Source organism: Pleurodeles waltl, chromosome 2_2, assembly GCF_031143425.1.
Source record: "Pleurodeles waltl isolate 20211129_DDA chromosome 2_2, aPleWal1.hap1.20221129, whole genome shotgun sequence".
Taxonomy (NCBI): domain Eukaryota; kingdom Metazoa; phylum Chordata; class Amphibia; order Caudata; family Salamandridae; genus Pleurodeles; species Pleurodeles waltl.
Window position 1 is genome coordinate 355,161,790 of NC_090439.1, and position 144,179 is coordinate 355,305,968.

Genomic DNA, 144,179 nt, shown 5'->3' on the forward strand with positions numbered 1-144,179 from the left:
GTGGACTTTGGAATGCAACCCACAATCCCCTGCAATCTCCAAACTTTGACAAAAAAATAAAACACATTTTCCTCACATTTCTGGAATCTGCAGGGAGCTACAAATTTCCTCCCACAGTCTGCACCCCCCTCTCCCATCCAATGGTACGGATCCACTAATCAGTTATTACACATTCACTGTGGCTCATGGCCTCCGTCTTGCTGCTCTTCCTCCCTTTTTCTTGTTGCTCCTTTTTCTACATCCTTTGAAGTTTATAATAGTTGTATTTGATCTCGAATTTCGTATAATGAGGATACAAGGTTGACAGTCAGCTGTGACGTAACATGCCTTTATGATATCAATATATGCAGTACCTTAATGTTAGGAATGTAACTGTTAAATAATGGAAAAAAATGCGATGAAGAGATTCAAAAAAAAAAATGGTACCTCACTTGTGCGGGTAGGCCTAGGGCCCACGAAGGGAATCTGTCCAAAACACAACATAGATACATCACATCTTTCCACTCAAATCTAGCCACTTTTTTTGCAGAGTGGATACCTGTGGATTTGGGCCCTATCTCAAGCGGCACCTAGGGAAACCAAGCAAACCTGCACATTTTTTTAAGACTAGACAACTAGGGGAGTTTAGTGTGGTGTGCCTTGTTTGGACCCTACAAAGTTTTTTTGATGTTATTTTTTTTTACCCACAGTACAGTGAAAACTTCAATTGTTTGCCTGAAATCATTCATTTTCCTAACACTTCTGTGACTGAAACTTCTGGCATCCAGAGGAATCCACAACATTCCTACCACCCAGCATTACCCCACTTATCTCGATAAAAGCGCTGCCCTACTTGGGTGGCTAGGCCTAATGCCTGTCACAGGAATGGATCAAACCTAGGTCAATAGGAGCCCTGGTTGACTACTTTTTAAAAATGTTTGTGGTTGCTAGGTTTCCATGGGTGGTGGCCAAGCAAAGCCCAAAATCCTGCAGCTACACCACTAATGATCTCTTTGCATAGCACTTTAGGGCCTTTTGTGTCAAGGTCTCCTGTCCCACGCAAACAAGTAAGGTTCTGTTTTTATCTTTATTCTTGGGGGAGAATGCGCTGTGGTAAGAAATTTGTGGCGCACACCAGATTCACAGAAATGTGAGGAAAATTTGTGTTCTAGTTAATATTTGGGGTTTGCAGGGCATTGTTGGTAAGACAATGGTGTGAGATGTATGTGAAGCACACCACCCTGGACTCCCTTTCAGAACTGTCTGGGTCTGGTAGGTTGAATACCCTATTCACCCCCGAACAGAGGCTGCGCAAGTATTTGGGCCCGGGAAGGGCTGGAGCACAGGGCCTCAACCCCAACCAAAAAAAATAATAATAATAACTTGCATGAATCTAGTCCCTAGTGTCTTAGTGGGCTTTCTGACTCCCAGGGGGAAGATTGGGGTAACTGCCCTGATCCACCCCAGGGGACAGAAAGGCTGCCTGCTTTGTTTTTGGGGTGGAGGCATGTCATGCCCATGGTGGACAACCCCACCACAATTTTTCAAATAAAATTCCTGGTGGCAGAAAAACTGATGCCCCATTTAGTTGCAGTAGGAACATGGTCATGCGTATGGTCAGTAGCCCCGACTTCTAGGGAGGATTTGGGGCAACCACTGCAATTTGGACAATATTCCTATCTGCCCTGGAGGGGGCCAGTAAGACGCGGTTCCCCTTCTGGGGCGGGGACATGGCTCGATATCAGGTTTAGCAGCCACCTCCTTCTGTTTGTTTTGGTGCCATCCAAAACTTTGTTTACTGGGGCAGAAAGATGGTTGAGCCCAGTTTTGGGGTGCAGTGCATTGTCATGCCAATGTGGGTAGCCCCAACGTAATGTTTTTTTTTTGTCCTTGGTATGTAGTGGACTTTCTGCAGTCCCGGGGGGAGAGGGGAGGAGTATGGCAATGCACATCATGGGCAGCCCTCACCTCTATCTTTGTTAAAAAATATACTCTGATGTCTAATGGGTTTTCTGACACTCAGTGGGGTGGAATTGGGGTAATCACCCCATCTGCCTTTCTGGCGGGGCGGAAAGACTGTTCCATGCAGCCCCACCCCTATATATATTTATACATTAAAAACAATCCCTGATGTCTAGTGGGCTTTCTGCCTCCAGAGGGTGGCATATCAGGGGTAACTGCCTGCACCTCCCCCCTGGGGGAGGGGGGGGGCAGAAAGACTGTTGCATATATATTGGAGTGGGTGCATGGCCATGCCCTGGTGGTGGGCAGCCATCACCCTATATATGGAAAATGTCACTTACCCAGTGTACATCTGTCCGTGGCATGAGACGCTGCAGATTCACATGCTTTGCACATCTCGCCATCTAGTGTTGGGCTCGGAGTGTTACAAGTTGTTTTTCTTCGAAGAAGTCTTTTCGAGTCACAAGATCGAGGGACTCCTCCCCTTTCGGCTCCATTGCGCATGGGCGTCGACTCCATCTTAGATTGTTTTCCCCACAGAGGGTGAGGTAGGAGTTGTGTATTATAGTAATAGTGCCCATGCAACGGAGTAAATATGTATGTACATAATGTGGTTTAAAGTGATATATTTACAAATTTACAAATGTTCAAGATCAACTTCCAAACGGCTACAGGCTCCCGGGGAGGCGGGTGGGCGCATGTGAATCTGCAGTGTCTCATGCCACGAACAGATGTACACTGGGTAAGTGACATTTTCCGTTCGATGGCATGTGTAGCTGCAGATACACATGCTTTGCATAGACTAGTAAGAAGTTATCTCGCCAAAAGCGGTGGCTCAGCCTGTAGGAGTTGAAGTTGTTTGAAATAAAGTTCGTAGTACTGCTTGTCCTACTGTGGCTTGTTGTGTTGTTAACACATCCACGCAGTAATGTTTGGTAAACGTATGAGGTGTAGACCATGTGACTGCCTTACATATTTCAGTCATTGGAATGTTTCCTAGAAAGGCCATAGTAGCACCTTTCTTCCTAGTTGAATGTGCCTTTGGTGTCATAGGCAGTTCTCTTTTTGCTTTGAGATAACAGGTTTGAATACATTTAACTATCCATCTGGCAATGCCTTGTTTGGATATTGGATTCCCTGTATGAGGTTTTTGAAAAGCAACGAACAGTTGTTTTGTTTTCCGTATTTGTTTTGTTCTATCAATGTAGTACATTAAAGCTCTTTTGATGTCTAATGTATGTAGTGCTCTTTCAGCTACAGAATCTGGTTCTGGAAAGAACACTGGTAGTTCCTACAGTTTGATTTAAGTGAAACGGTGATATGACTTTTGGTAAGAACTTTGGATTAGTTCGTAAAACTACTTTATGCTTGTGTATTTGAATAAAGGGTTCTTGTATGGTAAATGCCTGTATTTCACTTACTCTTCTTAGAGATGTAATGGCAATGAGAAACGCAACTTTCCACGTTAAATATTGTATCTCACATGAGTGCATGGGTTCAAACGGTGGACCCATGAGCCGTGTTAAGACAATGTTGAGGTTCCACGAAGGAACTGGTGGTGTTCTTGGTGGTATAATTCTTTTTAGGCCCTCTATAAAAGCCTTAATGACTGGGATCCTAAAGAGTGAAGTCGAATGCGTAATTTGCAAATAAGCTGAAATTGCGGTGAGATGTATTTTAATGGATGAAAAAGCTAGCTTTGACTTTTGTAAGTGCAGTAAGTAGCTTACGATGTCTTTTGCAGATGCGTGTAAGGGTTGAATTTGATTATTATGGCAGTAATAAACAAATCGTTTCCATTTATTTGCATAGCAATGTCTTGTTGTAGGTTTTCTAGCTTGTTTAATGACCTCCATACATTCATGTGAAAGGTCTAGATGTCCGAATTCTAAGATTTCAGGAGCCAAATTGCTAGATTCAGTGGTGCTGGATTTGGGTGTCTGATCTGTTGTTTGTGTTGAGTTAACAGATCTGGTCTGTTTGGCAGTTTGACATGAGGCACTACTGAAAGGTCTAGTAGTGTTGTGTACTAGGGTTGTCTTGCCCAAGTTGGTGCTATTAGTAGGAGTTTGAGTTTGTTTTGACTCAATTTGTTTACTAGATATGGAAGGAGTGGGAGAGGGGGAAAAGCGTATGCAAATATCCCTGACCAACTCATCCATAACGCATTGGCCTGAGACTGATCCTGTGGGTACCTGAATGCGAAGTTTTGGCATTTTGCATTTTCTTTTGTTGCAAATAGATCTATTTGTGGTGTTCCCCATCTTTGGAAGTAAGTGTTTAGTATTTGGGGTTGAATCTCCCATTCGTGGATCTGTTGGTGATCCCGAGAGAGATTGTCTGGTAACTGGTTCTGAATTCCTGGAATGAACTGCGCTATTAGGCGAATGTGGTTGTGAATCGCCCAATGCCAAATTTTCTGTGCTAGGAGACACAACTGTGTTGAGTGTGTTCCTCCCTGTTTGTTCAGATAATACATCGTTGTCATGTTGTCTGTTTTGACAAGAATGTGTTTGTGTGTTATTATTGGTTGAAAAGCTTTCAACGCGAGAAATACTGCCAGTAATTCTAAGTAATTTATGTGAAACTGTCTCTGTTGAGGGTCCCATTGTCCTTGTATGCTGTGTTGGTTGAGGTGTGCTCCCCACCCTATCAAGGAGGCATCCGTTGTTATTACGTATTGAGGCACTGGGTCTTGGAAAGGCCACCCTTTGTTTAAATTGATAGTGTTCCACCATTGAAGCGAGGTGTATGTTTGGCGGCATATCAACACTAGATCTTGAAGTTGACCCTGTGCCTGTGACCATTGTGATGCTAGGCATTGTTGTAAGGGCCGCATGTGCAATCTTGCGTTTGGGACAATGGCTATGCATGAGGACATCATGCCTAGTAGTTTCATCACTATTTTGACCTGTACCTTTTGTTTTGGGTGCATGGCCTGTATTACATTGTGAAATGCTTGTACCCTTTGTGGACTTGGAGTGGCATTCCCTTTTGTTGTGTTGATTGTTGCTCCTAAGTATTGTTGTACTTGACATGGCTGAAGGTGTGACTTGTTGTAGTTGAGTGAGAAACCTAGTTTGTGAAGGGTTTCTATGACATACTTTGTGTGTTGTGAGCACCGTTCCTGCGTGTTGGTTTTTATTAACCAATCGTCTAGGTACGGGAACATATGTATTTGCTGTCTTCTGATATGAGCAGCTACTACTGCCAGGCATTTTGTAAAAACTCTTGGCGCAGTTGTTATCCCGAATGGCAACACTTTGAATTGGTAATGTACCCCTTGGAATACAAACCTTAAGTACTTTCTGTGTGAAGGATGTATCGGTATATGGAAGTACGCATCCTTTAGGTCTAATGTTGTCATGTAATCTTGTTGTTTGAGCAATGGGATTACGTCCTGCAGTGTCACCATGTGAAAGTGATCTGATTTGATGTAGATATTTAATGTTCTGAGATCTAATATAGGTCTTAGAGTTTTGTCTTTTTTGGGTATGAGAAAGTACAGTGAGTAGACTCCTCTTCCTCTCTGATGAATTGGTACTAACTCTATTGCATCTTTTTGCAACAACGCCTGAACTTCTAGTTGTTGAAGATCTATGTGTTGTTTTGACATGTTGTGTGTTTTCGGTGGGACATTTGGAGGGAATTCTAGAAATTCTATGCAATAACCATGCTGAATAACGGCTAGGACCCACGTGTCTGTTGTTATTTCCTCCCAGTTTTTGTAGAACTTGGTTAGTCTCCCCCCCACTGGTGTTGTGTGTTGGGGATTTGTGACATGTAAGTCACTGTTTGTTTTGTGGAGTTTTGGGACTTTGGAACTTCCCTCTATTCTTTGGGAATTGTCCCCCTCTATATTGTCCCTGAAAAGTTCCCCGCTGGTATTGGCTCTGATAAGTGGGCCTTGTATGTGAGGTTGTGGGTTCAGTGCTTTGTCCTCGAAACCCCCCTCGAAATTGTGATCTTCGAAATGTGCCTCTGCTCTGTGGGGAGTAGAGTGCGCCCATGGCTTTGGCCGTATCAGTGTCTTTTTTAAGTTTCTCGATAGCAGTGTCCACCTCCGGCTCAAACAACTGCTGTCCGTTAAATGGCATATTCAGCACGGCTTGTTGTATTTCCGTCTTGAATCCAGATGTACGCAGCCATGCTTGTCTCCTTATTGTTACTGCTGTACTGACAGTCCTAGCAGCTGTGTCTGCTGCATCCATTGCTTACCGTATCTGATTGTTCGAGATAAACTGTCCTTCCTCTACCACTTGTTGCGTTCTTTTTTTAAACTCCTTGGGCAAATGTTCTATAAAATGTTGCATTTCGTCCCAATGAGCCCTGTCATATCTCGCCAACAAGGCTTGTGAATTGGCAATGCGCCATTGGTTGGCTGCTTGTGCCGCCACTCTTTTCCCAGCCGCATCGAACTTACGACTCTCCTTGTCTGGAGGTGGTGCTTCTACTGAGGTGTGCGAGTTCGCCCTTTTGCGTGCTGTACCTACTACCACAGAGTCTGGTGTTAACTGTTGTGTGATGTACACAGGGTCTGTTGGTGGCGGTTTATATTTTTTCTCCACCCTTGGAGTTATTGCCCTTCCTTTGACAGGCTCTTCAAACACTTGTTTGGAGTGTTTTAGCATTCCAGGTAGCATGGGGAGGCTCTGGTACTGGCTATGTGTGGACGACAGTGTGTTAAATAGAAAGTCGTCTTCAGTTGGCTCTGTATGTAGGCTAACATTATGAAACGCCGCTGCCCTGGACACCACCTGTGTGTAGGCGGTAGAGTCCTCAGGTGGTGACGGTCTGGCTGGATAACAGTCGGGACTGTTATCTGACACTGGCGCATAATAAAGATCCCACGCGTCTGGATCATCCTGACTCATCCCTGTATGAGTTGGGGATTGCATCATTGGTGGAGTGGCTACCGGTGATGGCTGTGGAGAGCGTTGTGGAGATGGTGGCGGGGTTACTTGTTTAGCCACCTTTGCCTGTGGCTGCTTGTCTTTGTCTTGGAAGGCAGGTTTTCGTTTCATCCGAATAGGAGGGAGAGTACTGATCTTCCCGGTTTCTTTTTGGATGTGGAGCCTTCTTTGTGTGTAATCTGGCTCCATTGACTCTAGTTCCTGTCCAAATCTATGTGTTTTCATTTGTGAGGACAGGCCTTGTTCCTCTGTGTAGGAACTTGTTTTCGGTTCCGAGGCCGGATGTTTCGGTACCGCAACTTTTTCGGCTGCCTTTTTTGGCTCAGACGCCACTTTTGCTCTTCGGCGTCGTGATCTCTCGGTGCCGAGATTGCTCTGACCCGGTGTCTCGGGGTCGTGTCTGCTCTGTGCCGGTATCTCAACCGGAGTCGGATGACTTCGACACATGCATGCCCTTTTTCGGTGCCGATGCTCGGTCACCTATTTTTCGGGTTAAGCCATGGCCTGCTGGCGTTGGCGCTGGCGTCCCCTGGGCTTTTATGGTCTTTGCGTGAGTTTTGTGTATCGACGTCTTACTCACGGTTTTCAGCGTCTGTTCAGGTTCGACCTCTTCCGAGTCCGAATCCTCGATGGAGAAGGCTTCCTCTTCTTCTTCCATCTGTTTTTGTCCTGTCGGCACCGACGCCATCTGTAGTCTTCTTGCTCTTCGGTCCCTTAAAGTCTTTCTGGACCGAAATGCTCGACAGGCCTCACAAGTATCCTCCTTGTGTTCTGGAGACAGGCATAAATTACAGACAAGATGCTGATCTGTATAAGGATACTTGTTGTGACATTCGGGGCAGAAGCGGAATGGGATCCGTTCCATTAGCCATGAAGACGCACGTGGTCGGGCCGACCAGGCCCCGCCGGGAAATCGAAAACCCCGAAGGGCCACCGGAGCTCTTCCAAATTCAGTGTCGATCTGTTGTAACTAACCAGATACCGAACGCAAACAATACCGTCGAATTTTCCGAGATTTTCACTAACTTTCCGAACCGAAGCACGGAGCGAAAAGGAACACGTCCGAACCCGATGGCGGAAAGAAAACAATCTAAGATGGTGTCGACGCCCATGCGCAATGGAGCCGAAAGAGGAGGAGTCCCTCGATCTCATGACTCGAAAATACTTCTTCGAAGAAAAACAACTTGTAACACTCTGAGCCCAACACTTGATGGCGGGATGTGCAAAGCATGTGTATCTGCAGCTACACATGCCATCGAACATATATATATACATATATATATATATATATAAAAATATAAAACAATCCCTGGTGTGAGGTAGCCTTTCGATCCCTCCCCCACCCCTGGGGCAGAGCAGATCTGGTTATTGCCTAATCTCCCCCCCACCCCTAGGGGGCGAAAAGACTGCTGAATGTATATTGGGGGTGGTGGGGGGAGGGGGGGAGGGGGCAGAAAGACTTTTCTAAGCAAACGTGCTGGGGAAGCACAAGCCATTGCCTAGCCTAAGGGGCTGCTCCCCCAATCCCTGGTGTCTAGTGAGTAGATCCCTGCTTAGTGATACCCACGCAGGGTTCCACTGGGCACTTACCAATGGAAAGGGGAAATTCTCCCACTTTCCAACAATACCTCTCCCATAAGAATCAGTGCTTGGCAAGCGGAGATATCCCCACAAGCACTCTTTCAGTGAAAGTGAAACTAGACCTTCAGCTTGTTTTACTTTCATGTTTGAATGTAATGACAGTCAGCGTGCCCTGCACGCTGACTGTCATTACAAAAAAAAATAGAGCTAAGGCTGCTCAGGAACTCAGGGGAATGAAGGGAAACCCTCTGGTGCCAGAAGGCCCTTTCTAACCCTCCCCAGTGTCCGCCGGGAGACACATTTATGCGGTTAACTTAACCTACATAGTTACCAAGAGCCTCTTTCAAAACTGTTTAATTCCCGCAAAATGATACATTGAATTTATTAATATATAATAGGAAAATCATACGGACAGCTTTAGCTTAGCATTCAGGAGGTTAGGGCTGTCTGGTTTTGAAATTACTTTTAGTAAACAAAACCATGTTAACATATGTAAAAAGCATACGTTTTTACACTCACTTATTCCAACCGCAATTTTCACTTTTGACTACCTGTGCTTTTTTTTTTGCATATTTACTGTGAGTGTCTCACTCATGGTAAATTCACTGTAATTGGACTGAGCGAGATAACCCCCAGTGCCCTCTTTTTATGTTAAGGCTGCTGCTGAGCATCTAGGATAAGGTACACGGGGTTGGGTATACATAAATATGTGAGCACAAGCATGTGTGTACGTGTGCAGGCCACGTGTGAGACTAGCGTTGTGCGTAGCCCAGTATATGCGCACAGGTAGCCTATAGCAGAAGGCATTCTGTAAAGATTCTTACTGATCTTGGTTAGGCCTTGCAATATGAGTGGGCATTTGAAGTGCTTACTGGAAAATCTGTGTTTTCACTGTTATAATTGAAGTACAGTGTTTCTGCACTTTGGCCAACATGGTGCAGCAAGGTATCTAACTGGGGTAAAAATGCACACAGAGATTGAATTTGCAGTCCCTAATAACTCACATCCACATCCTACAGGACTTCAGGATGTCATATTTCTTTAGCTCAGCTCATAAGCAGATTCTATGTCTTTGTCCCCACCCCCGGGGCCAAAACAATTACTCTTTTCTCCAGAAGCAGGAACCAAGTCCTCCCCATACAAAAGGAGCAATCAATAGTGGCTGACTCCATTCCTGCGAAAGGAAGCGATGGGGAGACAATCTGCATCTGATAATTAGCCTGTCACATTACACCTGAACTGAAACAGCCCAGGCCCATTGGCACACCGTTAATTTTTATGTGGAGTTTGTGTAGATCCCTCCATGAGCCGAACTTGAGCTGTGAGGACCCCACCCCCAGGGTTTGCGAGACGAAAACGTCCTGAGGTCTCCATCACATGGGACACATGGAGTCAGATGGAACAGAAGTAGCCTGCCAAGAAGCTCTCACTGGAAGCTGTACCATCTTCTGCTGGAAAACAATGCTGCTGCCAATCAGCAAATACAATATTAACTGAGACTGGTAAAGAGGACCCCATAATGCCACTCCCAGGCTATTTTACACATATACTGGTGCTTGTGGTGACCCCCACAATGGCAGACACACCACCACTGTGGGCTTCAGAGGGTGCAGCAGCCCCCTTCAAGAACGTTTAAGACGTAACCAACATTACCTCTCAAAGAGGATTAATTCCCTGACTCTTGGAGAAGTTTACCATTAATTTAAGAACCGCCAGAGGTGGAGCATTTGCTTGTGAGCTTTGGAATGCAAGACCCCCCCCTCCCCTCCAGTGATTGGTCCCATGGCTGTACTAGGTGGCCAAACGAAGCGAAGTAAGACTGACATATTTTCAAATTGAAATGCTTTATTGACAGTATTAGTGATGGGAATTGCAATGCTTATGTTTACAATTAATACTATTGATAATACTGTGATTACTAATTTGAATGGTGTTATGAGGAGCAAACATGACACATGGCTCATTTTAATAATGTGGTGACACCCTGCTAAAGCCAGTAAAACTGCCTTATTTAAACTAACCCTCCTTATGTTGTGATGCTGTATCTGGTATAGGTGGGTGTATTGTGATTATAGAGTTCAGAACCCACCAGGAGTTTAATGTGTTATGAGGATGTCACTAAAGGTATTGCCATCTACCTGATGCATACATTTGTAATTTCACATGTTGTACTTAGTGTGTTTGTGTGTGTGTTGAAAATTATTTTCTTTTTTCATAGAAAAAAAACAGGGACTGTACAATACTTTATTGAGCTTTGTTGTGTGCCAGCAAAATGGGACTGTCAGCCCACACCACCTTCCCTAAATAAGGCCTGGACTGGTCTGCTTTGCTACCCAGGGACTGTTAAGTGCTAAAATGGGGTACATGGTCCTCAGAGATAGAAAAGTGCGGACCGGTTTCTTGCATCCGTCGCAAGTAATAACCCAATTTCTTACACTTTAGTTTTGCAGTATCTAAAAATGTTGCTAACCTTGTCAATTTTGATGATGCAGAGATTTATCTCTAAAAACATTGGAATATTTAAAGAGAAAGTCTTATTTGTATTGATTAATTTATTTTACTAAATAATTCACAACTATACCTTATGAACTTTCAAAATGGATTAGTATTAAAAACAGGTAAACAATATTAACTGCACAAAAGTAATTTATAAGACTGCAGGAGGGTATGTCGGGCCCAAGGAAATTTTATTTATGGAGAGAAACCCACAATGAGATGGGATTTACTGAAAATCCCAGCATTTACATTACAAGATCGCCAACTTTGGGTAGCTCAAAAAGCTTCATTTCTGCCATATGAACATCAGCTCAATAAGGAAGCTGTGGAATGAAGGTCTTTAGGTGTTGCTTCTGTGGAGAAATAAATTAACACAGTAAGACACTGCTGATAAACTGCTCAAAGGTTTCTTTAAATGATCTATACATCTCTGCCAACTTGTTCTTTAAAGTTTAATTGAATATATATATATATATATATATATATATATATATATATATATAGAAAATGTCACTTACCCAGTGTACATCTGTTCGTGGCATTAGTCGCTGCAGATTCACATGCTGTGCACATCCCGCCATCTGGTGTTGGGCTCGGAGTGTTACAAGTTGTTTTTCTTCGAAGAAGTCTTTTCGAGTCACGAGACCGAGGGACTCCTCCCATTTCGACTCCATTGCGCATGGGCGTCGACTCTATCTTAGATTGTTTTCCCCGCAGAGGGTGAGGTAGGAGTTGTGTATGCTAGTAATAGTGCCCATGCAATGGAGTGAATGCGTGTACATAATGAAGTTTAACCCCTTCGCTGCCAGGCCTTTTCCCCCTCCTGTGCCAAGCCTTTTTTTGCCTATTTGGGGCAGTTCGCGCTTAGGCCCTCATAACTTTTTGTCCACATAAGCTAACCAAGCCAAATTTGCGTCCTTTTTTTCCAACAGCCTAGGGATTCTGGAGGTACCCAGACTTTGTGGGTTCCCTTGAAGGAGGCCAAGAAATTGGCCAAAATACAGTGAAAATTTTTTTTTTTTTTTAAAAAATGGAAAAAGTGGCTGCAGAAGAAGGCTTGTGGTTTTTCCCCTGAAAATGGTATCAACAAAGGGTTTGCGGTGCTAAACTCAGCAGCTTCCCAGCTTTCAGGAACAGGCAGACTTGAATCAGAAAACCCAATTTTTCAACACAATTTTGGCATTTTACTGGGACATACCCCATTTTTGCAATTTTTTGTGCTTTCAGCCTCCTTCCAGTCAGTGACAGAAATGGGCATGAAACCAATGCTGGATCCCAGAAACCTAAACATTTCTGAAAAGTAGACAAAATTCTGAATTCAGCAAGGGGTCATTTGTGTAGATCCTACAAGGGTTTCCTACAGAAAATAACAACTGAAAAAGAAAAATATTGAAATTGAGGTGAAAAAAACATAAATGTTTCTCTACGTTTTACTCTGTAACTTTTCCCTGCAATGTCAGATTATCGAAAGCAATATACTGTTACGTCTGCTGGACTCCTCTGGTTGCGGGGATATATAGGGCTTGTAGGTTCATCAAGAACCCAAGGAACCCAGAGCCAATAAATGAGCTGCACCCTGACGTGCGTTTTCATTCTATACCGGGTATACAGCAATTCATTTGCTGAAATATAAAGAGTAAAAAATTGCTATCAAGAAAACTTTTGTATTTCCAAAAAGGGCACAAGATAAGGTGTTGAGGAGCAGTGGTTATTTGTACTTATCTGAATTCCGGGGTGACCAAACTAGCATGTGAATTACAGGGCATTTCTCAAATAGATGTCTTTTTTACACACACTCTTATATTTGGAAGGAAAAAATTTAGAGAAAGACAAGGGGCAATAACACTTGTTTTGCTAATCTATGTTCCCCCAAGTCTCCCGATAAAAATGATACCTCACTTGTGTGGGTAGGCCTAGCGCCCGCGACAGGAAACACCCCAAAGCGCAACGTGGACACATCCAAATTTTTGGAAGAAAACAGAGGTGTTTTTTGCGAAGTGCCTACCTGTAGATTTTGGCCTCTAGCTCAGCTGGCACCTAGGGAAACCTACCAAACCTGTGCATTTCTGAAAACTAGAGACCTAGGGGAATCCAAGGAGGGGTGACTTGCGGGGCTCGGACCAGGTTCTGTTACCCAGAATCCTTTACAAACCTAAAAATTTTGCTAAAAAAAACACATGTTCCTCACATTTCTGTGGCAGAAAGTTCTGGAATCTGAGAGGAACCACAAATTTCCTTCCACCGAGCGTTCCCCCAAGTCTCCCGATAAAAATGATACCTCACTTCGTGGGTAGGCCTAGCGCCGGCGACAGGAAACACCCCAAAGCGCAACGTGGACACGTCCAAAATTTTGGAAGAAAACAGAGGTGTTTTTTGCAAAGTGCCTACCTGTAGATTTTGGCCTCTAGCTCAGCCGGCACCTAGGGAAACCTACCAAACCTGTGCATTTCTGAAAACTAGAGACCTAGGGGAATCCAAGGAGGGGTGACTTGCGGGGCTCGGACCAGGTTCTGTTACCCAGAATCCTTTGCAAACCTCAAAATTTGGCTAAAAAAACACATGTTCCTCACATTTCTGTGGCAGAAAGTTCTGGAATCTGAGAGGAGCCACGAATTTCCTTCCACCCAGCGTTCCCCCAAGTCTCCCGATAAAAATGATACCTCACTTGCGTGGGTAGGCCTAGCGCCCGCGACAGGAAACACCCCAAAACGCAACGTGGACACATCCCATTTTTTGAAAGAAAACAGTGCCTACCTGTGGATTTTGGCCTGTAGCTCAGCCGGCACCTAGGGAAACCTACCAAACCTGTGCAGTTCTGAAAACTAGAGACCTAGGGGAATCCAAGGAGGGGTGACTTGCGGGGCTCGGACCAGGTTCTGTTACCCAGAATCCTTTGCAAACCTCAAAATGTGGCTAAAAAAACACATGTTCCTCACATTTCAGTGGCAGAAAGTTCTGGAATCTTAGAGGAGCCACAAACTTCCTTCCACCCAGCGTTCCCCTAAGTCTCTCAATAAAAATGGTACCTCACTTCTGTGGGTAGGCCTAGCGCCCACGAAAGGAAATGGCCCAAAACACAACGTGGACATAACATATTTTTTCACAGAAAACAGAGGTGTTTTTTGCAAAGTGCCTACCTGTGGAGTTTGGCCTCTAGCTCAGCCGGCCCCGGGAGGGGGGGGCAGAAATGCCCTAAAATAAATTTGCCCCCCCCCAGCCCCCACCCCCCCGGGAGCGACCCTTGCCTACGGGGTCGCTCCCCCTGCGTGACATTGGCGCCAAAAAACAAATCCCCGGTGCCTAGTGGTTTGTGCTCCCCTGGGGGCAGATTGACCTAAAATCGGCCAATCAAATGACCTAAATACAATTTGCCCCCCAGGGGAGCGACCCTTGCCTGATGGGTCGCTCCCCATCTCGAAAAAAACAAACAAACAAAAAAAAAAACACAACAAAAAAAATTTCCCTGGTGCCTAGAGGGTTCTGCCCCCCCTGGGGGCAGTTCGGCCTAATAATAGGCCGATCTGCCCCCAGGGGGGGGCAGAAATGGCATAAAATAAATTTGCCCCCCCCCCAGTCCCCACCCCCCCCCCCGGGAGCGACCCTTGCCTACGGGGTCGCTCCCCCTGCGTGACATTGGCGCCAAAAAACAAATCCCAGGTGCCTAGTGGTTTCTGCCCCCTTGGGGGCAGATTGACCTCAAATCTGCCAATCTGCCACCAAGGGGGGCAGAAATGGCCTAAATACAATTTGCCCCCCAGGGGAGCGACCCTTGCCTGATGGGTCGCTCCCCATCTCGATAAAAACAAACAAACAAAAAAAGAAAAACACAACAAAAAAAAATTCCCTGGTGCCTAGAGGGTTCTGCCCCCCCCTGGGAGCAGTTCGACCTAATAATAGGCCGATCTGCCCCCAGGGGGGGCAGAAATGGCCTAAAATAAATTTGCCCCCCCCAGCCCCCACCCCCCCCGGGAGCGACCCTTGCCTACGGGGTCGCTCCCCCTGCGTGACATTGGCGCCAAAAAACAAATCCCCGGTGCCTAGTGGTTTCTGCCCCCTTGGGGGCAGATTGACCTAAAATCGGCCAATCTGCCCCCAAGGGGGGCAGAAATGGCCTAAATACAATTTGCCCCCCAGGGGAGCGACCCTTGCCTGATGGGGCGCTCCCCATCTCTAAAAAAAGAAACAACAAAAAAAAAAAACACAAAAAAAAAAATTGCCCTGGCGCCTAGAGGTTTCTGCCCCCCTGGGGGCAGATCGGCCTAATAATAGGCCGATCTGCCCACAAGGGGGGCAGAAATGGCCAAAATATAATTATCCCCCAAGGGGAGCGACCCTTGCCTAAGGGGTCGCTCCCCACCAAAAAAAAAAATTAAACATAAAAAAAAAAAAAATGGTCCCTCGTGCCTAGAGGTTTCTGCCCCCCCTAGGGGCAGATCGGCCTAATAATAGGCCGATCTGCCCCCAGGGGGGGCAGCAAAGGCCTTCCCAAAAATATGATCCCCCTGGGAGTGACCCTTGCCCAAGGGGTCGCTCCCTTTTGTCAATAACAATAAAAAATTAAAAAATCCCTGGTGTCTAGTGGGGTTTCAAAAGCCGGATTGCAAGCAATCCGGCTTTTGAAACCCTCGGAGAGACTTCAAAGGGAAGGAAATACTTTTCCTTCCCTTTGAAGCCCCTCCGGGCCTCCCAAGTGATTGAAAGAGAAATGCTTTTGCATTTCTTTTTCAATCGCGCTGGAAGCAGAGCTTCCAGCGCGACGAGGGAGGCCCCTGTGACTAATCAGCGCACGAGCTGACGTCACAGGGGGGGTGGGGTGGTCGGGGTGGAAGGGGAAGGTCTTCCCCTTCCATCCCCGACATGGTGGGGGGGGGGGTGCACGGGGGCGCGCAAGTTCCCCTGTGCCATGGACGAGATGATCTCGTCCAAGGCACAGAAGTGGTTAAAGTAATATATTTATTTACAAATGTACAAATGTTTAAGATCTACTTCTAAACGGCTACAGGCTCCCGGGGAGGCGGGTGGGCGCATGTGAATCTGCAGCGACTAATGCCACGAACAGATGTACACTGGGTAAGTGACATTTTCCGTTCGATGGCATGTGTAGCTGCAGATACACATGCTGTGCATAGACTAGTAAGCAGTTATCTCCCCAAAAGCGGTGGTTCAGCCTGTAGGAGTTGAAGTAGTTTGAAATAATGTTCTTAGTACAGCTTGACCTACTGTTGCTTGTTGTGCTGTTAACACATCTACACAGTAGTGCTTGGTAAATGTATGAGGCGTAGACCATGTTGCTGCCTTACATATTTCGTTCATTGGAATATTTCCTAGAAAGGCCATGGTAGCACATTTCTTTCTGGTTGAGTGTGCCTTTGGTGTAATAGGCAGTTCTCTTTTAGCTTTAAGATAGCAGGTTTGAATGCACTTAACTATCCATCTAGCAATGCCTTGTTTTGAAATTGGATTTCCTGTATGAGGTTTTTGAAAGGCGATAAATAGTTGTTTTGTTTTTCGAATTAGTTTAGTTCTGTCAATGTAGTACATTAGTGCTCTTTTGATGTCTAATGTATGTAGTGCTCTTTCAGCTACAGAATCTGGCTGTGGGAAGAACACTGGTAATTCTACCGTTTGATTCAAGTGAAACGGTGAGATTACTTTTGGTAAAAATTTAGGATTGGTCCGTAGAACAACTTTATTTTTGTGTATTTGAATAAATGGTTCTTGAATGGTAAATGCTTGAATTTCACTCACTCTTCTTAGAAATGTGATGGCAATTAAAAATGCAACTTTCCACGTTAAGTATTGCATTTCACAAGAGTGCATGGGCTCAAAAGGTGGACCCATGAGTCGTGTTAAGACAATGTTGAGGTTCCATGAAGGAACTGGTGGTGTTCTTGGTGGTATAATTCTCTTTAGGCCTTCCATAAACGCTTTTATGACTGGTATCCTAAATAATGAAGTTGAGTGCGTAATTTGCAGGTAAGCTGAAATTGCCGTAAGATGTATTTTAATGGAAGAGAAAGCTAGTTTAGATTTTTGCAAATGTAGTAAGTATCCTACTATCTCTTTTGCAGATGCGTGTAAAGGTTGAATTTGATTATTATGGCAGTAATAAACAAATCTTTTCCACTTATTTGCATAGCAGTGTCTAGTGGTAGGTTTTCTAGCTTGTTTTATGACCTCCATACATTCCTGTGTGAGGTCTAAGTGCCCGAATTCTAGGATTTCAGGAGCCAAATTGCTAGATTCAGCGATGCTGGATTTGGATGTCTGATCTGTTGTTTGTGTTGTGTTAACAGATCTGGTCTGTTTGGCAGTTTGACATGAGGTACTACTGAAAGGTCTAGTAGTGTTGTGTACCAAGGTTGCCTTGCCCATGTTGGTGCTATTAGTATGAGTTTGAGTTTGTTTTGACTCAACTTGTTTACTAGATATGGAAGAAGTGGGAGAGGGGGAAAAGCGTACGCAAATATCCCTGACCAGTTCATCCATAGTGCATTGCCCCGAGACTGATGTTGTGGGTACCTGGATGCGAAGTTTTGGCATTTTCAGTTTTCTTTTGTTGCAAATAGATCTATTTGTGGTGTTCCCCACATTCTGAAGTAAGTGTTCAGTATTTGGGGGTGAATTTCCCATTCGTGGATCTGTTGGTGATCCCGAGAGAGATTGTCTGCTAACTGATTCTGAATCCCTGGAATAAATTGTGCTATTAGGCGAATGTGGTTGTGAATCGCCCAAGGCCATATTTTTTGTGTTAGGAGACACAACTGTGTTGAGTGTGTTCCTCCCTGTTTGTTTAGGTAATACATTGTTGTCATGTTGTCTATTTTGACAAGAGTGTATTTGTGGGTTATTATGGGTTGAAATGCTTTCAGCGCTAGAAACACTGCTAACAGTTCTAAGTGGTTTATATGAAACTGTCTTTGCTGAATGTCCCATTGTCCTTGGATGCTGTGCTGATTGAGGTGTGCTCCCCACCCTGTCATGGATGCATCTGTCGTTATTACGTATTGTGGCACTGGGTCTTGAAAAGGCCACCCTTGGTTTAAATTTATACTGTTCCACCATTGAAGCAAGATGTAGTTTTGGCGGTCTATCAACACCAGATCTAGAAGTTGACCCTGTGCCTGTGACCACTGTGATGCTAGGCACTGTTGTAAGGGCCGCATGTGCAACCTTGCGTTTGGGACAGTGGCTATGCATGAGGACATCATGCCTAGGAGTTTCATTACTAATTTGACCTGTATCTTTTGGTTTGGATACATGGCTTGTATTACATTGTGGAATGTTTTGACTCTTTGTGGACTTGGAGTGGCAATTCCTTTTACTGTGTTGATTGTTGCTCCTAGGTATTGCTGTGTTTGACACGGCAGAAGGTGAGAGTAATTGATTGAGAAACCTAGTTTGTGTAGGGTTTCTATGACATAATTTGTGTGTTGTGAACACTGTATTTGCGTGTTGGTTTTGATTAACCAATCGTCTAGGTACGGGAACACATGTATTTGCTGCCTTCTGATATGTGCAGCTACTACTGCTAGACATTTTGTAAAAACTCTTGGCGCAATCGTTATTCCGAATGGCAACACTTTGAACTGGTAATGTATCCCTTGGAATACAAACCTTAGGTACTTTCTGTGTGAAGGATGTATTGGTATATGGAAATATGCATCCTTTAGATCCAGTGTGGTCATGTAGTCTTGTTGTTTGAGCAGTGGGATTACTTCTTGTAATGTAACCATGTGAAAGTGGTCCGATTTGATGTATGTATTTAATATTCTGAGATCTAGTATAGGTCTTAGAGTTTTGTCTTTTTTGGGTATCAGAAAGTACAGTGCGTAAACTCCTGTGTTTAGTTCTTGTTTTGGTACTAATTCTATTGCTTCTTTTTGGATCAAGGCTTGAACTTCTAATCCTAGAAGATTTATATGTTGTTTTGACATACTGTGTGTTTTCGGTGGGACTGTTGGAGGGAATTCTAGGAATTCTATGCAATAACCATGCTGGATAATTGCTAGTACCCAAGTATCTGTTGTTATCTCCTCCCAATGTTTGTAAAATTGGCTTAGTCTTCCCCCCACAGGTGTTATGTGATGGGGATGTGTGACTTGGTAGTCACTGCTTATTTTGAGGACTTTTGGGGCTTTGGAATTTTCCTCTATTTTTTGGGAATTGTCCCCCTCTATATTGCCCCCGAAAACTTCCCCGCTGATATTGGCTTTGGTAAGTGGGCCTTGTTTGTGATGTTGTGGTTTCTGTAGGTTGTCCTCGAAACCCTCCCCTAAAAGGTGTTTTGCGAAATGTGCCTCTGCTCTGCGGGGAGTAGAGTGCGCCCATGGCTTTCGCTGTATCAGTGTCTTTCTTGAGTTTATCAATAGCAGTGTCGACTTCCGGCCCAAACAACTGCTGTTTATTAAATGGCATATTTAGCACGGCTTGTTGAATTTCCGGCTTGAAACCTGACATGCGCAGCCATGCGTGCCTTCTTATTGTTATTGCAGTATTTACTGTCCTTGCAGCCGTATCTGCTGCATCCATTGAAGACCGTATCTGATTATTAGAGATACTTTGTCCTTCTTCCACCACTTGTTGTGCTCTTTTTTGGAACTCCTTGGGTAAGTGTTCTATCAAATGTTGCATCTCATCCCAGTGAGCTCTATCATATCTTGCCAAAAGTGCTTGTGAATTGGCAATACGCCATTGGTTTGCTGCTTGAGCTGCAACCCTTTTGCCCGCAGCATCAAATTTGCGACTCTCTTTGTCTGGAGGTGGTGCGTCCCCCGAGGTATGAGAGTTTGCTCTCTTACGAGCTGCCCCGACAACTACTGAGTCTGGTGTTAACTGCGTTGTAATATAAACAGGATCTGTTGGCGGTGGCTTGTACTTTTTCTCCACCCTTTGAGTTATGGCTCGGCCTTTAACAGGATCCTGAAAGATTTGTTTCGAATGTTTTAGCATTCCTGGGAGCATAGGTAGTCTTTGGTATTGGCTATGAGTGGAGGATAGTGTGTTAAACAGAAAATCATCCTCAATTGGTTCGGAATGCAAGGTGACGTTATGGAAAGCAGCTGCCCTTGCGATCACCTGTGTGTAAGATGTACTGTCCTCAGGAGGGGACGGCCTGGCAGGGTACAAGTCTGGGCAGTTGTCCGATACTGGAGCATCGTAAAGGTCCCATGCATCGGGATCATCTTGACTCATAGCAGTATGAGTCGGGGAGTGCATCGGTGGAGGAGTTGCTACTGGTGATGTGTGCACTGATGGTGGTGGAGACGGTGGTGGAGTTGTTTTCTTTGCCACCTTTGCCTGTGGCTCCTTGTCCTTCTCTTGAAAGGCAAGTTTTCTTTTTATTTTAATTGGGGGAAGAGTGGTTATCTTCCCTGTGCCTTGATGAATGTGGAGCCTCCTTTGAGTATAGTCTGGCTCTACAGCTTGAAGTTCCTCTCCAAATCTATGTTTTTGCATTTGGGAGGACAATCCTTGTTCCTCTGTATAGAAACCTGTTTTCAGCTCCGAGGCTGGATGTTTCGGAACCGAAACTTTTTCGGACGTCTTTTTAGGCTCCGAAGAAACCTTTGTAATTTTCGGCGTGGTGGTGTCTCGGTGCCGAATTTGCTCGGTGCTGCTGTCACGGCCCCGAAATTTCTCGGAGCCGATGTCTCGGGTCCGAGATTGCTGTGTGGCAGTATCTCGACCGGAGTCGGATGACTTCGACACCAGCGTGTCCTTTTTCGGTGCCTTGGCTTGGTCACCTAGTTTTTGGGTTAAGCCATGGCCTGTTGGCGGTGGCGCCCCCTGGGCTTTTGTTGACTTCTCGTGAGTCTTATGTTTCGACGTCTTACTCACGGTTTTCGGCATTTCTTCGGGCTCGAGCTCTTCCGAGTCAGACTAGTGGATAGAGAAAGCTTCCTCTTCCTCTTCGAAACGCTCTTGTCCTGTCGGCGTCGACGCCATCTGCAGTCTTCTGGCTCTTCGGTCTCTTAACGTATTTCTGGACCGAAACGCTCGACAGGCCTCACAAGTATCTTCCTTGTGCTCTGGGGACAAGCACAAGTTACAGACCAGATGCTGATCCGTATACGGATACTTGTTATGGCATTTTGGACAGAAGCGGAATGGGGTCCGTTCCATCAGCCTTGAAGTCACACGTGGCCGGGCCGACCAGGCCCCGACGGGGGATCGAAAAAAACCCCGAAGGGCCACCGGAGCTCTTCAAAATTCGGTGTCGATCTGTTGTAACTAACCCGATACCGAACGCAAACAATACCGACGATTTTTCCGAGATTCTAACTAACTTTCCGACCCGAAACACGGAGCGAAAAGGAACACGTACGAACCCGATGGCGGAAAAAAAACAATCTAAGATGGAGTCGACGCCCATGCACAATGGAGTCGAAATGGGAGGAGTCCCTCGGTCTCGTGACTCGAAAAGACTTCTTCGAAGAAAAACAACTTGTAACACTCCGAGCCCAACACCAGATGGCGGGATGTGCACAGCATGTGTATCTGCAGCTACACATGCCATCGAACATATATATATATATATATATATATTTTTTTTTTTTTTTTTTTTTTGTGGCAAAATCATGTCCATTCTTATGCATACATAAACACACATCTTCAGCATAGATTAAAGATACCAGCTGTGTGTAATCTTCCACTTGAAAGAGGTCTTACATTTGTTGAACAATCAGCAATTTAAATACTATAGGAAATAAATATTGTACGTCATGACGCAGAGCAAACAATATACATTTATTTCACGTTATTATTATGCAAGCATCAAGGAATTATGGCAAATACCTCTGGAGTGTTCAAGCAAGCAGCTCACATCAGGCACAGCTGTATTAAGCTAGAATACCATCAAACACAATCTTCTTTCTTACTAATGCAAAAAGGTTGTGAGAAATACAAGAATGGTGCCTCATAAGTGGAGAGCAAGTTCCAGATCGGATCTGGAATTCTGTAAAACAATTTGTCCTACGTTTCTCCGCAACAACCTCGTCACCATGCTGAGAGCGACAAAGCACAGCCACAGATAGGCTGACATCATTTGACAACGTGTTTCCTTGTGTGCCCTGAGACGCGAAACAGCTATGATAAATTAGGATGGCAGTTGCTGAAAACACTAACTTGGGATATTTTTTTTTAACATGTGCCAGAGTTCACTCCAATGACAAGGGAGACGGGAGCGGTGAGGAATGTGTGGTTAGCGTATTCACCAGAATTAGCATTCCTCAGTGTAAGTAACTTGTTCTTGAAAGATATATCGGAGTGCAGATTCATCATCTTTAAAACTGATACAAAAGTAGTACTTTCCAAAAGGTGAAGGGGTTGAGGACTGGTCTCAAACCAAAAAGAACTGAATTGCTAATCAAGCAAAATGTCCCTCTCTGTGGATCTGGCTATCGAGACAGCAGCGTTTGTGAATCTGGGAACAAAACCCCATGCTGCAGCTTGACAGACATCCAGAAAAGGATCATCTCTTGCCAACGCCATCATAGCAGGCTCTAGCTCTGATGAATGGGCTCACAAACCCAACAGGGCACTTTTTTTTTAACCATAGCATGCCTTTATATATATATATATATATATTATATAAAAGACAATCCACCTTGACATATTCTTTTCTGTACTGCGTTCACCCTGTTTGGCACGCCAAACCTCACAAAGTGCTGGCAGCATGGGACCTCAGCACTAATTTGTTTAGGAAGAAGGTTGTGTATGGGACCTGCAATGACAGCCCTGGCAGTTTACTCACAAGGTGCAAAGAAATTGTTATAAGGAATAATGTCTTATTGGTAAGAAGACGCAGGAACAGCTATGCATGGTCTTGAACACTGTACCAACAAGAAAAGTGAGGACCAAGTTAATGTTGATGCGGAAACATGTGTCTAACCTTTCAGAAATCACATCACAAGAGGATATTTGAAGAGGGAGGCTTGGCAAACAGAAAAAGGCCGAACAGGGAGCCATGTAATCTTTGCCTCTGCCCAGTGTAAAGCCTTGTTGGGTCAAAGACAAAACAAACAATAAAACATAAGACAGTTTGGCCAGCAAGGGTCCAAGATGATGGACCCTACAACAGGCCACAAATTTTTCCAACCATCCAGAATATATGAATTTTGTCAAGGGATATCTAGCTATAAAGGATCACATCCACCACTTCAGCTGGCAAGTTATAACAACTTAGATGTTGCCATTCAATCTCCATCCATGGAGGAGCAGACAGTGGAAATTTGGATGCAGACCCCGTCCTCTCGCTGAGAAAGGAGCCCTCCCGAAAGGTTAGTAGAATCGAATGACAGATGCTCAGACTCAAGAGAGAGGGCACCACTCTCTCCTGTATCAGTCTGGTACAATAAAGGTGACTAGGTCCCGCTCCACCCTGACCTTACTCTAAACTTGAGGCAAGAGAGACTGCAATGGAAATGCTAACAGGAGGCCTGTGTTCCATCGCCGGCAGAATGCATCCCCTAGATACCTTCCAGGAACAAAGTCAAGTGCAAATTAGTCTTGTTGTGGAGCCATTTTAGTGATGCCTCTGGGCACGTTCTTTTAACAACCAGGCCTGCTGCATGTGCCCTTTAGACTACTAATGTTTTATTTTATTCTTTTAGAATCGGCCACGATTTCCCTGAGAAGTCACAATGCCATGCGCCTGGTTGCCACAAATCATCCCCGCTCTTAGGCACAGATGAGGCGCTGCTACCTGGCCTGAAACATATTAGCCCGAAAATTGTCTCATGGTGTGGGATTGGACTCAGTTCTCCAGAATTCAGGTGATGCTGCCACCCAAATCCAGCAGTCTCATTAGTACAATGAGAGCCAAGGTGACAGTCTCAACACTGCACAGTCTGGTAGTGACAAAAAGATCCATCCAAGGTACACTCCACTTATTAAAGATGTCCTCAACCAACCTGGGATGTCATTTGTGATTCACCATCCGATGCCTGCTCGATTTGTCTGCTCTTGCATTCAGAGACCCTGCCTGGTAATTGGTCACCAGGAAGATTCCCAGTCTATCCAGCCACCTAAAAGGCACAGAGCCTCCTGGAACGAGATCCAGGAACCAAAGGCACCCTGCCTGTTGCAGTACCACATCGCAATTGTGTTGTCTGCCACGACCTGCACCAGCCTTTTTTTTTTCTTTTTTTTAATGGTCTGTAGGGATGCTTTTAGGGCCAGCCTAATGGCATAAAGGTGAAGCAGGTTGTTATGAAGCTGACACTCCACTGGAGGACATAAACCACTGATCTCCACCTTTCCAAGGGGCCCTCTCCAACCCGGAGAAGACGCATGCATTCACACTGCAAGCCGCAAGGTAGGAAGTGCGCCCTGCAGCAAGACAATTTAGTGTCCACCTTTCACCACTGAAAGTCCTGGATGGTCTCCTCTGAAATGCAAATTGTGTCGGTTAGTGTGTCCCAGAGCTGCACCCACCGGAAACTGACGTTACCAGGTAAGGTCCCCTATAAGGTTACTTCCAGATTCTGGTAAGTTTGATTCATTTTTTTCAACTAACCTTAAATTAGGAGTTCTGCTACAATGCTGTAGGTTCACCTAGTCCCGGATTCTTAGACGTTCAACCACTAAGGACACAGTTTGTGACTGCTCAACTTGAGAACAGGGATAAAAGGAATTGGGCATTGACAAAGTTTTGATAGTAGGCTTCATGCACCTACTTGGTTTTCACGTGAAACATGGGGTATATGCATGTATACATTTAGTTCTTCATTCCCTGATTGCTCTAATTCACCAAACCCCTCATATATTGCTATAATCTTGAACATAACATGCATTGAAGACTGTCTTTCTGGAGCTGTGCATTTAAGTCTTTATGAACCTTCTGGAGATTACTGAATACACTGAGAAATATCCTTTCTAGAGGGCCCTTGTGTACTCTTACCTAAACAAAATTACCTTCTTCAGAAACAGACTCTGTCTAAGCACAAAGGTAAATACAAAAAAGCAACACAGAAGATGAAGTCATTGCATCAACTGCTCCTTCACTCAGAACAGTAACATAGGTAGGAATAAACGGCTTTCATCCATGCTTATAACACATACTCATCACACACCCTTAATCAAGGTGCCTATTAGTCTCTGTAGTATGTAAAAGAAAATAATAACCATTCAGTTTTGTTCACTGTGGAAAAAAGGGCAAATGGCAAACGCTTGTCCATGCCAACCCCGAAAACTTACAATGCTTTTTTTAGTAGTCAGTTTTTCCTCAACCAACATACAAATCTCATGAAAGACTTAAAGAGGCACTCTTAGTTTTCAACAAGACAAACACCACAAAACAAATAGCAATGTCATGCCAAAGTCCATGGAAAAAGAATGGTTCCAGCCTGCTAAACTGGGGATGTGTATTACTCATCGGTAAGAACCAGCGACTGCTCTTTGAGATGCCAAAATACTCTCTCCCTCCTCTGTTGCCACTGCACCCCCTCACAAGATGCTTCCCTAATCCAGAAGTAGAAACATTCACATGGGCATTGCATAACAAGGCCCAGCCTCCCCAATCCCAGTCTAGGCAACTCTACAGCATACACCGCTAGTGCAGGTTGCGGTTTGACCATTATGACAGGCTCAACTAGAATGCACAAGGCTAAGAGCCTGAGAAGACTCAGAACTATCCTCACTAATATCCAGGATTGAAATCAAAAAACAACTGGATCATATCCTCAATGTCCCAAACTCACTTCGGCTTGAACGTGTACATGAAAATGCACATTCCAATCCTCCGGTTCCAGAGCACAACGAATCTGACCCAGAGTGAGCATTTGGGATTTGTCCTTCTGCACAAAGACATTTAACAGCCAAAGGCCCAAACATGGGCTTGAGCCCTCCACCCTTTTTAGGCATGTGGAAGCAGTGGGAGTAACACTCATCTTTTTCAAAGTTCAGCATTCCATTGATTGCTCACTTAATCAAAGGTAAATTTACCTACTGCATAAGGCTTGTCAGAACCATGGTCTGTCAAAACGTGAGCTCAGACAAGTAGAATTCATATGCAGAATGAAATAAAAGGTATGGAGTAGCTCCTCTGAAGTATCCATAGTACCCACTGGTCAGAATTGAAAGACCTAGAGTCAAGCAGAAAAAAACAGTATCCTGACCCCTACCAACTGCATTGGGGAGGGGAGGTTAGGAATCAGCACACCCAGAGATGAGGAGGTAGAGGATTGGTGCCTTTGTTGACATGTGGGTGCAGCAGCCAACACCACATCCCCTGGAACAAAGAAATGTCGGAGTCATTTGCTGTACTGCTTGCAAACACTGCCACATGAAAAGCCTCTAAATTTCCTGTACTGCTGGTGAAATTGGTAGTCCAGCAAAATCAACCACGGGGATGGGAAATAACATGAATTTCACTAAATCTCCCTTGCACAAAGCATGCCTTCTCCCCTTAACGTCTAGATGCGTCAAATGGTTTGTCCATTAGGGACACTAATATATCCCCGGAAATTTACCTGCACATATCCAGGTGTGCCACCTTAGTACTACCAAGGGACTCATACAGTCTGTTGTGCTGAGGTCCGCATGTAAAACGTATTTTGGTCTATCCTGCTCATCTTGAATGGTCTAGGCCTTAAGTGCCTCTGAAACAACCAGCAAGATCTTGCTGGTTATCTTCCACAACACATGTATAGCGGCCCAAAAGACAGACCACATTAAAGATCATAAGGCTAAGCTAACTGAATGAGTCAATATACATGGATTCCCTGTCTGGAAGTGCAGGAACAGTGGCAGTCGCTGCAAATCTCAAGGGGAGGGGCTGATGGTCGAATAATAATACTTTTTAAAAAAATGCAAAAGTACCTTTGCTGCTGCCGCCGCTCCTCTTCCCTCTATGGTGTTGGTGTTCCGGTAGTCCCTGGGACACCAGCTCAGGCTCTACACGCAATCCTGGTGCTGCTCTCATGCTATATGTATAACGACAGCAGCGTCAGGATTGGTCTGAGCGGCTTGGTCTGCCGCTCAGACAGTGAATGAGAGTCTATGCAGTTTCTCCAACGTGCCTGTGCAACACAGCTGGGTTGGAGAAACATAAGTGACCATGTCAGTTTGGCTGGCCTAAGACAAACTACCATGCACACTTAGGTGCACTCCACTGCCCCTTCCTTCTCCCCCCTCCCATGGTCCAGCCCATTCCTCCCTGCACATGTTGGCATGAGCCAGCAGCTGAAAAATAAAACGATAGTAAAATATTGTTTTCAATTTTCAGCTACTGGCTCAGCCAGTGGGGCGACGCTCCTTCGCCATTGAGAAGGAGCCGTCCCTATGCAGGAGCTGAAGCATTTGGGGCACTATACCTGTTGAAGCTTGCAACACACGGCTTAGTGGAGTCAAGTGCCAGGTGAGGAATATTGGATCACCTGGAGCTGATCTGAGTCGCATGGGCACAAGTCAACTGACTAAAGGGGCTGAGTATGGCTTTGTCCATGTGGCTCCCATAGTGTCTATAAAAGCTGCATTGAAGGGTATGAGAGTTTGAGTACTTTGGTCCTGGCTCCACATTGGGCAATTGTAAGTCAAGAACTTATTCTGCCCTGCACGCTACCACTGCAAATTAAACACTTTCCTCGGTATTCAGACTAGGTAGGGATACCAATTCTCTTTTTAGAATCCAACCCACTGATGTTCTGAGGGGGTGGAGGGGGATCTGTCTACCTCATAGCTACTGTGAGGTACATTTTGGACTACCTGGAAAGGGTCTTGAATTGAGCCCAGCATGGCACATGGCCTCCAAACACTGATAGCATTGATGTCATGGAAGAGGCTGAGGATGACATTGTAGTATTGTTGGTTGTGTGCTTATGATCTCGTAGCCCTTATAGACCTAGCATAGGAAAACATCGGTTCTGGTTAGGGATCAGTGCCGGGATCGGCACAGCCAGGACCAGTGTGGACCTGGGGATTGGGTAGAAATCTAGACCAGTGCCAGCAGGGGGTCAGAAGAGGGGCCTGGCGGGGTTAATCGACACTGGCAGAAGTGCGAATGCTGGCCTCTGCAGCTACATGAGGCACGAAGATGCACCAGAGAGAATTGGCAAGGTTCTGCTGCATGGTGAACATTAGCTTGGGAAATTCGGGGCTTGCCAGGGCGAGCCCCGCAATGTGCTCTAAGTGGAGGAGGTCATGGGATAATGGCTCTTAACAGTGCCTGTTGTGTGGCTTTTCACCTTCTGATTTCAAGCGGCAATAGAAGGCTGAATCCCACTTGGTATTCTTGAGCTTTGGACTTGAAGTTATCTGATGACTTTGGGCGTGACAGAGATTCCGTCCGAGCGTGGCTCTGCAATCTGAAGCACTCAGTGACCCTACGACTGGGAGCGGGACACTGCTTCTTAAGCAATATTTTCTTGTTCTTTGCGACATACAACTTTGCTTCTCACTCACTAATCACCTTCATTTGTATTGGGGCTCCGCCCGAGTCCTATCTTTTTGGGACAGAAATTATTTCTCACCCGGACACACTGTCGAAAAAGTGAAACTGTGAAAGTGTGGTGCGGCTGTATTCAACACCGCAACCCCTGGAACAATGAAATGGCGAGTCCGGCTGCACTGCTTGAGAGTGCTACCGTGCGAACAGCTCCTAAATTTCTTGTACTGCTGGTGACATTGGCTTTGAAACATAACTCTAGGTCCACGCAGGACGGAGAAAGGAAGGGACTGAGGTTTACAGGAGGGGCGGCGCCTATAAGCGGCTTTCCTCTGACACTTTCGGTGTGGCGAACGGGTTATTGTGGGGTCATATGGCACCACCAGGTGGCACACAATAGCAATTGTTTTGATGATTTCTGCATCCAGTCTGGCGGCTGGGATTATTCTAGCAGTGAGGTATGTGCATTTAGAAGTATCCATCAGAAACGCGAGATCTTATTGTGCAGCAGGGAGTGATTTTGGCAGTCAGTGTCTTTGAAAAAAGTAAGTGTAAAGTATGTTGGTTGATACAAGTTCCATTCATCCGGCATAAAAACAGGAGTTCCCTTGTTTATTTGCGTTTATTCTTGGGTTTTCAATGTGCCCAATGTTGCTTGTGTAATTTGTGCCGCCTTGGGTTCGGTACAGGCGATGGATAAGGAGACGGGTGTTTGAGAAGTCTTGCCAGCTTAGAAACTTTGAGCACAGTGATGTGTTAAACACGTTATGGATTTTCAAGTCAGTACCTCGGAGATGTTTAATCATTTGTCCGAGTCGTAAAAGACATGTGAAAAACTGAATAACTGATACCTGAATCAAAGGCTAATTAGCAATTTCAAGTTAAAACAAATAGCTTTTTTTATCTTTCTAGCTACCAGTTAGTCATGTGTTACATAACTATTATTGCTATTGCTTAACTTAATGGAACTATCTATATATAAAATCAACCTTGGAAGGATTTATCGCGGCCCTGGCAGGACGGAAGGAATATGAGAGCACGACAACATGCCTCAGGGATATTTCACGTCATTGTTGGAATGGAAAAGCAACTCTCACGGAGATAGGCGTGCAAGCTTGCCCTGAGTGACGATGTATGGATCACTGGTGCTGATTTTTACTGTCATGAGTGAAAAGAGATCAAGTGTATTCGCCATGATATAGGCCTGTCTCATGGACTGCAGTCTTATTGGAGCAGGAAGGGCTCCCAAAGTGCTATTGCCTCATAGTGGTGAAAGGCTACTGCTTTGCCAAGAGTCGCACACGCACAATGGTATCAGCATACAGTGTAGTAATCAATAAGAGCGAACAGGCTATTTTACCTGTGTCACTGAAGGGAGGCCTACAGGTCACTCCTGTAAAGTTTCGCTGCTGTGTGCTTAACTCACCCTTGGCCTACATTAAGTTAGTATGTAGCACTCTGCAGCATGCGTGTGGTTGCATGTGTGTTCTGAGCGTATGCATGCCTATGGATGGTTCAGTACATGGAAGACTCTGGGTTCCATTTTCGGAGACCCAGAGCTGACTGGAGAACCCTGAGGAGGCAGAGGAATCCCCCCAGACAGATTTGTGCATTGCGGCATGCGCAAGAGCTTGGTGGGACACACTGGAGGAGGGAAAGCCAAGCTCTTCAGTACACTTCAAAGAGTGTTCTTTGATTCAGTGAGAGGTCACTGGAAAGAGGCTTGGCCAAATCTCAGTAACTAGATAGGGCTGATAAGAGAATAAGAGAGTAGGGCTGAGAACACTGGTGTAACCTCTTGATGCACATTCAGGTGTGAACGTCTACTCTGGCCTGTGCTGCAGGGCTATCAGATTTGAAGTTGCTTTTTCGTGACAGACTGAGTAGGGCAGGACAGAGGAGTGGTCACTTTGAAAGGAAGCAGAACCCCAACAGAAACTTCAAAAACTCAGACCCTAAATCCCATTTTGTATCTGAAAAGTGACTATAATAAAGGGAGCTCAAGGCCCCCAAACGTATCAACTGCCATGTAGCTATTCAGCCTGTATGTTGAGGAAGAGAAGTTATGCAAGACTTTGGTGTGTCACCAGGACCGGGGCTACGTTATGACAGTCTCCCAGCTGGGAGAGGGGGCATCACTGACAGTAATCAAAGATCACCTTCTACTGGAGCCTGGAGTGTACGCGACTGCTTAGTTGCCAAGAACAGTGTGCCCTGTGAGAAAGAGGAGAGCACTTGCAGGGAGCGAAGTCTAGTGGGGGATCCTGGTGAGTGGATCTCCCTGGCAAGGTGTGAGGAGACAGTTGCTGCATTGATTGAGCTGTCACCCGTGTGAAAAGGGAAGCCCGCGACCCTGTATGCTAGAGGGGACCGCGGTGAAGACTGGCTGCCATTCTAATCGGGTCATAGTCATGGGCAAATCGAAATCCGCAATCCCCTATTCCAGAGGGGGCCACCATAAATGTTACATGACTGCTGTGCTTATCAGACCATTGACCATGTGTAGAATGAAGTCAGCAACCCCCAAGTGCCAGAGGGGGGGCCACCGTGATGTGGGAGTTACTGCTGTGCCGCTCAGGTCGTCTCCTGTGTGCAAGTAAGATTGGTGACCCCGTATAGAAGAGGGGGCCACCATGAGTCCAAGGATCATGTCTTGGTTCTGCCACTGTCAAGAGGATGCTGTGGTGACCTGTGCATGTCCTAGCGCTAACTGAAGATAGTAATCCAATCAATTGTTCCACCCACCTGTGAGATGGAACATAGGAAATTATAGTCTAACTTGTGGACCTGCTGTGGATGACCAGCCACTGCATTTGCAGAGACTTAAGTGCTAATCCCTGCCAACAGCTGCTGCAGCCCCCTGGAAGCTAAGAGGATGACCAGTTGCACCCGTCGCGATTTTCACTGTCTGCTATGCAGACAGGGCAGTGCAGGGGCCCCACGACACCCGTTCCCGCCATCCTGTTCCTGGCGGTAAAAACCGCCAGAAACAGGCTGGCTGGAAGGGGGTCGGAATCCCCATGGCGGCGCTGCTTGCAGCGCCGCCATGGAGGTTCAGCCCAGCCAGGGGAAATCCGGCGGGAAACCGCCGGATCCCCTTTTCTGACCGCGGCGGTAACAGAATGGGCAGGAAAGCACCGCCAGCCTGTTGGCGGTGCTTTCCGTCGTTCACGGCCCTTGCGGGTTTTACCGCCAGGATCGGAATGACCCCCTTAATGTATTTTGTGTTTTCTGGTCAGTGATTTGCCAGGGTCCAGTTAAGTCAGGGTAGCTCTATAATGAGGCTTGACGCTCCAGGATGGATTTTGTCTAGACTGAGGAGATGGGAGGTACCAGGTGCGGTGCCTGTGTTGGGGCATTGCCCCACTTATATTATAGCCCCATACCCCCTATTAATGTGAGCAAAGTACCATTTATAGGCGTGTACTCTTCACATTCTACCTTCCCTGCAGGCCGGTTTCATATTTGAGGTGGAGGTAGGCCTTAAGCCAGTGCAGGCCTGACGGAGGTGGGTCTTGCTTAACATATTAACAGACACCCATTAGAGGCACTTGGGCCCAAGTGCGCATGTCGGGGTGGACAGCTGACTTTCTCTGGCCAGGATGACATGCGCACTAAGGGCCTCCCATAGTCTGTTCAGCTGCTCATTAGTGAGCTGAATCAAATTTGCAGCCCCCTATCTCAGTAATGAATGTTCATGCTGCCTGCACTAGCCACACAAGGTGCTGCTGTAATAGCAGGAGCAGCATCTGGATTGGTTTAGATGCATGTGGCTTGACTAGGCAGGGCCTTTGCTAAGGTTGCAGACTGTGTGCGTACAGGACTGAGGCAGCACGGGGATGGCAGGAGGCTGTCTATCTCGCCCCTTCTGTGAAGCATGGACAGAGAGTCTCACAGGCATCATCGTCATTTTTTAGTTCTGCTCTGGGCCTATGGCACGCATTGGAATGAAAAGAGCTTCCATCCACAGAAGCTATGTAAGTTCGAATCGCCTGGTTTCCTAGCCACTTTTTGTATTAAAACTGCATTAAAACTGTTCAGTTCACGTTCACTGGACTAGTCTGACCTCCAGAGAGAGATGGCAAAAGTGAGATACAGCCACGGTCAATTAGAGCTCATAAAGGTACGCCATGTCTCCCTCTTAAATTTACTGTAGAAGGAGTACACAAAGAACTTTACATTTAGAAATATGCTAAGTTGGAGAAGTAGATTTTCTGAGAGCTCCACGTTAATATTTACCACAATTTAAAAAAACAAGATTTATTTCACATCAGCGCAGTGGTGCTGATAGCTTTATTGAGCGGGCGTAGCAACATACACGTTTTATCCAGTAAAAAAGTTGCTTGAATTTTGAAAATGAAAGCAGTATTTGTTTTGCAGTTTCATATAGCGGGAACTTGTCCTGCAGGTATTGGAGCGCTTTACACGAGCACCTGTTAAAAACCCATATCTACTCAGCAGGGTTGGGCTGAATTTCCCAATTACTCAACTCGGTCACATCAGAAGTTTGCCTTTGGTGATTGTTAGGTGGTCGGAGAGAGCGCTGCCTTCATTGGCAGGAAGTTGTGTGAAAAGGAGGGCAAAGAAGCAGCTATGCAGGAACACGGTGTGGGTTTAGTGGTTGTTGCAAAGGTCAACAAAACAGAAATCCTGGAGAACGAGATGAGGTTTTTGCTTTTCCTTTTTCTCTGTTTTGTATGCTGGCTTGTTCTCAGTAATGGCATGTTGTGTAATCCAGCAGCATTCCTTTCTTGATAGTCCACTTTCTTCAAGTGATTACAACTTAATTTATTTACGTGGTTCTCGGCGTGCAAACTATCTGCCCCCGTCACTCACCCCCTGGCACCACCCCATGTCTCCCAATTAAGCAGGCCCTCGAGCGTCACTTGAACATTTTGGTTTTACGCTTTTGGTTTGTATTCGCATGCTGCAGAACAATGGCAAAGCCATTCTAGCTTGCTCAATGAGCTAATTTAAAACAGCCAAAGACTGGGCTTATTCTAATCATCTATTGTGCTTCGATTGTATGGCTGTCATAAAGGAAGCCAGGTTGCTTTTCTTTTTTCCCCATTGTACACGTTGCTATACTAGCTGCTCCTTGGATCGAAAACAAAAGAGGAGTAACGGACTAGAGCACAACATACTGCCAGATTCTAAATTATTTTAGAGAGTTGGCAGACTGGAGTTGCAGTACCACAAATAATACATGTCACAAAGTGATGCCCTTCCTGCGTCTATAATTTTAGGCTTAAATCTGCTGGCCACAGGACTTTGAGAAGCGTGAACAGACACTGTGTAGTGATGTCTCTTGGCTTTGGCTGTTGACTGACAGGCAAGGCCCCCCGTTGATAAGGACTGTAGTGTCTACTTCAGGAGGAAACAGCTGTTTTACTGAAGTAATATTATTGTGAAAACATTTACATGCGAGTGAGAGGGGAGCTGTATGAGGCTGGCCTGGTTTGTAGTGAGTACCTAAGTTACTTACACCTTATACCAGGTCCAGTTATCCCTTGTTAGTGAAATGTAGTCAGTGTCTAGAGGCCAGGCTGTCTAGCGGTAGCTGTAGCAGAGCAGCCAAGGCTGAACTAGGAGACATGCAAAGCTCTTGCAATACCACTATAGTCAAATGGTACAAGACAATACTCTGAGTTACCAAAAATAAAGGTACTTTATTACAGTGACACAAGGCCAAAAATATCTTAGAGGCCATACTCCTTCTGGAGGTAAGTATAATACACAATAGATACACTAGTAACTAAAATCAGGTAATTAAACAGTCCTAGAATAGTGCAAACAGTGAAAAACACAATGGATTGCAATGGGCCTAGGGGCACCACAAACCATATACTAAAATAGTGGAATTGGAAAGTTAGATTCCCCCCTAGGCAAGTGTAGTGTGGAGAGGTGCGCTGGGAGTGTAAGAAAACACCAAAGGTGAGTAAAATACCCCACCCCAGAGCCCAGGAAAGCAGGAGTAAAGCACAGCAAGTTTCCTCAGAACAAACTACAAGTTGTGATGAAGAATTATGCAAGAACCAAGTAAGACTGCAAGCAACCAACAATGGATTCCTGGGCCTGAAGACCTGTGGAGAGAGGAGACCAAGTCCAGAAGTAGATTAAGAGTACAGGAAGAACAGGAGCCCCTGCCCACCTGGAAGAAGGAAGGTGCAAAAGTGGATTCTCCGGTTGGAAGAAAAGTACAGAATTGCACCCAAGAAGATAGCTGCGGGTTCCTGCTTGGTGCAAGAGATGTCTCACGTCGAGTTGTTGGAGGCAGGCTGTCTGCATCATTGGATTCCGCCAACAAGCCTTGGTTCATGCAAGAACGCATTTTGCATCAAAGAGGAGCTGCCCGGACCCAAGAGGGACCTGGGGGTCTCAACTCAAACTGGGGAGACAGAGGGGGCTCTCAGCACTTCAGAAAGCCCTCAGAAGACCAGACAGCACCCACAGGAGTCCCAGGACATGGGGAAAAAGGAGTTGCAAAGTGCAGTAATCGCAGCACTACACAGAAGGATCCCATGCCGCCGGAGAACAACTCAGAGAGCTGTGCGTCACAGGATAGAGTGATGGGGACCTGGGCTACGCTGTGCACAAAGGACTTTTGGAAGAAGTGCACAGAAGCCAAAGGAGCTGCAGAAGACGCAATGCACAGGGGTACTGTCTGGCACGGGAAGGCAAGCTGTTAGCCCCACCAAATTTGGACATCTGGACCTTTGGACAGTCAGGGTCACTCCAGTCCACCACCTGTGTTCCAGGGATCACGCTCGTCAACAGGAGAGGAGTTCCAAGGTACCAGTAGTCATCACAGAGAGGTGCCTGCTGAAGCAGCGAAGTGACTGTCACTCCACAGGAGATTCCTTCAGTTCCTCGGTGCAGGATGAAGACAGGCAGTCCTCAGAGCATGCACACCTTGGTAACTGTTGCGGTTGCTGGCTGGTGCTGAAGTTGCAGGTCACGGTAGCCTTCCTGGATACTTTGTTGCAGAGACAGCGGATACTGGAGCAGTCTGCGGTTGATCTGACGGTCAGAAGCTGAAGCAGAGGATGCGGAGGAGTCCAGGTGGAGTCTTGCAAACCGAACCCGAGGAAACACCCAGAGGAGATACCCTAAATAGGCCTGAGAGGGGGATTGGCTACCTACCCAGGTATGCACCTACCAGGAGGGGTCTCTGATGTCACTTGCTGGCACTGTCCACTCAGATGTCCAGAGAGGGTCCCCACACCTTGGAATCCATGATGGCTAACACCAGGGACACTCTGGAGGAGCTCTTGGCACTACACCTGGGGTGGTGATGGACAGGGGAGTAGTCACTCCCCTTTCCTTTGTCCTGTTTCGCACGTGAGCAGGGACTGGGGGTCCCGGCACCGGTGTAGACTGGATTATGCAAGGAGGGCACCATTTGTGACATTCAAAGCATTTCAGAGGCTTTGAGAGGATACCCCTCCCATGCCTGTAACACCTATTTCCAATGGGAGAGGGTGTAACACCCCTCTCCTAAAGGAAATGCATTGTTCTACCTTCCTGGGATTGAGCTGCTCAATCCCCACGAGGACAGAACCCTGTCTGTGAAGTGTGGAAACCTCAGAGAGCTGGTTTGGCAGTACTGGAGGTCCATGGTCGAGCCCCCCGGGTGCATGGAATCGGCCCCTCAATACCAGATTTGAATTGGGGGTTAAATTTCACAATCTTAGACACCTCACATGGCCATATTTGGAGCTACCATTGTGAAGCTACATATATGTATTGCCATATATGTAGTCACACTTATAATGGTGTCCCCGCACTCACGAAGTCTGGGAATTTGGGCCTAGACAACGTGGGGGCACCTTTGCTAGTGCAAGGGTGCCCTCACACACACACACAGTAACTTTGCACCTTGCCTTCAGTAAATGAAGGTTAGACATATAGGTTACTTATAAGTTACCTAGTGCAGTGAAAATGGCTGTGAAATAGTGTGTGCACTATTTCACTCAGGCTGCAGTGGCAGTCCTGAAGGAGTGTTTGTATGAGCTCCTTATGGGTTCAAAAGAAATGCTGCAGCCCATAAGGATCTGGAACCTCAATGCACTGGGTACCTAGGTGCCATATACTAGGGACTTATAAGGGAGTCCTAGTATGGCAATCAGAATTGGAACATGCAGTCACTAAACTATAGGGCCAAATCTGGTAGAGCATAAGCACTGGAGTTCTGGTTAGCAGAACTCCAGTGACACAGTCAAGCATACAGACAACACATATGGGCCACAAACTATGAGCACTGGAGTCCTGACTAGCAGGATCCCAGTGAGACAGTAAAAACACACTGAAAAACAGGCCAAAAAAATGGGGGTAACCATGCTAGAAGAAAGCCACCTTCTTACAGGAGCCTGCAAGCATTTTTACAGTTTTGCACAATTAGCTTGGTCTGTCCTGTTGTGTTATTTCCTCCACCAAGCCCCCGTGACTCCTCCTGAGCATTCGACTCAGCACTGTGTGCTGTAAGCCTGACAAATGGCTTGCATGCAGCCTATATAATAAAAACACTAGTTTGCTGAAAGCAGGCGCTCTCACATGCAAGCAGCAAAATTCAAGCCACTTGTCAGGACATAAACTAACAAAAACACAGGGCTTGCCTAGTGACAGATTCCATTGATGGCACTGACCTGTTGCCTGAGTTTAAACTTTGTTCTGGAGGTGCTGAAACAATTTTCAGAATGGGGGTGATGTCATCACCTGTACCATGACCTGGTGACACTGCACGTCGCACCGCCCTGCTTCACACTTCAGCCCTGGTCTTACCGACACTGCTGAATGTAGTCACTGAGCCGCTGCCTGCACCGTGACCTTTGGGTAGCACACGTCGCACCATCCCGATTCGCACTGCTGCTTCGACGCCATCCATGCCATCGCTCCTGACTTCATCAGCCCAGAGTTTGATCTGCAGAGCCTGTGACTTCAAGGGCCCGACAACTCCTGCACCGACTCCGGAATCGACACCGCAACGCCAGCGATTCCGCTCTCCTGATCTCATCGCGCAGATCACGATGCCCTGCAGTTCCAAGGTAATGTTTGCGGGTCTTCCCGACACTGCAGCTGGCCCACGACTGGCCTTAACTTTTGGTTTTGCTGATCACAGCGCTGTGATAGCCCCAGGTGGAGCTATTGACTTCAAGGAACTGTATTTTTAATTTAAATCTTACCAAATTCATATCTTCATTACTGTATGTTGGATTGTTCTCGTTTTGGTCTTGTTTTACACAGATAAATATTGGCTATTTTTCTAAAACTGGTGTTGTGCCCTTTTGTAGTGTTTTCACTTGTTACTGTATGTTATGGGCAAATGCTTTACACATTGCTTCCGAGATAAGCCTGACTGCTCGTGCCAAGCTACCAAGGGGGTGAGCAGGGGTTATTTGAGCTGGGTATCAGGGTGCAAACTGACTGCCAACTAGAGACACCATTTCTAACAATGGAAAAATCAATTACAGGAGACTTAGATGAAGTAAAACAGATGTTCTCATGAAATAAAACGGTCCTACACAGTTCCACCTCAAAGCATACTAAAATGAACATCCTTTCTTCCAGCAAGCTTACACTCAGAAGAAAATACACATTAATTTTTATTTTCATAGGTTCTTAAAAGTTCAGCAGTACAGTTATTGTAACTTAGTCAGATGGCAACTTTGGAAAGCTCATATTGCTAAACAATTTACAGAAATTTGCATAAATGCTACAGTTGCTGTCTTTCCTCTTGCAGTGTGAGCTCCTGGCTAACCCATTAGTCATTCTCCTGTAGGTAATACCTGCACAGAATGCTGCAATCAATTTCAATGAACTTGCTTGTGAGACTGATTATACCATAAGCTCCATATCAAAGTTCACTAAGCATGTGAACATATCGCACAGCCAGGTAACCAGGCAACACGTTGTGTTGGTTTCTGTGATTTAGGGTAGAACATGGCTATAACAATTGCGTCACAGTCAGAACCAAATGTGGTTAATTTACTGATGCAGCCTGTGCTTCCAAACCATACTAGATCAGGTTTTACAATGGAAGTGATCTCCTACAAGAGGCACTTTAAAACCACATTTATGCAAACATTCAGTGATGGGCACATCAATTTGATTAATGCCACACAGAGAGCTCTAAAATAGTGGCTTGTGTTTATGTTCTTTCTTGCCTGGCATATAGAAAAGTCCATGGTGCTCCATGCCTTTCATATATGTCATCAGGATCGATTGGGGAACAAGAAGTGTGTACGTAACTATCACCTCCATGCAGTAAATGTGGTGAAATATATTCCATTCTGCACTGTAAAGATTATATTTGTTTGATATTTCATTTCCACTGTATGAAATATGTTTCTTGATTTTGGGGGTTTTCCTTTCCAAAGGGCTATCTATGGGTGTGTGAACAGTTGCTAAAAAGTGCATTGCCTACTAATTCTCCGAGTGGGTACCTGAAACTAAGTATTGAAATTAAGTTTTATCTCCAGGCACAAAACAAGTTTTGGGGTGGTGTCCGGCTACTGAATGAAAATGTGGTTGACTGCTTGTTGTCATAGTTAATGCACGTAGAAGTGTTTACTTTGATTAAATATTGCTCAGTAGTGTAGCAAGTATGCCATGTGTCCTGGTGCAAGGAATGAAAGTGGCCCCTTTGACTTCTGTCGGGGTAGTAAATAAAGCAATCATCAGAGCACCAGGCCCCGGTGCGAGTGAATCAATGGTGGTTTTGTCATCAATGCACCAAAAACAAGATTAAACAAACACAGAGTGAGTGGGCTTTGGGTCACCCTCCTTCAGCCATTGGTATTTTTGTGCTTTCCATAGTTTGCCACAGCTTGGATAGGATTTCCTATCAAGCACATGCCACTGTGAGGGTGGTTACATTGTCCCTTTAAATTCTGTTGATGGAATCAGACTTGTTTGTTAAAGTGTGTGTGCAACATAACAAAAGCTTGAAAGTGAAATCCAGTTTGTGTTCTTTGATATATTTGCTTTCCTAACAAAATCTAATTTTTATTCCTGATGTATGACTCCACTCCTCGCTTTTTTTATTCCTAGGCCGGTCATAACATTAAGCCATAGTGCAATTTACTAGCTGCCATTGGGCAGCCGTTGCTTTAGGTTGCTGTCATGATAACGTTCTTGCATTTACAACACGGTTTTCTTACAAGCAATAATGACACTAACTCAAAAGTATCTATTGTATACTATTTTCAATGCCTTTGAAGCACACTCTTACAACGCAAACTTCATCTTGTATCCCTGTTTTAGAACACTCTTCTCTGAAGGTACATGGTAACACTGCTAAAGCAATCCGGTCAGAAAAGGGGAGCTTTCTAAATCATTGTTATTATTACTTTCATCATTAATCATAAAAACACTTAAAAGCGCCTACATGGAAATAAAACCACTTATGTATAAGCAATAAATGGTGCTTTATTAATAATAGTACACGTTTGTTTTCTCGTTGACAATGCTACGCTTTGTAAGCAAGAAATACAAAGCAAACACTTTAAACAGCCTCCATTTGTTCTCTTACTTCCTGTATGTGTACTCTCTCAGGATCGATTGTCTTCAATTACAATAGTTCTTCTGGGGTAGGTGTCAATGTCAACAAAAATATAGCGGAATTCAAACTTGCCACTTTGAGGATTCTGCAAAGACACAACAATGTTTTCACTGAGTTCAGATGTGAAATTGCATCACAACTAAAAAACAAGATGTTGTTACCTCTTTAACTTCCAGATGCACAGTTCCCTGCTTTCTGGGTTCGGAGCCTTCAATGTAGAATTTTAATCGCATACACTTTAGGCCATCTTTCATATATTCGACGTGACTGTAAGACAAGAGAAAAACGTTCAGAAAATATTTTTAAAAAGCGGGAATGTTAACTCAGGTGTGCGAAAGAAGATGGCAGATCTCAAATCCAGGCGCTCAGCTTCCATTCTCCTTTCATTGGGATTTGCTAGGAATCAGCCAAGATGTTTAAATTGTGGGAGAGGGAATATTAAATCTAAGCCCAGAGCTGACAGAACTACTTTGCCATTACAAGCAAGCAAATTATTAAGATGTATCGAGCATTCGTTGATAAGCGCTGAAAAAAACTGCATGAGCAGTACAAAAACTATTTTAAGTGTGTAGCACATAATTACTTACTGCAAGAACTACAAACAGCAACAACTTAAGACAGATGGAAATGCCTGGGTAGAAAGATTTAGAGAGACCGCAAGAAACAAAAGAGTAGTGGAAAAGAAGAGTGCAAATGGAAGTTTGTTGTAGTACATAAGTAAAGTAAACAAGAAGATTAAGCTGAGCAAGATAGATACGAGACACAGAGGGAAGACCTGTGAAGGCACAAAGCTGAACACAAGAAAACAAACTGAAGACAGAGAGAAAGCAAGCTTTAAGAAAACCAACAAGTCAGGCTTTTTATTACCGAAACTGCTTGTTAAGTGATTGACAAATACGTGTTTGTGCTTCTTAATAAGGCAGGTGAGTAAGTGAAAAGGTATGCTGAATGTGGGCAGGAATGCTGAATTCGAGTGGGTTCAGGAAGCGTGACTAGGGGACAGTTGGGAGACGGGGACTGTCCTATAGGAGAACTGCCGATGGCAGTTAAAGGGGAGGCATATAGGGGAAAGTGACCCACATAAATCAATTGAGGGGGGCTATAAAGTCAAAGGTTACTAAGAGTGTGCAGTAAGGAAGGATGGAGCACCGCCTGAAATGGGTTAATTGCGATACGTAGAGTGCGAATAAATCCATAACTCCAAAGCCTCGTGTCCATTAAAGAAGGTGCAAATTTCCACCAGTGGGAAGTAAAATTACCCTACCTTAAGTGTTCTTGTGCATGGAGCACAGTGACCCTTACTGGTAAACTTGTCCTTAACTGGGAGCCTGGATGTCCCAAAAGCTCCCATACTAGTACCTGATGAAAACAAGTCCCTAAAGATCACCTGTGCGACACTGGTGTCTTCATGTGATCATGGTTCTTAGCTAACATTGTCCATAATGAGCCAGTGTATCATCTCTGTGCACTCCAGTCTCCTCCAATATTGTGGCACACAATAAGAGTTTTGCTGCCTTGAACTATTGGCAGGCGGGTTCCACTGTCTTGCATCTTGGAGGAGGATAACTGGAGGTAATCAATCGGGACCAGCAGCATGGTTAGTTTCAATGCGGCAGGCAGTGGATACAGAGTGCGTTTCCGTGATACATCTCCCTGGTTCTCCACATGAAGCCATAGGAAGGTAATCAGCTCCCAAATGGCTCAACAATACTGTCCAGATTAGTAGGCGGACACTTCTACTGCAGCAGCTAAAGATACCTAGACCAAAATTGCAGGCTGTGAAAGTCAGGCTTAGCTTAGTGATGAACGTGTACAGGTCACAATTAGGTTCTTTTCAGTGCAGCAACAAGTAGATTTTCCGTGTTTGGTGAGCTGCCTTAGATGTTAACATCCCATTGCCTGGAATATCTGGAAGAGCAGCCATAGAGCCTCTTAGAACAGCCCCGAAGCCTGTCAATTGCCTTCTATTTCCTTGCAATGCATTATCTTGATGGAAAAATGTAGTCCATATGCAGACTATTTCAAATAATACCCAATGAAATAGCAGCATCACTTTAAAGAGGAACTATCCCAACTCCTTCTCTATTTGTTTAGTACAAAGCAAACACAGAAGGTGAAAAATAAATATTACAATGACGAGAAATCCATAACTGACCACTCCCTAGGCAGAAGTAAAGAAACAGGCAGGGAGAGCAGCAAGTAAAGATCATATTTTAGTAGCTTTAAAGTGACATTTTTGGAATAATGGTGACAAGAGAAACTGAAGAAATGCGCGGACAAAAAAAAAGTGAGCAATCAAAAAAGATTGCAAGGATTCTAAACAAGCATTTTCAATGCAAAGGGTCTCGCATTTGTTAGACTTAGAGCTACTACTGTTGTAAAGTCCTAACTGGACTTTTCTTGCCATATAAATTGAAAATGAAAAGTACTACAGTTTTACATAAGTGAGCCGATTTAAAACACCACGCCATGACCATGATCGTGAAGGAGCACACAAAAGAAACTACTACTACTACTACTAAAGAAACCTACGGCTGACCCAAGCGACCTGAAAAACTTCCGCCCCATCTCTCTTCTACCTTTCCCAGCCAAGGTAATAGAAAAGACCGTCAACAAACAGCTGACCACCTTCCTGGAAGACAACAACCTGCTCGACCCTTCACAAACCGGATTCCGAACCAACCACAGCACGGAAACCGCCCTCATCTCAGTCACAGACGACATCAGAACCCTGATGGACAACGGTGAAACAGTCGCCCTCATTCTCCTCGACCTCTCGGCTGCCTTTGACACCGTCTGTCACCGCACCCTAATCACCCGCCTACGCTCCACCGGGATCCAAGGCCAGGCCCTGGACTGGATCGCCTCCTTCCTCGCTAACCGCTCCCAAAGAGTTTACCTCCCTCCGTTTCGCTCAGAACCCACCAAGATCATCTGCGGCGTACCTCAAGGCTCATCGCTCAGCCCGACACTCTTCAATGTCTACATGAGCCCCCTCGCCGACATCGTACGCAAGCACGACATCATCATCACCTCCTACGCCGACGACACCCAACTTGTACTCTCCCTCACCAAGGACCCCGCCAGCGCCAAGACCAACCTACAAGAGGGTATGAAGGACGTCGCAGATTGGATGAGGCTCAGCCGCCTAAAGCTGAACTCTGAAAAAACGGAAGTCCTCATCCTCGGCAACACCCCGTCCGCCTGGGACGACTCCTGGTGGCCCACGGCCCTCGGCACCGCACCGACCCCCGCAGACCACGCCCGCAACCTCGGCTTCATCTTGGACCCTCTTCTCACCATGACCAAGCAAGTCAACGCCGTGTCCTCCGCCTGCTTCCTCACTCTCCGCATGCTCCGTAAGATCTTCCGCTGGATCCCCGCCGACACCAGAAAAACCGTGACCCACGCCCTCGTCACGAGCCGCCTGGACTACGGCAACACCCTCTACGCCGGGACCACAGCCAAACTCCAAAACCGCCTGCAACGCATCCAAAACGCCTCGGCCCGCCTCATCCTCGACGTACCCCGCAACAGCCACATCTCCGCACACCTGAGACACCTGCATTGGCTCCCAGTCAGCAAAAGGATCACCTTCCGTCTTCTCACCCACGCACACAAAGCCCTCCACAACAAGGGACCGGAATACCTCAACAGACGCCTCAGCTTCTACGTCCCCACCCGCCCCCTCCGCTCCGCTGGCCTCGCACTTGCTGCCGTCCCTCGCACCCGCCGCTCCACGGCGGGTGGGAGATCTTTCTCCTTCCTGGCGGCCAAGACCTGGAACTCCCTCCCCACCAGCCTCAGGACCACCCAGGACCACTCCGCTTTCCGGAGACTCCTAAAGACTTGGCTGTTCGAGCAGCGATTACCCCCCCTTTCCCCCCTAGCGCCTTGAGACCCGCACGGGTGAGTAGCGCGCTTTATAAATGTTAATGATTTGATTTGATTTGAAAAGGAAACAAAAGTTCACTTGCAGTACAACTTACCGGCAGTTATGCAATTACCTATTTAACAAGGTCAATGGCACGCAAAGTGCTCGACTACTGCCCAGCGAGATCACGCTGGTAGGAAATAAAAATAAAAAGTTGTCCAGATGCCATGTGGAAAACATGGAGCCTTGTATGTTTTCAGTAGTTTACCGGTGCTGTTGAGGATGGCTAAACACCAGAAAAGGCAAGACGTTTATACATGCCTTTCACAAATAAAAATCAAGCGAATTTTAAAAGTAAGCCAACGAAACTGATGAGCGTGGTTAAAAGCCCAGAGAGAGATTACAACAAGGGCCAGAGCGATTGCGCGCTCGACCATAAAAAAAGGATACAAGATGAAAAACAAAAAAAAGATGGGGGAAGTAAATTAGACTGTGCATGTGCAGCTAGAAAAAGAAAAAAAAAAAAAAAAACATTGTTGCCGTAAACTAGGGACTATCACAAAAGCTTGTACTGGCTTTATCAATGCATTACAGGAGGCCATTTCAGAAAACACTATGCCCATAGGAAAGAGATTAACCATTACAATTTTCAAAAGGCCAGTCTCAGTTCCTCATCTTTTTTAGGCCCAGGATAAAACATACTACCTTTTAGTCTGTAATACTAGCCAGTAAAATCACATTTGTCTACCCTGCCTGCCAAATCTGGCATAAGCCCTTATATTAAGAATGCACGCAATGATCAACACATACATGTTTTTAAAAAAACATACATGGAAGCCCTACAGATTTCTATTCTAGAAATGTACCCAATGAAAACACTGTGGGGTCTCATTACGACCCTGGCGGTCTAATGACCGCTAGGGTTGCGTTGGTAGTCGGACCGTTACCAATGCAGCAGTCTGCGCACCATATTACGACTGCGGCAGCAGCGCCGCGGTCGTACCGCCAGCACTGCCAAATTACGACTTCACATCGGCAGGGAGGTCTTAATCTACTAAATCAGCGCTGCCAGCAGCTCAGCCCTGGGGATTAGGACCTCCTTCTCCACCAGCGATTTCATGGTGGTAACACCACCATGAAAAGGCTGGCGGAGATGGGGTGCAGGAGGACCCAAGGGGTCCCCTGCACTGTCCATGTACTTGGGCAGCCCTGGCCAGTACTCTCTGCTTTACAGACAGTGAACATTACTGCTGGTGGACCCTATGCACTACAGAATTGCCGCCGGCTCTATTACGAGCCGGAGACAATGCTGTAGGCCATTTCTGCCCACTGACCCAGCAGGAAACTGGTAATGGGCCCGGTAGGGAGGCTACCACACTGTCGGTAACTCACCCATCGGGACTTCGTCTGCCGAATCATAATAAGGCCCCGAGTGGCTCATTACGAGGTGGCCACATTTATTTGCAGGCTTATCAGGGCCTGGAATCTCAGATTCCGCCCAGTGCCTCTACACCTAAATCTGACCATAATGAGGTCTAGTTTCTGGAATGGGGAATAACTATGCAGACCCATAAATACAAGATAAAAATCCACATTTTCCTCCAATGCCTGCAGTCCTTAAAACTACTCTGTAGTTGCACCAGGAGTGGATCCAAACATGGTAAACGTGGGTCTGAAGTTTTCAGACTCAATATTCCCAGATCCAGAAATGGAAGACAACTCTTGGTATAGTGAAGAAGGATTTATACCAGGCACACTGCTCTGCCATATTCCTAATGTAGGACCGATTGCTATTTCATCCTCTTGCAACTGTATGTGACGTTTTCAGGCACAGGCTGTTCGGAAGCCTCCTTTACAGAAGTTTTTATAAGGTCTTGTCTAACAGAACACTTTTAGAAGGCTAAAGGCAAAAATCTCTTGGGGACCACACTAAAAAAAAAATACTATGGGCTTCGAGTCCTCTCACCGCTTAACATTGGTTGACTTTCTTACTCTCATTTATTTACTTCTTATTCAAGTGTTTGCCTTTAGCATACTGTGTTTGGCCCTTTATCTTTAGCATCCTTTTGCTTGCCTGACTTTTTCTTTTTCGTTAAGCTCTCCATTAAAGTGTATGTGTTTTTCATCTCACTCCCTTGTGTGTGCCCCCGACTGTGCTCTGTATTGCCCTCTCCCTTTGTGCTGCTCTCTCACATGCTTCGTACCGTCAAATCCACCCCATGCTCTGTTATTATTTCTGACATATGCTACTTTTCCCCTCTTTCATCCCTCCCCGATATGGCTTTATTTTTAAACCACCAACCCTATTCATTTCCCCCCCTTGCTTCGCACCACCTGCTCCTCTGTTCACTAGTGTAGTCCTTGTGTCATGGACGCTAGAGCAATGTAGGAAATAGGTCCCTGGCTGCTGTTCAGTGGGCCCATCAGGCCTCTGGACCCCAAAGCCACTGCACCTGTGGCACAATGGAAGTTACACCACTACCTCTGTTGCTCACACAACACTTGTAATCCTTCTAAACATTTTTTGTAACTTTTTCTTTTTTTTGCTTTACATTTCCTGGAAGGCTTGGCAGTTCTATTTGCTACATGCTGCTCCGCTGGTTGAAATACACTTTAGTGCAACTGCAGTTTTTGTTTAATACATGGGATTCTGTAATCCCTGTATATTTGCCTGCCTCTAATTTTTTCATAATCGGCGACTTGTGACAACTAGCTGCTGATTATAAGGAAATGACATTAGAGCTTGACTTATATAAGTTATTACAGTCGAGTTCTGATGTCACAATGCCTACCAGCAGCCAAGGTGAAAGGCAGGTCAGGTTATGGAGCATAACTGAAGCAGCTGTTTGGCAAAAAAAAAGAAAAATAAAAAAATCAATTTAACGTTGCTGTTCTTTCTTCTGCTCTATTTTTGTACCTTACAGTGATGAGCAGAAAAAACATGTTTATTTTTGCCCCTGCTCATACAGTTAAAGAAATGTTAGAATCTTATTGCATGTTTTCTACACGGGCTGAGCTCCTACAATTTTTTTGTTTTTTAAACTGGCTTGTATGGAAGGGTTTCTAATATCTGTTTGCAAAGATAACTAACAGGTTTTTGATGTGTTTAATTTTGCCTTGTAATTTTTATTTATGTTTGCAAACATTCTTGTGCTTTCATATGAAAGAGCTACATACCAAGGTTTTAAGTGGTTTGTGGGAAAGGTGATCATGTGACCATGTGTTATATGGGATAAAAGTACTCCCTAGGTTTACATGATAAGGCTATCGCAAATAACTGCGGAGTTCTATAATCTTATAAAGGAACTCTGCTTTCGGCTTTGCTCCTCCATATGGTTATGGAACTCCAAGATCCTTATAATGTACAGCAGGGTGTACTTCATCCCTTATGTTTTTTAATTACCACACCAAGTGGTGTCCATTATCGTGGATTGGTAAATAAAGTTGTTAGAATTTGGGTCTTTAGTTGGCAGAGGTATACATCCTTTTCCAAATAGGGATCACAATCCTAGTCAGCGTAAGTCACACAGAATCCAAATTATCCTGTGCCTAACCTCTGGTAGCTTGGCACTGAGCAGTCAGGCTTAACTTAGAAAGCAGTGTGTAAAGTATTTGTGCAATAAATCATACAGTAACATGGTGAAAACACCACAATAATATACCACACAGGTTTAGAAAACTAAAGGATATTTATCTGGTTAAATTAAGGTCAAAACAATAAAGATTCAATAAGCACAAGTTGAAATATCACTTCTGCAAGATTAAAAAGAGTCTTAAATCTTAAAAACCAACAGTCACCTCTTGTGTGCACTTAGTACCTGTTTTGCTTCAAAATTATCATGCTCGAAGACCACAGAGGAGGAGATGCGTGGAAAAATAGGGTGTGCCTCGATTTTCCGACGCAGCACAGACGATGTGTTGTTTCTTTCCAGTGCGCAGTCTTGGTTCCTCACTGTGATGCGGGGATCTTTTGAAGCCCTGGGATGATGTGTGGAGATCCCGGGCGTGCGGGACGAAGTCACAGACGTTGTGACGATCTGGTGGGCGATGTGTCAAATTTTCTGCCGCACAGCAGGCGCTGCGTCAATACTTCACTCAGGAAGTCAGGCTAAGTCATTCCAGCTCTGCAGTGCAGCGATCAAATTGGGCTGTGCATAGAGTTTCTGGTTGCAACGCAGGGGATGCGCCGATATTCACTCAGGAGGTCAGGCTGCGTCGCTCCAGTTCGGCTGTGCATGATTTTCTTCTCGCAAGGCAGGCTGTGCATAGTTTCTGCCAGGCTATGCTTCGAGTTTTGGCGCACAAAAAAGTTCCTTCAAGACATGAAGTCTTTTTGGCCCAGAGACTTCAGAAAACAGGAGGCAAGCGCAATCTGAGCCCTTGGAGAGCCCTTCTCAGCAAAGTCAGAGGGCAGCAGTCCAGGTGAGTCCTTTGGGCAGCCAGGCAGTTCTTCTTGACAGGTTGCAGGTTCAGGTCCAGAAGTGTCTGATTTGTTGGGGTCATGGACCCAGTTTATAAACCCAAAAAATGCCTTTGAGGTGGGGGAGACTTCAAAGAGTGGTTTTTTAAGTGCACAAGGTCCCCTTTCAGTACAGGTCTACCTGCCAGGGTCCAAGTAGGGGGTTTCGCTACCCATTGTGTGAGGGCAGGCCACTAGCCTTTGAGACTTAAGTGTCAGGCTCTCCACCCTTCCAGCCGAGGAAGCCCCATTCAGTATGCAGATGTGCCAGAGTGTCCTGTGCTTGTGGTTGTCTGGGTGGAATGCACAAGGGAGCTGTCAACCAGCCCGGCCCAGACGTGGACTGGAGACAGGCTGTAAGGAACAGATGGATTTTAAGCGCAGGGAAATGCCCACTTTCTAAAAGTGGCATTTCTAAAATAGTATTATAAAATCCAACTTCACTAATAAGCAGGATTTTCTAATACCATTCTGGCCATACTAAACATGACCTATTTACCTCTTTCTGATCAGAATCTAACACTCAAACAGTATGTGAGGACAGACCTAATGCTAGCCTATGAAAGGAGCAGGCCTCACAGTAGTGGAAAATGAATTTAGGAGTTTCCCACTACCAGGACATTAAAACACATCTGTATATATCCTACCATTTACCTACATAGCACCCTGCCCTATGGGTTACCTTGGGCCTACCTTAGGGGTGACTTGTATGTAGAAAAAATGAGCGTTTAATGCTTGGCAAGTACTTTTAAATGCCAAGTTGAAGTGGTAGTGAAACTGCACTCACAGGTCTTGCAATGGCAGGCCTCAGACATGGTTAAGGGGCTGCAGGCCCACTAGTAGCATTCAATTTACAGGCCCTGGGCACATGTAGTGCACTTTACTAGGGACTTACAAGTGAATCAAATATGCCAATTGGGAATGAACCAATGTTACAATGTTTAGGAGATGGAGCACATGAACTTTAGCACTGGTTAGCAGTGGTAAAGTGTGTAGAGTCCTAAAACCAGCAAAAAGAGTGTCAGAAAAGTTGAGAGATGACCACCCTAAGGCTGTCCGGTCTAACAAAAGTAAATAAAAAATAAAAAAACCCACACATAAAATGTTGCCTACATGCAGTGATATATACATGCATATGCATGAAGGACCCAGGTGCCAGTCGCTTCATCATGCCTACAAGCCCACCCTGACGCATGTGTTTTGTTTCTAAGGATTAATCAGCCAGAGACTTTATGTCTGGAGTTCGAGCTTGTGAGAAATTTGTGAAATTGAGTCCACAGGCAGACATATTTTAAAAATAAAATAAACAAATACTACTGGAGGAAGGGGTATTTTCTCCTGCCACCAAAGTGTTAGGACTTCTGGCAATCTTCTGGGAGATTATGTTATGGCAGGCAGACAAAGTTTATGAAGCTAAGACAGTGGCTTCTTTCTACCACTGAAATTACAATTGACAAAAAAGATGGCTTTTTGTGAGAAGCAAAATACATTTCTTGCCTGGAAAATTTGAAAAAGCATACTGTGCTCCAAAAGACGTTGAGTGAACTGTAATTTTAAAGGTTTGTATGAGTTTCCATATAAGTTTCCAGAGCTCTGAGGCACTTTTTCCAGGACACGAAAAAACAAAATACAATTTTGCGTGGCTGAATACGGCTTGTAGAAGAGGCAGGACACAAACGTGGTTGGGTACAGGGGCACACCATAGGCTAGTGGATGTTAGCGACCTGCCTAAAAGCCTAATATTTAATGCACATGCATGATGACCATCTGAAGAAGGGGCTTGAATGACTTACAGGCAGCTGGGCACAAAGCGAGGCCACACAATATATTCCACGTCTGAAGGAATTAGTCAGTCAAGTCTACATATGGGCTATGCGATTTCAATGAATCAAATGGTGTCAGAAACAAAGGACACAATATACTATCTGTGTTTGCAAACCAGGGATGTGCAAATTGTACACAGCCTGGTTTGTGAAACGGGACACAATTTGTGATGCAGCCTACTGCGGCCTCAACTGTCAAACAATTGTGAACTGCAATTAGGCGTGGCTGCCTCTTTTTGATGCCTCCTAACTGTGATCTGTAATCATTCAGGTAGCCCCTACTGCAACCTAAAGAGGCTTTTCAAATTCACAAAAGGGGCTTACTACAAGGTTCAACATAATTTCTGATACTGTGACACACAAGGTTTGCAATCCAAAATGGTTTAGTACATCTGGCCATAAGTATTGAGAGCATTGGAGTTTGTCTTACCTTTTCCACCAACTCTTGAAATTAGAAATGCGTGTGTGTGTGTATATCTCATGAAGCATAGAACAGATAGCGGCGAGGAAAGCAGAATTCCAGGCGGGGCCTTAACCCGAAGAGCAATGGTATCAGTAAAATATCTGCATGCAAATCTTTGATAAGGTGCATAGGAAGCTATGTTTATGGAAGACATGTCGAACTCGTGCATGCAGCCTATAAAATCACCATACTTGCACACATCTTTAGAAAAGCGTAGAGACTAATGTAGCTTTGGTATAACAAGCATATACTATGGAGGATAAAGGCTCCACGCTTTGATAAAGACTGCACTCTTTATGCTTTTCAAGCGTTTCGTTAAGAAACCGGACTTCATAAATGTTTTCTGCACACAAATGTAACTTGCATGTGGTAAAAGTGAAATCTTCTCTCAGAAATCCCAAGTCCCAACACACTAAAATTAGAAACTGTTGAATTATCTGTGCAGAGACTGCACTACCCACTGTGGAAAAATCTTCAAAACTTGCAGATTTATCTGCAGTCATAAGTGCGACCAGCCGATGGAAAATGTATTATTTGATTAGAGTGAGAAATGGCTAGGTCATGAACAATTCACAAATTTCTAATTTTGTGGTGTTCACTCATTTGAATGCCATTGCCACACATATTGAGTCCTTAACTCATACATAAATAAAGCACATTTACACCATACATCCATTGCTCACTCAAATGCTATGGACACTCCAGTCATTTAGAACTCAGCTTTGCGAGCAGGATTTGCTTAAGTCAAAGACTGAACAAGACAAGGTCACTTCCATATCCCTAGTTCTGCCTTGAAAGAAGAGTCAACCTCGAGAGGAAAACCATCTTTTAAAGTAAGATTGAAAGGGACACTCAGTAAGGCCCCATTTTAAAATTCGAATGTAACCATAGTCCTTTCAAGGTCAAGGCCCAAATACGGCGACAAACAAATAACCCTGCTTGTGCCCCCATGCCTCCTCCTTCCCTAATATGACCTATTTCTCTTCCCAGCCACAGATGGCTACACCAAGCCTGAACATGCATGGTGAACCTACCTCAATGTTTCCACAATAGGACTAGAGACATAAGACTTTTAATCTAGTCTGGGAGAGAGACAGGCAATAACGTGTATTTGACAGGCTTACCATACCAAGCCTCTCCTGTGAGTGATGAAAGCACACACCATCAGTCAGCAATACCATCTTTCCAAAAGGTTATATGATAGCACCTTTTTCGGGATTAAGACAACTTTTCAATCTACTAAAAAAAAAATCGTATTTGGATACATTCACTTTTAGGGTCCTGGTAAACGCAAACTCGTGTTTTTGAACTCCACTTTAGATGAGGAGTTCAGCTCAAATAGCACATTTATCCAAGGTTTTTACCTGCACAAAATCCAGTCTGCACAGGAAAAAGCTGTTGTAAAAAAGGCAAATGTGGTGCTATCAGTCAGTAAAATGGAAAGCAAACATTATAGTCCATTCTGACACCATTTATTGATCTGTAAAAGTCTGCCAGAAGTAATAGTAGAAAGCACATGAATGATCGTTTACTCTGACAGTTTTACCTCCCGCAATTTCTGGCCACCCCCCAATGGGAAGCTTTGGGTTTTTCTTTGAGACCACCTGTTCCTACATAGAAATAGGCAGCCTACCTTGTTAATATTTATAGAAGTTACATTTTCCTTGCTAGTTATCACCTTCAACCCTGTGTTACTGGCAGCACTGTTTCCCAGAGAACTACAGCACAGTTCAGTACTCCACTTAATCAATCAACCTCTCGGCTGAGTTTTACGATTGTGAGGGAAGCCTTGGCTGGGTTCTCAGTTTTGAGTCCTCAGTACTGAACTTACACTAGCTGTCATCAGCCTTGTTTAGCCCCCTCCTAAACACCCCTTCAAACAGGCAGCATTTGTTATTTCTACAAGGCTGTGATTCATGCCCCTGAAAACGATTAGAATACTCTTGGAAAAATAGAGCAAATCAGCTCAGAAGATATTACAGCAGAGCAGGCTATTTTGTTTCTGTAAGCCAACTGACAAATAATATAATTTTTCTTAAGTCAATGATTATAAAATCATACCTCACATGTTGCCTTCTTCCTCGTCTTGTGGTTTCGCCATAACCTTTAATTGGTTCACCAAAAACACCGATCACCTAAAAAGAAGACGAAAACACTTAATTCCACATTGAAAATCATTAATTAAACAGAATAGAAGAAATGACCCTAGTGGTGACCAAGAACTCCATAAATCGCTACAAAGGTGATATTCTGTACTCCTGTATGATGCTATGCCTCCTTTACAAGTCAATGGGAATCGGATTTTCTAGCTTCAAATGCTGGGCAGGAAACTACTAAATTCCTATCAGACTACACGAAAACAGGGTTACACAGAACTCACTGGCTGAAAACTGCATCTTTTTTTAGAAGAAGCACGAGGAGCGTGATGCCACATATACTGCCTTCCCTCTGAATGTTTAAAGCATGAAATCTCTAAGATGGCTGCACTCTTTTAAAAGTACAGGATTTTAAAACTCAGAACACTTTACAACTGGTAATGAAGGATTTAGGCACTTTACTGAGTTGAGTAAGATGACCAAAAGTAACACAAATATGTTGAGGCAGCCTAAGGACTTCATTCTGACTACTAAAATATCCAGAAATATCTTTGATTGTACAATGTTTCTTCAGCACTGTATCATGGAGCTCAGGCTGAAACACTAGAGACTGTTTCTCGGTTTAAATGAAACTTCATGTCAACCTTCGGTACTGATGGAGGTAACATCTTTGTCCTTGTGGAAGAATATGTTAGGTTCTGCAGATGAAAGAGTTTGAAGATCACACATTTGTCTGGCAAAGGTGACCATTAACACCAACCTACTAAACAGCAGGTCAAATTCACAGGAGACCAAACTCCATTGGTTAATATTCTGGCGAGCCAGGATCCTTCATTGGAGTAGAACGATGAACCAGACCATCGCAATAGTGCCCCAAATCTAATTCTGTAAGAATAAGAGTTCAAGTATATTGAAGAAAGCAGCAAAGGATCCTAAGTACTTGCAAAAAGAGTCCATCTTAGTCATTGCAGTGGAAGTGTAAGGAACAAGATTTAAAGTGCCATTTAGGTAAGCCTTCTGAGAATTTAAATCTTCTTCAAATCTCAATAAAATTACTAGCCATTTGCTTTAAGACTACATTTTGACGGAATCCTCCCAATGAGTACAGAAAATGGCTCTATTTCTTCAGTTGAGTGCCTAACTTTGTGGGTGAGCAACCTTCCAGGAACCAAGCTTTTTAGCTCCGCCATGGCAGAAGATGAAGAACCAACCATCTATATTGGAAAACGTTTCAGAAAAGTGAGGAGGAAATAGGGCATTTTGTGAAAAGTTCACTGAGGCGTAATTTGGCAATACCAAAAGAAACCATCAAAATTAACATGGGCTTAGAAGACATCTTGAATTTAAGAATAGCCACACACATTAGGGAAAACAGTAAAAAAAAAAAACATAAAGGAAGCTCCATAAATCATACAGAAAAGCGTTGCTCCCTGGATGTTTTACTTCTAAGCCCATGTGGGATCCACACTTGAGTAGTGAGTGTTGCTATTTTTGAAAACAGATATATTTGTGTGGAACCCAGGATTTTAACTGTGAAAAAGATTGTGGATTGTGCTTTCTCATATGGAGAATTGTGAAACTTGGTTCTAGCGGACCAAGAGCAGTCAAAGATTTCAGGGCTTCAACTATGACAAATGGAGTTGCTTACCAACGATGTCTTGGAGCCCCATTAACTTTGAGCACCAAAGGTGTATTACTAAGCATTTCTCTATAGCATTTGACTGTCACAGGATAGTGACACAGATGTCCAGGTTTACTAAATGAGATGAGGATTAAAACACCAAAACATCACAATACCTACTTAATACTTAACAACTGAACGTTCCAATACATACTTAACAGTTGAATGCGTAGTCAATGCTTTCCTCTATCAAAAGAAAAGGACTTTAATACACTTGCAAATAAACACTATACATACAATAAGGATAAACAAAGAAAACCAAAGCTCTCTATTCCTTCCTAGCCTGAGCTCTAAGTCCAACTGTAGTTTTAGTGCTTACAGCCCAAGCACCATATTTTCTGTTAATGTTAAGCCCATGTCCAATGCAAGTCAACGGAGTGTTTGCAAACATCTGCCAACATGGAGAGCACAAGATCAAGTCTCACAGTTAGCTGTCCATTTGCTTCAACAAAGACATGTCCAACGGCTAGCCCATGAGTAAAAGTTATCTGAGTCAGCACCAGCTCTGCTCCTCTTTGTGTAAAACTAAACAGTGCCCATTTTAAATCCTCGAAAGATGCTTCTTTTAACAGTCCACATTGCTTCTCTTAAAATTAAGATGTATCTCTGTTTGTATAGAACTGATGTGTTTTTGTTTACTGCTAACCAAGGTTTTACAAGGTTTCAGTTCATCTGCCACAAACTACTCAGACCAACCTGAGAAAATGGCCATAAAACCCAGCTGAGTTTAGCAAACTAACTGTTACTAAAGCAATGAGGGGCCAATGGCCTGTGCCTGCTGCCTGGGCACAGCTCAAAGGATTCAATGAACCCACATGCTACACAGAAGGGGGAGAGGTTGAAGTAGGTGGTTCTGGTACTTGTAATCCCCATGCCAGGTCCCTGATAATTCAAATGCCCTATATTTCAAGACCGCCATTGGAATTGTATAGTGCCATGAGTACCCAAAGGGGAACAGACTCTCACAGCCTCTTCAACAGGACAAGGCTGCATACAAATGACTGGAGGTACAAATGTGAGTATCTCTGGAACTGCTTGACAGATTTCAATTTGGTCAAATTGTTCCAGACTCAGTTGAGGACTCACAGATAATACTCCAAATCTAAAGCCTGGAGGAGGACTAGAGGTAATCCTTAAGGGTCTAGGAGGAAACTAGAGACATACACAGGTTTCCCTGTAGCTCTGACAGGATCTGGGGCAACAGAAGAGTACCACTAGTAGCAGCAGTATGCAATGTTACTTCTCAAGCATCTGGATGACAGGACCTTCTGTCCTGATGCTATCTGAAGCAGTCAGCCTCAGAACAGCTTCCACAGGCCACCTCACCATTGTGGATCTCTGGCAAGCACAGATCCTCACAATAAACAGTCCAGCATTGTCTTCCCAAAGGTAGCAGTCTTTCTGGCACATACTGACATAGCAGCTCTTTGTTTTGAGGTTTTCTGTTTAGGTTTACTCCCTGACTGGAATGGTGGTTGCCACTAACAGAGTGTTGTCTCTTGAGCACAATTCTATCAGCTACACTGGTGTGCAGCTCCAACACGGAAAGTACAGAAATCATGAAATGGGCTACTATAAAAAGAGCTAGAACTGAAGAGGAGACAGTTGTGTCTCTTGCAACTTTCAAATTCTGATCAACTCCAATGGCCAATGATAAATGTCACAGACACTGCATGATAAGCTAATACCAGGGTCAATAACAACAGGAGCATCTCCAGGGGTTATTCCAACTGTACCGGGTAAAACGTCTTTGGGTCCCAGGAATCATGTCACCTCTCACAGAGATGTATATCAGGCAGGAAGAGAGGTGGGGGTGCTGTAAGCACTTTGAAAGACTAACCTTACTGGAAGTAGGATGTAAAAAAAATTTAAAAAAAGGAAAAAAAGTACAAAAATAGTATATTTCTAGATCAGAATAGATCTGGGCAGTATCACAAAAAACCCTCTAACAGATTAGGCTGTATGCAGAACCCAAAACAGATCCCACAAAGCTACCTAGCACAATGAAGGACAGGCATCAAACTCAGACGGGATATTCACAAATTTTATATAGAACATATACTTCCACACTTATCCCAAGGCATCAAAATAATCATGGCATTAAACCCAACTTGATGCCCAAGTCAAATTTAATGTCACTCTTAGGGAAAGACAACTTATAGAATATTTCCACTGTGTTGCCCAGTTTGTCCACTGGCCTCGTACAGTTGCTACCTACTGGACAGCCTTCCTCCCTTCTGAGGAGTAGTGTGAACAACCTCCAGGGTTAAGAACAATAGACTTCTGCTAAAGGGTATGATGTTACCTTTCTCTTCTAAGATGCCAATCAGGGGACATTAGGGATTTATACCTTTTACATTGAGCATTTCTTTGGATCCTTCTGATTTACTAAACCCTCCCCACCCCTGAACACCATCCACCTCTACCCCCTAAAAATGTCTTCCCGTACATAAACTTCACCCATTCCTAGCAGTAAACTTCACAAATCCCTGAAGCGCCCTCACCTCAATTAAACTCCACCCATCTTATGCCTAAACTACACCCATCCCCTGAACCCTTAAAGCCTGTTCTACTCCTAAAATCTACCCATCTCTTAACCTAAATCCCCCTCACTACCCCTAAACTCCATCCATTCCCAAACCCTAAAAACCCCTCTTATGCCTACCTCCACCATCCCTGATCCCTTAAAACCCAGCACACGCCTAAGCTCCTCATCCCTGAACCCTAGAAAAACCGTCACCACTCTTAAACTTCCTTAAAAACTCTAAAAACCTGTCTACAAATAAATTCCACCTATCTTCGAACACTAAAAAATCCTCCCCATTCTAAACTCCACCCATGCCAATCCCTAAAAATCCCTCGCCACCCCTAACCCCCACACATCCTTGAACCTTAAAAGCCCTAAAAACCTGTCATTGCACCTAAACACCACCTATCTCTGAACCCCAAAAACCCTCACTACCCTTAATCCGTCACTCAACTCTGCGCTTTTGAATGTTTCTTTCAAGTTATTTTTCCTTTAAGTTTTGGTTTATTTGTATTTCCTTAAAATGGTATTTCTCTAAAATTGGTTTTCTATGATTTGTCTCGTCTCAAATTTGATGCCATAGTTGGCTGATGTAATTGATCCTGTTCTAGCTGTTAGGTCTAATTAAAGTAGGAAGGCTCCCTTGAGGATTCCCGCTATCCAAAAATACATACTTACCACTACATAATGCCACTCATATCGGTGCTAACAACAAATCATGGTATGTGGCATAACATTCTGGTGGCAGACAATCAATCCTCAGATTTTACCTTTTGCCATTCCCGTTATAGCCTTTTTAATTTGTTTCATTTAGGTTCATCCCCAGCTCCCATGCTATCACCAGTGGTAGTGTCTTTAATCTTGCCTACTCAATGTACTCTTCTAGTTCACTGCCTGAAACCCCTTTCTGAGCTTTGTATAATTGAGTGTAGTACCCTGCAAACTCATCATTATTTTCCACATGTATGTTGATTAATCCCCTTTAGCTGCACATAGCCAGATTATATCTAGCCTGTCCCTCACAGATCTAGATATCAAAGCTAGTAGCCGCCTCACCTTGCCACCTCTTATTACGCATTGTATGCCTAGTAATCAAAGTATCTAGGTCTTTCAGTTAATTGAGACATTTTTTCCTCTCTTCTAGTATTTCCTACTACACTTGCCATTTTCAGGCTTTTGTTTTTCAATGCCTCAAATTATAAGTTCCTGCATTTCCACTTCCCTTAATAAAGTTTGCCTGGCTCCATTAATTGTTTTTTTGCATATCCCATGTATTACTATCTAGAAGGGTTCACATTCTACTAACTTGATGGATGCTGGCCCTTCATTTTCACTGCAATATTGTGCTATCCCTTTGCGTGCCCCTTGAAGCGGACTTTTCTAGCGATGTTACCCAAAGTCTCCATATTTGGATCACCACTCTTGTTTTCCCACATTGTATAATTAACAGAACTATATAGATTCTACTTGTATTAATAGAGAATTAACTTTAGCATTACAAACTAGACTGTCTAGTATAATGGACAAATTGTGCATTGGCAAATGTACAAATTGTGCATTAGCAAGTGGAATCAATATTTTATTTGATTAGGGTCATCAATGGCATAACCAGTCCCTTAGACCATGGGCATTTCTTACTACTACTGAGCTTGGCAGGGGTGCATGTGATCTATGAATGGTTAAACCCACCAGGCTATTGAAATGCCCTCCCAGCATAATAGTGTAGTGTGGCACTTCTGCCAGCTTATGGTACACGGTCTTAAAAATATTTTCAGATAGTGATTAGGTGCATGTATGTTTGCTAATGGTAGATACAAACCTAGTCTTACACTTGCATTCTGGTAATTTGGAATGGACACCCCTGGAATATACAGAATAGTCCATGTATGGATGACTCCTGAATCTTTTTTTGCAATGCCATTTCTTCCACGGAAAAGTCATCTCTGTGTCATTTTAAAATTGCTAGTCTCTCCCCTATTCAACACATCATGTGTTGCCTTTCCTATATAGTCCCGCATAGCATAAAACCATAACTCCATTAAGAAAATACTAAGGATGCATCACTTATGGATCATTTACCACTGCTTAAGCTCAGATTGGATGTGGATTCTCTCTCCTCTTTGTACCTATTGTTTCCTCCAGCAGCTACTAATTATTCAATGAAACGAAGAAACATTATTCTTACTATAGTTCATATTATTCATGCTCCCCGGCTTTGTTCCTCTTCTCAGTCACACACTAAATTAGGCATCCATCAGCCTTGGAGTCAGTGTTAGTGGTATTTGTTCCACCTTTTCATCATGATTCTAGTCTATTGCTGAGGTGGAACCTTCCCCTGTTGATCTTATCATACACCTCTCGGGCTTTCCGCTCGTAATCCTGCCCCTGGTGCTATAACTACTTTCTCTTTCTGTATTTGTTGACTTGACAGTTCCCTTGTGCGCACCCTTCATGTAGAAGCAGACAACTTCAGAGCAGCAGCTTTCTTAGGCTACTCCTCTAATGATGATTGAAATAATTTTTTTTGTCTCTATTTTTCAAACTTCAATCCAGTCGCAGTACTCCGGGGGGGTCCCTAAAGAGACAGATGATTACTTTGTTACTGTTGATTTTATCATGTTATTCGTTCTTGATGGATTACAAGATCGTGGTCCATATGTGCACTAATTTTGCAACCACTGGTTTGGGGTGGGAGGGAGTGCTTTCTGGCAAAGGCTTGGCCAGGAGTCCACATTTTGTTTTAAGTGCTCTATCGAGTGCACTGAAGGGTGATAGCTCTTCAGTGACATCCACTCGATTCAAACATTGTTTAACTCTTCCTCAATCGAGGAAAATCTGTTTACGCAGTCTTCGGTTGTTGGTTATGGTTCTATCAAACTTATAAGCAACTCATGCTTAACTGCAAGTGTAATCTACTAGAACTATCATGCAGCAGGAATATGGGGGGGGGGCAGGGGGCGAAGCTCCATGATTATGTGGGGGTATCTTAGTGATTCTGAAACAGGAGGCAGCATGTGTGGCATTAAACAACATGAAGATCTATGACCTCTCTGAAGAACAACTACATGTATCTGCTAATCGGTATCATGCTTGAAAACGCAAAAAGCATCATGGTTGAATTATATGTGATTACTAATAAATGAATGGAACTCAAAATACTAAAATGCATCAGAGCGTGTGGCCCTTCCGAGCAAGAAATTATTGCCAAGTGCTTAAATCATAAATGAGCCCTTGTCTTTTACGTTTAATACCATGCAGAATGGTAAAATACTAGGAAAATTACCATGGAGAGATTTACAAATGAATGCAGATGTCTGGGAAAGGGCTGCCATTCAACAAAAACCCTTTTATCAGTCTGGATGTGCCATAAAAGCATAAAAAGGAAGACTATTCCACAATAAGAGGGCTGGTCTATGGAGTTAAAACAGTGACAATTGCAACTGATAAAGAAATCAAGTGGTAGTGATGTAATGACGATCACTCACCTAAACTAATCTTAAAAGGGCCCGCCAAATATGGCAATTAAAAAAAAACTCACAAGCAACAATTTTCTTTTATTCGGATTTGAACTGAACAATTTCCTTCACCAAATCATTCACTTTCCATATAGCTGGATTTAGTGGATGCGTTTCCTTGCTTAGTAGGCAACCACTCTTTAGGTAATGTCTCACCTCTGGATGATGCCTGCATTTCTCCAGAGCTTCGCCATATATCTTACTTGGGCTGGATGAAGAGAAAAGCTCTTGAAAAATCACATAAAACAAACCACCTGCAAAATGGAAAAATTTGTTTTACAATTAGGAGGCAGAATAATCATAAAAATAAACTATTTTCAAAAAAAGCTGCTTTCCAATAACCTGTCACTCCGAGTCCAATGATCACCACAATCAAATATGTGAAATCTCGTCCCGCTTCTTTAACTGAAGAAAAGAAAGACAACAGCGTTTACACAATTATTAACATATGCACACAGGAGCATTTTTACTAGAAGTTAACGCATAGCAGGGCAGCAAGCAAAGTTGCTTGCTGTGCTACATGAACGGAAGAGAGCTGAAGAGTGCCATTTTGACCAATATGTAGTGCTCTTCAGCCCTCTTCCTGCGCTGGTGCCTTAGTGGCTGCATACTGCAAACGCAGGCACATTTGCACCATGCTGCAAGGGTGTCTGCGTTAGAGGCTGGATTGTTTTTGTGCGTGAAGGGACTCTTTCCCGCACAAAAACAATCCTAAGAGACAATTTACACTTCCTATGCGCGGTGCAGAATGCATCACCCAAAGAAAGAGGAAGTAATCCGGAGAGATAAACTTAGTTCTCTTTGTTATGCCTCTCTGTGGTAGGTACACCCTACTAGCGATATCCTAGGTTTACTACCTTTAGTAAATACGAGATTTTGGCAAATTCCATTGGTGGATGCATGGGAACACCCATGTAACATCTACCACAACAAAACGTAAATAAGCAGAAGCTGTTGCATTGCGTTACATTCCTTACAAAGTCATGCAAGATGACGCAATAGCCCCTCGGGTGGATTTGTAAATCCCATTTAAGGACTTGCATTGGCTTGCGGCGACTTAGGTCATGCAAGGACAATCTACGTCCTAAATTGATCTGTGCAACAATGTATGAGAGATTTAGAACTTCAACAACAAAAAAAAGCCAATGATCAAAGGGGTTTTTCCCCCCATTCTCTAAAAACCAAGAACGTGGTGATGTTTCGAAGAACATAAGCTACTGTTTGGTGTATATTGCAAAGCATTCATATGCCATTAATCACAAAGTAACATTCAATTTAGCTTGGTTTCAACCCATTATTTCAAAGCCATGATTTAATTAAGTGTCCCTTTGAATTGCAAATTCCAAGATCTGGGTTTGAGCTATTGCAGAGTTCTAAATCTATTGAACCAATGGCTGAAACCAAATTTATGAATCATCCGATTTGAACAGACGGCCCAGTGGAACAAGTGTGACAACTGGTCAATGGAATAATATATTTAAGAGGGGGCATCTGATTTGCTTTTTCGGGCTGTGAAGTCCTTCCGATTTTAAGAAGAAAAATGTTAAATTAACTGCAAATAATTCACATCCTCAGTTTTTAAGCTTCATTAAACATAAAAAGGCTACGTTCAAAGAGCTAGGTTGCTTGCCTTGTCCGATTAGTGATTCTAGACTTTACACACAAAATTCAGAGTGGCAACAGGCAGCAGAAAGAAAAAACGTTTCCACTGAAGTGTAGGTGATCGCATGGCAAATAGAAAATAGTGATCCAAAACAATTATTGTAACTTACGGAAGGTTTACGGCACAAACTTCCATTTCACACAAAAATGTTGCTTGAACCTCTTAAGATGGTTTTAGACAAAGTACACACAACTAGTGTGATAGTGGATTCTAAGAAATCTGAAAGTCATTGCTGTAAAATGAGTATATGCAAATGCTTAATGATTCAGGTGTCATGCTCGCAATCATTTTACATGGTGAGTACTCTAAATTCTTTAGTGTGATTAATGTTGGGGTCTCGTCTTTATGCCTTCAGCACTGACAACGCAGAGCTAATCTCAACATCCTAATACAGTGATGTGGATAAATCTTTGGTGGAATAGTTTCTACTACTGCCCAGGGCCCTCTCCTACTACAAAGATTACATTGGCACCACTCTGCTTCAGGATCACACTGAATCAAGCAGCATAATGCACGGGCATAAAGCAAGAAGGAAAAGACCCTCGGGCTTGTTCACTGAAAGGTGTAAAAAAAAAAAAAAAAGACACCCCTTGTTTAGACTGAGCTTTTGCCTTCCCTATGGATAAAGATCAGGTGGATTCTCCTGATCGGTTTTCCTTGAGAGAGAAAAGTCAATTAGCCACTGTACTCTGTAAATGGCCCAATGGTCGACTTTACCTACTACCTAGGTGGCACAAGGGCAGAGAGATTGGTTGGTTACTCTCTAAATTACACCCTTTCCCTCCTCCACTAAGGATACGACAGTCTGGGGGCGTGGCCAGCTGAGCAGCGAGATGGCCGCTCTTTGAGTGAGCTCCGCCGGCCGGATTGAAATCCTTCAATAATCCTGCACATCGGGGCGAGCACAAACTGCCAAAACCTACAAAAAATGTGCGAATGACGGTGCGACTCAGGTGGAGGCGGGAGAATCGTATTTTTTATTGCCTGTGAGGAGCTGGAGGACAGCACGGCCTGAGGGCGGAACTGGCGGTGGCGTCTGACGGAGATCGCTGGTGGAGGTGCCGCGACTCGGGCCGGGGGCTTGTGCTGGCGGCGGGGCCTGAGCTGGGGCAGCGCCGGGACGCGGAAAGGTCCCGAAGTTGTTAAAGCAGCCCCGAGGATCCTACCGACGCTGTGGTGCTGGGGCGGCCCCTGGACGGCCTGGGAGGTAAGCTCGTGGAGCCGCGTGGCCGGGCAGCGGCCCTGGACTCGGGGCGCTGCTCGTGAGCGCGGACGGAGCCGGAAAGATGCGGGCCCCCCAGCAAAAACTATACGGGTGACATTTGAGCTGCACTCCGACGGACGGAGGCAGCCCGCTGAACATCAACGCTGAGCCTGAGGCGGGGGTCGGAGTAACAGATTTCAGAGGCGGCCGCCGCCATTTTGGGGCCAAAAAATACCGATGACAGAGTGCGGTGGCACGTGGACTGTAGAGAGGCTGAGGACCGGCGCGGAATCTCGCGAATGCCGTAGGCGCCCTGTGGAGGAAACTAAAGCTCTTGAGAAGGTGGAAGTGTTTGATCTGCCCGGCACCGCGAGTGGTGTGCTCCGAAGATGCAGAGGTGAGGCGCCTGGGGGCCTGTGAGCAAACACGGCTGGGCCGAAGGCGGATTGTGGATAATAGGGACGGGTGCTGCTATGACCAGCCTGGTTGCCTCGTGAGTGCGGGGGGGTGAACGGAAGGCCCTCCCCCCCGCCGACCTGAGCTAGTGGATGGCAGAGTGGACATTGTCTTACACCCTGGCAACTGTATTAGACAAAGGCGGAGAGTTAATCTAGGGGAACCCAGAGGTGGTGCTGGCGGCGACAACGGGGCTTGTTAGAGCGAAATCAGTCAGCGAGAGCGCCGTGAAGGAGATAGGGGTGCCCAGCTGCGACTACGCGGGAGCGGAGGTGGCTCTGGTACTTGGCTGGTAGCTCGCGGCGGGACCGGGTGGATCTCTCTCTGCCATGGGGAAGCATGATGCTAAGCAGCCGAAACTGAACTTTGATCATAAGCGCTCCACGCGGCAGGGAGAGTTGGAGCAAGGGCCCCAGGCGGCGGAGGGGCGCGACCTGGCCGCAGACGACCAGGGTGAAGATTTGCGCACGTTGATGCTAAAGATGTGCTCCAGCCTCCGTAATATTGATACTAAACTGGACAATCTCACCAGTCAGTTAGACTGTGAAAACCCAGGTGGCCACGCACGAGACGAGGTTGCACACGCTAGAGGCTCGCCAGTCTGAATGTCATGAGTATCAAGTGGAAACAAGGGATCCACTCCTGCACATGGACAAATTATTGGGAATAATCCATGCAAAGAATGAGGACTTGGAAGCAAGGTCCCGGCGCAATAATCTACGCATCACAGGAATCCCGGAGACCACTGCCATAACTAAGATGGAAACATATATCACTGAACTCCTACACGAACTGTTTGACCCCAACCTCTCGGCGGTGTTTGTGGTGGAGAGGGCGCACAGATCGCTGGGCCAGAGGCCCCCTGTGGGTGCGCCGCCCCGACCTATAATTGCGAGAATCCTGAACTACCAAGACAGAGACTTGATCCTTAAACTGGCGAGGGGGAGAGGATCCATCACGCACAAGGGAAATAACATCTCCTTTTACTCTGACTTCACCCCGGCTGTCCAGGCCGCCCGCCGTGAGTTCCTACCTGCAAAACGGCTTCTTCTGCAGGCGCAGATCCCGTACTCCCTCCTCTACCCGGCTAAATTAAAGGTGTCCTTCGAGGGGTCTGCCCACATATTCACTGATGCCAAGGAGGCGATGAAGTTCGCTAAACACGTGGGACGCAAATCCGCACAACGTTCCGGGGATGCGGTGGAGACAGGGGATAGCAGGCTCTGTGACAATGAGTAAACGTAGATCCAATCTAATATACCCTGTGGGGAATTGCTCCTAGTTAAAAGTGACTTCTACCCTCTGGAGGGGGAGAAGCACTTGCGATGCCTGTTGTTCATTCTTGTCATCTGCTACTCTAGATAGATCTAATTATTAGGTTTTGTGCGGCAAGGATCCCCTGCAGATCTTCCGGCCACCCCGTTTCACACGGGGAAGTAGCCGGCATCGCCACACCCCCTTGGGAATGTTCCCTTGCTTATTAAAATGTCTCTTTGGGGATAATATGGGGAAGGTTAATCTACGACCCGGTTGGGGGGTTGGAGTGGGTGGGGGGAGGTGGGTTGGGTTTGTTATCTTGTTGTTTACTGCCAATATCTATCGTATGCTACCTGTGTGGTGTCTTGAACGTACAGCCTGGTCATTGTCAACATGTCTTACTGCATTTTACAGGATGTGTGAGAGAAATGCCAAAAGTGGATAAAACCTTGAACGGTCTCACCTGGAATGTTAGGGGGCTCAACGACCACAGGAAGGCTAGGTTGGTACATGCATATCTGGTGCGGCATTGTGTGGATGTCTGCCTATTGCAGGAAACGCATTTGAACACTGCCCCTGCCCAAAGACTGCGTCACACTAGATGGGGCCATGCTTAATCAGCTATTTACTCCAACTATGCCCGAGGGGTAGCGATACTGCTAAGACGCGGGTTGGACTGGCGGGAGGGCGCTGTTCAATGTGACCCAGAGGGGAGATATGTTTGGGTACAGGGTATTGTGTGCGGTGTTGCGGTAGTATTCGTGGCTGTGTATGGGCCTAATGTAGACTCTCCAGGTTTCTTCCATAAGCTTTGGGGACAGGTGAAAGCCACTGGATGCGATACAATTATATGGGGTGGTGATTTCAATGCAGTACTTGATGACACAGTAGATAGGAAGGGGGCAGCACGCACATTGAATCCGTTGGCTGGTTCCGCACTACGGGAAATAATGCTGGATGGCGCGTTGGTTGATGTGTGGCGAGGTAGACATGGGGACCAGAGGGAGGGCACCTGTATATCGACCTATAACGGCGCGTGGTCTCGTCTTGACTTTTGGCTTGTGTCGCGAGATGTTGCACTGTGGACGTCACAGGTAGAGCACATGCCCAGTACACTGTCCGACCATGCTCCCTGTATGCTTAGGTTACTACTCCCTGGGGGTCCTTCCCAGGCATTCTCATGGCGACTCCCACCCCAGGCACTACTTGATGTTGCATTCAGGGAGGAGATACGGACTGATATAACTGACTATTTTGAGCGTAATGCGGGGTCGGTGGACACAGAGGCGACTCTGTGGGAGGCCTTCAAGGTCGTCATTAGAGGCCAATGTATAGCCCGGCAGGCGGGTGTATTGAAGGCGATACGGAGAACTCTGGTAGCACTTGAAGCCGATATAAAACGACTCGAAAGCACTTTCTTAGAGGATGGGGAGTCAGAAGTGGCGGGGCTATTGAAAACCAAATTATTGGAATATGAAGAGGAGGTGTTGAGGGAGGTCAAGTTCCTGGGGAAATATGCGGAGGCGAGGCGCTACGGCGAAGGAGGGAGACCGGGGAAGGTCCTAGCAAATATGATTAGACCGCCGCGTCCCGCGACAAATATCCATGAACTGCGCACAACTGATGGCGAACTGCTTCATGACAAGGAGAACATTGTAGGAGCATTCTCCAAGTTTTATTCTCGTTTATATACCAACACTCAAGATGAATGCCCAGAAGAGCTTATATCCTATCTAGATTCCATTGCATTGGTATGGCTCAATAATAATCACAGAGAATATACGGACCTTCCAATAGACGCCGGAGATGTGGCACAAGTTATCAGGAGCCTGCCGCCTGATAAGGCGCCGGAACCTGATGGTCTCACAACAGCTTTCTATAAGGCATACGTAGACGAGCTGTCGCCCCGGTTGCTGGCAGTGTACGAGGAGGCCCTGGAGAAAGGGGTGTTGCCTGCCACTATGCGCAAAGCGCTGATTATCACGCTGCTGAAGCCGGAGAAACCTGCTGACGATCTAAACTCATATAGGCCCTTATCTCTGATTAATGTAGATGTGAAAATTTTAGCCAAACTGCTCGCGAACCGGGTGCAACCAATGCTGTCGATGGTCGCACTCCCCGACCAGTCCGGTTTCATACCAGGTAGGGCGACCTCCCACAATCTGCGAACGATCTTCGCTGCATTACATTACCTACACCCCGAGGTTAGAGCTGCCGTGGTGTTTTTAGATGCCACTAAGGCCTTTGATACAATTGAATGGCCATATTTATTCCATATATTAAAAAGGATGGGTTTCAGTACGCTGATGATTAGAAAAATTCGCCTGCTTTACACTTTACCTACAGCCAGAGTGCGGGTGAATGGTCTGGTGTCGGAGCCGTTCCCTATATTGCGTGGTACCAGGCAGGGTTGTCCTCTCTCCCCGCTGCTATTTGCCATAGCTATGGAGCCGCTAGCTGCGAGGATTAGGCAACATCATACTGCAAGAGGTATAGGATTCAGTTCTAGAAATCTTCTAATATCACTATACGCGGACGATGTGACCTTTACCTTACCAATCCTGCGGACAACTTGGATCCCATCCTGCGGGAATTCGTCCACTTTGAGGGTTTCGCGGGCATCTCCATCAACTGGGCTAAATCGGTAATCTTTCCCCTCACGGACAGTACTGCGGAGGTGTGCTCTGAATACCCCCTGCGCTGGGAGGCGGAAAAAGTCAAATATCTGGGGATTTGGATAAGTCGTGACCTTCAGGAGATTTGGGGCCTTAACTTTGGCAGGGCTATGATGTGGCTGAGCGAGAAAGTGAAATTATGGGCTTCCCTGCCCCTATCACTAACTGGGCGGATCGCGTTGACAAAAATGATAGTGTTACCCAAATTCCTTTATCTATTTGTCAATATACCTATACCGCTTACAGCACACTTCTTCGCCACTTTGAGGTCATGCCTGGTTGAGCTGGTGTGGGCGGGTGGACAGGCCAGGATAGCGTGGGACACGCTGGCGCTGCCACTGTGGCAGGGAGGTTTGGGTGCCCCAGATGTAAAACTGTATGCCCTCTGCGTTCAGGCTCAGTTCCTGCATTTTTGGACCCACCCTGTCCCTTTTCAACCTCACGTGGCAGTGGAACGAGATGTAGTGGCGCCCCTTCCACTTGGAGTGGCGATATGCGCTAAGGCAAGGCGTCCTAGAGAAGATGTAGATACGGCTAGGATGCTGCAGTGGGTATGGGAGGAGTTGCGCAAGAGGGCCGGGGTCCCACTGTTGTATGCTCCATCGCTCCCTCTGTTGCATAACCCGATGCTGCCCTGTGTGGCTGATGGAATAGCTGGTCACCTGATTGACAGGATGAATCTCCGCACCTTTGCTGACCTTTTTCCCAATGGCAAGTTTATGCCCCCCCTGGCGCCGGAGGAGGGAGGTACGGTGCCCTTTTCCGAATTATTTCTGTACCATAAACTACGTGCGGCGTGCCGGACACTATTCGGGGGGGTTCCCTGATGCGCCGCCGGTCTTTACAGCTTTGGAGGCGGTGGTGTGCTCCCCTTCTCCCCGAAAGCTAGTAACTCGTATTTATCGTCATATGCAAAACATGACACCAGTGGTAGCGCCTAAATCTATGCTATATTGGAACGAGGAGCTCCAGCCTGAGATTTCTGAGGAACAGTGGGAGTTCTGCTGTGGGCAGCTTGCTGAGCTTTCGCCAAATTACAAGCTGCGATTAATAAATTTTAAATACCTGCATAGGTTCTACAGAACCCCCATCAGCCTGAAAAGAATGGGGCTTAAGGAGACGGATGAATGTTGGCGTTGTGGGTCGGCCTTGGCCTCTTTTCTACATATAGCTTGGTCCTGCCCGAGGTTGAGGGGTTATTGGTCTCAGGTTTTTGTATCGGTAAACCAGATAGTGGGCCGCTCTGACGTCCCTTCCCCTCTGATTGGGCTACTAGGTTATGTCAGAGACACTCCGCCAGAAGTGCGCAGGCTGCATGCATTACTTTTACTGTTTGCTAAGCGACGGGTGGCGATACACTGGGGTAGGCAGAGGGTGCCCGCGGTGAGGGATTGGCTGGCGGATGTAACTTACGGGCACACGCAGCTAACCACATTCTGGGAGTTAATGCCGGCTGCATCTAGACCCCGTGACATTTGGGATCCGTTTGTGAGCTGGGCTCGGGAACAACAGAGCCAGGAATCAGAGGGAGATACCCTAGGTGAATGATCCCTGGGAGGGGGGTGGCGGTGGGGATACATCGCACTCCTCGCCTCTCACATCAGGAAGGATATGCCTTTAATGCTAGCATGACCCTGATCGCTACCCCTGTTTTTCTCCCGCGGCTGCCCTCTCTAAACACCAAGGCAGAATGTTGTGACCCTTCTGAGCTCCTGTGCCCAGTCTAGGTGCTTGTAATTTCTATTGATATGGACATGATGACTACTGTAATATGTTCCTTTTTGTAGGACACCTAAATGCATACTATATGTAACACACTAATGATGATAATTGGCAAGTTTGTTTGTGGTATTTTTTATAACGAAAAATGCTCAATAATTTTTTTTTTTTTTTTTAAAGGATATGACAGTCTACTATATCCTGATAGGAGAGATGAAGGAGTAAAGGCACTTTCCTCAACCAGACAGACTTTAGCTTCCAATGGAGGAAGCAGAGCAGGAGGCTATCTCCTGTCCAATCTGCCGAGGCACGGAGAGTAGAAGGAACAGTTATTCTTTGCCAGGACCATAGTGAGGGGGCACATCACCTCACCAAAGAAACGAGCAAAGATGGTAAAGATAACCTGGAATGGGAACAGTCCTACTTATGCATGAAGGCAGGATCAGAACGTGCAAGCAGGATTCCTTCCCCCTAGATATCAGAGGCGTTCAAGGAGGAAAAGCCACACTACCTTAAGCCAGGAACAGCACATTCTCTAACCTCAAGTGGAGATCCAATTAGGCACAAGTGATTCTTTGGTGACATACATGAACAAAGAAAGGGACTGGTGAAGCAGGTGTGCTGTGTTAAATACAGGTAGCATGCACAAAGAGGCTTTAAGTGTTAAGATAACTGTGGGTCTGGTTCTCGGTACATGGAGGTTTTAGGGGTTAGGTACTTGAATACATGTGGGTTTAAGTGCATGGATGTCTGTAGGAGTGGTGTTTCTCTCAATTTTTTTTTTTTTTTAATACCTGTAGCCTAGGGATAATAAGATTCATTCAGAGCCAGCTGAACACTTGGCAAGCTTGCAGGCACCCACTTGTCTAATTTCTGTGAAAATTGCCTCTAGGAAATGGTTACTGATGTGGTCCAATAACTCCCTATAAGATATGTCTTTCCATACCGTTTTTATTTTGTATTAATATATATATTTTTTTAATATAAATTGGAACAGATGTACGGTCGCAGGATACCATGAAATTTATTCTAAAAACAAGTATCAGCGCTGTCAATGTGAAAAAATAACAGTAGTTTTAATGATCACGTAACATTTACAAGTCACAATGGGTTAAAATATGAGCGTTGGAAGACGCACGACCCTAGATTTGCATCGGTTACTAGATGCTATGACTTCCAGGCAATCCTAACATTAAAATCAATGTCACCCGAAGTGACAATCATCATTAAAAACATCCTTAAAAATTGACTTGAAATAGATGTGGTCTCTTCGTTCCCAATGAGCTGTTACCATCAACTCAACTAGCATGCCCTTTTTATATGGAGACGTGTGGCAATGAAAGACGGCAAGACATTTGCAGTTATTAATAATTTTAACAGAATAACCGCAGCAGAAGTCAACCAAAATCTAGTTTTGCTGAAACACCCCAACAATTGTAGTATGGGGACTCCAAATTTAGCTAAATTCAAAATGTCACCCATCACTGAAATTAGCCTTATTGATGCAATTAAAAACAAGTGCACAGCCTTCCTTGATACCCTATTCAGTTTATTTATTTATTTTTACATCAAGGGCCACATGGTAAACAGCTCCTTTGTTCTTATAGTGCATTTTAAGAGAAAGTAAATTACATATTTCTGTGACCAGAGCATCCTAGTATGTGTGAGGGTGGGTAACGGTTAGTTTGACCCACTCAGAGCTAATAAAGCGAATCCATTTTTATATTTGTACAAACAAAAAGTTCAGTTGAAATCTTGAAAAACTGCACAAAAATGTTAATCCTGGTACTAACAAACGTCTGATCAATAGGCGTGATTAGACACTGACAACAGATTTTATCTTTACATTATTCCAGAACCACTAAGAACACCAGAGTTGGGTTCAGCTGGGAAAATGTGGGAGGCGGGTGGAGGTTATCCGCGCATCGTACGTTCCTAAAAAGTATCTGTTCCCAAATTGTGTATCAGAGGCCAAAACATGTTGGCCATTAGTTAAAGATGCACAGCATCCTAATGGCCACTGTCGTCCTTTAACCTTGTGGTAAGAGGGACCTCCTAGCATACGTATAAATAATTCTAACAGCCATCACACACCTACGGGAAAAGAAACCTTCACAGTTTAAAGATTATCATTAGGATGATGAGTTTCACATTAAAATACCGGAGCACAAAAAGCACATGGACGCGTCACCTAGCAACAGCATTTGCTGGAGAACAGCGAATGTAAGGAAGCATGCTCCCCCTCGTGTGGGTGAGGAGTCAGTGTCCTATAACAATCGAATCAAAGACCTATGTATTGCCCTACGATACTTACGGCTACTTACACGAGGTACCAGGCAGCACAGACCACCTGAACTAAACTACCCAGCAAGTGAGAACGAAGTATATTATATATATAAAATAAAAAATAAAAAAACACACACACTTGCAGATATTTCAGTATTTATATATGTTGTATTCTAATTACCTCGTGTACAGCCATTAAGTGCTGAAGGTCTGTAAAGTAGATTGTTGGACACAGGTAGAGTATTTGTTGGCTCTAATTGGAACACATACCATTCTATCAGAAAGTGGTTGTTCCTTCGTGAAAGTAAGCTCCGTTTCATGACTGAGGTGGCTAGAGGAAAATAGGATATTTCTTAAGAAGACGGATGGAGAAGAAATCAAGGGTGGTCTGTTACAATAATATACTGGGCTGTGGTCGGCCATTGGAGACACTGGGAAAGGATGACTGCCTGAAACAGGAGCACATATGCAAGAAGAGGGTTGTATGAATGTTGTCACTGGGAAGGATCAGAGGGTGCATCTTGAAGGGGAAAAGTTGGTGGTACGTAGGCATTAGTAGTTGTGTCCTGAAAATGTAATAACATTGTCTTATCTCAAGGACAGCATTTCAGCCAGGCTGAAGCAGTCTCATGGTCGAAGCCAATTTATTTACTAGACCTCCAACACAAGGCACGGGCAAAACATGAGATGGCATGGTTAAAATACACAAATAATGATGTGCTGGTCACTGCACAATATCCATCCCTTAGAAAGTGAGAGATCAAACCACACAACTTGAACTGTCGTTCTTTGGGCAAGGTTAGTACAGAGATTTTTTTAACTTTGGTTTGATACGCACCAGCATTTCTTCAGACCACCTGAACTAGAGCATACTCTTCACATTCTTGCATTTTCGTGAGAAATTGGCTAAATTTGTACAGACGCTAAGCAGATTTTCAGCTCCTTTTGGGCTGGGAATATGCGTATCATTGAGGTAAAATTATTCTCCTTCACGCTATTATAGGTACGCTTCTTTAGAGTCATAAACATAATGATTACTTGGATTTAGTCCCAATTAGCTCATTTGCTCGATTTGTGTATAGTTTAGTTTGGCCATGTGAACCTTACCAGACCCCAAAGAACGACAGTCAAAGCCTAATAGTCTAGTCAGAGGAGGTGTTCAAGTGGCAAAAAAAAGTCAGTCAAAATAACAGGACCTTGTTAGAAAGTATAAATAAACGACCACACCACACAACAGGATATAATTTTGATAATTTTATTGGAGGGCGCAGTTTTCCATATGACCTACGTCGTGTCTAAGCTCCCTTGACATGGGTAATAGACTATATTAAAGATAGGTATCTTTGTCTCCCATAGTGAATTTTAACTGTTTTAGTCTTAGCCCCTCTCACATCCATTCATTACCCGAAATTGTTCTTCGTAAAGAGCCTTCAAGTAGGGCCCATCAGGCATTGCAGTTCTGGCCTGATGAAGAGCATGGCCTGATGATGAAGCATGTCCCCCATTAGTGAGTGAGAGCTATTGTTCCTGCAAGACAAATGCGTTAGGGGACCATTAAGGGTACTAATTCAATAACTACCTGGGGCAGCCCTAAACTTGCATAATATTGTGAGGGTACACAATACCCTTGAGTTTTCAATTTGAATTCATACAGTTGTTAGATAGTGGGTTTTACATGATGCAAAACAGTTGCATAGTTTTGGTATGGTGTTTTGCAGCAAAAACAAACAGTGGGCTCAGAGCCTGCTCACGGCTTACCTCTGGTTGGATTCCCTGTCATTTTCATGTGATTTCTTCTTATTCAATAGCTTTCCTTTCTCTTATTGTCATTCTTTCCTTGGAGCATAGTTTCCTTTTTATTAGAATTTTTTTATCCTTTGGCTGCTCATATTCAGATTAATTTTGGCATGTACATCATCTTGGTGAGCACGCTTGTATCATGTCACATGTGCACCTTCTGAACATCATATTTTTTTCTTTTTTTTGGCCTACACTGTACAGCATTGACAAATAGAACTGGCAAAGTTAACAGGTCAAAAAGGTGTCACGTACTGGCTTTGACGATGCTTCTTGCTCCAGAAACAAAGTGAGCTTTATACTATTTTTGAAGGTTATAACAACGGAGCATTAAAAAGGCAATAACAGATCTTAGTCACTGTGAGAAATTGTGTTATTTGTTGATGGGGGGTGAGCCCTCCTCAAGCAACAGCCACGACCCTTGCCAGGGTGAACCACAAAAAGTCACTTAAATAACATGTGCTTAACCCTCTGGTTGCTTGGCCAAAGCAGTCAGGCTTCACTTAGAGGCAATGTGTAAAGTATTTATGACCCACACAAATCAGTAGACATGGAGATGCAATTCTGAAGATTTAAATAGGTATATCGCCTAAAAGTGCAAAGCGCCACTCTATAGGTAACATTTTTTTTTTTACAATAAAACTTTGGTGTCGTTTGACGAATCTTCAAAAAATTTTCAAGATTAGTACAATACTCACTTCAGCTGCAGACATGAAAGTTTCAGGGTCATCCATCGAGTGAGGTTGAGAAAAAGTTGGGGGGTCCAAAATGTTTGTTTCCCATGCAATTTCCAAAGGGAATTTTGAACACAACTACAGTCTGAACCGCGGGACGGAATTACACCAGATTTGGCAGAAAGCTGGTTCCTGGTCCAGAAAGCATGCTTTTTGAGATTTGGTGTAAATCCATTTGGTAGTTTTCTAGTAATTATAGAAAAAAAATGAATATCTGGGCAGAGTCGAACCACACATCTCATGGTGAGATCTGATTAGCCGCCAGCACATGAACCAGGAAGTGCTGGCAACCATCTTGGGACCAATATACACGACAGTACCTTCTAAATGATCTACTGAGCTGAAAACGAGAACTAAAGCTTAAATATAGGGAAAAATGCACTTTAAGGCAGTCGCTGCAGGATTCTGAGACATGGACCTCTTTCAAATGCATTGTGGTGAATGGCAGGCTTTAAGTGTAAAAAAAAGAAGAAGGTATAAAGGATGATGACAACAGATTTTATTAACAATATAAATCATTCGTTGATGATGCCATATTAATATTAGGAATTATGGTGTGTTATAAAGTGATTTTACCCTGTGAAAAAGCCTTCTTCTGGGATTTCATGAATCATGTTTGAGAGGAAACAGTTTTCTCATGATTTTCCCATAAAGGTTATGGATGGTGCTCCAGAAGCTATATTGAGAGCACATTTTCTGTAAATTCACATTATCTTTCACAACCATTAGAGAATGAATTCTGACATAAGGAGCAAATGGAACGCTAACATTCTGCATTTATGCCGAAAGTGTGGTACATCTGACCCAATCTTGATAAAATCAAAGTGAAAAACAGAAAGCATTTTCTACTAAGGATAGTGCAGTAAATGAGGAAATTAGGGAGCTTCATAACACATAAGTCTCGCAAGATGGCCACCAGATAAAAAAGTGGCCAAATGTAGCACACGTATGGCCCAATGACATTAGTGTGCAAAACACCTTTTTTTTTTTTGGAGTTCTATATAGCGCAGACTTGACCCAAAGGTACTGGAGGGCTTTACATGAGCATCATGTACATTACACAAGGACAAATTCTTTTTGGTTTTAGGCACAGGGATATTACGTGATTTGCCCAGAATCACAAGATGTTGAGCTGATGCCGAAACTCAAAACTGGTGCCCCGGTTGCAAAGTCTGCAGCTCTGGCTATAACCCCACCTCCTCTCCCATAATTATAACTAATAATCAAGTGATCAACTGGCTAAAAAAAAATATAAAGATAGCAAATAATTTAAGGTGCTTTGTTGCTATTTGAGAACTCAGAAAATGTCCTAATTTTAGTCTTTAAAGCACTAACCATAACTTCTATGGAAATAAGACCCTCTCATTTGTTTGATTTCTAAAGGAAATGTTTTAGGTATTGCAGTTTTGACTACATAAAGAGGACGTCAGGCATGCCACACTTTTGTAATAAATATAGAATGTTAGCAATCTATTTTTTTCATTAGAATACTCTGAGGAGGCAGAGGTCAGGGGCACGGACTCTGATAACTGACAGCAGGGAGGAGGGTGCAGAGGTAACAAGTTGACTACACTGGGCAGGGGGAGGGGCAGTGGTAGCACAAGGGACCATGGAGGGCAGGGGCAAGGGGGCAGGGACAACAAACCAACCATGCAGGAAAGGCAAGACAGGCTGTGGCAATATAACAGACAATTGAGGGCAGAAAGAAGTGGCAGCACAAGCATACATGCCAACACACCAGATTCAAGGAGGAAAAACAATATTTTTAAGCCCAGAAGGGTTTTATTTTATCGGTCTCCAGCCTAAAATGTCCTTTCTTCCCCCATTGTTAGTCTATGGGGAAAATCGATTCCACTGGCTTTTTTTTCCAATATCTCATTCTTACCAAGTTCAGGTGGCTGGGGGAATGGTGTAGGGACATGGACTAACAGGGAGCAGGAGGGAGATGGGCAGGGGCACCAAACCAACCTTACAGGGCAAGTGTCAGGGTTTGCAGCAAAACAATACACCACATAGGGCAAACGGGATGGCAGTGCAGCACAACGGACCATGGAAAGCAACAGGGAGGGAGGGAAAAAGGCCATGCACATGGACAACAGAGAGCGGAGGGGATAGAGGCAAGCGAAGCAAGCTGACCATACCGTACAGACTGGAGGGACAGTTGCAGCATAACGGACCATGAACCGCAGGAGGGAGGGGATAGGGGTACTACAACAGGCCAGACAAGGCAGGAGGGAGGATAGGGGCCTGAACATGGAAAACGGAGGGCAGTGGGCAGGGCTGGAGCAGCAAGCGGACCACTGAGGACAGGAAGGATGGCCACTGGAAGCACAACATACCATGGACTGCAAGAGTGAGACTATAATGGCATATGCACAGACAACGGAGGGAAGGTGGAAGGAGGTCAGGGCAGCAAGCTGACCACAAAACAGGTGAGAGGGGTTGTGTCAGCACTAAAGAACATGCATGGCAAGAGGGTGGGTTAGTGGCAGCACAACAGCCATGGTGGGCAAGAGGGAGGGGGGCAGAGAGCATGCACAGGGGACCATGGAGGACAGAAGGGAGTGGTAGGCAATGGACACAGACAAAAGAGGGTAGGGGCTTCACAACAGACCACACGGGGCAGGCAGGAGCAATGCAGCACAACAGAGCACAGAGGGCAGAAGAGAGTGACAGCAAAATGGACCAGGGATGACAGGAGGGAGGGGATGGGGGCATGGCACTTGAACAGGCACGGTGGAGGGGGCAGGGCTGAAGCCACCTGACCATGTTGGGCAGGTGGGAGGGGCAGAGGCAGCTCAACAGGACACTCAGAGTAGATAGGAGGGGCAGTGGCAGGTCCATGGAACATGGTGGGCAAAAAGGAGGGAGCCGAGGCATGTACCCAGACACCGGAGGGAAGGAGGGTTAATGGTAGCAAGCTAATCACAGAGGTTAAGCAGGAAGGCTATGATGGGGCACAGAATTGGGCAACGGAGGACAGGAGGCATGGACAGGGGCATCAAGCTAGATGAATGGCAGTGGCAGCACATTGTACCATGCAGGAGGGAGGGGGCTGGTGCATGGACTGGGACAACCGAGATTACAGAGGAGGTGGATGGGGCAGCAATCTAACTGTTCAGGGCAGGATTGAAGTGCAGTGACAGATCAATGGCCGCACAGGGCTGTAATGAAGGAGCAGGGGCATGGACTTGAACAATGGATAGCAAAGGGGGCGGGGGGGAGGTGGCAGGAGCAGCAAGCTTGAGTGGGGACAGAGTAATGCTAAGCCAGGCCCTGCGTCCTATCCCCCCGAACATTGTGATGTGCATCTTACTTAACGTGAAAAAAAACCTAGAAATTCACTGGAAAAAAAACAAAGGTTACAGGGGCATTATTTATAGGTTCCAAATTTAGAGAGACAAAAGCATAGAAATTCAATTATTATAGTTAGAGATATTTCAGTTAACTATAACTTGTGCCCTAAGGTAACTAACTCACGCTGTTGCAATTCACTGCTAATTACCCCAGATATTACATCACTCATGACATCACTGATAATATCACTAACATTTGCAGTAAACATTTTGATGATGACCCTGGTATTATTGAGGACTGAAACACCGTCAACTGATTAGATCGCAGACCCTCTTTTGAATATATGATTTGTTATGACGGTGCTGAATTGTTCTTGTTATTTTGACACATAGGATGATCATGTTTATCACATGCGTGAACCAAGTATGAAGGACCACGAAGCAAGTTGTTCTGCACTTGCAGTCACTGAGACGTTTTTGTGACTTTAGTTGTTTCCTCAATTACAATTGCTATTTGACTGTACATAATCTCTGCATATTCCTTTATCCATGGAGGTCTCTTCTCTGTTCTAAAAACAGACCCAAGTCCCTGCCCATTACTGGGTTTCTCTTGTGTTTAAACACTAGCTTCATCAACAGAAGCACCAACAGAGTCCCTAAAAAGAACAAAAGTTAATTATCTACTCAATCATTACCAATAACTATTAAACACAAGCTTATTCAGGTTATCTTCTTTTCCTCTCTGGACTATCTAAAAATGTGGTAAAACGTGCTCTCTTATGAATAGGCTTGTAACACCTCAGGTTCCCTTTGGCTCATAATTCTCAGGTTGTAATACTGTATGTTCTAGAAGTCCTTCAAATATATAAACAATAGCTCATCCTCGTCACTTCAGGTGAGTCTTTAGCAAGCACAATACAGGAATGCCAGGGTTATTCTTTGCTCTCCTTGGGTCAGTCTCCGATGTCACAAGCTTGTTCTAGCAGTGCAAACAATTTCATTCAATAAACATCCCTCCTAAAAGGTCTGGAATAAACTTATTTTTGCTTTGTGTCAGTTTTAAATTTTTATGTTCTCCTCCCTCTTCAGGGTCAGAGAGAACGGCTTCTCTTCCATTACTTGTTTGTCCCGGACATGACCTAGAATCCTGGTATGAGGGATGGCACCTTCCTCCCAGTCATCTCCTCGACTTCAGAGTCTTCTGGTAAGTGGCTTTAATACTCCTGGTTAGCTTGTTCTTCTTGCAGTCTTTTCTAGTGCTGGTGTGGCTGTCTGCGTCGTCTTCCTACACCCTCTCCCTCCTCCAATCTGATCATCCGCTACTCCATCACGGGGTCCCGCTGGCCAGTAAGTTTCTGCTTCTAGAACCTGGGTGTAATGAGGGCCTAGGATGATCCGCTTGCAGTCCAGTGCAGTTACAGGCAGTTACAGGGGCAGCTCTGGAGCTGGTTATATCCCTCTAGTGTAGATGTGTAGATGCAATCAAAGTCAAACACCCATCAATACATAGCAAAAAAAAAAGTATTTAACATGGCACAGGGACAACTGACCTAAAAAGTCGTAAGTCAGATTTGCAGAACTCAAACACAACCTCTTATTCATGCAAACCACAAAAGGTGTCAGCTAGACGTCTCATCAATTGTCCAATAATATTTGAGTACATGATCATTTCCTGGCAATCATAAACTGATGCATCACTTGTTCAGCAATCAGCAGTCAAGATTTCACAACATCTATATAGATTAATAATGCATGATAAGGAAATACATAATGGTAGTCCACGTGTCCCACATGGTGTCAGTTTGGGACTTTCAAGACTGAGAAATACATTCACCAAATAGCAGGTTTCCTATCCATAAATAGGATGGTATGGCTGAGTTAGCATGCTATGATGAATCACAAGTGCTCTCTCTTGAGCAAGCCTTGCATCATGTTACGTTCCAAGCTTATATGCATAAAATTAGAAAAACAATGGTTCATCAGGGTCATGTGCTTCAACAGAAGGATTTATCATTGAGTATCACGGGACTGAGTAAGACAAAATTGATTCCATACCTGAAAAATAAAAGTCCACAGTAGCTCTGAACAGGAAGATAGACAGCTGACCCCAGGCGTCACCTCAGGTAACCTGGAACGAAGGAAGCATGTCCAGTCTTCCCTCTCAGACAGCACAGCAGGCCTGCAACAGCACGATAGTCGTTGGGCAGCAGGTCAATCCTCCTTCTGAATTTTCCACAGGTCCAGAAGTGTACTATAGAACTGGTCTGAGAGTCCAACATTTTTACCTATGCCAGTTTTGAAACAGAAGAAACTTCTAACCCCCCCATCCTCCTCCCCTCCTTGCCCTCCCATCCCCCACAATCTGGTTCTGGACTCTCCTTCATTGCCCTGCCTTGTTGCCAGGATGTCTGGGGTCACAAAAGGCTAGTGTGAAGCTCTATGTGTATGTACTGTGGCAGCTCCTTTGAAGTGCAAGTGTGGTTGGTGATAGCTCCACCCCTCCCATCAGGTCAGGATGGCCCATCCTGCCAACACCCAGTCTCCCTTTGTGATACTACCTGGGAGGAATACACAAAGGTGACCTGGCAACTACACCCAGTCATGTGACCCAGGGCACCAGCGTCCGACATCAAAAGGGGTAGGACAGGAAAATGCAAACTTTCTAAAAGTAGCATTTTCAGAATTGTGACTTAAAATCCAACTTTACCATTAAAGGGAGGGGTGAGGGGTTTAAATTACAATTAATTAGAGGCCAAACATGACGTCTACCTGCTCCCAAGCAACAGCTATCACTGATTAAATGTAAGAAGGTAACTCAATAGTATCCTATGTGTATGAAATTGGGTTACTAGGTTAAGGGGGGTGAAACCCTACTCAAGCATGAGCCACAATCCTTGTCAGGGTAATATCACAAGCAACCCAAAGTTCACCTGTGCTCAACCCTCTGGCAGCTTGGCAGAGAGCAGTCAGCTTAACCTCGGTCAATGTGTAAGGTATCTGAGCAACATTTTACACAGGAACAAAGTGAAAACACACCATATAAAACAATCCCACACTATGTTAGAAAAATAGAATACTTTTAGTAAATAAATTAAGACCAAAACAACAAAAATCCAATCAGTAGACCAGATTTTTGCAATTTTAAAAGATTTTAGTGTAAATAGCAGCAAAAAGCGCAAGTGCCAACTGTATTTATCTAGTCAAGGCCGGGCTGAGACAAAAATCACAAGTTCGGGCCAACTGCGATGTAGAATAGGCCAGCTCAAAGGACCCAGTTAAGTCTGCTGAACAAGAGTACCTTAAATCCTGGATGTGGTGCGTTAGGAGGGCCTGCGGCAAGAATGTGTTGCATATCCAAGGTGATGCATCATATGCAAGAAGCTGCAAGGTTGCGATGCAAGGTCCTGAATTGTCAGAGGTTCCTGTTGATGAGGGCTTGCGATGTGAAGTTCAGAGTCAAGGATGTATTGTGCAGTAGAGGTGATGAACCGATTTTGAGGAGCTGCAGCTGGGAGAAGTGCACACATCTGCGGCAATGCATTGTTCTGCTCTAGTTTGAACTGCACAGCCATGGTGGCACCACTTGGCAGGGTAGTACTCACAGATGTCCAGGTGTTAGATACAAGAGATTTGACCCTTGGAGTCACTATGGCTGTCCTGGGTAGAAGTTAGAGGTCCAATCCTTCTCACCCAGGCAGCAAGTATAGCAGGGCAACACATCAGCACAGCAGGGCAGACACTTCTTCAGAGCAGCAGTCTAGGAGAGTGGTAAGCCTTGCAGCAGCACATCAGTCCTTCTTCCTGGCAGAGTCTTCCACATGTCCAGAAGTGTACTGAAGAGTTGGAGTCTCAAGTCCAATATTAATACCTGAAGCCTCCTTTGAAGTGGGAGAAGCCTCAAAGGGGCTCCCTTTGAAATGCACAGATTTCCTGCCTCCCCTGCCCTAGCTCCAGACTAACTAAAGGGGGTATACAAAAATGTGTGTAAAGGCAGGACACAGCCTATTCAAGTGTATGTCGGGCTATGCCCAACTCCAGCCTCCCATCCTGCCAGTGATGGCCCATCCAGACACACCTAAGCTCTCTAATGTGTGTGTCTCTCTAGGGGTATACATAAAGCCCAATTGTCAACTAAAACCAGTCATGTGGCCCAGAGACAAGCTGCAGGCACTAAATGGCTAAGGCATGAAAAAGCCAACTTTCTAAAAGTGGCATTTTCAAAACAGCAATCAAAAATCCAACATCACCATGAAAGAGGATTTTACAATTACAAAGAACCAAACATTAACTGGTTACCTGCTCTCATTTGGAAATTATAGCTTATTAAATGTAATAAGGTAACTCCAATGTTATCCTATGGGAGAGTTAGGCCTTGCAATAGTAAAAAACAATTTGAGAGTTTTTCCTCTCTCAAGACATGTAAAACTTAAAAGCACATGTCCTACTTTTTAAATAAACTGCACCTTGCCTTGTAGTCTGTTAGGGCCTACCCTAGGACTGACTTATATGTAGTAACAAGAAAAGGTTTGGGCCTGGTAAGAGGGTATTTTGGCCAGATCGACATGGTAGTTTAAGACTGCACCTACAGGCTACAATGACAGGCCTCAGACATGTTTAAAGGGCTTCTTAAGAGGGTGGCACGATCAGTGCTGCAGTCCCACCAATATAATTCAATTTACAAGCCCTAGTTTCTTGTAGTACTGCTTTACTAGAGACTTAAAAAGTAAACTAAATATGCCAATTGGGATAAGTCAAAATTATGTTTTAAAGAGAGCACAAATTTGCTCATGGGTGTACCTCACTTCCACATACACCGTGCTCACCCACAAGTGAACATTAATCACCCAAACCACCACCCTGACCCATCTAACACCTTGTTCATCCATCAACCATTTAAACTTCCTTTTCCTTTTACCTTCCATTTCTTCTCCTCTCCTTCTTAATGCATAATACCCACGCTTACAAATCGCTAGCCTCCTGAAATGACATACTCTATTATTACTCAATATGGCAGCATTGGTGAACACTTTCATAACTTCTGACATATCCGAAAATACATCATCTCCTTTACTAATATTGCCAGGCTTTTTTACCCTAACCTAATGACCTTTCTCCAAAACCTTCTCCCTTCTTGTCATCATTTTTTTTGTTAATACTTTAACTGTGCTTTCAAAATATTGCTCCTCATACCATCAGGAGACCATTCAACCACCAGACGTTTCATTATCCAACTCTGATTAGGTAAAATATATCCTCCCATGCATAATAGAAAATGGGCTACATCTTGTTAAAGTGGGAGTGATGTGATATGCAAAAATCATTTTCTACACCTCTCTTTTCCAATTAAAAAGACTCTTCCTAAGCAATTGGAGTGTTTCTTTTATCACTCTCTTAAGGATGTCAATTTCTCCATTGCCCTCTGGATGATACAATGAGGTAGGCTTGTGCGAAACACCACTCCTATCCAAAAAAATGCTTGACTTCAGATGTAAACTGTGCACCATTATCAGAGAGAACATTTCTAGGGAGTCCCTCCCTTCAAAAAAACATTCAAAACTTTTACAACTGCACTGGTATCAGCAGACTCCACAAACCCAACTTCTGGTTGGCTATTTAGAAAGTTAATCTGTATGTTTTATCACAAATACATTCTTCCCATCAGATTTTACCACGAATCCCATATTATGAACACCAACCATCACCCAAACTATGCAGGGACACGCCACTGGATGAAGCGGTGGTCTTAAACTGAACTGTGACTTATCTGCCTCCTCACATTGAACACATAAACTTACAAGGGATTCCATTTCTCTGTTTAATCCTGGTTACCAGTAAAATGACTTCACTGTCGACAATCGCCAAATGACCCTTATGACAACTCCAAAATTTGGATTTGAGAAACAACCTTGGAACCTCTTTGCAGACTACATCTTCCAATGACAATTCATTAAAAAAAATCCAAAAAAGGTTCAATGCTAGGATACAAGCTACAACTGTGAGACCAACCACACCTCACAGGCATGCAAATCTCATAAAAGGTCATCTCCTTCCCTGGTTTTAATCAATTTTTCTCTTGAAACACTCTTCCAAACTTCACCATTCAACTACACCACACTAAAATCTTCTCTACTTTCCTGAGGAACGTCTTCCAGTGGCAAAGGTAATCTAGTCAAAAAACCAGCTACTGTGCTGGTAATGTCAGGAACACAATGTAAACTATAATCACAGATCAACAATCTTACAGAAAATGTAGTGATTCTGTGAGAAGAATTTAGTAATCCTTTTGTAGTTAAAGCACTAAGGGTGTATGATCACATTGCACAAAATGTGATCCCAAAATTGCCTAATGTGTTCTAGACTCCAAACCACAGCTAGTGATCGTTTCTCTATTACTGAACACCATGTCTCAGCTGGAGACAAGGTCTTTGAGGCAAATGCAACTATCCTCCATTTTCCTTTTAAATGAACACAGCCCCTAATCCCTTACAACTAGCATCAGTGGTTTAATCAAAACCCTGAATAGGGTTAACCGCACACAATTAACTTTAACAACAATAGTTCTTGTGGACAACTATCCAATCAGACATATTTGATTATATTCTTCAATATTTGTCTCACAGCATAGGTTTTTCCAGATACAAATCGTAATACATTTCAGATACAGCTCAAGTAACCTTAGGAGACCTTAACTCATCCTTATTAGTGGCAGATGGTGCATCAGCAATAGCTCATTACAAATCTGGTTTTGGTCCAATATCTTTGTGACTCACTTCATGGGCAAGATAATTCAATTTATGTACAGCAAATTTGCACTTTGCATACTATGAAGCCAATTCAAACTTTAAGGCACATAATACATGTTTGAGCCATTTATCATTGGTTTCCTTGTTTTCTCCCATAGTTAATGTCATCTTGAAAAACTACCATAGAGACACAAGAGCAGAACAAGGTATGCATTAAATATTTTAATCACTGCTGCGGTTGATGCCAATCCAAAACGCATACGTACACATTGGAAACAACCCAATGGGAGTCAAGAATGCTGTAAACGTCTTACTCTCCGGATGTAAGTGAACATGGTGGTAGGTCAATGACAAGTGACTAGAAGAAAACCACTGCATTCCTTTTATGAATGCCAACATTTCATTAGTTTTGGCAAAGGGAACCTTTCCACAATGATAGTCTGGTTAAGGCCCCCTTAAGTATATATACAAACAAATCTTCCCATTAGAATGTCTAGTCACCATCAAAGGTGCAATCCATTTGGAGGCTTCAATGGGTTGTTTGATTCCTTCTCTTAAAGGTTTTTCAATTCGTGGTTTAGCTCATCCCGCACTGTCATGGGTAAGTTCCTTGCCTTATCCACTTTAGTTGTTGCAGTCTCCTTTAGAATTATTCTATGGGTAAAATCCTTTGAGACACCAATTTAACCTGCAAACACACAGGGGAATTAATTGAGTATTATTTTGGCTGAATCCATCATCCTCTCCCACAGCTATTATTTGCTCTGGGCTATTTTAATTCAAAATGATATCCAGAGCCAGTTAGTCAATCTATCCGTAAGGACATACGGACGATCTTCAGCCATGTACAAATTGCTAATTTTAAACTTAAAGGAAACTGTGTGATAATCTATTATAGGTATTAGGTCCCCATTAAAACTTTCAGGTCCAACCGACTGTAGCATCTTTTCATCTAGAACCTTGACTACTTTGTCTTCCCAAATGTTGTTGTCAAAGATAGTGTATGGAGAGGCTGGATTCAACAATCAACATCTCCACAGCCCCCAACTTAATATTACACACTAGTTTACTACACAATTTAGTCTCAGGAACTGTACTCTCAGGAATATTTATCAGTACCAGCACTCAATATACAGTCATTGCTTCTGTACTATCTTTCTCAAAGCTTGAAATTGATTCACCCTGCTTTACCATTTTTACTATATCTTGGTTCTTCTTACAAATTCAAGAAAAATGACCCTTAATTTCACAAAAGGAACACTTCTGATTATCTGCAGGACATGTTTGAAAATAAGCTAAATGTTCCTTACCTCCACATCTGTAACACTTTCATCAATCACTTCCTCTACTCACATATTTTTTGTGAGCATCTACTGCGTTAATAGGTTCTTTACATCTTCTTGTATTTTCTTTACATTCAATCTTTGTACTTCATACCTTGCCTACATAATCAATGCTGTCTTTGTTTCTATTGCCAATGGCTGCACTAGCGCACTTGCCAGAAATTTCTGCCTTCCGCAAAACAGCTACCAATAACCTAAATTCAGAATCCTCATGCACTCATTATAGCTCTTCAACTGCTTCACTGTTCACACACATTATAATCTGACCTCAGATAAATTCATCATGTAAGGTACAGAGTTTACAAGTAAGCGCAATTTTTTTTATTTTCAGGGCTAACACATAGGGCCTTATGACAAGGCTGGCTGTCCAAGCGCCACCAGCCTCCTGGTGAGTCAGACTGCCGCAACTCTGGTGGTCCCACCACCACATTACAAACCTGGCGGTCGGACCGACAGAGGGCCACCGTCCCCGCCAGGAACATGGTTCTCGACGGGCTGACAGCGGTCTGAGTTGTACTCAGCCAGGTCGGCGCTGAACTCAGCGCTGCCTGGCTGATTACAACTTAGCTTTCTGCCAGTCTTTCCATGGCGGGGACCCAGCCACTGAAAGGCTGGAGGAAAGCCAGTGCCCGGGGCCACAGGGTGGCCCCTGCACTGCCCCTGCCCATGGGCCCCCCTGCCCAGCACCATCAGAATGCACACATTCCGCTGGTATGCTATGATGTTGGCCTTGGCTCCCTTAAAGTAGTCAAGGCTTAATACAGTGTTCCCGCCGGTCACACCGGCAAGGGCATTGTAATAGGCTTGGGGGTGCCACTGGTATGACGGTGGCATCCTCCCCACAGCTTTGGTGGCTCACTTTTAGGAATGCAAAAGTTGTAATGAGGCCCATAGTCTTCAATGCCTTCATCCTGCTCTGGGCTTTCTGTGAAAAGAATTGTGAATATCAATACGAACACAAGGTGCAAAATATTCATCTAAATCCATCAATGCAAGCGTGAACACATCCTCCTCTGTTCGTACTTTTTTCTCCATTTAATTATAACTTCTCAACCCTTCAGGGCCTAAGGAATATAACCAAATTCTTTTTTTTTTCCTCAGGTGAAATGTCATTGTGGTCAATAGTTTCAATATAATTAATACAAGTACTTGTTCCACTTAGGTAATTTTAATAGTGGTTCTCCTTTAACTGCCATAAAAGGAAGAAGGGCAGTTAAGGAGAACATCTGTGCAGCACGTTACTACTGGAAGGCGAAAGCCGTTGAGTAGTTAAAGACTTTATCTAGTGCACAACCAATCCTTCCTAATCAAGACACGTTGTATGAAGAATAAAGTCAAAGAAAACAAAATAGGATGTACTGTTGCCACCTAATAAATGTTTGCCGCAGGCAGCACAAGCATGTGGATTCAAAATAAATGTTATCAATCCATTAGAGGCGCACATAAGAAAGAACCAATTGTTAGTAGTAATGACTCCACCACGGGTGGCATTCCTCGTCAAATGACGATAACGTTTACTTACAAGGAAATGCACTCCTACACCACAACGTGCAAAGTAGAACAGTCGAAGCAAAGTGGTAACTCCTAAACAAACCCTCAAGTGGAATGTTTTGATACAGTTCCAAAATGGCAGCTCACAAGTGTAATCTCTAGTTACACACTTCCAGTTAGAAAACGGCTGCTGGCTACTGAGATCAACACATTTCCAAAGCAACAAGTTATTGCCTTTGTTGACAACATAACAAGCAGGCTTCCCTACGCATAATGCGTACGTTGAAGATCACTCATGTGCGAGCTGCCACTTACTGAAGAAATACATCACAAACTACGCGTGCTGCTATTTACGCACACAAAATCCTTAAAAAACATCACATGGTTGAAAAAGGGTCAATCTACACAATGTTCAACCCGCTTCCCAGAATGAGAAAGCCATCAAGAGTCAGCGGTGCTCACACTGAAGCAAAGACCGGCGGTCCAATAGCCAAGCACAGTATCCTAGAGACTGCAGGCTCCATAAGATGTTTCTCGTGCTCTCCAACTTTGTTATGAAGAGTCCCACACAATGGAAGTTGAAGTAAGTAAGTTTTATTGCAGCCTCTTTGCTCAACTGCCGCAACTCAGTCAAGGAAAAGGCAACTGAAATTCATTTAAACAATGCATTCTAAACAAGAATGTAACCGTCACTAACAGAACAATAAGAGTGACCACAAGCCTAGTCACACTCCCAATCTAAGGTAGGTATGCCAAAATATATCACTGTGCTCCAGCACCTAAATAAGAATATTTTATTCAGCTCTCCTCTATCAACTTGGGAGATGTCATTTTTTTTTTTTATAGTGCCGGGGCTTCTCCTTTCAGTCCTCTTGGATGTTCGTGGGCTTCTCCTTCCAGACGTCTTGGATGTTGATGTGCTTCATTGCCTTCGGGTTCCATAATCTGTCTTCCCATCTTGGGTCCCATCTGGGTGTTCTTGGCATTTCCAGTTCTCACTTGGCTGCAGTTTGCGCAGGAGACAAAGTCGGGTAAGGAATCTTGTGACAAACCTATTTATGAGAAAATACTTTTTCCTCAAGATTTTTCTCCTGTAAATTATACCAGAAAACCGATGCTAGGTGCATTTTCCATAAATTCACAAATAACGTCAATCTTCCATGATAGAAATGTCTGACATACTGAGTTATGTTGACTCGCTTGAGCATGTGCTTGCACCAAGTCATATAGCACTACAGTACTGTGACATCATAATACCTAGTGGTCCTATGGTGTCCGGATGGGATTCCAGGCCTGTCAGTTGGTCCTTGTAGGCAGTGATCATTGCATATTCCCTGCCCTGGGTGTCTAACAAAACCATTTACCTATTATCTACTATGGGCCATTGATTCATTTTGGCTTTACGCATGGTGTGGGAAGACCATGAGTCTCTCAAAACAAAAAAACCTTAAAGGACCCTGAAGAGTGAAATTTCCATACAGACGTCACTGCACGCACATACCTACTCTACAGAAATGTAAGGTTAGCAATGATATACCACAAGCAGTAGATGGTTGTTTTAACAAGTCACCTCTTCTAATCAGCTGTAATGTCGGTTAACATTGGCATCAGTGTTTGAGAGCCTAGACATTTTGTCCAGTGTAAGTTATCAGACTGTATTAATGGGGCAGCATGCAATAAAACATCACCCAACTACGGACAGAATCCTGTGAAAGCAAGCTCGCGCTGGAGTGGATAAAGCTGCACTATCAGTTTACCTGGCATAGTTAGTCAGCCACAAGCATCCGTGCATGGTCCCTGCTGTGAGCCTCGATGCATAAGTGTCATCAGCCGGGTGGGGTTTTTACCTAGAGCAGTTCTGAGGTCATGCCTTTACGCGTACCACTGCCTATAACATGCTTTGATCTGGTACGTCTTGCAGGGCCTCATAAGCATGTCCTTTACTGCTACTCTTTGGATTCATTCTTATTGAGACCAGTAGTGTACATCCTCAACACATGCGCAGTGCACCTCACTAAATTCTAACTACAACGGTCTATTGCGTCATAGAAATCTAATTATTTCCTCACCTTCTACAATTGTGTATGTCACAACAGAGCACAACAGAACACTCACTATTACCTTTTTCTCTAGCACTGCTCTGGTTAAAGACAAGGGACCTTACTCTTTTTTATGGTATTCAAAAGCATAATCAAAAACTGGTGATTCGTCTATCCATGGGATAAGTAAATATATTCAAAAGCAAATATGAAATTCTTGATGGGCAAAATTTAGATCTCATAATAATCATGTGTAAGGAAATGCCTCCTTGGCATGGTTACCCCCTAACTTTTTGCCTTTGCTGATGCTAAGTTATGATGCTAGCCAGACCCCAGCACCAGTGTTCTTTCCCTAAACTGTACCTTTGTCTCCACAATTGGCACAACCCTGGCACTCAGGTAAGTCCCTTGTAACTGGTACCCCTGGTACCAAGGGCCCTGATGTCAGGGAAGGTCTCTAAAGGCTGCACCATGTCTTATGCCACCCTAGGGACCCCTCACTCAGCACATGCACACTGCCTCACAGCTTGTGTGTGCTGGTGGGGAGAAAATGACTAAGTCCACATGGTACTCCCCTCAGAGTGCCATGCCAACCTCACACTGCCTGTGGCATAGGTAAGTCACCCCTCTAGCAGGCCTTACAGCCCTAATGCAGGGTGCACTATATCGCATGTGAGGTCATATGTGCATGAGCACTATGCCCCTACAGCGTCTAAGCAAAACCTTAGACATTGTAAGTGCAGGGTAGCCATAAGAGTATATGGCCTGGGAGTATGTCAAACACAAACTCCACAGTTCCAGAATGGCTACACTGAAAACTGGGAAGTTTGGTATCAAACTTCTCAGCACAATAAATGCACACTGATGCCAGTGTGCAATTTATTGTAAAGTTCACCCAGAGGGCATCTTAGAGTTGCCCCCTGAATGTATACCAGACTTCTAGCGTAGGCTGACCAGTTCCTGCCAACCTGCCACACACCAGACATGTTGCTGGCCACATGGGGAGAGTGCCTTTGTCACTCTGTGGCCAGGATCAAAGCCTGTACTGGGTGGAGGTGCTTCTCACCTCCCCCCGCAGGAACTGTAACACCTGGAGGTGAGCCTCAAAGGCTCACCCCTTTTGTTACAGCACCCCAGGGTATCCCAGCTAGTGGAGATACCGGCCCCTCCAGCCACTGACTCCACTTTTGGCGGCAAAGCTGGAGAAGATAATGAGAAAAACAAGGAGGAGTCACCCACCAGTCAGGACAGCCCCTAAGGTGAGCTGGGGTGACCGCTGCCTTGAGAAATCTGCCATCTTGAGTTTGGAGGATTCCCCCAATAGGATTAGGGATTAGCCCCCTCCATACAGGGAGGAGGAACAAAGAGGGTGTAGCCACCCTCAAGGACAGTAGCCATTGGCTACTGCCCTCCCAGACCTAAACACACCCCTACATTCAGTATTTAGGGGCTCTTCAGATCCCAGGAAATCAGATTCCTGCAACCTGAAGAAAGAAGAATGACTGCTGACCTACAAGCCTGCAGAGAAGGAGGAAGATGACAACTGATTTGGCCCCAGCCCTACCGGCCTGTCACCAACTTCGAAAACATGCTCCAGCGACGCATCCGACAGGGACCAGCGACCTCTGAAGCCTCAGAGGACTGCCCTGGACTACATGACCAAGACACTTGGCCCTGTTCAAAACCAGCTACTTCTTTGCAACAAAGAAGCAACTTCCAAGGACTTCATGTTTCCCATCGGAAGCGTGAGACTCTACACCCGACGCCACCAGCTCGACCTGCAGAAAACCAACTCCTCAGGGAGGACTCCCCGGCGACTGCGAGCCCGTGAGTAACCAGAGACGACCCTGCTTAGCCCCCACAGCGACGCCCGCAGACAGAATCCAGAGGCTCCCCCTGACCGCGACTGCCTGTAAAAAAGGGACCAGATGCCTGGAACCAACACAGCACCTGCAGCCCCTAGGACCTGAAGGAACCGAACGTCAGTGCTAGAGCGACCCCCAGGCGACCCTCTGCCTAGCCCAGGTGGTGGCTGCCCCAAGGAGCCCCTCCGTGCCTGCCTGCACCGCTGAAGTGACCCCCGGGTCCCTCCATTGTTTTAATCTAAAACCCAACGCCTGCTCTGCTCACTGCACCCAGCCGCCCCTGTGCCGCTGAGGGTGTACTTTGTGTGCCTTCTCGTGTCCCCCCGGTGCACTACAAAACCCCCCTGGTCTGCCCCCCGAGGACGCAAGTACTTACCTGCTGGCAGACTGGAACCGGAGCACCACCGTTCCCCATAGGCACCTGTGTGTTTTGGGCACCTCTTTGACCTCTGCACCTGACCGGCCCTGAGCTGCTGGTGTGGTGACATTGGGGTTGCCTTGAACCCCCAACTGTGGGCTGCCTATGCCCCAAACTTGAGACTTGTAAGTGTTTTACTTACCTTCAAAACCAACCTTTACTTACCTCCCCCAGGAACTGTTGATTTTTTGCAGTGTCCACTTTGAAAATAGCTTATTGCCATGTTTACAAAGACTGTACATGATATTGTTTTCATTCAAAGTTCCTAAAGTATCTAAGTGAAGTACCTCACATTTAAAGCATTAACTGTAAATCTTGAAACTGTGGTTCTTAAAATAAACTAAGAAAATATATATTTTTTTCAATATAAAAACCTATTGGCCTGGAATTGTCTTTGAGTGTGTGTTCCACACTTATTGCCTGTGTGTGTACAACAAATGCTTAACACTACCCTCTGATAAGCCTACTGCTCGACCACACTACCACAAAATAGAGCATTAGAATAATCTACTTTTTGCCACTATCTTACCTCTAAGGGGAACCCTTGGACTCTGTGCATGCTATTTCTTACTTTGAAATAGTACATACAGAGCCAACTTCCTACAGACTGCTTCTGGTATTTGGAAGTAATGGTGGCGCATACCTAAGCACAGTAACGGTCACTTCAGGGTTCGGTGAAATTCTGGAACACTCTTGCACCCTCGCTCATGGACAGAATAGTGGGTGGTCAAAATGGTGTTCCTGCTGTGTTGTCTATATACTATTCATAACTCACTGTGCCCACTTTTGGCAGGGATCTTCTGGCAGTTGAATGCCTGGCTCATGTCACTCTTGTGTTCAGGGAAGCGGAGTAGGGTAGCCAGGACCGTCACAATACAGGGTTATCTGAATGGGGTTCTGGGAGCCAGTAATCTGGAGTGTTACTCCAACATGCTGCCACCTGGTTAGCTAAGGGGGATAATTGGGACAAGGACCCTCTAGCGGGGTTGGATGAGGATGGTGCTCTCCCAAAGATGCTGATGGCATGTTCGGGAATGCCCAAAGGGGCACCCTACATTGTGCGGCAGATAGGCAAAGAGTGGTCACAGTTGTAATCAGAGGTCCCCATGCCACAGGGAGCTTCTGTTTTGGGTGCTGGCCCCTTTTTGCCTAGTTAAAGAGGCAATGGCGATTCAGGCGTGGCATGAGGAAAAGTTTGAACTGGGGAGCTACCTGTATCATAATGAGTTCTTCATATCCTTCAAGGGCACATAACAAAAGTTTGGCTTGGGTGCTAAGGATTTTTTGAAGTACGCATCTGTGGTGGAGACAGTCAAACAGTTTGGCTCGCCTTACTGGCTGTGCCGTCGGACCGCCACCTAGTGTCCCAGATGTAAAAAGTGCTTCAGTCAGATAGCATGCACAGACAACTGAGGATGCTGCGGAGCTGGGAGGAAGGCTTGGGTGCAGCTTTGAAGGACGTGGAGTGGGCTAGGATTTCTGCACTACAGAAAACAGTATCTAGCAATGCTCGCTTTTGTCTGATATACTTCAGTTTTTTACATGCACTTACGCAACACCAGTGAAGTAGCACAGGTATGATGAGAGTCTGGCATTTTCTTGCCCCGATATAAGATCGAAGAGGCAGGCTTTATGCACTTGGCATGGTACTGCGCGCCGGTGGGGTCATTATTTTGCAGGACCATTATTGTTGCAATGTGGTCTGATGCTGCACCATTGCTTATTGGGTAATATACCTAAACCTAAAAAGCGTAAGATGTCCTATCGCTTTCTGCAGTTGGCCTTGATGCTGGCCCGGAGGCCATTTGCCATTGCTTGAATGGGAGTGGTGGTGCCTGGCAAGGCTCCGTGGGTCCGGGACATCCAGAGTGGTCCTTGGCTGAGGAAATACATCTCAGATGTGTGTTATGGATGACAAATTGCAGGCAGACCTCGAAGCTTTGAGAGAGCTGCGTGAATGCTTCATAGGAAATCAGGGAGTCAGTTGGATGACAGTGGCTTTGAGAGTGAGAGCAAGGAGTTTAGATTGGGTAGGTGAAGGTGGGAGTAAGGAGCATAGTTTGAGGACAAGGCGTCGGGTTTGCAATAGGTTTCAATGGGAGACCCAGGGGGCTCCTCAGCGATGCAGACAGGCAAGGGGGGGGCTCCTCGGGGTAGCCACCACCTGGGCTAGAAAGAGGGCCGCCTGGGGGTCGCTCCTGCACTGGAGGTCGGATCCTTCAGGTCCTGGGGGCTGCGGGTGCAGTGTGATTACCAGGCGTCAGGTTCTTTGAAGCAGGCAGTCGCAATCAGGGGGAGCCTCTGGATTCCCTCTGCAGCCGTCGCTGTGGGGGCTCGGGGGGGGCAACTCTGGCTACTCACAGGCTCGCAGTCGCCGGGGAGTCCTCCCTGTAGAGTTAGTTTTCCGCAGGTCGAGCCGGGGGCGTCGGGTGCAGAGTGGAAAGTCGCACGCTTCTGGCGGGAAACGTGTGGTCTTTAAAAGTTGCTTCTTTGTTGCAAAGTTGCAGTTTCTTTGGAACAGGGCCGCTGTCCTCAGGAGTTCTTGGTCCTTTTAGATGCAGGGTAGTCCTCTGAGGCTTCAGAGGTCGTTGGACCCTGGGGGACGTGTCGCTGTTGCAGTTTTTCTCGAAGTGGGGAGACAGGGCGGTAGGGCTGGGGCCAAAGCAGTTGGTGTCTCCGTCTTCTCTGCAGGGCTTCAGGTCAGCAGTCCTTCTTCGTCTTCAGGTTGCAGGAATCTATCTTCCTAGGTTCTGGGGGCCCCTAAATACTCAATTTAGGGGTGTGTTTAGGTCTGGGAGGATAGTAGCCAATGGCTACTAGCCCTGAGGGTGGCTACACCCTCTTTGTGACTCCTCCCGGTGGGGAGGGGGGTCACATCCCTAATCCTATTGGGGGAATCCTCCATCTGCAAGATGGAGGATTTCTAAAAGTCAGAGTCACCTCAGCTCAGGACACCTTAGGGGTTGTCCTGACTGGCCAGTGACTTCTCCTTGTTTTTCTCATTATCTCCTCCGGCCTTGCCGCCAAAAGTGGGGGCTGTGGCCGGAGGGGCGGGCATCTCAACTAGCTAGGATGCCCTGTGGCGCTGTAACAAAGGGAATGAGCCTTTGAGGCTCACCGCCAAGTGTTACAGTTCCTGCAGGAGGAGGTGAGAAGCACCTCCACCAAGTACAGGCTTTGTTCCTGGCCACAGAGTGACCAAGGCACTCTCCCCATGTGGCCAGCAACATGTCTGGTGTGTGGCAGGCTGGCAGGAACTGGTCAGCCTACACTAGGAGTCAGGTATGCATTTAGAGGGCATCTCTAAAATGCCCTCTGGGTGTATTTCACAATAAAATGTACACTGGCATCAGTGTGCATTTATTGTGCTGAGAAGTTTGATACCAAACTTCCCAGTTTTCAGTGTAGCCATTATGGTGCTGTGGAGTTCATGTATGACAGACTCCCAGACCATATACTCTTATGGCTACCCTGCACTTACAATGTCTAAGGTTTTGCTTAGACACTGTAAGGGCATACTGCTGATGCACATATGCCCTCACCTATGGTATAGTGCACCCTGCCTTAGGGATGTAAGGCCTGCTAGAGGGGTGACTTATCTATGCCATAGGCAGTGTGAGCTTGGCATGGCACCCTGAGGGGACTGCCATGTCGACTTAGTCATTTTCTCCCCCACCAGCACACACAGGCTGGCAAGCAGTGTGTCTGTGCTGAGTGAGGGGTCCCCAGGGTGGCATAAGATATGCTGCAGCCCTTAGAGACCTTCCCTGGCATCCGGGCCCTTGGTACCAGGGGTACCAGTTATAAGGGACTTACCTGGATGCCAGGGTGTGCCAATTGTGGAGACAAAGGTACAGGTTAGGGAAAGAACACTGATGCTGGGGCCTGGTTAGCAGGCCTCAGCACACTTTCAAATCATAACTTGGCATCAGCAAAGGCAAAAATTCAGGGGGTAACCATGCCAAGGAGGCATTTCCTTAGACAGTCTATTTCCCAATTCAGCCCTAGATCTCAGAGGTTCTTTACCAGTATCCCCACCAACAGGAACAACAATGATTTTGCCCTATTTGGACGGAAGGCCAGAAACCTCACTAAATTCTAAAAGAAGCTGCAAAAGGATCAGTAAAGATTCCCTCAGACCCTTAAAAAGAACAATACATCATTGGTGTAGAGTGAGACTACATATGTGTGCTGCATCTCAACTTTATTCCCCAGTCATGCATGATGCACCGGACCTGAATAGCCAACGGCTCATGGCCAGGGAAAACAATAATGACGACTTAGGGCAGTCCTGCCAGGTCCCACACTCAATTCCCCAACTATCCGAACAAAGCCCCAACTCATACGCACGCTCCTCGAGCACTGTACAACAGCCGGATCCATGCCCAAAATTTCAGGCTGAATCCATTTGCCTCCATGACTCACAATAGTTACACCAAGTCCACGGTTTCAAAGGCCACCCCAATATCTATGGAGGCCAAGGTAATCTCCTCCCAGGCACACTCCATCTCATCCAGTATATGTGTCAGATGGTGCAAATTCCAAGTCGTACTCTGCCCCGGAATGAATTCATCATTGTCAGTGGACGATATGGTGCAGGCTTCAAACCTCCTCCCTGGTTTGAGCACCATTCAGATGAGAAACTCTCTCTTACTAGGTGGGAGTTGTCCCAGCTCCCCTGCCTCCTAGTCTCAAGCAATTTCTTAGTGAGAGCCACTGACAAGGTTTTATAAAATTCTGCAGGGAACCTATTCACCCACCTCACTCCCCCACCTCGCCCACCACCACCCTGGAGCCTTGGCCCGCAGGAGCATCCAGAGTGCCGCCCGCAGCTTCTCCAAGGTAATGCCAACATCCAACTCTTCAGCTATCACCGCTCCCACCCAGGGGATCTCCAGTGGCACCAGAAAGGCCCTAACCTCTCTGGCTCACTACGGGTTTACTACAGCCACACTGGTGCTTGCAAGTGCGCCTGCCTCATCCCTTAGATAAAGAACCAGGGGAGCAGACACCTCCCTACGTAGCAGCCAGGCCAGTAGCCTGTCAGGTTCATCTTCCTCACTGTGCAACCACCGCCTATATTGGATGTGCGTAAAGGCATCCAACCTGTCCCATTTCACCGCAAAGCTCCTACACAGTTGTAGCTCCTCTGATTGGACACCCTGGCCCACCACTGCGGCCCCCTACAACAACCTTTCCAGCTCCATCTCCTCCTGATGCAACTCTAGTTGTAGCTGCCTATGCACCCTGACTGTTAGCCCCAGGCCACAGCCTCTGTAGCCTTCATGGCCTCCCATTCTACCTAACGCGATCCGGCTGTGGCCCGTTACTGTCCAGATAGTTAGACAAAGCTTGCAACAGTGTGTTCTTGCCTACTGTATCAGTCAGGATATCACTTGAGAGTCTCCTCAGCCCCAGCCTCGCCCTCGTGCTCCCAGGGTCAGCTCAAAACACACCAGCGAGTGATCCAACAGAAAGTACGCCAAGAGAGTCACCCCCCCGCAGATCACCAGGCTGCATAGCTGCCAATAAAATCCTATCCAGCCTATTATAAGTGTTATGCGTGGGTGAGTAGCAGGTGAACATCTCATCAGTCAGCCAGCAGGCCCTCCAGGCATCCCAGAGCCCCAAAATGTTCATCAAATCTTGTATTGCCTTTGAAATGTGAGGCTTTGAGTCTAAACTAGGGGGATGCCTGTCTCTCTTCCCATTCTGGACTCAATTAAAATCCCCCAACCACAGTATCAGACGAGACAACCGTGCTCCCATTGTTTCCTTGAGCTTAAAATAAAATTTGGGATTGACCATATTGGGAGCATACTGTTTAACCAGGGAGATAGGCCTTCCATCCAGTCTCCCCTGCAGGACCACTTATCACTACTTCCACATACGCAAGCACAAAGGGGGTAACCAGGGCCACCAATATGAGTATCACTCTAGCATAAGAGGAATAGGATGCGCAGAACACCTGTCCATTCCACTTCTTCCACACCCTGGTTACTTAGGTGGGTTTCCTGGAGATATGCTATGGACGCCCCCTAACGCTTCAAAAAGGACAGCACTCTGTGTCTTTTTATGTATGTACACAAGCCCCGACATTCTAGGTTAACATTTTAAGACCACTCATATGTGTCTCCTCATAAGCTGCTTACATCCCTGCATCGCCATTCTCGACAATCAAACCATGCACCCACGGGAATAAGAACCAAACCTGCCAGAATAATTAACAGAAAACAGTACCCAACTCCCATGGACAAACAGTGTGAAAGCATTTTTCTACATATGTCCACTTCACCTATGCCAGGACCACACACCAAACCCCAATCTATCCAACCGGGATAGTAACCCAGGGATGTGGAATTCCTATCGCCCGACGCCCGGGACATCTTGTTTGGGGTCAAGGGCAACAAGTTTTTATGTTTACTTTGTCCTTGGGACAAGTAGGCCCAACCCCCTGCAGCACAAACCCTTTGGCTGCCTGTTTACAAAGAGTTGAACTCTCTGCAGTTGAGGTAATGTGTTTCCAAAAGATAATGCTGTTCGAACTTGTATTTATGGTTCATTATTTGAAAGCCTTCATTATTAGGGTGCGTGCTGTAAATAAATGTTTTAAGGTCACACTTCACTACTGACGTTGGTTCCAGTACAAAAAAAAAAACCGTGTTCACACATGTTTGAAAAGTTTAGGCTAAGAGGCTAAGTATAATGCTCCCAGAATGCTCTCTGATTATATGCAAATGAAGTGTCATTTAGTAAAATGTGTTGATGCATGCTAGCATTTCCCAAAAATATTTCTAATGGAAAATCAGTGTAACCATTTTCAACATGATTATGGGAAGCATGAAAATAAACAAACACTGACAAAGCCAACTGATCTGACATATTTTTATAAGTCTTTTAGTTTCATCAATGCGTGTCTTGTTTTGACATGGCTTTTGTAACACTTTATTGTTGTGGGAGCTACCAGGCCCTCAACATTGTAACAAACATTGGCAAAACCCCCCCAAAAAGTTTTTGAACTCTTAAAGCACACGTTGCCACCAGCGGCATAACAAAGGCCCCACAGCCGCCCTCCAGGGGGCCCCGTCAGCACAGCACCTGCCCTGAGTGAGTCTGGAGAGGGGGCTCCTCCATGTTCTTTGCAAAGGGGCACCCTCCAGTTTCGTTACGTCACTGATTGCCACTGTAGTTCCTGACACTGAACAAAACTACTTTGTGTGGCAATATGCTCCTTGTGGAAGAGCAGAATGCGATCACTCACAGTAAAGCCAGCCGAAAGAGAGAGAAATAGAAGTTTAATAAAAACAAAATGTCTTTGTTAACACCAGACCTAATTAGGGACCAAGACCCACATGTAGGTAGCTTTTTGCATGTCGCAAACAGCGACTTTCGCTGTTTGCGACATGCAAAAAGCACACTGCGATGCAAAACCCAGTTTTGCGATTCAGTAACCTGGTTACCGAATCACAAAACAGGTTTGTGACTCGCAATTAGTAAGGGGTGTTCCCTTCCTAATTGCAACTCGCAGTGCAATGTAGAATTGTTTTGTGACCGCGGGCGCAAACCAATCTCAGTTTGCACCCATTTCAAATGGGTGCTAACACTTTCGCAAAAGGGAAGGGATCCCCATGGGACCCCTTCCCCATGGTGAATGTCACTGTAAACATTTTTTCAGAGCAGGCAGTGGTCCTGCTCCTAAAAAATGAAATGAAAACGTTTCATTTTTTCGTTTTTGTTATGCATCTCGTTTTCCTTTAAGGAAAACGGGCTGCATTACAAAAAAAACCAAAAAAACCTGCTTTATTGAAAAGCAGTCACAGACATGGTGGTCTGCGGTCTCCAGCAGGCCACCATTCGTGAGGGGGTCGCAAATTGCGACCCACCTCATGATTATTCATGATGTGGGCATTTGCGAAGCCCTTGCGAATCACAGATGGTGTCAAGGACACCATCCTACATTCGGATTTGCGACTCGCAATTTGCAGGTCACAAATCTGAACCTACCTACTTGTGGCCCCAAATTCTTAAAGAAAGTCACAAAAGTGCACCCATGGTATATGTCGTACCCCTATAAAATATTTGTGAACTGTATTTTAGCGTGGGTAAATACGATGTGTAGATTTGCTCATGTGAAAATCTATTGAGCATCTGCAAGTTCATTTTCCCTCCAGCCACTTTCTTCCCAACCCTGGAAGAAGTTCTAATTCTGCCATTGTCAGGAGTAAATGTCCAACCTTTCTTATTATGGGAAAATATTAGAGAGAAGCTGGTAAAAATCTTTAAAACATGCAGGTTAGTAGGTTTGCAGACTCAAAGGCATTCCAGCCCTGGAACTATTGCTTACTGCTTCCTCCAGCCCCAGTATGCAGATCTGCAGAAAGGTGGCAAAATAAGGAAATTGCTACAGTAGGGATTTAAACTCCAAGTATTCAAGCCCTACTATGGTAGTAGCCCTGGCATAATCAGAGAGGCTATTAATTGCTGCCATAATTTGTCGCCACACTACATGGCACCAAAGGGACAAGTAGATCTTTTTACAGGACAAGTAGATTTGAGAAGCAACCTGTCCCCTGGACAAGTAGATATTTTAATAAATTCCACACCCCTGTAACCCCTCACCCTCATCCCCCCCCCACCACTGCCTAAGACTAAGGAGAACAAAGTGCTCAAGTCCCACCTACTTGATAACAGGATGAACAAGATACCACAGTCCCTAGGTCCCTAAACAGGCCACAACGCAGTTATGTGGGTCCTCCTGGACAAGGACTGTTTCCGGCATGACGCTGACATGCGTGGACTGAGTCTCCTACACCAGGATCTCCATTGTAGGCGGTGGCTGACCCAGTTCTGCTGCCTGCGTGTCTCCTGGCCCTGCCACCTTCATTGTACTATCTTCCTGGATCATGAACTTCTGTTCCTCCGAGGTTGTGCCCCAGGATCTGTCCCTCCCAAAGCGACCCCTCCAATTACCCCTCTTCAAGTGAGACCTATGGCGACTTCCAGTGCCCACTCTCCAAGCAGGAACCTTGTCCCAGACTTCCAACCAGTGCGAAACCTCCTCAGGACACTCAAAGAAGTGTGCCTTACCATTGGCTAGGACCTTGAGTTTGGAGGGAAACAGCAGCATGTATGTAAGGTTCATGCTACGCAGCTTCTGTTTAACCTCCAAAAACGATTTGCGGTGTTCCTATACCCTCCTGGTTTAGTCAGTGATAAAAGTAATTGAGTGAAGCTCATACTTCAGACAGCCTATTCCCATGCAGCCCTAAGGATACAGTCCCAGTCCCTATAATTCAGGATTTTTGCAATGAATGCCTGGGCCGAGCCCCAGGCAGTAGTGGGAGGATCAGCATCCAGTGCGCTCGTTCATTCACAAAAATGTCTGAGAGTCCCTGCTGTTTTACTCGCTGCTGTATCGACTGTTCCAGAAAGCCCTCTGCAAAAGTCCCTTCTGCCCATGCTAGGAAGCCTACGATACAAATATTGCTACGGCATAAGCAACCCTCTGTATCCTTCACTTTAGCCTCCAGCTCCATGTTTACTGTGGTCATTTGGGCCATCTGCTGCTTAAGAGCCACCACCACACAGCAGAGCGTCTTGATGTTACCCTCCGCAATGGTCACATGCTCTGCAGCCTTACGGAGGTCCACCTTGTTAAGATTGACACTGAAAGACACTGTCTCGCTGTTTTGTTCCAGGGCAGTACGTGACCCATTTATGACCACCAGCAGTTTGGCCCAAGAGGGTTCCCCCTCAATCTCTGGCGATGTGGCTATGAACTCCACCACCTTCTGGAGGGCCACACTCTGATTGCTGCCGTGAGGTGGTGTATTGTGTGATAGGGTTGGCAGCCGCAGCCCTCAGGGGGGATGTCTTTCTGGCTCCTGCACCCTCAGGGGCCTGGGTTAGCTGTCTCTCAACCGCTCATCACTGCTCTTCCAGGGCACCCCGCAGGGGGCCCACGGTAGGCGTACACCCCCTAAAGAACTCCCAGGAACAGCAGGGATCCAATCCAGCCCAGGGGAATCCCCCCTCTCGGCAGCACTGCCACACTAGAATGGTCTTAGCCAATGAGAGAGGCTAGTTTCCACTCTCTTGATTAGCGAGCTCAAGTGGTTGCCCAACAGTGAAGAAGATGCATAAAAACAAACACAACAGCTAGATACCACTCAAAGTCAATTTCACTCATTTTACGCCATCCACTATCTCCTTACATAAACAGGAAGTCAGGCACATAAATGACAAAAAGTGATAATACTTAAAAACAAAAAAAAGGAAGGTAAACCTAGCAGTCACTGGAATTATTCAGCCGTGGAGGGCTCAATTATAAGAGTGGTGACTACATTGCACAGAAGGAAAAGGCAAACAGGAAGGTACAAGAATGGTTGTTTACATTTTTTTTTTTTTTTATTTATTTTTTTTTTTAAGTATTGTAACTGCTTTTTAATATATATATATTAGAAGCACTGGCAGAGCCAATAGGGGCTCAACTTCTTTCGATAGATTCTGTTCAGCATCGGTAAAAAAAAAAAAAACATTTTGCCAATGCTATTTAACATCAGAAAAAAAGCGCAATGACTTGCATTTGCGTCATGATGCTACAGCGGCCCAGCATGATGACGTAGGCATGCACACAACGTGACGCAGCTACCATTGTTATTTACCATTCCAAGATAGTGGATGGCAATCATGGTACAATAAATACAAAAATAAACTGGAATAAAAGAATTTGAAAAAAGGGGCAGTCCAGCAGCAAACGACAGCTGCAGTACCCTTCAAAAATGTTTTTTCTTTTATTTTTAAAGACTGCGACAGGAGTGGGACAACAACAGAGGAGTGCCTGGGATAAGTGGGGAGGACACAGAGGTTGGGGTGGGCAGATGAGCAACGAAGGCTGCTGAGGCAGGGAGAGTGGAGAGAAAAAAATAAGGAAGCAGCAGAAAAAGCCAGAATATATGGGGGTAGCAACAAAATGCTTAAGTGGGGTGAGTTTTAGGGGGTGAGTGCACACTAGCAAGAGAGCAAGAGAACACATGCACTCTCATGGAGTGCTGAAGGAAAAAAAAAACGTTCCCTGCATGTGAGCAATGGAAAGATACCAGGCATCCAATAACCAGGATGCTGAAAAGGCTGTGCTCTAAAGTAGTTACAAACATAAGAAGAGGAAGTGAAGCCATTGGATGAGAAGCAAGCAACAGGAAGCAAAAAGAAAGTCAACCAACGGTAAGCAATGTATTAGTTCAAAGCCCAATGTAACTTTTTGTAGGAGGGGGAACAGTCTATCTTGAGGCGAGACAGAAAAAGCATGCAAATCACTTTTCCAACTTTTCCCACCCACTTATACCGCCAAGCACCTTTGGAAAGATAAACAATGTTTTTGGGCCCTTTTTCGTTCTTGAGGTTGTACCAGGAGATGAAGAGCACTTTGAAGTACATATTCTCTATGCTTCATAGAAAAATTTTGGATTATTAAATTGTCTTCACCAGCAGCATTACTGTCGCTACTGGCACAGTATGATAGGTTAGCACTTTAGGTCTTAAAAAACAGTAATCTTCACAGGTAAGTGTCGCGGGTAAAAGGCACAGTTATATTAGAAGTGGATAAGCCACCAAAAGCTCGAGCAAAGTTAGAGCCGCAAGCCTGGCTCTGGCTCAGCTCAATATCCTTTTGGAACCCCGAGCCTAAAACAAGTCACCTTTTCGCACAAAGCTATGTAGCCTCGTTGCTACTAATGCCGTTCATACAACCTAGTGAAGCAGAAATCAAATCCTGGCAAATGTCCCAGTGCCACAACATAGTCTGTGTCTTTTGTGAAGTGGTCTTGTGTCCTTGGGCAAGGTTTGCACTATTTGAAACTCCCAAAATTAAAATGTGGGTTCTGCTCATCATCCACTCTCTAATCTCATCCTCCAAGAATTATGGATAAAACATTAGCCTTTGATGTTGGAGAAGGATAACCATTTTAGTGGCTGAATTGCACAGTATGAAACTGGAAACTCTGGGATCAACTCAGGCGGCACACAACAACTCAGGAGGGGGCAAGCAACAAAGCAGGACAGGGGTGGAAGAGACAGAGGAAAGCAACAGTGCAGGTGAACGGGGTAAGCAGCAAAGCGGGAGGGACGGGGCAGGCAACAACATGGGTGGAAGGAGCAGGCACCCACATGGGTGGAAGGGGCAGGCACCCACATGGGTGGAAGGGGCAGGCAACAACTAGGGAGAGACAGGGCAAGTAATAACCAAGGAGTTGCAAGTAACAAAGCCGGAGCAGAGTGGGAGGAACAGGGACTAACAACAACTAGGGAGAAGCGGATGTAAGTTAAAAAACAAAAACTAAAAACAAAACAAAAGTACCTTCCAAAGGGTGGCAGTGGCAGGACTCAAACAGGGCAAGGAAGGAGTACTACAGCCATGCTTAAGGGGAAGGACAAATACACAAAGAGGAATTGAAGCTTGCATGCACTGACCAAAGTGAAGCAAAGAATGACACACAGGATTAAATCAACCAATGGTAAGTATTGGGCGGCCTCTAAATCCCGTGTAAGTAAACAAAATATCTACAAAAGCGACAGCGCATGAGTGGTCTCAGGCGGGAACAAATAAAACTAATTAAAAAACCTACGTCCAGAGTCGACATGGAGCCAAACGAAGACTTTGTGAGTTTCTACCGCACAGGTTCAATCCAAAAGATATCCATAATTTGAGATTATATATTACTGTATTACCCAGAAAAGTTGCGCCTACCTCAAGAAAGACCGTGACTGAGTAAACATAACAACATGCAATGAAACGTTATGCTAAAAAAAGGCAACCGACATGTTGCTTTCTTGAAAACAATTATTTCAGCTGGAGTTCCAGTTATACTAAAAACTCATTGCGGGTCTTGTATATTAACTTCTACGTTTTACTTATTTTATGGACAAACCGTATTATGAACTGTTGCAAAAGGTGAGGCGCTCGGACACTTCCAAAAAGATAAATAAATAAAAAAGCTGTCACTATAAATCCCATGTGCTCGATGCCCCCCCCCCCCCCCTTTCCCCATGGTGATGGTGATACCCTCTTCTCGCAAAGACTACAGCCCCGCCCCCCACCCCCGGTGACACAACTCTGTTGATTTGCACCCCTTTCTGGTCTTTCTCATGTTACCGACTCACACCTTTTCTGGCCACTGTCTGCTCAGGCACCCCTCCAGGACGCCTCTGCACAGAAACCGGCTGTTTGTGTTCAGGCCTCTTTTGCTGCTGCTTGGATCGCTGGGTGCAGATTGTCCTCTGCACTGACGCTACTTGCAAGAAACAGAAACGACGGCCAGCCCAGAAATCTACGCACGACCCTGTCCCTTGGGTCAGGTGCCGCAGCAACGGGGGTACAACCAGGGCAGCTCGCGGGAAATTCATGAAATTCATGCTACAAAAGCACACAAGTTCAAAGACAAGCACGCGCCCTACTGTTGCTCTTTACATCCAGGAACACTCCACAGCAACTAGACCGCGCTAGCCTTTTTCAGTATCCCGAATGAGCGGACATGTTAGGTGTAAATAACTACTCCAATTCCTAATCCATCCCCATAATTGGCCCCAGTCATGACGGACCACCCCTAACGCGAACAACCTTGTGGACAGGATTCGTGTAAATGGACTAGCGCGTTCGTTTTAAGGGTGTTCACAACATGTTCGTCAGCAGTTTACTCGCTCCAACAGTACAACAAAAAATACCTTAGTGCGTGGCAAGGCAGATGATTCTCGTCAAAATACTAATAGGGTGTTATCTCCCTTTCCCACTGGAAATCCTTTGTTCTGCCTTCCCCTGCCTGAGCTGGTCAAGCAGGAGGAGGGCAGAAACCTGCCTGAGGGGTGGTAGCAGCGCAGGCTGCCCGGAAAACCCCAGAAGACTAGTTGTAGCAATGCTGGGGTTCCTCTAAAGAGCCCACAGAGTGCATGGAATCATACAAACAATACTTGCAACAGTATTGGGGTATGATTCCGACTTGTTTGATGCCAGCTTTGGATTACCATTATGTAGCTGGACACAGGTGTTCAGTACACTGGTGAAATGGCTTCCCCGCACTTACGAAGTCCAGAGTAATGGGGCTGGAGTTCGTAGGGGCACCTCTACTCATGCAGGGGTGCCTTCACACACAGGTACCTGCACCCTGCGCTCTGTGCTAGGAGAACCTGCCATAGGGGTGACTTACAGTGACCTGATGCAGTGACCTGTAGTGTAAAGGTGCATGCACCGTTTCACACAGGCTGCAATGGCAGGCCTGCAGACACCTTTTGCATGGGCTCCCATGCGTGGCACAATACATGCTGCGGTCTATGGGGAACTCCTGGTACCCCAATGTCCTGGGTACCTAAGTACCATATACTTGGGACTTATATGGGGCACCAGTTTGCCAATTGTGAGGTGTGCTAAGCCAAGTGAACACAGTCAAAACACACTGACAGCAGGCAAAAAGTGGGGGTAACCATGCCAAAAAGAAGGTACTTTCCTACATAACCCCTCACAAAACGAAGGGCAATAACACTAACCTTGGCCAGATGAGTCCTTATTGTCTAAGTGGAAATATCTGGAGAGTTTTACTGCACTGGAGTGGTTATTGCCATTAGTATTTTCTACTGTATGACCCCTTCCCTGCGGGGAGGTGGACCACCCTATCAGTTTGGGGTTTTCTCCTGTAATGTGCCTAAACTGTGGGCCTTCTAGTTCTCTAGTTGGAGGTTGTGGACCTAAGGGTATTAGGGCAGGCCTGCTGTCCCTGGGTCTCTATAGTAGGGCAGGATTGTTGTCGTAAAAGCTCTAGAGGAGGACAGGATGGTTGTTACAAGTTTCCTCAAGTATGACAGGGTTGCTGTTCTATACTGGGGTCCTTCCAGATGGATTATTTTACCCCTATGAGCTCAACTGTTATAGCTTTAGGCTCCTGTGGTACAGCTTCCACCCAGGGGGTGGGCTCCTCCCTCATAGGATTGGGTTCCTCAGTGGGAGTTTGGACAGGAGGTAACTCTGTATCCTGGCTGTCTCTGTTCTGAGGAGTGTCCTGTGCCATTATTCCAGGCTCCATGGTTCCTTGCTCTTCTTGATTTTTAATCTGTGTTGTGGTTAAGACAAGGAGGGGTTTAGGGATACCCAGCATGGCTGCATGGGCTTGGAACTCTACTTCAGCCCAAGCTGAGGTCTCCAGGTTATTTTCTAGGAGGCACTCTACGGGTATGTTAGAAGACTCTACTACCTGTTTAGGGCCAGTAACCCCACCCCAGCTAAAGACTACCATAGCTATGGTGAGGCCCTGAATGGAGTTATTCACAACAGTGACTTGGTACCTGTGACCAAGTAGGCGTTGTTCAGGTGACACCAGTTTGTCAGTTACTATTCTGTCACTGGCACCTGTGTCCATGTAGGCCTCAGCCTAAACACCATTTATCAAAGGATGCTGCTTTTACTTATCCGTATTAAGGGGACACGCAGCTAGAGTGGCAAGGTCACTGCCATCCTTAGAGACAAGAACTTTCTCAGGGGTTTCTATGTCTTCCCCAGGGCCCACTACAGTCCCAAAAGTGAACCCAGCTACATTCTTGGGCTGACTACTGCTTCCAGTGTTGTTGCTACTGCCATGGGTGCTAGAGGTATGACTGTGTTCCAGGGTCACCAGAGGGGGTACAGTGTTATAGGGTCCCGAGATACACTCAGATCAGTCAGGGAGGTGGTAATTTAAAATAAAACTATTTATTCTGTTTCTTTTACAGTATTGTCTTTGACCCAAACAAACACAAAAAAACAGAAAAACAAAGCGGAGAGGAATAAATGTCAATGTTCTGTTCATTCAATGGTATTCTCTTTTTGTTTAGCCCTTTTCCTGTAGGTTGTCTCCTTTCTTTGTCTCCAGGTTGTGTTCAGACCCTTGATGTGGTTCGAGACTCAGTTATAGGGGCGAAAAAAGACCAGGGTCAGGTAAGTGTTTTTTGTCTATTAATGCATGCAATAAAAGAAAGGGGGGGGTTGTGTGTAAGAGGATTATGTGTGCACCGGAAAGAAGAAAAAAAAAACAAGCCAGGAAGTCCACACCCTTTTGTGAACCGGCCCCAAGACAACCATCATTCACCAAAAACATCACCCCTGTGTAAGGGACTGGGTCCTCATGCATTAGTTTGGGTGGTGCTCTGGGCTAACGTAGATGGTTTCCTTCAAGTGTCCCCGTGGTCCTCCACACCTTCCCCCCCTACCCCTGCCCTCGTCAACAGTGGTTTGATTTGATCGTTTAAGCGATTGCATACCTGGAAAAGCCATGTCCCTCTGGGGACGTGGCAGGCTTCTGGGCTTCTTCTGGTCTCGTCCCAGTCTTCTCCCTTGACTCCAGCTCCTCTCCGGTGTTCTGCTGCTGTCCCTTCGGCCAGCGGGTCCTTCGCTTTGGACGCTCCCTGCCTTTTTCCTCCCTCCTTGTCGCGATGCGTCCTCCAGGCTGTCCTTTCCCCGAGTTTTTTTTTCTCCTCCCCGTTCTTAGTTTTAAGTATGATCGCTCTTTACTTTCCCCTGGTGGCACTGATCTGGCGGTTCGGGCTTCTTAGTCGAAAGTCCTCCGTCCAGGAGAATGTTGCCCCGTCACATTGTGGTAGTAGTAGTAGCAGGCTTGGTGCGACTTTTAGGACACATGCCATCACCTGTCCTGTGGTCTGGTTGCCTACAAATGTAGCTCCAAAGTTTCTTGTTGGAAGAGGAAGAGGACTTAGACCCACTCGCAGAGGAGTTTTGTGGGCCTGACGAAGATTATTTTAGTTTGTCTTTGTCCCCACCCTTGTCCTGATACTTACCTGCTTCCTTCTTTTAGTGGTCACCACCTGTGTGAGTTCTTCTACTCACCCTGGTGCAGAACCACTTGTCTGCCTTCTTTCCCAGTTCTTGGGGAGAGGTCAGATCAGAGTCTACCAGGTACTGATGCACCTGATCAGATATACAGTTATGCAAAATGTGCTCTCTTAGAATCAAATTGTATAAGCCCTTGTAGTCACTTACTTTGCTCTCATGAAACCAGCCTTCCAGGGTTTCAACTGAGCAGTCCACAAAATCTACTCAATCTTGGGAGGACTCCTTTTTGATTTCCCTGAACTTGATTCTATATTATTCAGTGGTAAAACCAAAACCATCTAACAATGCACTTTTTAGAGCTGTATTGTTGTTTGCATCTTCCTTTCTGACAGTGAGGAGTTTGTCTATGCCTTTGTCAGAGAAGGAGAGCCACAAGGTTGCTGCCCACTTCCTTTGGAGGACCTTCTGAGCTTTACAGACCTTCTCCAAAGCAGTGAACCATTTGTAAATGTCATCTCCTACCATGTAAGGTGGGACTATCTTGCTCACGTTCCTAGAATCATGAGCCCTCCCTGATTCTGGTGTCCCTAAAGCTAAGATTGCTGCCACCATAGGGTGCTAACCCCAAATCCTGTCTTTCCCTCTCCACTGCCAAGGCCTCCATATCTAGTGCCAGCTGTTGCTGCTGCAGCCTCAGCTTGGCCTCCTCCAACCCAGTTTCCTATGCTCCCTGTCTTAGGAATCTTCCCCTAAGGTGGAGCAGTGGGTTCCCTCGGAGACATGGGTATGCACAGAGGAGGACCTATCCCTCCTCCAGGGGACTCTTTGGACCAACCCTCTAGGAGTAAAGGTAGGACTACTGTCATGACCCCCCCCCCCCTCACTACCATCAGTGCTCCTGTCAGGGTTATGGTGTTCCCCAGGTTCCTCCTGACCCTCCCCAGGTTAGCCTAAGTCTACCCTGTCAAGGACTGGAGGGTCAGTTTCTACTTTGTCCTCCTCCTGGCTGCCTGCATTGTCCTGGTCAGCCTGGAAGAGTATCCCTAGAAGCAGACTCTTATTGGGATTTCTCCCTGTCTTCAGTTTTCTAGCCGCACAAATCTCCCTCAGCTCTTGGAAGGCAAGACCCTCATAGTGAGAGTCTGGGGACTGAGAGTTGTGCTGTACTGAAGACATTCTTGCTAGAGTGGTGTAGGTGTACCTAACTACTCTAACAACTAGGCTCCCTAGGAAAGTTAGGATTAAGGGCTATGCTAGACCCCTAGCTTACCCAAACATAGGAGACTAACAATCTTGACAACTAAGTGCAGTGTGTACCTTACAGCTAGTGTTAGCCTTTCCTGTGGAAAGTGACTACTGACAAAGGCTTATCCCACCGTTGCACCACCAGTGTAGCAGGAAGCTGGCCTGGTGTGTGATGAGCACCTATGGTGTTATCACCTTATACCAGGTCCAGGTATCCCCTATTAGTGAAGTGTAGACAGTCTAGGAAGCCAGGGCTCTCTAGAGGTAGCTCTAGATGAGCAGCCAAGACTTATCTAGGAGACATGCAAAGCTTATGCAATACCACTATAGTCACACAGCACTTACACACATGAAAGAACCACACAGTGTTACAAAAATAAAGGTACTTTATTATGGTAACACAAATAGTAAAATACTGTATAGGCAATACCCCAACTGGAGGTAAGAAAACACACTGTTATATACACATTAGCAATCAGAAAATAGCATAGAAAGCACTATGCATTGGTAGAAACAATAGCAAATAGTGAGGGCACTAGGGGAGGGCCAAACCATATACTAAAAAGTGGAATGTGAAGGCAGTCCCCCACCCAAGGAAGTGAAATCAGTAGAGGGAAGCTGGAGGAACTAGGAACCCCCAAATGGTAAATACTAGGGTGCCCCCCAGCGACCAGTAGACTTGGTAGCTACAAGTGTTTTGGTGCACAGGGATACTGTCCTGCAAGGAGACGCAAGGGCTTAATGTCTCCCAAATTGGACAGCTGGCAAAGAGGACCAAGGAGACCACTCCAGACTACTGCCTGTGATGCAGGATCCAAGCAGTTCCGGAGGAGAGAGGATCCACGCTGCTGATCATCGTTGCAGTTGGTGCCTGCGGACGCAGAGGAATGACTCCTTCATTCCAAGGGAGATTATTTCTTACTTCTTGTGCAGGCTGAAGACTTGTCACCCTCAGAGGATGTACAGCCAGGGAAATGTTGCAGTTGCTGGAAGGAGCCAGAGAAACACTGTTGCAGAGCAGAGTCGACGCTGGAGTTGCAGATTGTTGGTTCCTGGAGGGCCAGTTGCAGTCCTGGTGGCCAGAAGATGAAGTAAAAGATGTAGAGGAGTCCTGCTGGAATCTTGCACATCGAATCTGAGGACCCACCAAAGAGGGATACCCTAGATAGCCCAAGAAGGGGGATTGGTCACCTAGCATGGTGACCACCTATCAGGAGAGGGCTATGACATCACATGCCTGACCTGGCCACTCAGATGCTCCCAGGGGCCTCTGCCGACTTTGGATTCAAGATGGCAGAATCAAGTGGCCACCTGGAGGAGCTCTGGGCACCACTCCTGGGGTGGTGATGGGCAGGGGAATGGCCACTTCCCTTTCCATTGACCAGTTTTGCACCAGAGCAGGGACCGGGGGTCCCTGGACTGGTGCAAACCGGTTTATACAAGGAGGGCACCAAATGTGCCCTTCAAAGTATACCAGTGGCTTGGGGAGGCTACCCCTCCCAAGCCATGTAACACCTATTTCCAAGGGAAAGGGTGTTACCTCCCTCTCCCACAGGAAATCCTTTGTTCTGCCTTCCCCTGCCTGAGCTGGTCAAGCAGCAGTAGGGCAGAAACCTGTCAGAGTGGTGGCAGCAGTGGGGGTTGCCGAGAAAACCCCAGAAGACTAGTAGGAGCGATGTTGGGGGTCCTCTAAGGGCATGGAATCATACAACCAATACTGGCAACAGTATTGGGGTATGATTCAGACGTGTTTGATACCAAACATGCCCAGGTTCGGATTTACCATTATGTAGCTGGACACAGATAGTGACCTATGTCCAGTACACTGGTGAAATGGCTTCTCCGCACTTACGAAGTCCAGTGTAATGGGTCTGGAGTTCATAGGGGCACCTCTGCTCATGCTGGGGTGCCCTCACACACAGGTACCTGCACCCTGCGCTGTGGGCTAGGAGGGTCTGCCATAGGGGTGACTTACAATGACCGGGTGCAGTGACCTGTAGTGAAAAGGGTGCATGCACCTTTTCACGTAGGCTGCAATGACAGGCCTGCAGACACATTTTGCATGGGCTCCCATAGGTGGCACAATAAATGCTGCTGCCCATGGGGAACCCCTGGTGCTCAAATGCCTTGGGTACCTAAGTACCATATGCTAGGGACTTATATGGGGGAACCAGTATGTCAATTGTGGAGTGTGCTAAGTGCTAAGCAACCACATTTAGAGGGAGAGAGCACAGTCACTGGGGTCCTGGCTAGCAGGATCCCAGTGAACACAGTCAAAACACACAGACAGCAGGCAAAAAGTGGGAGTAACCATGCCAAAAAGAGGGTACTTTCCTAAAATAAGCAGTTTAGCAGTGTATTGTTTATACTAAAAAAGGCATGGAATTACTAGATATACACTTATGGATATAGAATTTAGTATGCAAAAATAGCATGCTGGAAGGATAATAGGGTCTTTGCTAGTTAGGTGTGGCTTGACGTTGTATCAATGGGCTCAAACTTTTTAACGCCGTATTACCTCATTGTGTAAAAAAAATGTCCGGACCCTCAGCATGACAAACATATTTGTCCAAAATTATACTGTAAAATTGGTAACTCTGAACGTATTTAAAAATTCAGACATTGCCCTAATGTTCTGCTACACCTATTAAAAATGCTGTCAAATACACATTTGCGAACATCCTATTTATTGGCAGCCTGGTCAGACCTGTCAACTCACCAGCAATTTCCAGATGTCATCTATATTCGGGTGTGCATATCTGCGCATTTAGCCTTTTCACTTGCAATTAAGTATAACGACTTCGTGACCCCACTGAACATGTGGCTGGCAGTATTTCTGAGAAGAATGGAAGCGTCAGCTGCCACTCTCAGGCGCTTGACACTCAGACAGATCTGTGAGAGACTCTACTGTTTCACACCAAAAAAGGAAGGAGAGGGTGGTGGAGAGTAGCTACACAGCGCAATCACTCGGACATGGTGGCCAGTGGCGTACCAAAGGCCCCTGTGGTGCGGTGGGCCCCAAGCCCCAGGGGGGTCCCTCAGCACACTACTTTAGCCTGAGAGGTCCTACATGTGTACGGAGAAGGGTCCCTCTATGTACTGTGTTGGGGGAGGGGCTCAAGTTTCCTTACGCCACTGATAGAGGCCATAGTATACGTGATCCACAGATCAGTGCAGTGTGGACCAAGCCTTCTTGAATTGCATACTTTAATTGCAGAATGGCTTTTTTCTGCTGTCAAAGATAATGGTTTGAGTTGCTGAACTCGTCTCCTTGTTATTTATTTTATGGTGTGTTTATTATTTAAGATTTACTGTCTTGCATTCCAGTGGTAGCTCAGTCCTAACACGTTCCAAGCATCAAGGGTTAGACTAACTCGTTTTAGTGCCTAAACCCTCATCACGCAGATTAGCTGTCTTTCCTATACTCTTCCTGCATCCTTATTTTCTAAGCTCTGTGCTGTCTCACCCAACTCTCTGGTTGTGGTATCTTGTTGATACCCCTATCTGGCCTCTGGCAAGTCACCTTGTATCCCTCTTTGCTGTGATTAGGCCTCCTGGTGCTACAGGAAATGGCACTGGACCACACGTGCAGAGCTTCTGTCTGCTTATTCCAGACATGGGGAATGCAAAAACGCACATCGCTGATGGATCTATGGAGGGAGGCCACTGGATTATGGCAGAAAAGAGGGGATACAAATAAAAAGTGCAAACAACCTCACACTATCACAGCTGTGCATTGAACGTCGGGAGTATAATTCTCCTTAATGGAGAGCAAACAGAGGACAATCTGCCCAACTTTTACATTTACTTTTGAAACCTTGCCGTGGCATTGGGAGCTTGATGCTGCCTGGTGTTGATCCAGGAGTCTTGAGTCTAGCACGATTTAAAAGGCAAAGTACAGGGATGGAAGGATTGCAGTTAGTGTGCTGCCACCGCTAAAACCCATAAGGCAATGCCTGTCAAACCAGTAGAATATTTATTTATTGATAAAAAATAAACATTTTTAAATGCCTACATAGTTGTAATGTGCTGCACGTAAAATGCTATCATTGTGTTGATGACTGACAGGATTGTCATCTTTCTTAGAAAGAACAGCCCTTTGCTTATGTTTTGCTATTATGGAGCAGCCAAGAGCTGGTAAGTGAAAAATAATTTGTGAAAAAAGTGTCAGGATTATTTTCTTCTGTGGTAATTATTCCTCTGTTTGTTCTAATCATTCTGGAACAATTGACTCCGCTCTCAAATATTTAACTATTTTCCTCATATGTTTGCTGTTTTTAGTTTATGTCTTGGAAGCCAAATCATCTGCCTGAAAATAAGCCTCATTTTGTGAGCAAACACACCACGCAATTTATAAAGATTTCAAACTAGTATCCATGACAATTATCCATCATTGCTTGTATAGTTAAATCAAAATAGTTTCTGGTAGCTATAGACATGTTCTGCTATGATCAAACACATTTTCTAACACAGCCTATAATTCAGTGTTAAAGCTAAGCCTGTTTTGGGTAACCCTATTTAAAATACACTAACTTCAATATTTCAAAATTTCTACCAGGCTCTCCCCATGTTACTCTCACACTCCATTTAGTTTGCTGGTATTGTCAATCAAATGTCACTCTAATTTTGGATTTTGAAAAGTTGACAGGTATGCCTGGTGTCTCCAAAAGTGTCAAAGTATCCAAAGTGTGATAATTTATCAGGATTGGGGAAGGAGCATGGTAAGTGGACGTTTGAAGGGTTATTTGGAGAACCCCTTAGCTGGCAACTTTGGCATCAACTCCCAGACAGGACGTGAATTACAAAATATGTTACTGATGGTCCATTATAGACTGGCTCACTGCCACTCTCTTTTCTTTTTTATGAATGTCTTCCTTTGCTCCATAGAGGCATACAAAAGCTCCTCTTCGCCAGACCATGGCTACCCCTATTCCTTCAGGGGGCCACCAACCACCTTGACGACCTCTGTCTTATATAAGCAACAGAAACAGAGTTTAATAAGCACTCCTGAGATTCCTCCGTAATGAATTTGATTGGGCAAAGGTTGTGTGTGTTAGTTGAAAAAGAGTACTTACATTACACAGATTAAACTCAATATGATAGGCCAGGGCTGTTTGTAGTGTTAGCGCGTCTGACCTTAATAAGATAACTTACAAGGGGACGCGAATAGGTCGATGAACCTTTTGACTCGCAATTAAGATGTTCTTTCCATAGCTCCAGTATATAATCAATAATCAATACACAATAGTGAATAATCATTAGCAATCAATAACATCTGTAATCAATGGAGTCAGTAATTGTCATGCACCATGACCTTTCAGTCATGAATAACCACACCATTTAGTACAAGTTAGAATATTTATTTCCCTAAATTAACAATGCTAAGGTCATGTAGATTAATCTCAAAATCAAATGAAACACATACCGAAACAATACTGGCTGTCCAAAGCGGCAGAAGAAACGTAATCTAATCAAAGCTTGAACTACAACACATTCAAAGGTTATGGTGCAAATCAGTAACAAAGTCAACTGCATCAACGTGATTACATGCATTAAGTTTAGCAGAGAAATTCATCAAGCATTAATCCCTGTTATCATGATTTCATTAGTGAGGATCCTTAACTAACACCAGATTAGCATCAGCATGTTGGGCTTCATGCAAAACAATTTAATAACACAAATTTGGAAAAACATCTAACTATGGCTCTATCAAAACAGTGCAGTTGGTACCGAGAAAGAAAAAGCAAATGCATATCAATCAACAGTCTGGACCATAATACCTATCCTCAGTGTGGATCAGAAAGCAGGGTCAGTCTTCGTCCTCAGGACATTAGTCGATCAGCAAGGTATCAGGATTCAGAATCAAAGTTCAGAAAAGGCACAGTCTCTAACCATTAAAGTTAACGACGTCTATTGTCAAGACACAATATGGGCAAGAATGAGCTGTCTTCTCTCAGTGAAATCCCATAAAGTCAAAACTGCTAAAACTACTTCCCAAATCCCTATTGGTCAGTTAATCGCATGTTCACACTTTGTCCAATAAAACTAAAACTCCAAATCTATGAATTCTACTACTACTCCGTTCACATGTCGTTGATTGGTTGATCTTGCAATGTCCTTATCATCCGGCTTGTCAGGTAGAAACATTGTTGCAGCTTCCACTCTAGTCAGTATCTCTATTGTTCTTCTCCTGAGAAAGTCAGTCTCACACACATTACACTCAAAATGTTACATTAACAGGAACACCATAGTCTAGCAGTCGGCTCTTATGAGAAAGCTACCATTATGAGCACATTTAAACAATACAATAGAAATCACAGTTTAACTCTCTAGGACAGCCATTTTAATAAACGTTAAGAAATACAGCTTTTACATGAGGCCTGGCAAACTAGGCCATGATACTCGCTAAGTTAAGGTCTACAATTAATAAAGCTAAAGCTTACTGCATAACCCTTCATATGGCATATTATTACATTAATCAAATATATATTCAACATTTCACAATATTAGTACTTATATTACACAGATTAAACGCAATATGAGAGGCAAGGGCTGTTCATAATGACAGGACTGTGATCAAGCAAGGCTGTAGACCTGATTGGTAAAAGGTAGGGCAGATGCCATAGATCTGATCGGTTTATTATGACAAGTTAGGATAAAGGCAGTAGGCCTAAATTATTTATGACAATTTATTGTAAAAAGCATATGGCAATTCTAATTGGCCCTCACAGAACCGCTTTGCTAAAAAAAAAAATTCTGTCCAGGTATCCAGGAATTAGCACAGGAAATGATATTGTCCTTTAATTTCTATTTAGGTTTAGCCTGCACGCTTGCTTGTGTGCTCCTTGCACGCTGTTTGCAAAATCTGTTGTTAAGAAATAAAATGAAAAAGGGGTTTAGGACCAGTCCATTACTTATCTGAATTTACCATTGTCTTAGTCCAACATCACTCTCATTTACATGCTTCTGATTGGCCAGCACAACATCTGCACACCATTCTGCTTAATTTCCTTTTGTCTTCTTCGTTTTCTGCCTCATCATGTTGCATGTGGACCAAGTACTCCTTCCAGTCACTTCTAATTGAACAGTAAGTAGCCAGTTTCCTTCCTCTGTGACAAAATGCTGAAGGTACCTTTTTTTGTTTTTATTTTGGTTCGTGCTCCGTGGCGGTGTGTTGTTTGAGCGTCACTGTCGGCGCTACATGATCACGGGATACATTAGACAAAGAGACATTCATTGTTGTTAGGCACGGGGAATTACTGTGATTACAAAATGTATCGAACAGGCTGCTTTTTCTCCGACTTTTAATCTCTTTCTGCAGCCGGTGTGACCCCTTTGAGCGCGCAGTTTCTTTCTCTCTAAACTTGAGTTACAAAAAGAAAAAAAAATGGGGTCCCTTTAAATAAAAAATCGAGAAAAAGTTTCCTTCCAAGCTTGGAGGGGGCCCAGAATACTGAGCTAAATTAATACACTGCCTTAAATACCAATTTAGAGGCAGTGCGCAGATTTGGAGGCTCACCACCTGTTGACCTTTCCATTGCACGAGTGCACAAGAGTGGCACAAAAAGTTGGAACACTCCAGGGATTTGCGTGTCGCACATCAAAACCAACTGAAGAAAACAAAAGGCCGCCACCAGATCAAGCAGTCTGTATCGGTTTCTCTTCTGCAGCAAATAGAGCGTTTTTGAAGCGAGCCGGAGAGTGCTTAGGTGTTTGAGGAGATTATCCTAATGTAAAACATGTGAACGTTATGGCTGTGGTTGGTAATGTGTTATTTCACATCTTCATGCTAGGTTTTAGGGATACCTTATGTCTACATGAGCCTAACCAGCTTTCAAAGGGCTAAGTAACGAGTTTCAGCGCACAGAAAGTCTCTCTCTCTACACCAGGAAGTTGCAAATACATTATGTACAAGGTATCCAATAATGACATATCAACAACAATGACAGATTTTCGAATTTTAAAGCAGGGTTTACTCTGTAACACCACAGAGGAGTTGCTAAATGGCCGTTTTAACCACACTCAAATCGTCGAGGCACTGTTAATTGTATTCAACTTTCTTTCATGTGAGACAGCTACTGTGCATAAATAAACAAGCGTTGGCAAAGCCAATAGGTTTCGCATTTGTTTTTTCGTTTGCATTCTATCTTACTATCTAACTGGACTATAAATATTACAAAAAGGTTCTAGTAATGTTTATTTTAAATTTGGTAAACCGTTCATAGTTGTTTATGTTGTTATGAATTTTGAATTAACCCCTTTGCTACCAAGTCTTTTCCCTCTCAGTTGCCAGGCCCTTTTTTTGTCATTTGGGGCAGTTTGCGCTTAGGCCCTCATAACTTTTTGTCCACATAAGCTACCCACGCCAAATTTGTGTCTTTTTTTCCCAGCATCCTAGGGATTCTAGAGGTACCCAGAGTTTGTGAGTTCCCCTGGAGGAGTTCAAGAAATCAGCCAAAATACAGTGAAAATATTGTTTTAAAAAAAAAAATCGTAAAAAAGAAGAAAGCTTGTGTTTTTTCCCCTGAAAATGGCATCCACAAAGGGTTTGCGGTGCTCAAATCACCATCTTCCCAGCTTTTAGGAACAGGCAGACTTGAATCAGAAAACCACATTTGTTAACACAATTTGGGCATTTTACTGGGACATACCCCAGTTTTACTATTTGTTGGGCTCTCAGCCTCCTTCCAGTTAGTGTCAGAAATGGGTGTAAAACCAGTGCTGGATCCCGGACCAGCAAACATTTCTGAAAAGTAGACAACATTCTGAATTCAGCAAGGGGTCACTTTTGTATTGTAGACCCTTCAAGGTTTTCCTACGGAAAGTAACAGCTAAAAAAAAAAAATTGAAATTGAGGTGAAAAAAATAGCCATTTCTGTCCCTATTTTCTTCTATAACTTTTTCCAGCTATAGCAGATTTTTTAAAGCAACATATGGTTACGTTTGCTAGACCCTTCTGGTTGAGGGATATATAGGGCTTGTAGTTTCATCAAGAACCATAGGTACCCAGAGCCAATAAAGGAACTGCACCTTGCAAAGGGTTTTCATGTATACCAGGTATACAGCAATTCATTTGGTGAAATATAAAGAGTGAAAAATAGGTATCAAGGAAACCTTTATATTTCCAAAATGGGTGCAAGATAAGATGTTGCTAAGCAGTGGTTATATGCATATCTCTGCATTCCGGGGTCCCCATACTAGCACGTGAATTACAGGGCATTTCTCAAATAGATGTCTTTTTTTACACACTCTTACTTTTGGAAGTAAAAAATGTAGAGAAAAAAATAACACTTGTTTTTCTATTCTGTGTTCCCCCCCTGTCTCCCGATAGAAATGGTACCTCACTTGTGTGGGTAGGCCTAATGCTGCAAAAGGAAACGCACATGGACACATCACATTTTTACATTGAAATCTGATATGTTATTTGGAAAATGCCTAGCTGTGGATTTTGGCCTATAGCTAAGCTGGCACCTAGGGAAACCTACCAAACCTGTGCATTTTTGAAAAGTAGACACCTAGGGAAATCCAGGATGGGGTGACTTGTGGGGCTCTCACCAGGTTCTGTTACCTAGAATCCTTTGCAAACCTCAAAATCTGGCCCACAAAACACTTTTTTCCTCACATTTTGGTGATAGAAAGTTCTGGAATCTGAGAGGAGCCACAAATTTCCTTTCACCCATCATTTCCCCAAGTCTCCCAATAAAAATGGTACGCCACTTTTGTTGGTAGGCCTTGTGCCCGCGACAGGAAACGTCCCAAAACGCAACATGGATTGGCCTAAGACAAATAGCCCGGGGCAGAAATGGCCTAAAATAAATTTGCCCCCCAGGGGAGCGACCCTTGCCTAAGGGGTTGAGCCCCTTTTTTTAAATTGTCGCAACAAAAAAAAATCCCTGGTGTCTTGTGGTTTTGCCCCCCTTGGGGGAAGATTGGCCTAATAAAAATAGGCAGGTCATTTGCACCCCCCAGGGGAGCGAACCGTGCCTAAGGGGTCGCTCTCCACATGTAAAAAATAATAACTATCCCTGGTGTCTTGTGGCTTCTGCCCCCATCGGCCTAATTAATATATGCTGATCGGCCTAATAAAAAAACTGACCCCTGGGTAGTGACTCTTGCCGAAAGTGTCCCTCCCCTTATAATAATAAACAAAAACAAAATTCCTGGTGTGTAGAGAGCATTCCTGTAGCCTGATCGCTATGCGATCAGGCTGCAGGAATGCTCAGAGAGACATGAAAAGGAAAGGAAAAGCCTTTCCTCTTCATGCCTTCCTGACCTCCCCTGGCCCTGTACCGTGGAAAAACTAATCTGTTTCCCCTCGGCAGCGCGATGGAGGTGACCTTTAATGAGGTCAGCGTGCGATTGTGTGCTGACATCATCAGACATCACTTTGGGGGTCGGGTGGTGTGGAAGGGGAAGCAATCCCCCTTCCATCCCTGCCCCTAGGCCCATGGGGGGAGCGCTAGCGCTCCCCCATGGGCCTTGTGCAGGACGTAACAGTTAGGTACTTGGCACCCGAGCGGTGATGCCGAGACGTAACCGTTACGTCCCAGGCACCCAAGGGGTAAATAAACAACAACATAAACAACTATTAATGGATTATCAAATTTCAAACGAACATTATTATAATCTTTTTCTAATATTTATAATCCAGTTACATAGTAAGATAGAATGGAAAAGAAAAAAACAAAGGGAAACCTATTGGCTTTGCCAATGCTTGTTTTATTAGTCAAAGTAAGTATACGGCTGTTTGGAACACAGCGTTAATTAATCTTTCTTCTCTCTCCTTTTAGCTTGGTTGGTCATCGGGACCACCGCTCAGAAGCATGCCCCTCAATAGAATAAGAACAGAGGTAAGTGTTAGTTTTAAATGTAGTCAGTTTTAGGGTTTATGCTCATTGGATGGATATCCAGCCCATGCTCAGAGTTATCTAGTGCTTCCGTCACCATGTGTATTAAATAAAACAAAAGACCGGGCCTTTGTGTAGGGGAATTTAGCTTATATTCTAGTTCTCAGGCACTAAAGCAGTAATGTCAATTCAAAACCAAAACATATAAAAATAATAATTAATGGCACATTTGTAAAGGTTCAGCATTGTTGGGATTACTTTTCCTAGCACATATGATTTGCGGACCCAAGAAAAGCCTTTTGAGCTCTGCATGCTGTTTGTTTAACCTGGCCTACCCAGTTCCTTTCCTCACCTCCTTCGTCTACCCAGGAGCCAACTGTGTACCTGAGTGAGCAGCGTTCCTCTAGGAATGTGGGAGGATGGCTTGCATTGATGGTGGCTTCCTGGCGTCTCAGTTTCACTGTCCTTGGTTCTTCGTTCACTTCCTCTTCCTGGGTCTCATCCTGCTTTCTCAGCATCTTCTGTGTCTCCGCAAATGTTGCGCACATCTTCAAAACTCTCTGACTCTTTAAAGGGTCTGCTTTCTCTTTTTCTCCTCCCCCGGTCCAATCCAGTGATCCCTTGTCTTTCCTCGGTTCTTGGAACCAGAAAGAAAGGGAATGGCTTCCTGATGTCTTACCCGGCCCTGCCTGACCCTTTGGGAATTCCTGCAAATAGAGAATATCACCTTCAGAAGCAGGCTCTTGAACGCCCCACACATACCAAGGGGGATCATACACTCCGTCTTCAGCAGTAAGTCCACGTTTCCCCTCTTTGTGACTGTTGGAAATGGCCTTTCTGCAGGGTCACCCCTAAACTTTTTGCCATCCTCCTTCTCTTTTTCTGACCTCATTTTTGCTGGCTTTAGGACTCTGCACACTTTACCACTGCTAATCAGTGCTAAAGTGCATGTGCTCTCTCCTTAAAACATGGTGATATTGGCTCATACCCAATTGGCATATTTAATTTACTTGTAAGTCCCTAGTCAAGTGAACTACATGTGCCCAGTGCCTGTAAATTAAATGCTGTAGTGGGCATTAAGCACTGGTTGTGCCACCCACATATGTAGCCCCTAACCCTGTCTCAGGCCTGCCACTGCAGGGCCTGTGTGTGCAGATTCACTGCCACTTCGACTTGGCATTTAAAAGTAATTGCCAAGCCATAAACTTCCCTTTTTCTACATATGAGTCACCCCTAAGGTAGGCCCTAGGTAGCCCCTAGAGCAGGGTGCTATGTAGGTAAAAGGCAGGACATGAACGTGTGTGTTCTATATGTCCTAGTAGTGTAAAACTCCTAAGTTCATTTTACACTGCTGTAAGGCCTGTTCCTTTCATAGGATAGCATTAGGGCTACCCTCATATACTGTTTGAGTGGTAGATTCTGATCTGAAAGGAGTAACCAGGTCATATTTAGTACGGCCAGAATGGTAATAGAAAATCCTGCTTATTGGTGAAGTTGGATTTAATATTGCTATTCTAGAAATGCCACTTTTAGAAAGTGTGCATTACTCTACACTTAAATCCTTCTGTGACTTCCAATCCACATCCAGCTGGGTTAGTTGACAACTCCCTTGTGCATTCCACTTAGACAAACCCCAAACACAGGATGCTCAGTCACACTTGCACACATCTGCATATTGAATGGGTCTTCCTGGGCTTGGAGGGTGGAGGGCCTGACACTTACATGTCAAAGGACAGAAGACTGCCCTCACACAAAGGACTGCCACACCCCCTACTGGGACCCTGGCAGACAGGATGGAACTGAAAGGGGACCTTGTGCACTTCTAAGCCACTCTTTGAAGTCTCCCCCACTTCAAAGGCACATTTGGGTATTTAAGCAGGGTCTCTGACCATACCAACCCAGACACTTCTGGACAAGATACCACTGGAGAAGAATCCCTGAACCAGAATCTGTAACCCACCAAGAGGAACTGCCTGGCTGCCCAAAGGACTCACCTGACTGCTTTTCTACAAAGGACTGTTGCCCTGCTGCCTTGCTGCCCTCCGGCTCTGCTGAGAAGTGCTCTCCAAGGGCTTGGCCTGGTTCCTTGAAGTCTCAGGACCAAAAAGATTTCATCCTGCAAAAGACCTCCTTGTGGAGAGAAAATTCAACGTACAGCCTGCAAGAAACGCCGCAAAGCCTGCATCGCGGTGAGAAAATCACTGCATGCCGAACCAGATCAACGCAGCCCGACTTCGCAAGTGGAGATTGATGCAGCATCAGCATTGCGACTGGAACCTTGACGCATGGCCCACGAAATCGACGCAAAGCTAAGCCAGAATGACGCAGCTCGACTTCCTGATAGGAATCGACGCAGCGCCTGCTGTGCGGCAGAAATTTCCACGCATCGCCCACTGGATCGATGCAGCCCCCTGTAACTTCGTCTTTCACGCCCAGGATTTCAACACATCGTCCCCGGGGTGTCCGAAAACCTCACAACCCAAAGAGGATCTAAGTCAGTGCACCGAAAACCGACGCAAAGCCTTCTCTGCGTGGAAAATTATCAACGCATCGTCTGTGTGCACCCGGAGAAACCGACACACACCTCCCCGTTTTCCACGCATCTCCCCCTCTGCGGTCCCTTGCGGAGAATTTGAACGCAAACCAGGTACTTTGTGCTTGCAAGAGACATTTGTTCCTTTTTAAGAACTAAAAACTCTTTATATAATTTTCTAAGTGAAATTTCAACGTGTACTTATTGAATCTTGATCGTTTTGACCTGCATTTAACCAGATAAATATTCTACATTTTTCTAAACACTGTGTGGTGTATTTTTGTGGTGTTATACTGTGGTATTGCATGATTTACTGCACAAATACTTTACATTGCCTTCTAAGTTAAGCCTGACTGCTCAGTGGCAAGCTACCAGAGGGTGGGCACAGGATAATTTGGATTGTGTGTGACTTACCCTGCCTAGAGCGAGCGTCCTTGCTTGGACAGGTGGTAACCTGACTGCCAACCAAAGACCCCATTTCTAACAGTGACAACCCGCACCTCAGGGTTTTCCCAATCAGGGAAAAGGGGACCAAGAAAGGAAGTCAGTCTTACCCTGTGCACAGCCCTTGAGATGATGCACCTCAAATGAGAATGGTTGTAAAGACCGGAACCACCTCAAAACCCTGGCATTGTTTTCCTTATTATGGCTCATCCACATAATTGGGGCAAGATGTGTATAAAGCAAAAATGGTTTACCATCTAAGTAGTAATGCATTTTTTCTACAGCCCACTTTACTGCCTGGCACTCCTTTTCAATTATGAGGTAACTCTGCTTCAGTGGAAACAGTTTGCGGGTAATGCAGAGGACTGGAACCTCAAGGCCCTCCTCATTGGTTTGACTCAAGTCAGGCCCTACTCCCACTTTAGAGGTGTCTGTTTGTAGTAGGAAGGGATTGCCAAAATTTGAAGAAGGTAACACGGGGCTAGTAGTGATGGCTTGCTTGAGGTATTGGAAGGCCTGTCTGACCCTAACTGAGGGGTTATTTACGTCTTTGGTGGAGGTACCCTTCTGCAGGGGGTCTGTTAAGGGTATGTCGGAATATGGGAGATGAACCTCCGATAGTATCCCAAGAGTCCTAGAAAAGCCCTAACGTCCTTTTTGGTTGTGGTAAGAGGGGCTTTGGTAATGGCTCATATTTATTCCCCCTTGGGGCTCTATTAACCTAATTCCCCAAACCTTGGCCAAATACTTGACTTTTGTTATAACCTGCCTTGGCTTTCTTTGCATTTATGTTCAGATTAGCTTCTTGTAATGCTCACAGCACCTTTTCACAATGAAGAATGTGTTGGTCATAGGTTGGACTGAAGATGACTGCATCATCGAGGTAGGCTGAGGAGTATGCTTGGTGGTTCTGTAGAACCTTGTTCACAAATCTTTAAAATGTTGCTGGTGCCCTGTGTAGCCTAAAAGGGAGGACTGCGAACCCAAACAACTTCGAAGGGGTACAGAAGGCATTTTTCTCTTGGTCCTCCCTTTTAAGAGGGACCTGCCAGTATCCCTCAATGAGATCTAGCGTGCTGATATAACTGGCCTCTCGTAATCTTTCAATTAGCTCATCTATTCTTGAGAGCAGGTAAGCATTCAAATTTTGATACATGATTCCCAGCTCTAAAGTCGATATAGAAGTGGATTATCCCATCAGGTTTGGGTACCAGCACTATAGAAAGGATCAGTTACTTTGGGATAGTGTTTTTACCCGTCGTGCTCAACATCATCTCTATCTCTTTTGGATTTTAGTTCTTCCATCTGCCCCTGGGACAAGGCTTCCTTTTTAGGTAACTGGTCCAAGATACTCAGGTTAGAACTTACAAGTTGGAGTACCTATATATTCTTTGGTAAGGGACCCAACCATTTCTTCAAAAAGTTGATGTGATAATTTTGTTCATTCAAAGGGGTCATTTGGAGGCGATAGGTGACTTTACCTATTTTGGCTACAATCTTATATGGCCCTTAACATTCAGTTTTTAGCTTATGTGGCGATTTGGGCAATACAACCAATATCCAGTCACCCACCTGATAGTTATGCCATTTCTTGGCATTATTGTATATAGGTTTTACTTTCTTCTGGCTTTTGTTTAGATGTGTGTGAGGAAGGTCTCTGATTTTGGCAATCCTAGATTGTAATTCATTGGCCTATTCTAATAAAGATCCTGCTTCTTCCTCAGTATCCTTTTTCCAGACTTCCTTTTGATCTTCAACAGTCTACCAGTTGACTACCATACAAGAGTTCAAAACAGGAACACCCCAAACTAATTCGCACTTGTTCTCTGATGACAAAGAGGGCTAAGGGTAATAGTTGGTCCCAATTGTTCCCCTCACTGGTTACCATCTTCTTTAGGGTGAGCTTTAAGGAGTTATTGTACCTTTCTACAAGTCCGTCTGTCTGGGATAATATACCAAGGTTTTAATGTAGGAGGGGTTTATTACCTTACAGACCTGGTGCATCAACTTGGACACACAGCGGGTCCCTTGATCCGTTAGGATCTGCTTAGGGAATCCCACCCCACTAAATACTTCAGTCAGTACTGGCGCAATGATAGAGGTTTTAGGGAAATGCAAGGGTATGGGCTCAGGATACTCGGTTGAGTAATCTACTATAACTAATACATATTGGTGGCCTTTGCTGGATCTTGGAAGGGGACCAATTAAATCCATACCAATGTGTTCAAAGGGCTTTCTTTTAATAGGAAGGGTTTGAAGGGGTACCAGAGGAGGACGATAAGGATTTCTCTTCTGACAGAACTCACACTTCTGACAATATTTCTTTATTGGGGCATGAATCCCAGGCCAATAAAAGTGGCATAGGACCGCTTGGGCATTTTTGTATGTACCGGTGTGACCAGACATCAAATGTGAGTGAGAGAAAAACATGATTTGTTACTGGAATTGATGAGGTACTAGCAGTTGTGGATTAGCCCTCTTCTCTCCTATCTAATATAGCAATCCTCTTTTTATGATAAAGTCATGAAAATGGTTTTGTATCTGACCTGCGTTGAGGCGTGCCTGTTACCACACATTCTGCAGCATGGCATAATTTATGTAGGTATTTTTTAAATTCTTATCTGTTATACATGGTTGAGGGCTGAGAAGCATGTTTTTAGGTTTGGACGTTTCTAGGTCATTTGGTTTAGGGGTCAGCTGTTTGAGGTTGGTCATGAACATGTCCAGAAAGTAAGGATTAATGGTGCCTAGAATAATGTAAACCAGAAGGTTATGTAACACTCCTACCTCTATTGGTCTTACTTGGCCTTCAGAAGTGACAACGGTCAGGTGGGCAACGGGATGTGTCTTAACATCCCAATGTACGCGCCGAATATGAACAACCCTTTCTGGGAGAACCTTGGAGGGATGGATTAAGTCTGTTTCGACTACTGACTGCTTACAGCCTGACTCCAATAGGGTGACGACCCATTTTTTGTTTATCTGGAGACTTACATAAAAACAATGACCAAGCTCCTATGAGTATAGAATAGAACGGGGAACATAGCTGATTTCCATGGGTTCCTTCCCGGTCTTTTTCAGAGGGGAAAATTGGGCGATATGTCCCCACTCCCCGCAATCAAAGCACTGAGGTTCCTTTGATACTGAATTCTCAGCTCGAGGGTGGAGTTTTGAATTTTGCTGGCTCTATCATACTTCCCCACTTTTTTCTTTGTTTTCCCCATACTGTTAGGAGTTGGGGAACTATGTCCTTTTTCGATCTCCTTTGGAGAGAACGAGGGTTGGGCTCTGGAGAAGTTGGCCGCCATTTCTACAATTTGTTCAACTGTAAGGTTGGTGTGTTGGTGCAATCATTTTTGTGTAGACATAGGGAGGGCCACCAAATACTGTTCTAAATAGATCTTGGTCATAATACCCTCTTTACCGCTTTCTCACAATTTCAACTATTTGTCAGCAGCCATCTTTAACTTACAAAGCAATATCTTAGAATTATCTCCTGAGGCTCCTCTTTCATTTCGGAACCAAACTCAGTAGGATTCGGCACCCATAACCAGATGATCCAGGATGATAGTTTTAATTTCTTCCTATGGTGTGTTCCCATCTGCTTTGGCTACTTGATATGCTGCGTGAGCTTCTCCTGTCAAAAGGAGTACTGGAAAAAATTCAATTTCACTGGGGGGCAACCACAGGTCCTTGCAGCCTTTTCAAAGTTCAGCAGAAAGGCATCTGGATCTTCTCCAGCCATAAATTTCTGCAATAATATGTTGGGTCTGGTCGCTTCCTTGGCTCCTGACAGGCTAGGGGTAAGTTGGAACTGACCCTCTGCTACTTTGTATATGCTATCTACTTGAGCTTTCATGGAGTACCGGAATATCTCTCCATCCGCCCTGGCAGATGACATTTGTCTCTCCAAGACCTATTCTAGCTTTCTCTGTCCCTCTATCAGCTGTTGTACATCCTCCTTCATTATTGCATCGTTGGAGAATTATACACATTCTCCACCACGTGTCCAGGTTTGTAGGAATCAGCACAGGAAACTGTATTGTCTTCTAGATTACTGTCCTTGTTTTATTAGTCAAAGTAAGCATAGAGATATTTGGAACACAGCATTGATTCATCCTTCTTCTCTCTCCTTTTAGATTTGTTGGCCTCTGAGACCACCATTCTGGAGCATGCCCCTCAAGAGGAGGAGAAGAACTCAGGTAAGTGTTGGTTTTAAATGTAGTCAGTTTTAGGGTTTGTGATCATATGAGGGATATCCACCCCGTGCTCAGAGTTATCTAGTGCTTCTGTCACCAAGTGTATGAAAAAAACAAAAGACTGGGCCTTCGTGTAGGGGAATTTAGCATATATTCTGGTTCTCAGCCACTAGAGAAGTAATGCCAGTACAAAACCAAAACACATCAAACTCGTAATTTATCGCACATTTGTAAAAGTTCGGCTTGGTTGGGATGCCTTTTCCTAGGGTGTCCAACTTCCAACCCCAGGAGAAGGCTTTTGAGCTCTGCTTGTCTTTTGTTTAATCTGTCAGACCCAGTTCCTTTTCCCACCTTCCACATCTTCTCAGGAGCCTCCAGGTATCTCAGTCTTGCCCTCCTTGGTTCCTCGTTTGCTCCCTCTTCCTGGACCTCGACCTGCTTCTCAGTGTCTTCCTCATCCCCACAAATGTTGCACGCACCTTCAAAACTCTCCAATTCTTTAAAGGGGCCACTTTATTATTTCTCCTTTCCGCTGCTCCAATCCCAAGTGTCTTCGTCTTTCCTCCGTTCCTGGAAGCAAAAGGAAGGGAAGTTCATGATATCTTGCCCGGCCCTGCTTGACCCTCGGGGAATTGCTGAAAATAGAGAATATCATGTTCAGAAGAGGGTTCCTGGACGCCCCACATATACCAAGGGGGATCGTCCACTCCATATTCAGCTATAGGTCCATGTTCGCACTCCTTGTGACAACATCATAAGTGGCTACACATTGTCAACTCTCAGGCAAATACATTAGGAAAGGGTTCTGCATTATGAACCCCTTTGTCAAAAATCACAGGCTGGGGGGGCTTTACATAGCAAACATTCTGGCATATGCAATAGGAAGAGGTTTTATTTTGTGAACTCTGACAAATGCAATAGGAACCTCTTTTACAGTGTGAATTATCGAGGAAATGTAATAGGAATGAGTTTTTTATTGTAAATTCCATGACAAGCACTATAGTAAGAGGACTTACGTTTTCAACAATTACACTGGACATGGATTTACGTTGTCAACTCTGTGACAAATTCAATATGAAAATATTTAGTACATATATGCTTTTTAGGCCAAGCTGTTGTAACTGCTTGGTGTCTCCAGAGGAAAGGTAATGTTGATATGTACTTTGGGTCTGCCCAAATTATTTGAAGGTTATCATAGCCAATGACCGCAAGGCCATTGTCATGTTCATTTCAAAATCAACAGACCTACATTAATTGTCACATTGCATCTCACAGATAATGTGAGAAGACTACAGTTATTATTAATTGCCCCCTCAAATGTTTAATTTGGGGTAGGAATTACACAATTGTTACTCCACAAGGCCACTATATGGGGGGTCCCAATTTGTAAATCCACCTGAAATCCTGTGAATAATTTTCATTTTAATCACATTTATTTGTGGGTGCAATAAATAATTTCTCAATTTGAAAGAAAAGGCACTGGCTGGACATTGATTTATTGAGTGTTAATGTGGATGTTGTTGTCTTCTGAGTTTCTTGCCCACATATTTCTCCCACATTGAGCCTTACACTGCTTGATGTAGTTACCCTTAGATACAAGTATTGAAAGGGCACAAGGTCCCCAGAGTGAGGCTTGGGGTAAAGAGGCAGAGGGACACCAGAGGGGTAAGGCCTTTATTCTACATAGTTGGGATTGGTAACTTCCAACGGCATGAGGACCTCCTGACTGGATCTCTCAAATAAAATAGAAAGGGGTTGTAATTAATGAGCTCTCTGACAAATATATTAGTTGGGGTTTTACATTAAAAAATCCTTTCCAGATACAACATAAAGAGGCTTCACAATGTGAACCCTCTGACAAATCTAGTAGGAAGAGGATTTAGCCCACATCACCCCTCTGAGACAGCCCCTGCTTCTACTGCCTCAATGCCTTGAGTTTCAAGTGATAAAGGTGATACTAGGGGCCAGATGTAGCAAAGGTTTTTACCCATTCTGTGTCTATGGGAAAAAGTGTTTGTACATATGGCCCTAGGTCTCCAGTTTTGGAGCCTGAGGTTGAGGTACAGAGGCTCCAGAAAAACCAAGGGAAAAAGACCAAAAGTAACACATTTGGGGACCGATAGTGACAGACTGCCCTGGGACATCCAACACTGGATTTCTCGAATACTACAGGATGATATTTTGCATTGTGAACATGCAGATAAATACAATAGGAATTGATTTTCTATTGTGAACTCCTTGCCAAACACCGTAGAAAACAGTGTTATATTGAGAATTCTGTGGAAAATATATTAGGAAGGTGTTAAACCTGCCAGATCCTGGCGTGGTTTACCTCATCTATTTGCTTCTGAACTCCTGTTTTTGGTCCTGGGCTGAATTTAATTTTTTCTGGCTTTAGGACTCTGGGCACTTTACCATTGCTGATCAGTGCTAGAGTGCAAGTGCTCCCTGTGTAAATGGTATTGGTGATTGCTTTCTCTGTGATTGGCATATCTGATTTACTAGTAAGTCCCTAGTACAATGTACTATGTGTGCCCAGGACCTGTAAAATAAATGCTACTGGTGTGCCAGCAACACTAATAGTGCCCCCTACATGAGTAGCCCTGCAAACAGATCGCAGGCCTGCCTTTGTGGTGCCTGTGTGTGGTTTTTTAACCTGCCATGTCGACCTGGCAAGTGCAGCCACTTGCCAGGACCAAATCTTCCTTCTTACTACACGTAAGTCACCCTTAAAATACGTCCAAGGCTGCCCCACATAGGGATAGCTTTGAAATACTTTTTAAGTTTAATTTGGGAGCAGATAAGGATATCCAGTTTGGGGTCTCTGAACTCACAATTTAAAAATACATCTTTTGGTGAAGTTGGTTTTTTGAATTGCAGGTTTGAAAATGCCACTTTTAGACAGTGGGCATTTTCTTGCTTAACTATTCTGTGCCTCTGACTGTCTGTGGAATACATGGCTGGGTCAGGATGACTGTTGGGCTGTTTGTGCATTCACTCTAGACAGTCTCACAAAGTGAGCTGAGCTGTGCCCTGCATATCCTGATGGCCCATCACTAGGCTGATGGGTCTTCCTAAGCGAGAGTGGTGGGAGGAGCTTACACATGCACCTGAATAGGGCTGTGTCTGTCCTTTCACAAAGCAGTCTCCAACCCCCTGGAGTGTATCTGGGGCTAGGGCAGGGAAGGCAGGGTCTTGTGCACTACAAAGACTTCTCGTCTAAGTTTGCCTACTACGAAGACCGACATGGATATAAGCACCACAGTGTTAGAACACTTCTGGACTGAGGACATTCTGCCAGGAAAAAGAGCTAAATGCTGTAGGAGGGACTGCCACGCTGCCTGTTGCTTTGCTGTGCTGACCTGCTGCTTGCTGCTTCTGTTCTGGGAGTGAAAGGACTGGGTTTGGCTTTCTAAATCCTGCTTTCCAGGGTTCTCCAAGGGCTTGAACTGAGCTTGCATTCTGTTAAGAAGTCTTGCAGCCAACAAAGACTTCACTTGCCAGTGCCTGGGCTCTCCTGCTGAGAGTCCTGATTTGCCAAGTGGTTCCAAATCCAGTTCCTAGGTCCTTGGAAGTGAGCTCTGGTTCAACCAAGAAGAAACTAAACACATCGACTCCAGAGTGACTTCCGATCTGGCACTGCTGTCTGACTCTGAGCCACTGCCTGCACTGGAGCCATGGTCCCAACTGAGTGCAACAACCGTGACCTGCAACACTGGCCTCCGAAGTCCTGCCACAGCGTGAATCCCAAATGGTGTGTCATCGATGCCTGTGACACCCGACTCCCACGCCTCGCATCTTGACCTGCTGAATAAATTGACCCCCCCTTGATGTAAGGAACCAACGGCTCGCCACCAATTCCGCATTCACCTCCCCTGCACCCATAAGGAACCAACACCTCACCTCCCCTGCCTAAGGAAGGAACAGACACCTGTTTGATTGTGTTTCTGAGTGCTATACTAAGATTTAATCTTTGAAAATTCATACCTTTACTTGGGCATGTTGGATTTTTGACGTCTTGGTCTTGTTTACTCAGATAAATATTGGCTATTTTTCTAAATTGGTATGGAATCCTCACATTGCCTCTGAGCTAAGTCTGACTGCTTGAGCCAAGCTACCAAGGGGATGAGCAGGGGTTATTTTAGCTGTGTGACTCCCTTACCTTAACTAGAGTGAGGGCCCCTACTTCCACAGGATGCAAGCCACTGCCAGCTAGAGACCCCATTCCTAACAGGAAGGATTTTATATTTTGAATGGTTTGACAAATGCAATATGAGGGGGTTGTCATTTCTGTAAAGTACAATAGGAAGGGGGGTTTTAGTGCAAGCTCTCTGACAACTTCAATAGGAAGAGATTCTATGTCATGAGCTCTCTGACAAATACAATTAGAAGGACTTTTAGACTGTAAACTCTGTGACAAAAAAGAGAGGAGGGTCTTTACTTTCTGAACTCTCTGAGAAATACAATATGAACAATTATTACATTGTGAACTCTGACAAATGTAAAAGAAAGTGATTTTACATGCCTAATTCTCTTGGAAATACAATAGGAAGGGGTTTACGTTCTGCTGCATTTACCGCCAATGATGTTTGCTTCTTGGATCTCATATGGGTGACTTAATTTGGAGTAACGGATGCCACAGATGCAGGAGGCTGGCCTTCTATGTAGTGTACAAAACTAGGCACACTGTGTAGGGAGTCCAGGCAACCAAATGTTGGTTACCAGAGGCAAAAACTAGCCACCTAATGCTCTAATGTTTGAGATAGCTTGGTCGAGCAGTTCGGCTAATCTTGGAGAAGTGCAAAGCATTGGCTGTATTCACAGTATCAGTCATGTGGCTCACACACTCAAAGGAATAACTGAAGACCAATTTATAAAAATACTTCAGATTTTTATATAATTTTTAAGACCAAGATTATCAAAATTAGTTAAGTACTTTTTAAGATATGAATTTTTGAAGGTTTATTTAATGCAATCTTTCTGTGCGTAATTATGCACCACAGGAATCAATAGGCAGTCACTTTTATAAATGCATATAAAATCGCGCAGTTATGTTACCAGGTTCTGCTTTTGCATATTGTAGGAGGCTGGCCTGGCTTATAGTGGGTACCTGATGGTACTTACACCTTGTACCAGGTTTAGTTATCCCTTATTAGTAGATTAGTAGTGTTCTAGCAGCTTAGGCCGATAGAGATAGCTATAGCAGAGCAGCTTAGGCTGAACTAGGAGTCATGCAAGGCTCCTACTATACCACTTACATCATATAGCACTATATCAAAAGAATCACAATACAGGTAAGTAAACAGTTAGAAAAGTAGTGCAAACACTATAGAATACAATAGGAAGCAATAGCCCTAGGGGCAACACTAACCACATACTAAGAAAGTGGAATGCGAACCACTTAGGGACCCCTGGCCTAGTGTAGTGTGTAGGGGGTCGCTGGGAGTGTAAGAAAACACTAAGGGTATCCAAGATACCCCACCCCAAGACCCTGAAAAGTAGAAGTAAAGTGACCCTACTTCCGCAGAAACGCGTGATAGGAGATTCTGCAAAGACCACAACAGACTGCAAAGCACTGAAGACGGATTCCTGGACCTGAGGACCTGTAAAGGAAGGGGACCAAGACCAAGAGTCACCAAAGTGTCCAGGGGGGGGCAGGAGCCCACTAAACCCCAGATGAAGGTGCAAAATGGCTGCCTCAGGGTTGAAGAGGCTGAAGATTCTGCAACAACGGAAGATGCCAGGAACTTCTCCTTCACACAGAAGATGTCCCACTGCGTGCTGGAGCATGCAGAGTTGTTTCTTTGGAGAAAGACCGCAAACATGCCTTGCTAGCTGTAAAGGTTGTGGTTGAAGAAAAAGGGTGCTGCCCAGGCCCAGGAAGGTCCAGGAGGTCGTCAATTGGAAGAGGAGACAGAAGAAGGCAGCACCCGCAGAAGTACTTGAACACGGGTTCAAGAAAACTGAGCACGGTGGTCATCTCAACACTACAAAGGAGGGACCCATGAAGCCGGTGGTCAACTCTGCGACTTGAGCAATGCAGGACGGAGTGCTGGGGACCTGGGCTATGCTGTGCACAAAGGATTTCTTGCAAAAGTGCACAGAAGCTCTAGCAGCTGCAGTTCACGCGGTACACATTATTACTGTCTGGTGAGGGGAGGCAAGGACTTACCTCCTTCAAATTTGGAAAGATGGACCACTGGACTGTTGGGGTCACTTGGATCCAGCACCTGTGTTCCAGGGACCACGCTCGTCACGATAAGAGGGGACATAGAGGACCGCTGAAGTTGAAGCTGGGTGCCTGCGGTAGCAGGGGGAAGATTCCTTCGACCTACAGGAGATTTCTTCTTGGCTTCTTGTCCTCTGACATGTGAGGCCGGTGAAACAATGGAACACGTCTGTCCCAAGTTTTACTCTGGCCCAAATGCCCAGCCAAAGGGATATCATGTGCCAAGGTCAGAAGAAACTCCCTATACTGCAAAGGGATTACCAGTCTCCTGGAAGCTCCAGGTTTAGGGTCCCTTGACTCAGTGTAGAGGAGGTTATCCTCCCAATAGACCTTATGGCTATCAGTGATATCCCCATTCTGCTGTTTGACAGCTTGCTGTCTTAAACCCTCTAGTGTGGGACAGGTCTGCTGTGCCGCACTCAGCTCTTCCCTAGCAGTCCCCCCTGCACCCAAAAGCTTAGCAGTGTCTGCTGCCAGCTCATCTGGTGTAGGTTCTTCACAGGGAGAGGATTCCTCTTCCTCAAAAGGGGAATCTTCTGGAGAGGGAGGGATAGTGGGCAAGGATTTGCCTTCCTACCCCTAGCTTTTGGGAGCACTTGGTCCATTGTTACAGGATCCAAGCTTCACTGTCCTCTTTGCTTCTGGGCCTGAGCCCTTGTGAGAGCAAAGATATGCCCTGGAATGCCCAGCATTGCCGCATGAGCCTCCAACTCCACTTCAGCCCAAGCTGATGTCTCCAAATCATTGTCTAATAAGCAGTTTATAGGTAAATCAGTGGCTACCACAACTTTCTTTGGACCAAGAGTGTTGTTATGAGCATCAGTTACTTGCTACCAAGTAGGTGTTGATCAGGGTGAACCAGTTTCTCAAGCACCATAGTGACACTGGCTCCTGTATCCCTGTAGGCCTCAACCTCAACCTCAACACCATTTATTAGGGGAAGTTGCTTGTCATACCCATATTAAGGGGACAAGCAACCAAAGTGGCAAAGTCAATACCACCATCAGAGACTAAAGTAGCCTCTGTGGTCTCCCTAACACGACCAACCCCAACTACATTACAAATGGTGAGCCCAGCTACACCCTTTGATTGGCTATTTGTAGTAGACTTCCCACCACCACTGCTATTACTAAGGGCACTAGAGGACGCAGTTGGGATTGTGGTAGTGGGAGCCTTGGTGTTTTTCTTTGGACAAGTGGAATCACTTGCCCAACGGCCTTTACTCTTACATAAATAACACCAGTGCTTCTTTGGATTGTTAGAAGAGGATTTGGACCCACCTCCCCCAGAGGATTTTTGTAGGCCTGATGAAGACTCAGAATGCCTTTTATCTTTGTCCCCACCCTTGTCAGAAGACTTACCATCCTTCTTCTTGCCATCCTTGTCACCACTTGTATGAACTTTTCTGTTCACTCTTGTTCTGACCCATTTGTCTGCCTTCTTTCCCAATTCTTCGGGGGAGGTCAGATCTGAGTCTACCAAGTACTAATGCAACAAGTCAGACACACAATTATTCAAAATATGCTCTCTCAGGATAAGATTATGTAGGCTTTCATAGTCAGTCATCTTACTGCCATGTAACCATCCCTCCAAGGCCTTCACTGAACAGTCTACAAAGTCTGTCCAGTCTTGAGAGGACTCTTTTCTGGTATTTCTGAACTTAACCCTGTATTGCTCAGTGGTTAAGCCAAATCCATCTAAAAGTGCATCTTTCAAAACTTTGTAGTTATTGGCATCACTTTCTCTGACAGTAAGGAGCCTATCCCTACCTTTTCCAGTGAATGATAACAACAAGATAGCAGCCCAATGCCTTTGAGGGACCAACTGTACCATACAGGCCCTCCCAAATGCAACAAACCACTTGTTGATGTCATCCCCCTCCTTGTAAGGGGGGACAATTTTGTGCAGGTTTCTTGAATCTTGTTCTCTTACAGGATTACTATCAAGAATACTGCTGCTGCCAACTTGGGGAACTAACCCCAACTTCTGTCTTTCCCTCTCTACATCTAGAGATTCCCTGTCTAAGGCCAACTGCTGCTGTCTTAGATTCAGTCTGGCCTCTTCCAACTTCAGCTTTCTGAATTCCCTGTCTAGGGTGTTGTCCTCAGGGTGGGAGGCTTGGGAATTCTGAGACACAGAGGTAATGTGGCAATTGGCAGAAGTGGACCTGTCTCTAACTGGCTGGACTCTAGTAACCTGGCCTTTTGGAGTGAAAGGTGCCCTACTGATGTGTGACCCCCCTCCCACTACCAGCCTCACTAGGTTGCCTGTTAGCTGACAGGTCTTTGGAGGAACCCTCCCCAGAATCCTCAGGGCCCTCCCCTGATTCTACCTGGGTACCCCCCTCTTCTACCTCCTGATCCTGGGATGGGTCAGACTGGTTCTGGTCACTTTTTTAGGAGAAGGCTAAGGAGAAGATCTTTGGTATGGTTCTTACCAATGCTTAAACCTCTTTCTATGCAGAGACCCCTCAAACGTTTAAAGTTTAAACTACCATAGGTTGCCTGAACAACTGTGGGAGTGAGCTCTACTGCAGACATAGTTGTAAGAAAGAGTTTAAGGTAGAGAGAAAAACAGTTTTCAGAAACTTTTAAAGAAAAGAGAAAAACTTTTCAAACTTTTCAAAACTTTTGAAAACGTTTTAGAAACTTTTTAGGAAGTTTTTAGAAAGAGAGTTAAACTGTTTAGGTTAACTTTATATAATTTTAAGTATTTGGAATATGTTTTTCTTATGAAAAGCACCAATGACAAAGTGGTAAAGCAGTTACAAGTACTTATCCCACCGCTGCACCACCAATGTTGGAGCCTGGCCTGGCTTATAGTGGGTACCTGATGGTACTTACACCTTGTGCCAGGTCCGGTTATCCCCTTATTAGTAGATTAGTAGTGTTCTAGCAGCTTAGGCTGATAGAGGTAGCTATAGCAGAGCAGCTTAGGCTGAACTAGGAGACATGCAAAGCTCCTACTATACCACTTATATCATATAGCACTATATCATAAGAATCACAATACTCAGAGTTACTAAAAATATAGGTACTTTATTTTAGTGACAATGTGGCAAAAATATCTCAGAGGATATACTCCCTTAGGCGGTAAGTAAAATACACAAAATATATACACAAACCAAAATCAGACAGGTAAACAGTTAGAAAAGTAGTGCAAACACTGTAGAATACAATAGGATGCAATAGGCCTAGGGGCAACACAAACCATATACTAAGAAAGTGGAATGTGAACCACTCAGGGACCCCTGGCCTAGTGTAGTGTGTAGAGGGTCACTGGGAGTGTAAGAAAACTCTAAGGGTGTACAAGATACCCCACCCCAAGACCCTGAAAAGTAGGAGTAAAGTGACCCTACTTCCCCAGAAACACACTAAAGTCGTGATAGGAGATTCTGCAAAGACCACAACAGACTGCAAAGCACTGAAAACAGATTCCTCTACCTGAGGACCTGTAAAGGAAGGGGACCAAGTCCATGCTGGAGCCCTGGGGATGCATGGGATTGGCACCCCTATACCAGAATTTGGCATGGGGGGACAATTCCATGATTTTAGACATGTTACATGGCCATATTCGGAATTACCATTTTGAAGCTACATATAGGTATTGACCTATATGTAGTGCACGCATGTAATGGTGTCCCCGCACTCACAAAGTCCAGTGAAATTGACCTGAACTATGTGGGGGCACCTTGGCTAGTGCCAGGGTGTCCTCACACTCAGTAACTTTGCACCTAACCTTCATTAAGTGAAGGTTAGACATATAGGTGACTTATAAGTTACTTAAGTGCAGTGTAAAATGGCTGTGAAATAATGTGGATGTTATTTCACTCAGGCTGCAGTGGCAGTCCTGTGTAAGAATTGTCTGAGCTCCCTATGGGTATCAAAAGAAATGCTGCAGCCCATAGGGATCTCCTGGAACCCCAATACCCTGGGTACCTAGGTACCATATACTAGGGAATTAAAAGGGTGTTCCAGTGTGCCAATTAGATATGGTGAAACTGGCCACTAGCCTACAGTGACAATTTTAAAGGCAGAGAGAGCATAAGCACTGAGGTTCTGATTAGCAGAGCCTCAGTGACAGAGTTAGTCACTGCACAGGGACATCCATTCAGGCCACAACTATGAGCACTGGGGTCCTGGGCTAGCAGGATCCCAGTGAGACAGGCAAAAGCAAACTGACATACATGTAAAAATGGGGATAACATGCCAGGCAAGATGGTACTTTCCTACACATGTTGGTCAAGGCTGTCGGTGGGCACACTGTGCCAGCTGGAGAGACTCAGGCAGTTCCTGGTTCCGGCGAGAGCAGCGTTGGAAAGTCTCTTGGAGCAAGTTCAGGGCCACTTAGGGGGACCACTTGGAAAAGGGTGGTTCTTGCAGATTTAAAGGTGGTGCATTGGGATCCCCTTGGAGTGTCGAGGTAGCAAGGGGCGTGGGACCCTGTGGGCACAGCTGGTTCCTTGTTGCAGGGCACTGGGCGGCCAGATGCAGGGCAAGTTATTGATCCAGGAGCTGTGCACACTGGAGTCCCTTGGAGCTGGAGGTGAGTCTCTTGGAGGGTGGTTTAGAGGACAACGGGGGAACTCTGGTGGGAGGTCAAGGGTGTTCCTGAAGGCCCTTGGCTGGGGGTTCCTCCTGGTCCTTTTTTCAGTTCTGGGGGAGCTGGTTTTCTTGGTGTCCAACGTCCACTGACCAGTACCTGGGGTATTGGCACAGCCCAGGTCTGGCTGCAACTTCCAGTTTGGGAGATATCAGCCAGTTAGTTAAGTGACCCTCACTGTCTTGTTGGTTCCTGCTGGTTTGCAGGGTGGAACCTCCACTCAGAAGGGAGATCTTGGGTGATTGTTGAAACCTTGAGGTCCTCTGGGTTCTTTGAGATCACTCCAGTGTTCAGCTCCTCCGCAGAGGTGATTGTCGGGTCCTGGGTGCAGCAGGCAGGGTTTGTCGCCTTTTCTTGATGCAGGAGGTCCACAGTTCTCTTGCTTTGGATCTTCTTTGGTACTGTTCTTCTTTATCCTTTTGAATTTAATTTCTTAGTCTAGGGGTGCTCACTAAATACTGAATTTAGTAGGTGTTTTAAGAGGAACCTGGTAGTGTCCAATGGGACATTTACGTTTGGGTGGCTACACCCACTATAGTGACCACTTCTTATGGGAAGGGTCACTTCCCTAAACCTCAATGGCTATTTTCTCTCCATGCAAGATGGCGGAAAATGAAAAAGAGGGTCCACCTCGCAGCAACGACTTGGGGTGGTGCATGCCAGGTGAGGCCACTCCTTCTAATCTTTGTTAAGTTTCCCACCTTTGCTCCCGCCAAAAGTGTGGGTTTGCAAATGGGGATGGTAGCTGCTGTAAGCAGCAGGCTTGGGGGTCGAGTTTCAAGGGTGGTAAGCCCTTTGAAGCTCACCGCCAGGACAGTGCACATTCCTTAGGGGGGGGGGGTGTTAGCTCTTCCACCCAGAAAGGACATTGTCTTACAAACCGGAGAGGCAGGGCTCTCCCCCAAGGTTTGTGTATTGGCTGTCTGGAGGTGGCACCTGGATAAGACCAGTCAGCAACCATGCCACGATAGCTAACTTTTGCAGGGGCCACCTCGAAGGTGGCCCCTGGGTACATTTAATGATAAATCCAATACTGGCACCAGTTTGGATTTATCATTCTGAGTTGTTTGATACCAAACAACCCAGGGTTCAGAGTAGCCATCATGTAGCTGGGAAACTCATGTTGACCAGTGTTCAGCACATGTATTAAAATGGCTGCTCTGTTCATTTACTGTGTCCCAGGTTTGGCAAGGACACAGTGGGGGCATATTGCTCATGCAGCAATGCCCTCACATATAATATGGAGCACCCTGCCTTAGGGCTGTAAGGCCTGCCAGAGGGATGTCTTACCCAAAGTAAATGCAGTGTATAGTGGACAGGCACACAGGCAGTGTGCCATATCAAGTTTGTATTTTAGGTTTGCACCAGGACACTCAGGTCCTCATTATGACATTGGCGATAAATCCTGCTTACCACCATGGTGATGGCCGCCAACATACCGCAGCGGTGGCGAATATCCGTTCCTCATATTATGACACACACACACCAATCCGACAGAATACAGCCACATACACAAATCCGCCAGCCCAAAGGTCAGTGCTAAAGTGGCGAAACCAACACCCATACCATTATGCCAACAGAACAATGCCCACCACATTATGACCCACAAATCACCACGGCGGACATTCAATGGCGGTAAACCATTGGCGGTACTGCCGCGCTCAGAATGGACACCCACATAAAAAACAACACTACATTGGCCAATACTAAAAACACACACCTGACACTCATACACACACAACACCCACCCACCCACAGCACTATAAAACACACACCCACAATACCCACAACCTTTTAAAAACAACAATTACTGCCAGGAGATTGACACGAACAGCACAGAGACAACTAAACACACACAGCACATACACCCTTACATCCCTCACGCACCCCACCTCACATACCCCACCACATTACTCAACACACTCTCACCAACACACACCACACAACACCCATGTCCCCACAAAGGCACCCCCGTTTCACTGATGAGGAGTTAAGGGTCATGGTGGAGGAAATTGTCAGGGTAGAGCTACAGCTGTTTGGAGCACAGTTACAGCAGATATCCATTGCCAGGAAGATGGAGCTATGGCGGAGAATGGTGGACAGGGTGAATGCCATGGGACAGCATCCAAGAACAAGGGATGACATCAGGAAGAGGTTGAACACCTACGGGGGCAAGGTACATTCCGTGGCAGAAAGGCACTAGCTCTCCATATAGAGGACTGGTGGTGGACCCCCACTTCCTCCCCCACAGCTTACAGCATGGGAGGAGCAAGTCTTGGCATTACAGCATCCTGAGTGACTCGCTGCAGTAGTCGGAGAACTTGACACTGGTAAGTCAACATTTACCACTTATAACCCCCCATACCTGCATGCCATCACACCCCCTCACCCTCATTCCCATCACTTCACTCCACCCCCACACTACACCAACCCAGATGACTAACCCCAATGCCAAGCCCTGCATGCCGTACCAATGCATGAACAGCCCTCCCAGCCCTACATGGACACCCATCACCAAAACAGGCACAGCATAGGAAAACTAATAATCACACAATACATCACCATACACAAACAAAGGTGGTAGGGCAACAGCAATGATAGCAGGGAAGCCAGGGATGCACAATATGTCACAGGCATGAAGCATAATACATCACTTAGATCCCCACAGGTGCCCCAGCCAATGTCAGCCGATAGTAGGTGCCAAGACTATCCAGTCCATCAACAGAAGATGCCCCCAGTGATGTCAGTAACTCTGGACTTCTGGATCTGGGCCAACAACCTGTCCCATCACGGACCACTGGACAGTCGGTCACCCAAGCCCACTCACAGTCCATCACAGAGCCTCCCCCATCAGTATCCAACACCACAGCTTCCACCCAGCGTACCCACACCTCTGTCCCGAGGACACATCAATCAGCAGTGTGCCCACCTGTACAGGTGCCCCAGTCCACACCTCGCCACCAAGACAAACAGAGACCTGGGGTCAGTGGCATTGGGCACACCGTTCAGGGGACAGAGGCACAGGCTCACAGGGACACTTGGAGGACCGTTGTGCGCTAGGGGTAGGACAGGCCCAGGGAACCGACTCTCCAGGAGGCACTCACCGAGATCCTCGGAGCCTACCAACATTTCCAGGACACGATGGGCCAGATCCTTAACAATGTGCAGGCGAACAGGCGGCTGCAGGAGGAACAGTATCATGGGATCAGGGAGGACCTGCAGACCATTAACACCACCTTGATCTCCATAGCAGGGGTGCAGGCAGACACGGCCAACATCATGAGGGAAGTAACAGCACACCAGCGGGCTCCTACCACTAGCCAGTCCATTGACCAGCCCTCTACTTCCACTGCACCTAGTGAGCAGGAGGCCCTGCCACAGGACCCACAGGTCACCAGCACCCCTCCCCCTGCAGAAGGTGGACCACCCGCAAACGTTCCCTGTGACCCAGACAGTAGCCAGAGACCCTTGCCAAGACCACTACCAGGAAATGAGACTCTCATGATTGTCCCTCTTGTGTCCCACCCTGTCACCTTGTCTACTTTGAACTGCCTTTGCTCCCCTTTCTATGGCCCCTTGGACACTGGACCTGTACTACAAACAGACTGGAACAATACTCTGGACTTTCCTCCATTATCACCTCATTCCATTGCACTTTTCCCTCAGTTTCATAGCACTACAATAAACACCCTTGAACACAACTTGACTACTAGTATTTTATGTGTTGAAAATGTGCATTTATGGAAACAGTCACATCTAGTGCAAATGATCTGAACACTGTGAGAGCATAGAAATAATGACCTGTAGCTGTCTGTAGTCATCACATCAGTACACAGTTCTTATCTCACCAATATCTGTAAAATGACAAGCCATAGGTGACAGTAAGTTGAGATAGAATGGAAGTTAATGCCATCATGCTACAGCCATACAGAAAACATCAATAGTCAGAGGAATGGTCAGTTGCACTGTCTCACCTGTGTGTCATTGGAAGTATTGACGGACAACTGATGTTCTGTTGTCTTCATCCTCATCCTCTGCCTCCTCATCCTCACTGTTCTTAAGGTCCACAGCTGCCACAGGGGCATCTCCAGTCTCCTCCTCCTGCAGAAAGGGTACATGCCGCTTGAGGGCCATGTTGTGCAACACGCATGCCACTACTATCTGGCAGACCTTCCCGGGTGAGTAGCACAGGGATCCACCTGTGAGATGGAGGCATCTGACCCTGACCTTCACGAGCCCCGATGGTCCTCCTGATGATCCGTCTGGTTCGCCCATGTGCCTCATTATAACGTTCCTCAGCCCTTACCCTGGAATTCCTCACAGGGGTCAGCAGCTACAATACGTTTGGGTAGCCAGAGTCACCTGCAAGTATTGAGGGACAACATTTAGCCTCACACAATGATTTGGGGATGACACCTGAAGGCATACACTAACATACAGTGGGTGGGGACCATGGCTCACCTATTAGCCACGCCCTGTGCCTCTGTAGTTGGGCCATCACATTTGGGAGGCTGCTATTCCTCAAAACAAAGGCATCATGCACAGCCTCGGGATACTTAGCATTGACGTGGGAGATGTACTGGTCCGCCAGGCACACCATTTGCACATTCAGTGAGTGGAAACTCTTCCAGTTCCTGAACACCTGTTCATTCTGGCAGGGGGAGGAACTAACGCAATATGTGTCCCATCAATGGCCCTGTCGTAGGCTGGCCGATATCACGTACACAAGACTGATTGTGGCTATAGGTAAGTATGGTTTATTGTTGTTTTACAGAGTACTTTATGGTGAGTAAGTCAGAGGTAGGTGGTTGCAGATGTCTCCTCTCTTCTTGGTGGACTAATCTCGTCTTCTTCTTTCTATTTTCTCCATAGGCCTCTCTGGAAGCATGTGGGGACATAAGAAGAATAGGCACAGTAAGTGTTTGAGTAAATTGCTCTCTTTTCCTTTCCCTCTCTCTCTTTCTTTCTCTTAGTTTCCTATTCTCTGCTCTCTCTTTCCCTTTTCCTGTCTTCCGCTCTTTTCCTCCTCTTTTCTTACTTGCTCTTTCTCTCTTTCTTCCTTAGCCCTGGGTTCTGTTCTTTCCTTTCTTCTCCTTTCTTCTGTCTTTTCTCAGACCTGTCTGTTTGGGCTTTTCTTCTGGCCGTTTTCTCTTTTTCTCCTGTATATCTCTCCTCTTTCCCTTCTTCCTAGGCTCTTGAGACTTCCTTTCTTTGCATTATTAATTCCTCTATTTGGTCCTTCCTGCCGGTGGCTGACACTGTTTCTTTCCTGATCAGTCACCTATTTTGTGCTCACAGTGCTTCCCCGTTCGTATTCCCCCCCCTACCATATACCTCCCGCCCAGTGCCCGTGCTCGTGTTCTGTCCCCGTGTATAACCTTCTCCTCCCGCTTCCCGCCCTCCCTACCCGTCCCTAGCTCCGTACCTGACTTGGCCACACTTCGCCTGAAGCGTGGCGGGTCCTAGGCGTATGCTTCCTGGGGCTGGCGATCTTCGTCCCGGGTTGAGACCGTGAGGGTTCCTGGTTCCAGTCGGGTTCTATCCTCGGAACTCCTGATGACCATAGATTCCTCTCCTCCTTGATCCTTTCGAGTCTTCAGGTTTGCTCCACTGCCGCTTCCTGGAGGTTGCCGCTACGGCGATCCGCGCTCTCTTGACACTCCGGGACCTCCCCTTTTACGTCCCTCTCGTCCCGCGAATACCGTGCAGAGCCAATAGGAAGGACGGCCCTCTGGGTCTCTCCCGGGTCAACCCCAGCAGAGATAGCACTAGGCGCAATTGTGTGCGGGTCGGATCGGTCCGACCCGTCACAGGCCCCAACAATATTGGTTATATGTACCATTGCATAGAATCCAGCCTTCACAGTGGCCAGATCTTCCACCTGGGAGAAAGCTGTGTAGCTGCAAATGTGTTTCACCAGGGCAGATAAAACTCTTGCCAGTACGACTGAGAATATTGGCTGTGACACTCCG

At 45.3% G+C, this 144,179-nt stretch overlaps 1 protein-coding gene across 4 annotated transcripts; it reads right to left on the minus strand.

Annotated features, from left to right (window-relative positions):
- Nucleotides 1-11,101: 11,101 nt before the first annotated feature.
- On the minus strand, nucleotides 11,102-104,793 carry TIMM21 (translocase of inner mitochondrial membrane 21). Of its 4 annotated transcripts, XM_069219877.1 has the most exons (7): nucleotides 104,462-104,791; nucleotides 60,658-60,720; nucleotides 60,472-60,569; nucleotides 52,558-52,631; nucleotides 40,039-40,144; nucleotides 39,848-39,962; nucleotides 11,102-11,284 (listed from the first exon to the last, which is right to left on the minus strand). In XM_069219877.1, exons 1-6 carry the CDS (start codon nucleotides 104,709-104,711, stop codon nucleotides 39,867-39,869), a joined length of 687 nt encoding a protein of 228 aa, XP_069075978.1. In that variant the 5' UTR covers nucleotides 104,712-104,791; the 3' UTR covers nucleotides 11,102-11,284; nucleotides 39,848-39,866. The 4 variants fall into 4 exon arrangements, with proteins under 4 accessions (XP_069075978.1, XP_069075980.1, XP_069075981.1 ...); XM_069219879.1 differs by lacking the exon at nucleotides 39,848-39,962 and having other exon boundaries at nucleotides 104,462-104,793; XM_069219880.1 differs by lacking the exon at nucleotides 11,102-11,284 and having other exon boundaries at nucleotides 39,720-39,987; nucleotides 104,462-104,793.
- Between the last annotated feature and the right edge of the window lie 39,386 nt (nucleotides 104,794-144,179).

Coding starts and splice junctions, on each gene's coding strand:
- TIMM21 (XM_069219877.1), bottom strand. CDS start 104,711: ATGAATTTCATGAATTTCCCGCGAGCTGCCCTGGTTGTACCCCCGTTG. Junction 60,721..104,461: donor GCAGACAGTGGCCAGAAAAG/GTGTGAGTCGGT, acceptor TCTTTTCTTCAG/TTAAAGAAGCGGGACGAGAT. Junction 40,145..52,557: donor GGAAGAAGGCAACATGTGAG/GTATGATTTTAT, acceptor CTTGTCTTACAG/TCACGTCGAATATATGAAAG.